At 38.0% G+C, this 112,184-nt stretch overlaps 3 protein-coding genes across 12 annotated transcripts in view; 1 reads left to right on the top strand and 2 right to left on the bottom strand.

Annotated features, from left to right (window-relative positions):
* Positions 1 to 259: 259 nt before the first annotated feature.
* LOC129720326 (la-related protein Larp4B) lies at positions 260 to 81,574 on the bottom strand. Of its 10 annotated transcripts, none has more exons than XM_055671788.1 (10): positions 81,045 to 81,574; positions 79,022 to 79,808; positions 54,237 to 54,816; positions 10,327 to 10,975; positions 8,753 to 9,002; positions 8,536 to 8,676; positions 8,145 to 8,474; positions 5,214 to 6,891; positions 3,541 to 4,797; positions 260 to 3,325 (listed from the first exon to the last, which is right to left on the bottom strand). In XM_055671788.1, exons 2-10 carry the CDS (start codon positions 79,487 to 79,489, stop codon positions 2,985 to 2,987), a joined length of 5,694 nt encoding a protein of 1,897 aa, XP_055527763.1. In that variant the 5' UTR covers positions 79,490 to 79,808; positions 81,045 to 81,574; the 3' UTR covers positions 260 to 2,984. The 10 variants fall into 10 exon arrangements, with proteins under 10 accessions (XP_055527763.1, XP_055527760.1, XP_055527759.1 ...); XM_055671785.1 differs by having other exon boundaries at positions 79,022 to 80,201; XM_055671784.1 differs by having other exon boundaries at positions 79,022 to 80,215.
* A 16,929-nt stretch (positions 81,575 to 98,503) lies between these two features.
* On the bottom strand, positions 98,504 to 100,479 carry LOC129724266 (eukaryotic translation initiation factor eIF1). The gene is made up of 3 exons (XM_055678995.1): positions 100,289 to 100,479; positions 99,228 to 99,385; positions 98,504 to 99,168 (listed from the first exon to the last, which is right to left on the bottom strand). The coding sequence occupies exons 1-3, from the start codon at positions 100,314 to 100,316 to the stop codon at positions 99,022 to 99,024; spliced, it is 333 nt and encodes a 110-aa protein (XP_055534970.1). The 5' UTR covers positions 100,317 to 100,479; the 3' UTR covers positions 98,504 to 99,021.
* A 10,105-nt stretch (positions 100,480 to 110,584) lies between these two features.
* The window catches only part of LOC129724677 (uncharacterized), a 1,636-nt gene continuing 36 nt past the window's right edge, over positions 110,585 to 112,184 (top strand). Inside the window, exons 1-2 of the mRNA XM_055679761.1 lie at positions 110,585 to 111,299; positions 111,366 to 112,184. The exon at positions 111,366 to 112,184 is cut by the window's right edge and continues 36 nt beyond it. Coding sequence (XP_055535736.1) covers positions 110,685 to 111,299; positions 111,366 to 112,166 — 1,416 coding nt within the window. The 5' untranslated portion in view covers positions 110,585 to 110,684 and the 3' untranslated portion in view covers positions 112,167 to 112,184. The remainder of the gene's footprint in view (positions 111,300 to 111,365) is intronic.

Raw genomic sequence — 112,184 nt, forward strand, 5'->3', positions numbered from 1 at the left:
TTTCTTAAATAAAACTAGCGCGAATTGAACCGGGATGCAATATTTAGCGTAATGTTATACAGCACGTTTTGTAAATGGCTGTTAGTAAAAAAATTGCCGTTTGATTATGGTTTGCTAAAAGTAGTCAATGCGTCACTGAGCTTGTATGAGTTTTCCTTTACGAAGTATACGAAAAATCGGTACAACTCTTAAATTTCAAGAAACACTATTTTGCAGGCTTTTTTTTTGAAATAATCAAAATTAATCTGGTAGTCTTCAAAATCATGGGGAAGACTAAACGAAAATATTCAACAACTAAACATAACATTTGAGAACGTTGAAACCTACTTTCGCATATGAGAACACTATAATCATTTTTCCATTCCTTGTTCATGAATAACCAACGTCGTTAAGCAATATTGTAGTAGGTTCAGCTTGAATTACTAATGGCTTACATGCTCCAGCACTGACCGCCTGCTGTTTGTTCTGTGTTACTGTTAGGGATTGTTTTGAACCCTTAAATGCTAAATGTTAAAACAATTGTTGATCATAATGCTAAGCTTCAGTTTACATTCAGTTTTATTTTCGAAGTGGACAAAAATTTCCGATGGTTCCGATGTGTGTATTTCATCTTGTTTTTGTTCATTTGTGTGCAGTCGAGTTTTTTTTTCTCCCTATAAATTGGATTGTAAAGGTGTTAGTCCTATCTCTGCTTAATTCAAATTTGAAAATACCTTTTGATCTGTTTTCTCTTTCTATATATATATATATATATATAGGCTCACAGCAAGAAAGCAGTTCCAATTCATTTGTTATTCTAATAAATTACCACGATTGTTTTATACTCTCATACAATTTATATCGCTACGCTCCGTGCGACCCAAAGTTTAAAATGTTTTAAATTAAATTGTATAATTGTTTTTCGCATAGCCACCCCTTTCACCAACTCGAACACACATTATACATGGTCACGTACATGCTATGTCATTGGGTTACAAATTAACTTTGTTGATTACACACGCGCTTACATTGATAAAAGCACATTTTGCCGGAGGGATCATAACACTTTCAATGATAAACCCTGCTAAGAAATAACGTCCAATATTCGCAACGGATTACACTGCCATGCAAGCTTAGGTTGCAAAGTATTGTATGATATTTTTTTACTGAATACTTAGTAGGAACTTCGGCACTGTTGATTGAACTTCGGTTACAATTGCCTAATCAAGATAGTTTGAAGAAAACACCTTTTAAGTAACTTGACAGAATTCAATTTGTAGTGTTTCATCTGTTTGGAGAAAGAAAATATCCAAATGTCATACGTAAGACTAACAAAAAGAGCCAAAAGATTTCGAATTTCCATCCTAACACCGTTTTGTCTTTTGGTAAGAAAAATAGATGACTGACAAAAGCTACATTCTGAAAATTCGCAACATAAAGAATAATATTGCACGATAGGTAACATTGGAAAAAAAGAAAGGTAAAGTTATATATGAAATCGATTTTCCAACAAAGCTGAAGTTCCTCTTAAAACGAACTACGACTGTAAAGTGGTCATTGCAGACGCAGCTTGAATGAGCAGAAATGTGACTATTGATAAATTTCATGCATTTTAAGTGTTATATCCCTAGACCGAAGCGCATGAAGATATACTAGATAAATAGGTAGGAATATTCGCTCGCCGAATGTGCAGTTTCTATAACACCACCAATGCCCGTACAACTATAGTATAGCGATACGGTGTTTTAAAAATATATGTAATTATATTTAACAACAAATAACAAACAGAAAAGTTTTGGGTAGCATTGAGATGATTTTAACAAACTGGCGTGTATTATCTCTTGTTTCATTTTTAACGCATTGCTCAGATGAAAATTTAAACATGTTTAAGATAGAGAATAAATAGAACATAACGATTAGAGGATTTAGCTCGTTTTTTTGAAGTAAATAAGGACTAGGTTTTCTTTAAGACATGTTAGTTGAGAGTAGTGACGACACGTTTAGATTTAGCTTTTGAGCGAAGATTAAAAAGCTGGACAGACGCAGAGTGTTTATATAAGTGTTCAGCTTTAGGCAGTAACGAGAACTAAGATAATGTATTCTAATGACACAAAAGAAGTAATAGTACTCGATCACTCGCCTCCTTTCGAATGGTGAAATGTTTTTGAGCAATTATAAAGGCGATCCAAATCGGTTTTACACAAAGCAAAATATTTAGTTAGCATTAAATGTTTACAATAGATTAGATAACAGTTATATTTAACATATAGTGGCGAATGCAAGTATATATATGTATTTATATATAATGGTTGTCAAACCTGTCTCGAATGCCCAAGGGGCCTTTTCGCGGATAGATTGAATTTAGAAAACTGAAAATAAAACCGATAACAGAGTCGATATAGATTCTTACATAAAAAGCTTAAACCAGTATGCAGCAAATAATATTCACATTATCAATAACATCTTGTTTGCGTTGAACTGTCTTTATGGGCAAGTATGGCGAGAGTTTCTCGTGTCTATTAGAACACCTGAAAATTGTCATGAGAATAAACAAGCCAATTCAATCCTTCCGTCTCATTCAAGTTCTCATTCAACCGATTAATTGGTGTTAAATGAGATCGCCTATCCTAGCCACGTGAGTAATAGTTGTAGTTGTAGTAGTAGTAATAATAATAGTCGTAACAAATCGCAAGGAAATCGTTTCCTTTCGTTCACTGTTCAAACTCGTGTTTAAACTGCACTTAATTGCATTTAGAAAAAGTTAGAAATTAGTCCTCAGTTTAACATCACCAAATTAAACGAAATACTTATAAGTATTTTCTCTCTGGTCTGCTCTGCCAACTATGGTGTAATAACAGAGAAACTATCGTAACTATAACAAAAATACTAAACCTGAAACACGGCCAATGACCACTCGTGTCAGCTAAACACGCACGCCTGGCGTTTTGCTATAAACCTCGCAAACAATGAAACAACGCGAGCTTTTAGATCCAAATTAACCGTCATCATTTGGGACTACGCGACCCCTGCTGTTGTGGTTGAACAAAATCCTTCAACTGATGGGAACGTGCTGTCCTGCCGGTTCCGGACACCGGAGTTTTTAAACTGTTGCTGTTATTATTATTATTATTGTTGGCCTCCCCTCGATGACCGGCACCTACAGAGGAGATCGCAGATCCACTAATGCCACTAACAGAAACAGCTGTTGGACCTGCACCAGCGACAGCTGGTGTGGTGGAACCAAGTGTACTCCCAGCTCCGGTACTATTTCCAGCAGAAACTGATGAACGGTAGTCTTTGGCGGCACGAGGATTTGCAGAATTGCTGCCACTGTTATAGCGAGTATCTAGAAAAACAAAAAGTATTTTTATAGCTGGAGTTTAACTAATACATATTAAAATAGCTTGTGCTTAGATGATTTGTGTATGAAGGGGCATGATCATGAATTTGCATTAGTTTTATTGGTTTGGTTGATGGTGGTAAGCAAGGATAATGCACAAAAGGGCATTGAATGATGTACTAATTGCGTACGGCCTGACAAACGTATACGGGGATACGTACCTTTTTGTTCCCTAAACCCATCACTGCTATGCTGTGACGAGGTTGACAGTCTTGAGCTTATGGGTGAATCCTTTTTCTTGCTGCTGTTATTCGTAGTGGTGTTGTTACTGATGGCATTATTGCCACTATTGCCACCGCTAAGTTGCAGATTATTGTTGTTTTCTTTCTCTACGAAAGTTTTCCCGTTTCCTTCTTGCTCTCGTTCCTTCATCTGCTCTTTCAGATGTTGAGCGACTTGGGCGTAGCTAAGGCGTACCTGAGTTTGTTGCTGTAGTTCGGGAATGGCAGCGGCAACACCACCAAGCGGTGGGTGATTCTGTAGCGAGAATGGCGGCGGTGCTACCGGTTGAGGACTGCTCGTAGTCAACGCTTGTGTTGTTGACGAAGTGGTAAGTGCTGCAGCAAATGGAGATGCAGCAGCGAAAGCTATGGAAGCTACTGTAGGCGTGGTTGGCGATCGCGGGTTCTTGTACCCGATTTGTTTAGAACTGGAAGTAATAGAGGCAATCGTTTTGGCAGACGGTACCGGTACAGTCCTTGTCGATGTAGTAGTCACAGCCACGGATGATGCATTAATAGAAGAAGTAGCAGACAATGTATGCTGCTGTTTAGTGCCACCAACGGCGGAAGAACAGGAACCAGAACCGACAATCACGTACTCAGTCGAAGTCATCGTAGCAGCGTTGGTAGTCGTGGGGCAGCCAACGGTGCCGGTAGCTTCTACACCAGTCTTTCTATGTGTTACCATCGAACCTAGTCCCGAGGCTGTTGCTGCCGACGTAGGGTTTGTAGTCGTCGATTCCAAGCCATTCGTTTGTAGCAAGGACTCATCAGTCTTTGTAGATTTATCAGCAGTGGTGCTTGCAGACGTACTAATTGTTGTACATTTTATCACAGGAAAAGGATTATTAGTTACTTTGCTAGAGTTATTGTTGCTGCTGCTGCTGTTGGCTGGTGTGTAGGCCAAAGTGGTTGACTCGTTGCTACCGCTGCTGTTGCTAGTGCCATGAAAGGAATCGTTTGCTGCTTTCGAGTTTAGCTGCTGTTGCTGCGATGCTGCGACGGTTGCTGGAAAAGGCTGTTGTTCACGTCCGGCGGCTGCGCTCACTTCTGAAGTGGCAGCTGCCGAAGCTGTAACGTTTTTTTGACTAAGCTCACTGTTATTGTTGTTGCTGTTGCTGCTGCCTTGGGTTGCCTGTGGTGGAGGGGATGTTGTGATTTTTATTTTCGATGAGGTGCTCGTTGCGATAGCAGTGCCTAAGGTAGAAAGTGTAGAGAGGTCGTAACAAATTAGGATCGGTTTTGCGAATAGTTTTGAATTTTCAGACTAGACGAATCGTGGAAATAACCAAGGCTAATTGAAAATCAACATGCCTAGTTTTTAATAGTATTTAATATCGATTTCATTTGAAACAATAAGGTCATTATTTCAATTTGTTCAATTTGCCAAATGTTTGTGTGAACCAAAATAAGCAGACATAAAGTTTAAGATTCGTCGGTAGTTTTAATTAGTGAATTAGTGCCTAGGTTGAATAATTTATGGGTAATTTTTTCAACAGTCTGCATTTTTAACAAATGGTAAAATAATATCTTTTTTTTTTGTGTGGTTGAGTATAGAATAAAAACTCTTAGAGTAGATGTCGCTCAATACGTAACATGACAACAAATCTTACCTTTAACGACATCGGCAAGTCGGCTCTCGCCCCAGACAGCGACAGGATGTGTGGGTGTCTCAGACACACTGCTCCCACCGTAGGTTGAGGAGTAGTCAGTCGAGGAACCTTGGTTGCCACCGGTGGGCGTCACAGTGGTAGTGTTCGATTGATTGCCGTGATGATGGTGTTGTTGCTGTTGTTGTTGATGATCACGGGAATGGTGGTGCTTGTTGCGACCACCGCCGCTGCCGGAATTGTTCGTGTTATCATCGTGACCGGGAAGAGGCGGAAATGCAGCTGGTTCGAGATCGAATTGCGTCGATTGAGTGGTGCTGGGGGCATTCTGCTGCTGCTGGGCACTGGAATTGCTGCTGCTGTTGTTAGAAGATTGCTGCAAGTGCGACTGCTGCTGCTGATGCTGTGGTTGGTGGTGATGGTGCGGGTGCTGCTGATGAAATCCAGAAGCTATTGCACTTCGATGATGATGAGGATGATAGCCCCCAACACCTCCACCGCTGTTACTGCTGTGGTGATGATGATGACTACCACCGCCGCCAGCTTCGCCACCCATCGACGCAATCACGTTTCCCGAGGCTGTACCGTGAATATTTTCTCCGTTGCCACCGAGACTTCCCCGTGGACCGCGTCCATGCGGAGGACCGCCAGAAGACGGTATCAACTGATTGAGACTAGTTGTGTTTATAACTTTAACATTGGAGTTTGCACCATTATTGATACTACTGCTAAGATTACTATTACTATTATAGCTCATATTACTAGTTCGAACACTTCCACCGCTGCTGCTGTACAAGCTGCTACCTCCTACAGCGCCGCCGTCCATCTCATCTTTTCTTCGTCGAGTGTGCCGTCGAGACTGGTTTGACACCCATGGACCAGCCGGTTGTTGCTGTTGGCTGTCAAGATTTTTGTTTCGCCCACTGTTGTACGGAAGGCTACTGTATCCACTACTATCGTCGTTTGATTGATAGTGATCAGTGCTACTGTTAGAACGCATGCTAACCGTATTTGATGCAGTTCCAGTTGTATCATCACATTGTTGTTGCTGTTGTGGTATTGGCTGCTGTTGTTGGTGATGATGATGATGCGACTGTGGATGGCTATAATGCTGCTGCTGTTGCTGAGGCTGGTAATGCTGATAATGTGGCACAATGGTTGTATCTTTATGGTAGGTTTTACCCCCATGTCCCAACAAAGAGGTGCTTTTGCCCCCACCACCACTCGGTGGCAGTTGGTAGTGTGCTGGTGTTTGCTGCTGTGGCTGCTGCTGGGCAACCTGCTGTTGAACATAATGTGGCTGTTGATTCGATACTCGATGGCTGGCAGGCGGTGCATTTTCGTTACCTCCCAGCCCTAGCGTTTGCTGACCACCGGAAATGTTCGCACCTCCGCCGCCACCACCACCGCTGTTGGCACCACCCGATCTGTGCTCATTACTGCCCGCCGGTATCGTCGGATTAGGCTGTCTTTTGGTACGGATGTTACCACGATGTACTCCTACACCGGCTGGCATGTTATATCGACCATTCTGCTGCTTAGCCCCTGCAGTTGCAAATGTTACCTGAGGTGCAAGCCCATTGCTCGTTACAAACGTGCTAAGATCGTAGTAGTTTTGCGCCGGAGGGGGTGCTGCTGGCCATGGTTGCATTATGCTCGGATAAAATTGCTGTTGGAATGGCTGAAATACATAAAAATTGTTATATTTGATTTTTGTAAGTATGGTAATTAAATAATCATAACGGTTTATCAACGATAATGCAAAATCATCACAAATATTGATTCATGATTTACCCTTATCTCTTTATCCTAAATGTGTTCCGACGAATCTCCTATTAACCGTACTGCCCATAAAAGCATAAGAGTCCCATATAACTTTTAGGCGAATTTAAGTTTATGCCATCAATGTATTAAATTTCGTATGCCTCGATGACATTTGAAGGTTTGTTCTAAGAAATTCTGGAAAAATACCAAACCTTGCCTGTCCCATGTTGAAAATAAAGGAATACGAGTCCCATCCTAAGTATATTATCAATTTTCTTTTAAAAACAACATTTCACATTTGTTATCAGTTAAAAGAAAAGTGTTCACATAAAAAATCACTGACTTAAATAATGTAAAACACAGTTCATGTTTGCATGGTTCAATTAAAAATCCACTTCAGACATGAAAACTGATTAAAACTTATGTTTATTTTCGAAGAAAATCGAAATTTAAAGTGAAGTTTTTTTGGAAACTGTTTCCAGAAATCCTTCTTAGCATCTGGGATGAGTGGAATAAAAGTTTTCAGGAGTGTATCTTTAGAACTTTACTTTGCTGTCCATTAACGGCTCTTCAGAAATTTCATTGTACACTCTATGTCGAACGAGCTTTCGTTTCTCAGCTGAAGTTGCTTTTTGGTAAATAACATGCATCGCAATCCGTTAAAACCAAATCGCTATATTGCAATTCCTATGATCTGTATGATCGATCACTGTTCACATGATAGACACGATAAGGAATAATAATAAATGCCTTGGCAATGCGTGGAGATTAATATGCTGTTATTTTTTATATATCGTTGAAAAATGAAGGCAAACGAGGCCCATCATTCATTTCCAAGCCTGGAATTCATGCTAAAGTTTATAGAACTCATGGGAATATATAATGTTCCACCTTATGAACATACAGTTGAATAAAACAAAATTTTAGTTAAACCATAAATAGGTATTTGCCCTAAATTCAAGATTAGAACTTCATTTGCCATTTTCTCAATTGTGAGAATTTCCATATGGGGCTGATATGCTTTTATGGGCAGTTTAGAAATTGTATGAAATGTAAAAAAAAACGTGCGACTCGGTTCTTTTATGGTATGTTTGACCTCTATCGATCTTAGGAGGTAGATTGTAACAAACTTCTAAAACTCGCGTACATAATCGTAGATGAAATACTCACAAACATGTGTACTGGTGTGTTATACGCCGGCACGGTACCTTGCGGTATCGCTCCTGGATTGTGTGGCAGCGTGATGTAACGCTGTTGACCGGGAAAAGCGGCTGCGGCAGCTGCTGCCTGAGTAGGATCGTAAACGGCTGCCGCCGCTGCAGCTGCGGCAGCGGCAGCAGCAGCGGCCGCAGAAGGACCAGCGGCCCCCGGAGGAACAGTTACAGCTGCTGTAGCAGCCGGCGGAGGAGTCGTTCGAAATCCGTTCTTTAGTGGAACTCCAGCAGCAATCGGAAGCCTGTTCATTGGTTTAGCTTTGATACGAGCCATGATTGGTTTTCCCTAGAATAAAATACTTGGTAAGTTTTTATCTAGACGGTCGCATACAAAGCCGGTAGCTTACCTGAAACTCCTTAACCTCTTCGCGTAGATACCGGAAAGCTTGTTGTGCATCTTCATCGGATTCGAACGTGATGTACCAGGAATTGTTATGAGCAAACTCACAAGAGATGAATCGGGGACAATTTTCGCTTTGGAATATATTCTAAACGAAAAATGAAAGGTTTCATTTGGCATTCATGAATTGGGTGATCAAAACCGAAGTTTCAAATTCAAATTACCTTGACTTCCTCGATTGGCGTATTGTCCGGTATTTCTCGTAAAATGACAATACACCGTTTATGATTTGGCCGCACCTTTAGGCCTTCTTCATCAACTTGCACGTTCGGTGACTCGCGCAGCACCTCTGTAATTAGCTTTATGTCTTTAGTGAGTTTCTTCACCAGGTTGAAATTTGCCACTGTCCAGATAGGCACATACTGATCATTGTCCATCTGGGATAGCAGATATGTGTCGTTGGCTAAATTTTCTCTGCAAATAAATATAAAATAGATAGTCGTTATTTACTTATTAGCTGTCGATTTCTCAGTACGTCATCTATTGCTTTTGATTCACAACCAGAATATGCAATTGTCTTCTCGTATTTCATCAAAAACCACCTGCCAATTTGTGGGAATATGCTCATGCTCTACATCGCGTGGCTTTAGTCATCTACACAAGGTAGTCACACTGCGCCGCAAGGCGATGATGAAGTCTTGTCGAGCGAGCGGTGCGATAATAAATACCCAGATATGCAGTGCACACAACAGCCCTCCTCTGGAAGAAACAAACCTAACTCTGTCATTACACTTGCTCGAAAAGCCTGGTGGCACATTCCTGAGTGGTGAAGTAACAGATTGCACAACAGCTATTACAAACACCGGAGAACCTAGGCGTAGTAGTTGAACTGCACGTATAAGAATGATAGATAGTAAAAACATGACAGTTGAAGTAATGTTCAGAATGTATCAAAACATTGTTTGAAGCTTTACTAAGAAGCTGTGCTACAATTTACGCAACAAGAGTGAAACAAATGTGAAGATTTTGGCATCATACATACATAAAACATACGTGACACTTCTACTACCCGACAAATAATTAACAGAGTTCCTTTCTTTTATTTCGGTCCTACACTCAGTTATATAGTTCTGATTTTGGTTTTCAGTCGAATATATGATATATTTCTAAACATTTCTGTTTCAAATTCAATAATGAAAAGAAATTATTTGCATGAACATAACGGTATAATTCACATATGAATCTCTTTTTTTTTCATAGGCACGACTTATTGAAATTGTATGTGATTCGAATGTCAATTTACATAAGTCAATCTAGGATCCTTTTTATAGAAGATACTTGTGGTGGAAAGTCATAATTGTTTTTTTATGGTTTTTATGGTTTATGGTTTTTTTATAGTCATTTCATATTAGTAATGGCTGTCTAAATATATATATATATATATATATATATATATATATATATATATATATATATATATATATATATATATATATATATATATATATATATATATATATATATATATATATATATATATATATATATATATATATATATATATATATATATATATATATATATATATATATATATATATATATATATATATATATATATACATATATATATATATATATATATATATATATATATATATATATATATATATATATATATATATATATATATATATATATATATATATATATATATATATATATATATATATATATAAATTTCAATTTAGGAAAGTCGGTACTGCTGTTGCATAGTGCTTAGCTAAGGTCATACATACCTCGAAAAATAGTAATCGAGCTGCGTCTGTAATTGCTGCTTTAGCTGCTCCAAAGGCATACCACTGTATTCGGTATTACCAGTATCACTGGTGCTTGTGGTAGCGTTGGCTGTGGTGGTAGCGCCTCCTGCGTTACCACTATGGATAGCGCCCATGGCAGATGTACCACTACCGCCAACCCCTGTCTGTGTGCTGCTGCTAACATTGTTGTTGTTATTCGTCGTTACACTGCACTGATTGCTACTGTTATTGTTTGTGGTAACCGCAGAAGAAAGTGAAGCACTATTGTCAGTTGTTTGGGTGGTGTTCACGTAGTAATCGCCTGCGACCGGTTCGTTGGATAGCATGATGTTGCTACTACTACTGCTGTTGCTGTTAGTGCTGTTTGTGTTATTATTATTGGCTGTAGTGATAGTTCCGCCGTTCATAACGGCATAATCGGTGGCAACAGCGACGGCCGCAGGAACAGCGGTTATACCTGGTACCACACCGGCTGGCCCCAGCGTGAGATGTGTGGCTTGCGGAGGATGAGGCCCAACCAACGTTAGTCCCGCCATTCCACCGGTTATAATGGCTTCGGCACCCGCCGGATAAACCGCAGCGGCTGTGGGCATTTTTCCAGCATCTCCGTTCATTAACATATATCCTCCTGGAAAACGAGAAGCAAAGACAAATATTAATTACCATTTCATCGAAAGAAATAAGCATTGAAACTAATCGTAAAGTGTGCGATTCTTATTGACATCTAGATGCAATCTCAAAGACAACCAAGAATAGTATTCTTTTTATTCTTTTTATCGCAGTATAATCCTAGCAATATAATATTAGAATAGGATAAAATATGGAAACTAAAAGGGCCATACAACTTGTACATTTACAGATATTCCGTTTCTAGTAAATGTACCCCAGCAACACTTTATGGTATTATTATTTTTTAACATGAACAGGATATTCTATTATATGTGCTTATGGGTAAAAAGTATATAAATTCTACTGTTTAAAACTACTAAAACGATTTTATTAAAATTTGAATTATATTTTGACTTGATTAACCACTATTTAAATTAATAACTTTTCACGAAACAGATTCTTAGGATTTTAGTACAGATGGGACAGTTTTTTTAGAATTAAAATTGAATGAAATTGTCGCATTTTCGCCTGCATTTTAAAAATAAATTAAACAAAATTGAGAACATTAGTGAATACAATAATAAATACGGTTTTCCCACTGCCAACAATTCGATGAATAATGCACAGTCAAATCATATTCAACAAGCGTTTAGATTGCTTTCCACTATAGATCTGCCTTTAATTAGGTAGCTTCCTTTCTTTTCTAATTTTCTCCATAATAGCTAGACTTAATAATCAATCAATCAAGTCCCAGTTGGAAAACTTGAAAAAGCAACAGTTAATTAAATCAATTCAGTGACAACTACATACACGACAGAGGATTCCGCGCATGGCTGCAATTTCAGAATAGATACCCGCATGAAAGAGCAAAAAGGAATATTCGTAGCACTGTATGACATAATCGCACACACTGTCTGCGAATCTTTGAGAGAAATGTACGAATCATGCTAATGTTCGAAGGATTAATTCGGTTTCAAACTCTCCGAATGAAAAACTTGTTCATCCGAAATGACAATTGAATGTTGTTGTTGCTCTCACAAAACTTGACTTTCCAGCCCAATCAAAGACACTAAGATGCGCCAGATACGAGACGATAAATATCATCAACCATTTGCAACATTGTAACAGTGCACAGTTTGAAATCATAACCGGATGATTCGCCGACACGGTGCTGTGAAAAGCTCTTAACAAGCGCATTCCACTTCAGTACGACTTGAACGTTGTGAGCAGATTGGATACTAAAAGCTAACCATAATATGTTAGCAGAAGCTCTCCGTGGCCATGTGAGAAGATGTTGCTGGACATTTCTCGGAATGCGCAGCCCGAAATCGATTTTCTTCTACTTAGTAGAGCTTGATGTTTGTAGTACTGATGTTTGGGTGTCTTTATGTCGCATATTGATAGGCTTTTTTGATCCCTGGCATTAGATTCAAGATGATGCCGTATCACGCGTTTTCAACGACTTGCGGAGGGCGGTCGGCAAAATGTATGAGTTTCCAGATAGACAATAGTCGCATACTAAGGCATTTATTTTAATTTAGAATGGAGAAACAATATCCTACGAAAGCCAAATAAAACTGCACCGAGCTTTGAAAAGCTTTCGATAACAGTTTAGTCGTACTGATGATAATCGAGTTCCTCGTTTAAGGGGTTATATACCTTTTTAGTTTTCAAAAAACCGGAAATTTTTTTATTACATTATCTTCAAATACAACATTTTGAGAACATTTCCACAAATTTTAATAAAGATCTGAGCAATAGAAAGAAAGTTAGAGCGATTTGCAACGCGCCTCGCCACGGCCGCATAAGCTAAACTTGAAACTTTTCACGCGATTATCTCGGAATAGTTTTTTCCGGAAAATGACTTTGCCGTGATCCTGATTGGAGGAAAACTACTGAAACGATTTCCTTCATCTTTTTTTTAAATTTTCGTTATAAAATCCTCGAACGATCGCTTTTTGAAACATACAGTTACATTTTGCTGCAAAAAATTTTTTATTCCAATTTTTTGCACTCAAAACGTGCATTTTTTGGGAAAAACGTTCCCGTTTGCACTGAAAACAAAATACTTATAAAAGCGTTCGTTCAAGGACCCGGCACACTTCTAAACTAATGAAATAATATAAGTTTTTTGATTTCGGTTGATCCGCTGAGTCTTTATCAGGATCACCGCAAGCCTCTGCAAAAAATAGCGTTTCGGGGAAACGGCCATTACTCCAGTAATGGTTGGTATATCTCAAAATCAAACGTATTTTCTTGTTGTTGATAAACTGTACTTTCAGAAAAATACCACTTTGATGCAATGAAAATGGTGCTATGCACTTAAAAATAAATTCAAACTTCCCTCATTTTTCTCGACCAAAAAGGTATATAACCCCTTAAAATATCTATTATAAGTCATTGGGTGACATGTTTTTTTTTTTAAATAATTGGCTACTGAAGTTATTGGCTACTACAACAATGCCATACGTGAATCAAGGCTGTACACTTGAAACTCGAACATCGGATTTTCTTTGCGTATGGAAATTTTTACACCGCTGCAATTTTGTTTATTTTTCAATACATCGTATGTGCCGGATTAAGTCAACGATTGTGATACTGCGCAGGCACATCTGAATTCGCTGTAAATTGCACATGACTGCGACATCTACCGCAATAGGTGTCCGAACGAACGATTGTTTATAACAATTGGGTTCAAATTTTAGACAAGGAAAATTTTTCGTTTTTATGAGCGCACATATTTGAGAATTTTTGGAACCATTTCTCTGTCAAATCATTGCTTAACTTTTACGGTAGTGGCAGAAAACTGGATCTTTAGTATCAAATTCGCTTGTCTGTTCGTTTTCCGACATAATTAGTAAATGAATTTATGGTCAATATTCTTGACAGTTAGAAAAATACCCTAATACAAATTTTACAGTGAAAAAAAAAAAATGGAAAGTTAAGTTGAAAAAAAAAAGGTAATGAAAAATCTGGATTTTGACATGACATTAAAAACCACTGCTTTGTTGACAACAATAGTTTTGAATCATTTGAGTGCACAGCAACATAGAACAACGATGAAGGTTTCCGATCGAAGATCATGGCTTATGTCCAGTGGCTTGGTTATTATTCAAAGTGTGTACCAGAACGAATTTTGATTCCATCCCTTCACAAACACCATGCCGATGGAAGGTATGTATTCTGGCCAGATGGAGCGTCATCACATGACGGCAATAAACACAAATGTTCCTGAACAACCATTCGACCCCATTTGTACCAAATATCAGCAATCCAACGAATCTGCCTCAGTGTCTTCCAATTAAAGATTTCTTTCGGATGTCAAGTTCCTCAATGTGCAAAAAAAACTAAAGAGCAACGAACTGCAAACAGTTGATTGGTACCGTACAACGCTTTTGTTTCGGCATCATTAAAAAGCTTTGTCAAAAAGCCGGTTACGGACCTTTCTCAAATGTTCATTTTTTTTTCGTTGATAACGGAAGAATCGGTTGATAAACGACTGGACAGTGCGTATCAGCAGTACACTCGTACTAGTTAGAATGAATTATACCCAGTGTGGTCCAAAGCATAATGCCCAGCAACTCCTATCTCTTCCTCCACGTGTTACCGACTGGGATATAAGCAACACAGACCGGTGGGAACTCGGTCGTATGCAGGGAAGGGGGAGTTGTTCTCCTTGGAGATAATAATAGACCTAGGCAAACGTTTGGAAACTTTGCACTTGGAATGTTAGGACTCTGCTCGAACCGGCACGCGCGGGCACCTTGGCCAGAGAGCTACGGAAGCCAAAAGTGGAGGTAGTAGCCATACAAGAGGTGCATTGCCCAAAAAACTGGAGAACGTGAATTCCGGGTAGTTGATCCGACCGCGGGCATCAACGTGTACGCGCCAACAAACGATATAACCGACGACGTAAAGGAGGAGTTGTATGGATCTAAAATATACTGTACTGAAATTAAAAAAGTCAGATCATTAACATCAACAGCAGAAGCGAAACATTCAACTAAGGAAATTCTTGAAATTCATTTGGACGTTAATAGATAGGAATGCATAAAATTAAATAAGGCGGTAAGAAAAACTGAAACGAATTGATTGAAATGAAGATATTAGAAAACTAAAACTTTTATCAAATTTTTATGAAAAAGTAAGCTATCAAATTGGTTGTAAAATCAATTGAGCAAAATCGTGCCGAATGATCTGGAAATTCGCAACAATTTTATCGACCATATTTGAATCAAACTTTGCACACGGCTTAGCAATATTAGTATTTTTCACAGACGCAGAAAGTTTTTAGAGCCATGGTTTTTTTTTTCATTTTTAAGCATTCTAAGCATCTTAGCTAGGAAACCGTTGTATGTACCGTAAACTGGGGTTACTGATCACCGGGGTGACTTTGATCACTGTACCTCTTTTTTGAAAATGTGGTTTAAAAGCGCTCGTGGTGCTTGGGACTTGTCGTTATCTTCACTGAATGCGTGGATATATGTTCGCATTGCTACTACTCATGCATTTTCTGCTATTTAAAGAGTGTTTTTCATGCTAAAATATTAATTGAAAATAAAGTGTATTTTTGGCGATTTTTGCTGCATACAAACAATCGGTTCAAGCAGATTCAAAACAACAAGTTGCAATACGTAAAGTTCTTTTATTTTGCTCCCAAATAGGTCTTAAGATGAACAAATATTATAACAATACATTTTATTGTTATGTTTGCAAGTTTTTCCTCAAAGGCAATGTTGAGTCCCAATATTCTCCACAGCGTATTACATATTTCTTCTTAACAAAACCCCAAGACGTGAAGTAACATGCAAATTTGGCCAATTTCATAAGTCATATTCCTCATGGACTAGTTTTTGATGATTTTAGACCACCTTCTCTCTCAGTGGATAACAATTCATATATATTCAAAAATTTTGTATGAATCTTGTGCATTCGCCATTATAAATTGTTCACGTAGAATGTGAATGGCCCCCAAATTGCTTTCCATATTTATAAACTCGTTTAAGCCGTTTAAGGCTGTTCAATTTAGTGAAAGTAGCAAAGCAATTTGGTGTAACAATTCATCAAAATAATGAAGTGATCAAAGTCACCCCGGAATGATTGGTGTAAAATTTTTAGAGCATATTTAAAAACAGCAAAAATGTTGCTAAACTTTTGAAGTAGTGACTGAATCTTTTTCAATGCATGCCAGTACTTACTTTAAAAATATCGAATAATATTGTTTTCAGTATATTCTGAAAATATTTGAGATACAATCAAAAAAGTGATCAAAGTCACCGCAGTTTACGGTACATGCAAAAGTTGGAATGTGCGTAACCAGATCATTTATGAGCGAAATTAGTGCATTTACTGATTAAGTTTGGAACCAGTACAACAAATGTGTGCTGGGCATAACGCATTTGATGCTCTAGCGTATTTTGAATGTATTCAGCCCCTCCAAATCACTATTTTTCAAAAGTTTCGACCGGTGTTGGTGTCGTCATAATGATTTGTATTGGTATTGGTAATGTTCTTTAGAAGGCTGCTATCGTTGCAGCAGTGCAACCAACAAAAAACACTGATGATTTTGATCATGTATGAATTGATGAAAATATTAACTTACTGTTTCCCTTTAATGAATCCGGTCATTTGAAAACATCATCGAATCAATAACAAAAAGACATTGGGTTTGTTCAAAACATTTCAATTTAACTACCACTCTGGTTTTATTCATATGCATTCGGTTCCGCGTTACTGGCACCAGCGTCAGTAAATCTTGTTGCAACAAGGCTCGCTATTGGCCGTTTCGTTTGCCGACAGTGATTAGGGATGCACTAGCCCTTGATACGCACCGACTCGCGAAAGTAACAGCGGTTTCTTGAGCGCCGCATAACAGATCGTTAGCCCGAAGCCGAAGTTTACCGAAACATCACGATTTTGTGTGTATGATACATAGTCTGATTCCGATCTTTGTCCATATATTCATTGTACAAATGATGCGTTATGCGTTTCACACATTTTTTGTGCGAAATCAGAGCAATCATTGTGCGTTTCGAAAGGACACATTGGATGATTAAAGCTTGAACTTTTGCGTGTACAGAAAAACTGTAGTACTAGAGAATTACTAATGCCTTGAAAAAAATATACACCGTTAAGAAAAAAGATTATGACTCAAAGAAATTGAAAATTAAAACTAAATTTCAATTTAAATCAAAAACCAGAATTAATCCACCTGGTAGTGCTGAAACCTTTGTTATACTTACTAGTCAGTAAACCATAAATCTATACCAATGTAAAAATTAAAATCGAACAATAATGATATTTACCATATTTCCCACCAGGGATGCCACATGTACAGATTAATCTGTGTTTTACAGATTTTTGGCCGAAGTAACGATACAGAATCTGTATATACAAATTAGGGTGGGGAATCGTTATATGGAAAAAACGAAACTTGATAGCAGAAAGCCAGAACCAAGTTTTTTTTGTTCTATTTGGGGCCCCAAACAACCCTTAATTTATCGGAAGTCGTTTGGTTTAGTCTCCGCTTGGCGCATTGCATTTCAAATTTATATGGAGATTAGTATGAAAAAACCAACGTTTTTGCATTTTCCATTCTAAAAAGCTCAAAATGGCTCTAACCACAGGTTTCATGACTTCAAATGGTAGGTTTTTTGATGCCGAACAACTTGACCGAAGACATCAAAGAGCTAGGGTGTCTCAAAAAAATACTGGAGCTGTTCAAAGTTGAGTATGTCGAAATTTATGTTGCAAATCTTTTTTTCTGCCAACACTGCCAGTGTACCGGCGTTAGTCAGATTTCCATCAGAAGTTACCTCTGAAACACGTTGTAGATTACACCTACGCCTAGAATATTGACCTGAATTCGTTTGTTTGATCCAGCTGAGTGCATAAACTCGTTACGACAAGTTATTTCTGATGGAAATCCTACGCCGGTACATAGGTAATGTTGGCAGAAAACAAGATTTTTTGCATTTAAATCGACATACTCAACTTTGGACAGCTATAGCTCTTCTTAGGGTCATCCTAGCTCTTCAGTGCCTACTGCAAAGTTGTTAGGCATCTAAAATACTATACTTTTACATAATGTAGTGCATTATTAGATCATTATTGAGCTCTCTAGAAAGGTAAATGCAAAGAAGCTCATTTCAAGATGGCTTGACAAAGTATTTTTTTAATTCTTTTAGCACCAATGTTTAGTGGTTAATTTGTGGTTTCGAAATCCAATTTGTGGTAATTTGTGGTTGAGTAATTTCTGAGAAATTTTCAGAAAACCGAGTCAAGCCATCTCTGAAAATGATTTCGCTTCAAATGAATCGGACAACGATGATATATACATCAATCGAAAGCTCTTAATTTGTGGTTCACGAAAATGTAGTTTTTGTAGGCATACTTCATATTAAAATAATTAAAAAACTATTATTTAAATTTTTGAACATTGTTCACCTCTTGTTGTCAACACCGACCGTACGCGGCGTTGGATGAGCATAGTACTAGCACCTGCCGATGTTAGTGCTAGTGGGTAATCTAGAACATATCGACAGTCGTTCATATACACTAAGGTCGTTTTTTACGCGGGGGATGCGTTCCAAATTTGTATGCGCCCGCGTAAAAAACGACTTTTTTGAGTTGCAAATACAACAAAGAAAACCGTCCTAAAACATTAAAACCTCGTTTGAATATGATAGTGGCCAATCTAGAGACCAAAATTCAATATTTTAAATTTTGAGTATTAACACCAAAAATTGTGATTTTTTTTTTAAATTGATATATGATCACTCGTGGCCTAAAACGGAAAGCGTGATTGAAATGAGGTCGATATCTTGTACCGTTTTTGAGTAATGGAGGAAAGCAACCTGCGTAAAAAAAAACGCGTAAAAAGCGGACTTACTGTATACGACATACAGTTGTCGCTGCCGTTGAAAGCTTTTTTGTTTTATTATTCAGGGGGTAGTTTTTTTTTATTCTCGCTTATTTTCCGTCGGTCTAGTTCCGCCACTGTTGTGGCCAATCACCGACGCCCAGGGAGGCGACTCCACACCCAGGACCCTAACTCACGACCCGTTTATTAACGGACCGGCGCCAACGGCTTTACTTCCTCATGCGATGGAAGGCGTGATCCCAGAGATTTTTCGCCTCAGGAAATCTCCCGGTGTTGGCTAGGATTGAATCTAGACCAGTTGGGTTGGTTGTGAGTGGATCACGCCACCTCACAACCATCGACACCTATGTCGGCGGTGGGATTCGAACCCAGGCGTCGAGCGTGGTTGGCGGAGACGTTACCAACCACACTAGGCCCCCGCTCATTCAGGGGGTAGTTGTAGTAGCATATTCCTGAGACGAGAAAATATCGAATTTTAATTCTAGTCAGGACTCACACCTTTGGGCATTTACCATGCGTTTCAACCGTTCCCTACAGTTCTAAGGCCCATTCCCGACCTTCAGGCATCATTCCGGTTTCTAAAATACCCAACAGTCGAATACAGTTGCGTAGTTGGTTACCAATATATTATTATATGTATCGAAACAAAAAATTGTTCTTTATTATTATCAGGCTGTAATTTATTTCAAGAGTTAAAACGTATGTGCTAATAGGTTTTAACATATAATAGATTTTTTATGAGAAAGACCAGATCACACCCCTAGGTGTATTAATTTAGGTTTTTTTTTTTCAAACAATCGGTAAACGGCGAAACTACATTTCCGGAAATGATTCGACCGAAGATCGAGAAAATTACGCTCGCATGTCTACGTAAAACTTCACTTATTATGAAAAAATTTACGTAAAACCACGGAGGCTTGTCAATTACAAAAATCAACATTTGCATTTCGCAGCAAATATGCACATATAGTATCCCTGCTGTTTACAAACTGTTTCAACTAGAAACACTCAGAGGAAGAGATTCGCGGTGAAAAAAATCGCCAATTCGGCAACTGGGTGCCAGATCTCTTCTCAATGCGCAATGTTGACTAACATTCGACTTGTATAATCGGTGGCGACGGTGAAAGTCCTTAAGAATAGTGAAGTGCTTCGCAAAAACTGTTAAGGTGATATATTTTATGTTTATGTTTAATTTTATACACCTTCACTTATTTTGTTACCTATACACAAGGTTTGTTGAACTCCGGGTAAAAATCACTCACAGCATTCTTAATTCATTCATTGGCAATAGAACAAAAAATCGTATAGAAATGAACACGTTCTTTTTTGTACCTGATTGCAATACCTCTCAATGTGGTGTTACCTTTCTTGTTCGTTTGGCTCCAATTTTGACGGTTCGTTTGGCTCACCGCATATCTCTCGCTCTGAGTATCTCTAGTTTCACCATACTCATCACTTCACGAAAACTTCCTGAGAAAAAATCATCTGTTTTACGTTAGGGACCATACTTAAATGACGTCATCATTTTGTGACAAGCTAGGACAAGGGGGGAGGGGGGGTTCTAGTAAAATCGACGCAGCATTTTTTTTGCAGGAAAAATGTATACTAAAAATACACTAAAACATTGCACAAAGTATTGCAGCGAGATCTGTCGAAATGTTTTTATCTGTGGCATTCTGATTTCTTCTAAAAGTTCTGCTACATAAACAATCATTTGGATTTCCAAACACACAATCTGTTTTGAATACAAAAATCGTTGCTTTTTTGTGGCTTTTAATAGTGAAAATTACAAGATACTCGTTTCATTTCCGGAATAGTTTCTGTGTTTTCTGTAGACATGGATCATACTAAGCTATTTAAACACCTTTACTCCTTGTACCAAAACACAAGCCCTTCGAAGCAAAAGATGCAGTCACGAGTCTATAAGTTGTAAATAAATTGAATTAGACACGGTTTTTTTTTCAAGTATTTTTTTTGTATGCATGTTACTACAGTCAGGTTTTTATTACGCGAGAGATATTACCTCATAAAAAATCCGCGTAAAAACAAGGCACTAATTCAAAAATCCGCGTAAAAAACCCGCGTAAAAAACCACGATAGTTCAAAAATCCGCGTTAAGTAACCAGCAAGAAGGGCTTTGAAAAAAAAAACCCAAGACGCTCTAGAACCAGTATTTAAAATTGTCCTTTTTAACGGTCATTCCGGATCTTTCGGAGGGCGTTGGGTATTTTTTGGACTAAGTACTAGATAAACACTAAAACGTTTCTGGTTCCAAACCCACGTTAATTCGAAAATTCGCGAAAAATTTTTTGAATTAGCGCGGTACTTTTAGTTTTCGCGCTGCGTCAGAATGTGAAAAACGCTCTTATATCTCAGAAGCTATGAACATTGTTGAATTCAAATAAATGGGCTTTTAAACCCTTAAACAATGAATTTCATAATGTTTAAACATGTGGTTTGAAAGTTATAGAAAGAAACGTAACCCGCAGACTGTTTAAAACTATAGCTACGATCGAAATATGTGGCCTCAACATCATTTAAATTTGATATTGTACTATTTCAATTTTTGCGGCCTTGCTCGGGAATGAAGTTGAAATTGCCTTTCTCCTAGAAAGGTATAGCAATCACTGCAAAAACTAAAGGTATAAAAGTGCTCAAAAGGGCCGAATGTCGTATACCACTTGACTCATTTCGACGAGCTGAGTATTTTCTGCATGTGTGTGTGTAAAGCTCTCCCAATATCACTCACATTTCTCAGAGATGGTTGACCCGATTTCCACAGAATTAGTATCAAATGAAAGGTCTAGCTGCCTCATAACACCCTATTGAATTTTGCTGTAATCGGACTGTAACTTCGTCTGTAAAGTATCAAAATGTGAAAATCACGAAACTTCATTATCTTAGAAACTACACAACCGATTTGACTGATTAACTGGGTTAACTGATGAATTATGATTGAACACGTGGTTTCAAAGTTTGGCTGCCCTATACGGTACCTTTTCATTTGATTTTAATCAAACTTAAGCAACCGTTATGTTTTAATTTGTAAAACAACGAAAGTCTATTATCTCAAGTATTACACGACTTATTTGAACACAACTAGTGTCATACAAACGATTCATCTCTCAAACTTACAAATAACAAACTTCATAGCAATTTGATATACTGTTCAAAAGTTTTGGAACGAAAAGAAATTCAAAGACTATTCAAAACTATACCTGCTTTGATCAATATATATATGGCCTCAACATGATTTAGATGTGGTATCGTACTATTTGAACGTTCCCGGTATCGCTCATGATTGAATTGTTCGAAATTAAGAGTCATTTCTTTTATTTCGCCATTTCTTAAGCACTAACATTACGTCAAATTTCATATTTTATTGTTGAACAGTACCACCGTCCCCCGTAGTTTAATTGGTCAAAACACCATGCCGGAGACAGGGACATTGCGGGTTCAAGTCCCGTCGGGATGCGGTATATTTTTCCAAATCTGTATCATATTTCCAGTTCGCTTATTTTTCGCTCTCTTTACTTCACATACTGTCTGCTTAATGAACCTGGATATAAGCATTCATGTAAATCTATTTTTACAAATAATAAGTTTGAATGAGAATGTCTGAGTCTGACCGCTAGGTGGATTAATTTAGGGTTTTTCCTTGATTTCTCCATGATCGGACCGGTTTCATTGTTTAGGTAATCTTTTGTAGTTTTAATGAAAGAATTAGATTTTTAAAAAATAATCTTTTTTAGATATTTTAATTTTAATTTTTTTTCATGAAAAATATATTTTTTAGAGTGTACATTTTTTGTCGGAAACGCGTCGTACACATATTACGTAACGCTAAAAATCCAGATTTCAGACCCTCTCCCCCCTATGTACCGATAAGTAACATTCAAGATAACCCCCCTCCCTTAAAATTACGTAACGCTAAACCCCCAACAATTTCCGATTTAAAATATTATAACTATTATTATAATAATAAAACTGAGACATTTTTTGTGGAACTGCTCTGTTACGTGTGACGCTTGACGGTTTCACATCAAGCGTCAGGACAGCGGGCGAATTTTTGGACGCGTTTGTGACGTCTCTCTGTTCAACATAGCTTTAGAAGGTGCAATACGAAGGGCAGGTGTCAGAGGAGCGGCCCCATCATAACGAAGTCTCACATGTTTCTGGGCTTCGCAAACGGCATTGATATAATTAGTGTTAACCGTAGAGCTGTTGAGTAGGCATTTAATGGGAGAATGGGACACACCATAAACAATCCCAAATTGATGCCACCATGACTGGCAGAGAGCGTGGTTGTTCTACGGGTGTTGGTACCGCGGTGGAGATAGATGGGGATACTTTCGAATTGGTCGAATAATTTGCTTATTTTGGTATTCTCGTGACTTGTGACAACGAGGTGAGCCGCGAGGTGAAGAGACGGATTGCGGCAGCGAATAGGGCTTATCACGGATTGCGTAGCCAGCTTAGGTCCCGTAGCCTACAAAATTTGCGCTCTACAGGACTCACATCCTTCGGTGGCGTTCTACGGACATGCGTCGTGGAAGGAGGCCGATCGACGAGCGCTTGGGGTCTTTGAGCGTGAAATCCAGCGGTTAATACTTGGAGGCAAACTAGAAAATGGAGGGTGGCGCAGACCCATGAATCACGAGCTGTACTGAGCTGGATGAGCGTTCGGCAAGATAATATTGAGCAGCTCACCGGATAGAGGCCGACGACTTCGAGGCAGACCTCGCACGCGCCGGATGTGTGCTGTCGACGAGGATGCCAGAACAGCGGGCGATCTTTTGCCATAAAAGTAAAGTAAAGTACGTAACGAAATTATCTTCATGAGAAGGAAATTGGTTTTTCTTTAAGAACATTTACTTTTTCGACAGCAGTAGAAAAATTCAAAAATTTTAGTTCTCACCCGTTAAAAATGCTATTTTCGTATATTGTTCTGCTAGCTATTTTCTTAAACTTTTAACGAAATTTTAAACTTATAAGCAGTTCGTTCTGCTAACTTTGTACTTCCAGCTTTAGTGACATCGTTCTTAAATCTTCGATGCACGTTTAACAACAGCTAGATAAAAACAGATTTACAGAACCACCAGATCCAGAAAGATACGAAAGTTACCCAAATATTCCGGAGGAGATCGGACGTACTAGGGTAACGGGGGTATTTTTGCCCATCTGCATGTTTTGGCCCACCCGGGAACATTTTACGCATCCTATCTGATAACTCCAATGAATATTCGAAAACTATGCATTTATCATTGAAATAACATATCTAAGAATTATACTACACTATAGTTTTTGGCAAAATACTGACTTTAAGTAGCATTATTTCGGAATCAGTTCACACATATTCAAAATCATGCCTGAGTTAACCCAAAGTCAAGAGGACGTCAACTACCGGAAGGTATTATAACAAATATTTATGCTTTAAAACAATTCTTTGTTGTAGTAACATCAATAAAACACCATAGACACAGTTCGAAAAGTTGGAAGAAGTTCAAATATTAGTTTGAGGCATGGCCGAAATATGTTTGTTTCTTTCAATAGTTAATAATCCATGGAACGATTTTTAGTATAGCCAAGGGTACGCTTGCTTTGTTTCAAAATTCGAGTGTCCATATTTAGCGCCAGGAGGCCTTTTATTTCATCTGCAATTTGACGCAAGGTTTTAAATTTGTTCTTGTTTGCAATTCCGTGTCAACTAAAAAAATATAACACGCAACGTGTCCAGAGGTCGTAAATAAAAACGAGAACGAAACGAATATAAGATAATTTTGCGATTTTGATCGCGATATTTTTTTCCAGACCCCGGAAGCATTACCCGATCTGTTATCCGTTCCGGAATAAAATCGCAATCCAATCTTCCGGTCTGACTTCGCACCAGGCATTTCGGAGTGTACCCGGTCCGATGTCGATCACTACCATCGCATCTATCGTAGCTGAACAACATTATATGAAACAAAAGTGCGCATGAATCTGAAAGACATACGAAAGCAATCGAGAAATGCGCAGATTTTCTCACATCCATTGGAGCACGGTGAAATACACATGCGCAAATTTAGCGTACAAATAGTTTCTGCCACTTTCGCTATTACATTTAGACAGCTGGTAAGCGTTTGTAGGTATGTACTGCCGTTTTTTTTGTTTCATTAAATTTGAGTGCGACCCAAAAATAAATATTAATACTAATGAAGCTATGTTTTTGTTTGAACTATAAATATTCAATAATCATTACATCAGAATATTTATCATTGCACATGAAATATAACACTGTTATCAATTGATAATCAAAAAGATATGCAACCAGCAAACGCCCTTGATAAGATAGTGCAGAACTAGTATTCACTCATGGCTATCGCTCGCCACTGAAGACGCACTGCTTGACGTGAGGTTGCATTCGTTTTATTGACCGTGGTTTAGGCGCAGGAGAGAAACCCAGAAACTGAATGAGGCACGATAAGAAAAGAAAACAAAAGTGCCAACCAACGCATCATTTTTCCAGTGTATTGCCTGAGTTCTATTGCCAAGGACGAACGTACCCAATGTTCACTCGCTTGATTAGGTAATGGAAAATTTCAGCTTGCTCACTCAACGATTATCACGTGATTGCCGCTGAAAGCTTTAACGCTCTGATTGTGAGAGTTATAAACAATAACGTCTCGCATATGATTTTTACCCGGCGTGGCGATACGGGATGCTTGACTGATAAGCTTCACCATATTAGCACCCTTATGGTGTGAATTCTAGATGAACTTATGGAAAGGGCGTTGCTTCACAAAACGAAAATTACACATTTTACTTCGTGGATTTAATGTTCGAGTGATTCCTTTGGAGAGATCCACGTCATCGAGTGCGTAGTGCATGCAATTCTCTGCGGTCGTCTCAATTATCCAAGGTTACACGCACTCGTATGGGTGTTTGTTTATCATCAACGTTAAGACTAGTGGGGCTGATGGCAATTCATGACTATCAAAAATAAACAAACCTCATTCGATCATAATCGAAAGACATCAAGTTGCGTGATTACGTAGCTTCTCACTCGAAAATTAAAAAAACGAGCACAACAAGGCTGTATAATACAGTCATCATTTTTCTATTTCTCTTTTTTTCTTCCAACTGACAAAAATGATTGGCATTTAAGTTTTTGATAACTGGCCGTGAGGTGGCATGCATTAATTCAACAAACACGCTTTCGCCTGCTTGACCAAACTCCGGACCGGACCACAACTGCATGCCAGCTGTTTGGTTTGTTGTGCTTGGGTTAGACGAGGTTAGTTACAGTACGAAGCAGTAACGCAATGCAGCCTCATACCCGACCAAGACCAAAACCGTGCTGACCGAACGTAGCCAATCGTGTTAGTCATATTTAGATGTAGTCGGTGTTGTTTACTGTCTGTCCGTTTTACTTTCTCGAGTGGTGCAATATGACTGTCCTTCAAACTTGTGTAGACTTACTTTAAGTAGTTCGTTGTTGCGTTGAAATGCGATGAATTAGATAATTTAGCTCTAATTCAGAAAATAATAATTATTACCTGAAATATACATATCAAATATGACTACAATGTACAACACATATACTTTTATCCGCTAAATGGAATGCTACAATCACACCACTTTCCTCAGAAACGAATTTATTTATTTAGTGCACTAAAGTATCTCATATAAAGAAAATGTAATCTCATCGTTCAATGTTGAAAAGTCATTATTAGTAGTTGGCCTTTTCTTAACGTTAGGCTACTGACATACTGAGGCGTCAAATGAAGCGAAGCAAGAAGCGTCGCAAAAACGTCCGAGCTACTTCTTCAAACGTCTATATGAAACGCTTAAACCGGTCATACTGGAGCGGCAAAGACGCGTCGATAGAGGCGGCGAAACAGAACGAGTAGTGTTTTGACGCGCGTATATGTACGCGGTAATACCATATTCAGACTAAATCTTTTATCGCCAGGTGCTTTATATTTGCTTTGTTTTGGTTTGGTAATTTAAAAAAGCAAATAAAATACATTTTCGTTTAGAAAATGTTAAAATGTTTAGAAGAGGGTTGTGCAGTAAATCCATGTTCAGACTAAACCTGATATCGCCAGGTACTTAATATTTGCTTTATTTTGGTCTTAAATCTTAAAAAAGAAAAAAAGTAGGATAGAAAATACTATCGGGAAAAATTTTCAGGTCGTCGGGAAAATAGCACTGATATTATTGATTGATATTGTTGAGTTTTAATTCGAATGGCCAGAAATCTAGCATGCTGAACTTCTTTGGTCGCGAAAATGCAAGCCGCTGAGTAACTAGCTGTGCTCACATGGGTTATTGAAATCCTAACAGATATTATAAACTAGTTGAACGTTGCTCGGGGTCAACGGGTTTAAAATTCAGAATAATTTCTTATATTTATTACTACGTCTGTAGCGCAACTCACTTCAGTAATATTATTTTATTTCATGAAAAAATCTCTATGTTTACTAAAACGTAATTTCCCGTGCTTGAAGAAGCAAAAAAATCTTCATTGGACGAATTCATATTTCCTTCAAGCAAAACCGCTACTGGAATCTAGGAATATGACAACACAACGCATTTGCGACGCTCGCTCCAGTATGTCATAGGAAGCTTCACCCAACGCTTCTGTTTATTCCGCTTCTCAAACGCTCAACGCTTCGCTTCATTTGACGCCTCAGTATGACAGTAGCCTTAGACTACATATTACACAAAGATACAGGCGTCAAAAACAAAAAAAACAAAATACTGAAGCAACGTAAATATGGCTAATAGAATCGCCTACGCCGCGCCGTGCTAGACATCAGATAACCCAGAACTGACTTGACGTAGTCCTATGACAGTCATGCAGTCGTGTTTCAGACACAAGCTTTGTAATTCTATCGATATTTAATTAAGTTACAAACAACTGCTCTTGATAAATTTTATTTATGGAGACAAAACCAATCGACTTCCGATGAATTCAGGATTGTATGAAATCAAGTTTAATGTTCCATATAACGACGCCCCAGTCTAATGTACATTTATTATCATACATCAATCGCATTTGCGCTAATACGTTTCCGTGGATCAGCATGATTTTTTTCTCAAAAGCTCTGTAGTAACGAATTTAACTCATTTCGTCTCATTTTGTTTGAGGCGTCTGGGAGACGGGGTACAAGTACACACTGTTTATACAGACCGGAAAGCTGCTTTGTTTATAGTAGACCACGGAATACTGCTGAGTAGGAACGAGAAACTTGAGATCTCTCGTGATAACAGATCGAGATCTCTGCGTGAAAATTAGTTCGGTAGACTAGGAATATTTAACCAATCTCCCTGGCGTCCCACAAGGAAGCAATCTAGGTCCCCTACTTTTTACACTTTTCATCAACGAAGTCTTCACTTTTATGCCATTTGGGTGTCGCTGATTTCACGCTGATGATGTGAAAATAGTTGCCATCATCAAACCATTATCCGATCGTCTGGAACTACAACATTTTATCAATGAGCTCGAGGTATGGTGCACGAAGAATCTGTTGACATTGAGTGTTTAAAAGTGCAACGTCATAACATTTCATTGCAAAGTGAATCCAATCATATTTGATTACATCGTACTCAAATATACCGTGTGTTTGGTGTGAACCTCGTGCTTATATCTCGTCCACACTTTAATGAAATAACCTCGAGATCAGCTGGGATTTATTTTCAAGATAGCTACTGAACCAGTAACTGTAAAATTCTGTTCAAATATTCATACAATCTCTCAGTTTGGAACATATCCCCAGAAAACCGGACTTCCAGGAATAAAAAAAAATCGAGCACCGCTCTACACAGCTTAAAAGAATCGGTGCAAAATTAGCAAAAATAAGGTACTTATTTAAGGATAGTAATAAATACACTGTTCATACAGTGCGAACTTTTGCCTCGCATGCAGGGTAAAAGTTCGCATTGAGAATTTTTTTCAAAAATTTTAATTCTCATGCTACGAACAAAATTCCAAAGACTCTGGTACCATGGAACGGGGTGAAATTGATCAATTTTTACAACAATTTCCCATTAACTAGCTTCATGTACATTTTTCCCGAAATAGTATAATTTTAAAACAAGTACTGGTATGTGCTCCAGTAAACCTTTTCGGCTATTGGTGAAATTTCTATCGTCTTCTTCATGAAATAAATTCGATCATTCTATAAGGTACTATGAGGTAAATTGGGGTGAAATTGATCACCATTGAAATCTATACATTCCCTTGGCAATGTGCTTGTTTTCGATATGCTAAAGATAAATGATGATTTCGGTGCTGAAAAATATCATTTACAGCTAGTTTGGAAACGAAAATAACGATATTTCAGGTTGAAATTTGTTTATTTTGGTTCACGAGTTGTTTGTTGCTAAATTTGCTCTTATTTGATCGTCGTTAGACCGATTTCAATTCGGTTTGTTGCAAAAGCTCAAAAACTAGCACTGAAATTAAAATCTTTGTGGTTTCCTGCGAATTCATCAGTATTTCTTTAATGGTATGGAATGATCATTGTTGAAAATTACATTTTTTGAGCTTTTATCAAACTTTACTCACTTCTCCAAATTTAACGTAATTAACCCTCAGCTAAGATTACTTTAAGTAAATTCAATACTTTTTTTCGTTATTTGGAAACTTGTTTGATCACAATTGATTGAGTTTTGACTGAGTTAGAAGAATTTTTCGAAAATATGAAAAATTGCACCGGGCATGCAAGGGTTAACTTTGACAGGTATGTGAATCATGCAAAAGTTGCGTTTAAGGACACGTTAACATTGCCTAGTGTTGTAAGAGCAATATCTTTTGATTAGTATTTTTTATCACGAATTTTTAAGTGATCAATTTCACCCCACTGATCGATCTCACCCCACGTTTTGAAGACAAAAGGTGGATGTACCACGTGGAAACAAAACCGAATTTTATGATAGTTTATTGAAATAGTTTTGTTGCGAAAACAATTAAGTGCGTACTTTTTCCCTTCACTACTCTATACAACTATAGGAAAATATAATTGGAAGGAAATTTTCATTTTAGGTCGATGACCAGTAATCCTTTACTTTGATTTGGTCAGAAAACTTTCGGAATCAATTCGCTGTTGTGCCCTCATAAGTCGGTGTAGACTTATTTCGTCAGGCAGAAATAATTTTTGGAAACTGTCTGACTTGAAGACCTGGGCCTGGTGTAAAGCTTCGAGCGCTTGACGCACCTAGCCAGTAACCCAACAAAATAATAAAAGAATGTATTTCTGAGCAGTGAAATTTCAAATAGACAGACGGACGAATATTCTCTCATTAATCATGAAATTCGCAGCGATCGCGATCGTGTAACGAAAAGATAATTTGGTTATTATAATTATAGTGAGAAATACCGGAACACACACATTTCCCCTTATAAAGAACACGATGAATTGTTGTTCACATGTTATTCTTTGACATGGGGAATGTCGCGGAAAACTTGAAGTGAGTGAGAATTATTTATATTTTTATTGAATAATAATGATGGTAGTTCGTTTTGGTGATTTACACAGCAAACATTCGATTACACCAGTCTTATTGTAAAATCAAAGCGTCGAGTTAACCGAGCCAACAACGGCGAATTCTGGCAAATGCTTCACGAAATCGTGGCTGCTCTTTATATATTGCACCAATTTGGCACCGGTCAATCGTCAGGCCGTTCCTCTGACATCTCGACATACAGACTCGTACACAAAGAGCAAAAACAAGAGAATAATTTAGTTCGGCTGACTAGACAAAGCAAAACAGTGAATCGAGCAAATAGCGCGTGCCCACTAAATGTTCAGGAGGATTTGACTGGTTGTTTAAATTTTTATCTGCAATATATGTTATCAATTATACATGTATTCGAACAAAGTATTATTTGGGTTCATTGAAAAAGCATGTTGAAAAATTAAAAAAAAAACCTCTTTTCAACAATGTTCATCATGTAATCTTCGGTGTTTTCAAATTGCTTAGAGTGGTCTACAATACCTCAAAATACACAGGGGGAAGCATTTCTATACTTTTCTACAGTGATCGGTTTAGTATAAAAATGCTCCCACGCGAATGAGATAGAGCCAAACTGATAGCACGTAAACATGCTTTGTCGTGCCCAATGGCTTTGGGCTATCGCATTTCTGTATCCATGATAATACGTCATAGTCCCTACGTTTTAAATGAAATAAAGTGCCAAAAATTAATCAAACTTAATATCTCATTTCTCACAGGAAATTGATGTTTTTGGGAAAGTGATAAAAACTAGTATACGGATCTACCTCTATAAATTCAAAGGTACATAAATTGTATGTTCGCACCCTCACTGACGCATGCAACTTCGTCAACTCTGTAAAACTGAACAAGAAGAGAACAGTTGAAAACTCTGTAGTATACGCTATGTTTAAAGAAGGTTTTTATACAAAGTGAATGTACCTAAAATGTTTCTCCGTAGGATCATAGTTTTAGCCCTCTAGGTTCAAAATATGAAACCCGAAAATATTTCATCGGTGAAAATTTGTTTTTTCCTCGATTTTTCATTTCATTTTTAACAAAATTACACATTCTGATTTAAAAAAAAAATCTAGAAACAAGGTATTAAAAATCTGAAAACAACATTTTTTACGTTAATCCAGCTTAAAATTAGACCAAAAACACTTCTTATGTTATGTATTTTCTTCATCTTATCCGGCTCAATATTGAAAACCAAGTCTTCCGATACACATAAACGTTATTTAGGGTGCTTAGCAGTTGTCATGGTGATGAAACAATCTAAAAAATAAATTTTCATCTTCATCTTCAGGCTTGTGACTCAGTTATAGCAATACTCAAAATGCATGGTCACAGAGAGAATCGCGAAAAGGTGTGCGTCTTGTGCTTCAAAAAGGCTCATAGGAAGAAACTTTTAAACAAATTAAACTGAAAATTATTTTAAAGTGCTTTGTGGTAGTTACTACATTATGGTGTACAGATGTTCTAAAGGTAACTTATAGGAAATTTAAAAATCTTGCATTTTGTTTATTTATAAATTCTCGTTAGAATTGTCCTTCAAGCATATCCTGGTTCACGATTATTCAACAAATTACGTCGTAAGAATCCGTAACGATTCCAACCAAAACGGAATCAGAAGCATGAGCATCAGCGGACAACGCAACTCACCATTTCCAATTCGGTTTTGCTGGCATCACTACTGATATCTACTTGATAAAAGGGATATTTTGCTATGAGGACATGCAGACTAATATTTTGTGTTACTGGACAGTAGACTGGGACACGGTTATATGGGAAAAAGCGATGATGTTATTTTTTCGCTCCCATGTATTTTTCGTGTTCCTTATGGGTCCTACAGTAACTGTGTAAATTTTCCGATCGATCGGTAAAACTATATTTTTGCGCCCGATTTTTAAAGTTTTCATACGCTTTTATATAGGAAAATCCTCTTTTTCAAAACTTGTTCTCTAGAGATGTCTAGTTGGCTCGTAAAAATATATCGATACATGATATTTATAGAAAATTTTCCTGCGAAAAACTCTTCTGAAGACCGTAAAACGCTACGGTGCTCGTAGAAAAAAATATTTCCCTCACACTGATTGAATATCTGACGAACGGCTCACCATTGAATTTTTCTAGCAATACTGCTGCAGCATACCGCTGTTGACAATTCAACCATGTGATAAGAAATGATATCTATATATGATATATTTTTTCCAGGAAAATATACTATAGCTATCAAGTATCGATATATTTTTAGGAGCCAACTGGACATTGCTAGAGAATAAGTTTTGAAAAAGTGGATTCCCTTGTAGAAGACTGATCCACTGCGACCATTGTTTGATCTATTGTGGTTTGAAAAAGTGGATTTTCTCATATGATATTGTATGGAAACTTTAAAAATCGAGCGCAAAAATATAATTCAACCGATCGATCTAAAAATTTACACAGCTGTTTTAGGAGCCATAAGGAACACGAAAAGTGCATGGGAGCTTACATTTATGTTTTGTCCCACCCTACTGGCCAGTCTACAACGTGTCGTTGATACATGCTTATGTGAAACTTTCTGTAATGGTTAGATTATCGCAGGGTTACATCCGACACCAAAATTTCGCCTCCCGAAATTCCATGTGCCGGAGTTTCGCAAACGATCAAATAAAGGCCTTGCGATTTTTTCAGAACAAACTACCGATACAGTATACATATTTTTGTTGGAACCGCAATTTTTTTACCCACAACTTTGCCTAAGGCACAATTTCAATCAAACAGGCCGTTTTCCTGATACAGAAATTTTTATCCATCAGTCACCATTTTGGTTAAGCCCTTTTGAAACAGCAGTCGCGAATCAACATGAATAGCATAAAATAAATTTATTATCAAAAAGGAGGAGCTGTGAAAAAATTCATTTTTTTTACCTATTTCCCATGGAATGCCTCTTAGGCCTGAAACATGATGATTCATTGTGAATAGTAGCGAGAGACAATATTTCGGAACTCCAAGGAGTGTTCCTCGATATCAGAATGCAGCCTTAAGTATGGTTTCGGGGGCAGTAAGCGAAGTCTTCTACTGGTTTTCAGCAAGTGAATCAAGCTTTCCAACGTTCGTCTCAATACAGCAATAGTTATTTTACTCATTTGAAGCTAAAATTACGAACCGGAACAATCGGCTAGGAGCTAGGCAACGAAAACGGACTAACGATTGGATTCTTGGAACATGGAACTGCCGATCTCTCAACTACTTAGGAAGTACCCGCGTGCTTTCCGAGGAATTGAAGATCCGCAAGTTCAACATCGTAGTGCTGCAGGAGGTATGCTGGAAGGGGACGATGGTGCGTACGTACAGGGATGGTCACACCATCTACCAGAGTTGTGGAAGCACACATGAGCTGGGAACAGCTTTTATAGTGATGGGAGAGATGCAGAAGCGGGTGATCGGGTGGTGGCCAATCAGCCCTAGAATGTGCAGGTTGAGGATCACAGGCCGTTTCTTCAACATTAGTATTAGGGAGCATGCATAAACGACGTAGCTTTTTTGGGTTTTTTTGAACCCCCCCTCTCCCATCGTAGCATTTCGTCACAAAGTTGCAGACCCTCTCTATATAATGACGTAGCTTCATAACAAACCCCCCCCCCCCATCATGGCAAATTTTTCTTGCGCATATAATTATCAAGAACATACATTGTATCAATAATGTACAAGAAAAGACAATAGTGTATTGAAAATTACCCTTAACAGACCAAAACAGTAATAAAAAAGAACAATTAGAAAAAAATCCATTTTATTTATAATTTCATATTTTCTACGAAGCTTGGCTTGACCCCCCACCCTCCCCATCGTCACGGCAGTTGCAAACCCCCTCCTCCCCTCTCGGATGCTACGTCTTTTATGAATGTTCCCTTATCAACGTGCATAGCCCAACCTCGGGAGTGTCGATGACGACAAGGAGGAATTCTACGCGCAGTTTAAGAGTGAATATGACCGCTGCCCAAAACATGATGTCAAGATCATCATCGGGGATTACAACGCTCGGGTTGGCCAGGAGGTGGAGTATAGACCGGTGATTGGACGATTCAGTGCACACCAGCTGACGAATGCAAATGGCCTCAAACTAATCGACTTTGCCACCTCCAAGAACATGGCCATACGTAGCACCTTCTTCCAGCATAGCCTCCACCATAGACTCACCTGGAGATCACCGAATAGAACAGAAACACAAATCGACCACGTTTTGATAGATGGTCGGCACTTCTCGGACATTATCGACGTCAGATCACCTCGAGGCGGGAGGACTTGCGAGCACTCGGAGTTTTTTAACGTCGGGTGGTAAGAACCATCTTTGGCGGTGTGCAGGAGTGTGGGGGCGTAGGATGAACCACGAGCTTGCGCGCCTCTACGGTGAACCCAGTATTCAGAAAATGGCTAAAGCTGGAAGGATATGCTGGGCAGGGCATGTAGCTAGAATGCTACCCTGCAAAATTGGTGTGCGCTTTAAATCCGGCAGAAACGAGAAGGCGAGGGGCACGAGGGAGCACGATCTGCAGAGTACCGGGTACCCGCGGAACTGGAGGCAGGCAGCCATGGACCGAGTAAATTGGCCATGTCTTAGGACGTACGGCCATCTAAGTAAGTAAGTAAGTAATTTGAAGCTAAAATATTGACTTTAGTGACCCTTTCATCATGAAACAGTGACTTTAGTGACTATTTAGTGTGAATAGTAGCTTTTCAGTGACTAGGCTCAGAATAATGACATTATTTATGTTTATGAATTAGATCAGCTATGTCTTTAGCGCAAAAAGTTTCATTTGAAAGGTATAGCTTTTAGGTAACTTTAACAAAAAGTTCTGGATGGAGAAATGTAAGATAAATTTTTACTTGAAAATAATCTCAAAGAATTTTTCCAATTTCAACATTTTTAAGAATAATCAAGTTCTCATGATGCAATATGATTCTAATAGCAATTTTTAATCAAAGCTTCTGCCGACTAACTTTCTATGTGGAATTGTTTTTGAAATATTTCATTATTAGGTTTTAAAACTTTCGTTTTTTTTTAAAATACGCTTTTTTGTGAGTTGTTTTTGGGTCTATAGCAACAAATATACAATCGATATAACACAACTCTTTTTTGACATCGAAGAGATTTGATTGCTCAGGAATTGCTTGGAAATGCTGTTTTTGTGTTTGTAAATTTGTCCTTGAGCTCACAGAATTTTTTTTTCGAATAATTTATGTAAAAGCATCTTATTTATTAAAACTACCTCCTATCCTTAGCTCCCAGCTGGTCTCGAGGTACGATGCTGGCCTAACAAGCCAGTCGTCGTATGTTCGAGTCCTGGCTCGGGAGAGACTGTTAGTGTCAGTAGGATCGTAGCGCTAGCCCCGCAATTGTCCTGTACATTTAACAGTCGGCTGCGAAGTCTGTGTATAGTAAGGTTCAGAAGGTCAGAGGGTCGAATTCCGATACGGAATGTAGCACCAAGGCTTTGCTTTTTTACCTCCGTATGAATCCATTTGATTGGCATTTGTATCAAAAGGTTTCTGACCGATTTCAGACGAAGATATTCAAAAAAAAATTAAAATGTATTGTTATATTTTTGAAAAATTAAAAAAAATCAACAAAATTATTATGGTTGTTTTTTTTTTGTTTGTTGGTATAATCACCGTTACTTCATATGTATCGTATTAATTGATATTTTTCGGTGAACAATTACTTTTTGTTTTGTAATTGTTCACCGAAAAATATCAATTAATACGATACACACAAAATTATTATGGAAAGCAGGTTTTTTCAAGAGTATTTAATGAGCATTGAATTATTTTGACCGTTATTGAACTGTTTGTTAACTAAAAGTGCTATTTACGTATATTGTTTTGCTAGATACAGGTCAGACTAGACTACCCGGAACATCGAAAAAAAATTCATTTCGGATAATCAAATTTTCCGGAAAATCGAATCACAGAAAAAAATATTCATATTTGTTATTAACTTACATAAAAAAAAATATTTCCTTTTTTTATTTTAATTGTGTGATGCAGTGGCGTAACACGAAATTATTTCTGAAGCGAAAATGGATAAAATCTTGAGAAGTAAAAAAAATAAATTGGACATTGATTACTTTCACTTAATTCGAACATGCCCAAACATACCGGAAGTGCCATTAATGGTAACAAATGGGCCAGAAGGCATGGTAAAGGTTAAATTTTAGAACAAAAATTAAAAACGAACAACAAAAAAATAAAATTCCGGATAATCGAGTCTAAAATTCCGGATAATCACCGACCTGTATTTTCTTAAGCTAGCAAAACAGAGCATTTTTTCAAAGAAATGACGGAGTATGGTATTTAATGAGCATCGGGTAGGCACTAAATTTTCATACTATTTATTTTGCTGACTTTGCGCTTTCAGCTTTAGTTACATTAATATACATGTTTCGTTATGTTATGATATGAAAAAGCATAAGTTATTGTTTTTTGAAGCTTTAAACGAACACAGTAATTTTGTGAACTTATATCTTTTGACCCAATTTCGAAAGTTTTCGTTGGCTGCATTGAAACTAGGTCGCTAGATGTACCGTGTGTAATAGTTGTACGCAACCGCTCAAACGCTGCCGGCCACGCTTCAATATATTTTCTTAATGCATATTTAATGGACCCTGCAGGAACAAAAACCGCTTAGCAGAAAAACCGCAATCAACTAGTCATCTGTCCTCTACTTACAAATCATGGTGTCGAGAGATTTGACCTTGATTTCGATGTGCCATGCAGTGCGGTACTGTCAATTTTCGCTGTGACGAAGTTCGGAGTAATTCGCAATTATTTTTTTTAAATCATACGTGCGTTACTTTGCGAATAAAAAATGAGCGTTACAGAATATGTTGATGAAATTTGAAGGCATATTTTCATAACATCAGCCGCATTGACGCGGATAAGTGTGATACAAAAAATAATCAAAGGTAACATTAATGAAAAATATAGAACAATCTGTGCTTTCTCAAATGAAATAGCTTGACGCAGCCAGTTATATTTTCTCCACCCCGTATTCTCTACTCACAACAGAATAAAAGTGAATTGACCAGTAATTAAAATCCCATACACATACCAACCTAGGGAAAATTGAAGACGGTACCCGTGTGTCGCATGTAATTGCTAGTCACATACCGTCAATTACGATGTACTACTATTGACAAGCTATGCCACGCAGTTACGGGTGTGTAAATGTGGTTTCGTTGTCTTTAGTTGGGTGAATAATAACTTCCATCACAGCCTCACTACCAAAGACAAGGCACAGTTTGATGACAAAATCTGCATCGCAAAGGACAATGAATCTGTGGGAACGATTTTTTTGACGAAGTGTTTCGACCTTTGAAATTCGAATGTTTACATTTTTACTTATTTTGCTATTTAAAAAAAAAGCGTTCGATTGCGTAACTATCACTCTAAGCAGAAGGTTCATTATTTTGCTGATGTTCATTGTACAGTGTTAGTTCAAGTTTAAAATTTACAGTTCGTTATATTTACCTACTTGAACAAGAAGTCCTTCCAGAACTCTTCAGCCAAATAAGAGATGTACCTTCGCAATCATAATTCTGTTGTACCGACCTGATAAGCTTATCGGAATGGTTGCCGCCTACAACAACAAGCCGCTCGCTGGGCAGTAGCGGAATGAGGCAAAAAAGCAAAGCCTTTGTGCAACATTCCGAATCGGAACTCGATCTTCTGTTTAAGACTTCGTGGCCAACTGTTTGATGTATAATGTACAGGACAGTTTCGGGGCTAGCGCTTTTATTTTTACTGACACTAACAGTCTCACCCGAGTCGAGATTCATTCCTCGAAACCAGCTAGGAGAGCGGAATTAGGTAACTGGTACCAATAATAATGACGTAATCTAATAAATAAAGACGAAACACCAGAAGATAATGGTTGTTATCAACAATAGACATGGAACAATTGCATGGGTCGATTTCGAACGTAGAGAACGGAAGAAACATCACGTTGTGGTGGAAGCTCCATTAAATTAGAATGTGATAAGGAAGTTGCCCCTTGCATCAGATTTGCCTGACGTATTCCAAATCTAGTTGTTATCGATGAGGTGGTCATTTTTAATTTATTTTCGATGGTCGATAGTGAAATTCGAGTTTCTGAACAAGGGCTTGATGGACTTACTATTACATACTAACCGATTCAGTTAATCGAACTCATTTTTTTGTATCCAATAAAAAGTTTTGTTGCGCTAAAAATTTGGAAATAAGTTTAAGGTCGAATTTCCTCCTACATTTTTTATACGTATAACTGATTTTCCTAACGCAGATATTCAAAGGATAGACGAAATGATTCCAAGTATATTAACATTGATTAGCATCGCATTCGAGCAGATCTGTTGACGAAAATGGTATAACCAGATTCCTGAAAATTCAAATGTGTTACAAAAATCCGCATCATGATTTTTATCCCCATTTTTTTTTTAGATATTATGTTGGACATCAATCTCCCAAAACTCACGTTATTGGTAACGAACGGATGTTTTCCAACAGAGGATAATTGTTGGCCCCAACTGCAAATTAATACGTCTATTTATGCTACAACCAATGTCACGACATAACCGACTAGAGGAACCACTGGTCTCGACTTAGGATGACTGATTCGTAAAATGAAGGATGAATTTCTGCAGTACCTGCATAAAAGAAAAATTGCGACACCTACTAGCATGATGGTTTAGATTTTTAACATTCATACAGTGTGCCCTAAAATAAATAATTAGGCAAACCCAATCAACACATCCGGTACGAACTAGCGCTAGGAGAAAAAGTGACTGTTGAAACAGTGAAACTACCCGCAATTATGTTCAGTAAAGTCCCATATTAAGCGTCCAGTTCAGCAACTGCCAATCGCCAAATGAATGAACAGTCTAACAAACGGAACTATGGGGGAAACACCCCTAGGGGCGGTCATACAAAAGAGTCGAGCGAAGTAAGAGCAATAAAATTTCACTCATTCCACAGTAATACTATTGAACTGCCTGCTGAATGCCTGATTGTTGCATGTGATTGGTTTGGAAGTCGTAGACTGTGGCTTTTTTTAGTCTTAGATGTGTATTTTAGAAACAAATATTTGAATGAATAAATAATTAGAAGCCACTAGCTATCAAACTCAGGTCGCACAAGATTGAAACCGGCACCGATTGACAATCTGTCGATTGCATTCAGGCGCCACCATGCATAACAGGAACGATATGTCAGAGTGATATTTAATATATCAAAAGGCAAGCAAGGAGAATTTGCCACTAATATATTTATTTGATTTTACATAACGTTAACGTTTTCTTACCAGAATCCATTTCTCAGCTATCGTTCAGTTTCAATCCCGACTCTGGAACAACACTTCCCGTACAAGAGAAACGATGACTTCGTACCAAGCCGTGGCTCTTATCCCCTGACCAGTCAGGAGGAGGGATCACAGCAGAGGAGACGAGCGCTTTCTGGGCTGGGTCCAGTAGCCAGACGAGTCTCGCTCCGCCAGGGGTTTTTACATGTGTGTGAAGTAGTGGATGACTTGCTGGTTGTTTCCAACTACTCCGATCGACATTCGACGAAAAGAAAAATTTCTACTCGTGCAATACGATGACAGTACTTTTTCTGTTGACTCTCTTCGTATTTGCACTTCATTCAACTTCTACGAGCAAGGCGTAATATCACTTGCTTTGTCACTAACCGCACTCACGCTCTCGAAGAACCAGTACAAAATCAAACAAGCGAGTAATAAAAGAAGTAATGAATCAAACAGAAAAAGAAATTACTGATTACTCTATTATCACTTGACTTTTTCTTTCGCACTTATTATTACTGAAGCACTTATCTTTGCTGAAATTTGCCGTTTCTTTTTCAGTAAGCAAAAAAAACTATCAACACTGACACTTGCGACGTTTCGGTTCGCCGTATGTGTGTATTGTGACTTTTACCTTCGATGCACTGTATTTGTGCCAACCTCTGCAACTGACGTTTATATACGCCTGTGTTGATGCAGCAGTTTGTTCACTATCTGAACATTAGTTCGACTCTTCTTGTATTTGTTTTTGTTATTATTTTGTGTCTTCTCTCCTTATCTCACTTTTTTCCTGTACATGCAAGTGGCACTTCTCTGTTTCGCCCACAATCACAACGAATGTGCTGTCACTTTTAATTTTCAACCTATGGTCGGCCTTTTTTTTTCTTTCATTCGCTTTTTTGATATTTCACTTTTTTCCACTCTGATATATTGCTCAATCGGCAAATATTTTTCGTCGACAAGATCGAATTTTCACACACTGCTCTGAAACACAAAAAATAAAATATTCAATGTCTTCCATCCTACAAATCTCATTTTAGAAGAGCTTAATCTTTACGATTCAAAATGTCTTCCACTGCTAGCTTGAAATCACGTTTACACTGCAAGTCACCTTAACAGAATTCGCTCTTTGTAACCGAATTATTCTGAATATTTTGTCAACTAAAAATTATAATTTTTAGTTCTAGTAACAAAAATACACTGCCAGAAAGTATTTCTTCGTCTTCAGGTCTAAGAAACCATGTGTTTCACATTAAGACAATCGTTCACTTTGCGGAGAAACACTCGCTTTTTTATAACTAGTAACCGCGACTCAGTCAGTCCTCGTGCACATATAAGTATAGAAGAGCTGCAGAAAACTGTCTGCATAAGCAAAGCATACTTGTTCATCGTTCCAAATTCAACCTATCATCGCAACACATCCACAATCGCAACGAACGTCTCCACAAACGTGCCCGTTGCTAATAGACCTAATAAAACTAGTCAGAATGTAGACTCAGTGTTGCCGAAATCAATTCATCATGGAATATTTTTTTCTGTTATGTTCATATAACACCAATAGATATTAACCATAACAATAAAAAATTGTACTTGAGAAACTAGTAGAATGTAAAACCTTCTTATTGTGAGGATATAGTCGTCGTTATACTGGACTCAATCTTCTAGCATTTAGCTTACTATAACAACCTTTTGCGATTAGTTTTTGGTCTATTGAACATTTCAAACTTTTGAAGTTTTTATAATTACATATAACTTTTTTGCTTGGACATTTTTGAATTGATATTACTAAGCTTTTCGCCGCATTTAGCACCATCGATTTTTATATGAAATAGTACATTTTTCACATTTATCATGTCGCAAATATAGGCAAAACAATTTTAAAATAAAACGGATCGGACAAAAATATGGGTTTTGAATCTATCTTTTGAAACTAGCAACACTGTAACTGACTTGAAGTTTTGTCTCACACCTACCGCACTGCGAGCAGATAACGTTTTTGCTTTCTAGCACCACTACCGCCAGAAGCTGTCAAAATCGTCAAAATGTCATAGATTATCTCCCTTTTTCTGCCATCACCGAAATATATTTTTCTCTTTTACACGAAGGCAACACAAATTATACGGGTTTTTGATACTCGGACACCACTTTCCAAAACTGCAGGGAGGCACGTTTTCCGTGGACTTTTTACCAACCCCACCAATATTTTTTGCGTATCCGGGATTGGTTTTTATGGAAATCATGATTTTAAATACATTATCGAATCAACTGTTTCCTTCACTACACTACATTTTTCTGAAAATATTCAACACTATTTAAACAAAAGAAAACTCACTGCTGCATGGGAAAGAAAAATGTCCTCTTTTAAAGAGTTGCACTTCGGTAGTGCCGAAACTAAAAACTGAAAAACACTTCACTGCCTGCTTCGAAATCAATTCGACAACGTCCGTAAAGAAACAACCGAAGGTGCCGGAACTCGCGACAGTTCTTTTTAGAACTCGGTACGCAGTAGTACGAGGGTAAAATTTCGATTTTAGCTGCTGCCTGCTGCTATTGGTCTGACTGCCACTTCGAAATCACCACACGAGACAAAAATCACCAAAATGGCCGCGCACAGAGTACTCTGCTGTAGTGATGGGAAACTTATCGATACTTATCGATAATATCGATAAATGCTGGTCATCGATATTATCGCTAATTTTTTGACGTTAACGATAATTATCGATATTTAAGGGTGAGCACAAGTCAGTGCGGTAGGCTACTGGAGGAGACCCAAAAGAAGGAGACCACACCTACCCTACCCCAGGAGTTGCTTTTGCCGCTAGGTCAGGGACGACTCGTCCATAGGTGCAACCTGTGCAATGCACATGTGGACTTCAGGCAAAAAATGAATCTAAAATCCAAATTCATGCTCTTATTTTCTTATTTTTTAGTTTTATTTTTGAATAATAACAAAGGGAATTACTTGCTTTTATTCGCGGATAAAATTGTAATTACTTCCCCAAACTCTGATTTTCAGAATTTATAGTTGAACAGGTAGGTTCAGCAGCCACGAGTCGCCCCTGCGCTAGGTATTTGTTGAGTGCTGCTATTCGACAAGATTTAGCATTGTTGGGGGTGGTGTAAAGGTTCGCCCCGGGTGTCACTGAGTTTCTGAGAAATAATGGTAACTAAAAAAGTATTTATAGTTTTTAGTTTCCTAAGAACAGATGAGTTCGACAACTTAAAACTGGAGTACTTTGAAAAAATATCCAAACTTTTTGCAACATCTCATAAAAAGCAATGATACGAAATTGTAATAAAATGCATTTTTTCTGGCTTGCCAATTCTTATAATGTGATGGACATGCATGTGTTTGTGTGTTTTCGCTTCCAAGTTTTGGCCATTTAAAAATTGACAGAATTTTGCCTGCATCAATTATTTCCCTTATTATACAACCTTCAAAATGAACTTCGGCTTGAAACTACTTGTAGAAAGCACTCCTGGCGTAAAACCCGAAGACTCTCCAAAACAAACTGTTTAACTCGTACGGTTGTTTGAATTTTCATTTGCAGTATCGTAAGATTTTTCATTCAAGGCCTTAACACAATGGATACGTTGCGGCTGCGTTTGCGGTAATTTGACAGTTAGCCCATACATTTACTGTCACATTGACGTCAACGCAACGCAAACGTATCCATTCTGTTTGGGCCACCACTGTCTCTGTTTTTAACAAATTTATATAGAAAAATTGCATTTGTCGAATAACATTTGCGGTAAAAAAATTGACAAAAATTGCCGATTTTTCATGGGTTTTCCTTTAATCGCATTGACGAAACTAGCAATAGCAAAAAAAAATTGTCAAACTCTAACTGGGATGGCGAAAAAAGTGAAGTGTGCGCGTTCGAAGAATGGTACCCCGCCGCGTCAAAAACGGACATCGTGCGGCACTTTGTGGACGCCGGGTATGCCGGTTCTGGCATCTACAACATCTTGACACTATTGGACAACGATCAGAGCATCGAAAGAAAGCCCGGTTCCGGGCGGCCAACGACCCTGAGCGACAAGAAGCTTCAAAGGATGCTGAAGAGGAAGACCGAGGGAAAGGTGGCTAAATTGCTGCGTGCACTTGGCCGAGAGGTTGGTGCTCGCTCTAAAACAGTGAAAAAGCATCTGGAGAACATGGATATACATGCAGGAAGCGGCAGTCCCGTTCACTGGTCTCGGAGCGGCAGGCAATGACGCAGCGACAGCGGTTGAATAAGAAGGTCAAGTCAATTTTCCCGGCAAATCGCGACGTGGCAGTGGTATTGGACGACTAGACCTATCTCACCCTGGATGTCAACGACTAGCAAGGTTCTTCGTATTTTACCTCCCCCACGAAGGAAGTGAGCACCGAGGTAAAGTTGATTTCACAGACCAAGTTCCCCAAGAAGGTGCGGATGTGGCTAACAATCAGCGAAAAAGGGATGTCAAAGTTGCTCTTTTTTCGCTCCGGGCTGGCCGTGAACGGAAAAATTTATAGTACGAAGTGCCTGACAGAAGTTGCGTCGTTCATCAAGAAATACCATAAGCGCGAAGACACAGTGTTCTGGCCAGATTTTACGTCGGCCAACTACTCGAAGCGATCGGTGGAGGAGATGGAGCGGCTGAATATCGATGTGGTACCGAAATCGGTGAATCCGCCCAATGTCCCCACCTGCTTCCCATCGAGAATTTCTGGGCAAACTTGAAGCGCAAGATCTATTCCAACAATTTTGTCACGAAAACGGAGGAGTAATTAATTAAAAAAAAACGAAGAAAGAGCTCAACAACATGGCTGCACGCATGGTTTCGTCCGCCATGGCGAATGTTCCGGTTAACTGCCGGAAGGCTGCACGCAAGGACGTAATATTTTTTTGTGAGGAAGCTAACATGATAACCTTCCATGGGAAATTTATCCAACTCAATTATCCGTCCTAAATAGGTTTTTTTTCATCACCATCTGAAAAAAAAATTTTTTAACGCAAACTTTAGCTGTCAATTTATCGATACTTATCGATATTATCGATAAAAGCCCCGGAATTATCGATTGTTATCGATGTCCGTTTTGGGCGACATTTCCCATCACTACTCTGCTGCTGCTGCTGTACAACAAGCGGAAAGATCACACCGTCGTCGTCGAAGTCCTTCAGCTCAGCAGTGAGTCTGTGTACGTGTTTCTGTTGTTTTCCTGTGTGTTGCGATTCAGTGAGCGAGATGTATAAAGTTTTATTTCCTCTCAGTCACCCAGCCGTGCGTTCGAATGCAGGACAAACGGGACAAACATACATACATTGCGCTCTCTTTCACACGTAACGAACGTCTCCCAGGAGAAAATACCGTGGAGGTGCTAGTTTGACAGAACAAGTACAGCATTGAATGTACACTGAAAAAATATGGTTGCATAGAGAATGCAGGTAGGGTTGAAAGTTGATATACGCGGTGGATACGTACCTCATAAAAAAACCGCGTTAATTCAAAAATCCGCGTAGAAACCGTGGTAATTCAAAAATCCGCGTAAAAAAACACAAAAAAATTACGTATCCTGTAAACTAGCAATACTCAGAGGGAGAGATATGAGGAGAGAATGTTGTGAGCTCAACGAACAGGTCAAAATCCGAGCCAAACGAACAAGAAAGGTAACACATTGAGAGGTATTGCAATCAGGTACTATTAAGGATATATTTATTTTCACACGCTTTATATGTTCTATTGCAAAACAATGAATTGGGTTGTTTAGCTACTCACGGATTTCTGATTTCTATATATCAGGTATAACCTAGGGGCAAGACACTATTAATATATTGGGAAATATTTACAATATTCGATATAACAAAGTATTTATCAGGCACATTATCAGGCACCCGTCTACTTGTATCACTACTCCTTGACAGCACATTATTGTCGGAGTCTGCCGGAGTGGTATGAATGTGACGGATAAACGATAAATATCGAAATGTATCCACTAATATCGAATAATATTACCGAAATCTCTTTTAAATCTCTTGAAACTAAAGTTGTCTAGCCCTAGTGTAGTTTTCTAAGCAGAACGTGTTTTTTTTTAATTTTATGTCATTGTGTTTCGATTTTTAAGTGAAAAATTAAAAAACTGCTCGAGCAAATTTCGAGCAGTTTTAATTCGTGATTTAAAAATTGAATGACAACAATAGAGATAAGTGACTTTTCACCTACGCATACTAGTGAACGTGTAAACCTGTATAGAGTTGCTTTTGTTTCCTCCAAAGTGTAAATCATCGCATCTCGTTGCTTCGACTCTTATCACTTTTTAACATTTTTGGTCGATTATTTTCAGCAGCTTGTTCCGATTTCTCATCACGAAAAAAAAATTCATTCAGAAATAAATTTAAAACATATATTGAGTGTTCAACTGAATATTTGTCCAGCTGCTAAAAACATAGCATTGCAAACAAAACAGCTATTTGTAAATATTTTCCTCAACTAATAGCACTAATACATTCGCACCTCAAAAGGTCTACAGAAAAATTTTGAAAATTACGTTTGGCTTAAGGAATGAAGCTTTTTCAGATGACATGAAAAACTGATATAGCTAAACAACCTAATTGAGAATGCTCAAAAATGACTTAAACACAGTGGTTTTTAACTGGTGGTTCACAAAGTTTTTATATGTTCAACGAAATAATGATCAAATACGGTGAAAGTATATAAAATTAAACATTAACAAAAAATTCAACACCTTCACGGTTTTCCTGATGCACTTTATCATTCCTCAGGACTTCCATCGTCACTACCGGTTATACGAGTCGAATGAGAACGTTAATTGGGTTGTTTAGCTATATCAGTTTTTATATCATCTGAAAAAGCTGCATTTTCTAAGCAAAACGTGATTTTCCAAAAAAAAAAAGTTAAAGGGGATGTGCTTGATTGCACAACCGCAGGCTTACCGTGGGACTACGGTGGGCTTAAAGATTCAATTCTGCCATAGCCATAGTATGTGCATTTTTGCACACACATGTTATATACACATACACACATACACGTAATACACACATACGCTATACACACACACACACACACACACACAAAAACATTCACACACACAAACACACACACAAAAACATTCACACACACAAACACACACGCACACACATACACACGCACACGCACACACATACACACGCACACGCACACACACAGGCACACACACAGGCACACACACATACACACACACGCACACATACACACAAACGATATTCACACACCCACACAAAAACACACCCACACGCTACTCAGAAACACACACTTGATATACGAAACACTATACCTACACTATCGGCAGCACCCGAACGGCTTCCAATAGTCCCTTCCAACGGCTTCCAATGGTACCCAGTGCCGTTCACGTCCAATTTCGTGCTGTATTCCAACAACGATATCTGAATTAGATTACCACTGGTGGGGTCCAACTCAGATCGAAGGGAAGCCGAACTGTTCGCCTTGACGGTCGACCAGGGAATGATCTTCTCTCAACACGGAATGTCCTTTTATAGCGTCACTCAGTGTGGGGAACTTGGGTGATTGGGGGAAGAACCAATCACGTGGAAGCATCTCTGCTTTCTTTCTTCGTCGCTTACGTTGGGTGATGAATGCGATGCCAATTGGCTGGCATTGCTAGCCAATGACTTAATGCGTGAAATCATTTCGTCTATGTTTTTGAAGTCTGCGTTAGGGAAATATACCAATCGTATGAAAAATGTATGTGGATATTCGACCTTCAAACTTATCCGCAATTTTCACGGAGTAATAAGAAAATGGTAACTAAAATTATCATGTTACACAAATCTTGTATATTTTAGCTTTCCAACGGTATATTAACTATTGAAATCGGAACAGTTGTTTGAACGCCATTAGCATCTAAAATCTTCCATTCCGCCAAACAAAAACGTTACATGTTCAATCCAGTTTTCACAGAATGTGCCTTAGTATAGTGAAGAAAGACGTAGTCCCACGTCAAAATTATCGTTGTCTCTCAATTTTTAAACCACGAAAACTGCTCGAAATCGCTACAATGACAGTTCGCCCATATACCAACTGGCATTGTAGCGATTTAGAGCTATTTTTATTCTTAATTTAAAAACAGCTATTTGTAAATATTTTCCTCAACTAATGGCACTAATACATTCGCACCTCAAAAGGTCTACAGAAAAATTTTGAAAATTACGTTTGGCTTAAGGAATGAAGCTTTTTCAGATGACATGAAAAACTGATATAGCTAAACAACCTAATTGAGAATGCTCAAAAATGACTTAAACACAGTGGTTTTTAACTGGTGGTTCACAAAGTTTTTATATGTTCAACGAAATAATGATCAAATACGGTGAAAGTATATAAAATTAAACATTAACAAAAAATTCAACAACTTCACGGTTTTTCTGATGCACTTTATCATTCCTCAGGACTTCCATCGTCACTACCGGTTATACGAGTCGAATGAGAACGTTAATTGGGTTGTTTAGCTATATCAGTTTTTATATCATCTGAAAAAGCTGCATTTTCTAAGCAAAACGTGATTTTCCAAAAAAAAAGTTAAAGGGGATGTGCTTGATTGCACAACCGCAGGCTTACCGTGGGACTACGGTGGGCTTAAAGATTCAATTCTGCCATAGCCATAGTATATGCATTTTTGCACACACATGTTATATACACATACACACATACACGTAATACACACATACGCTATACACACACACACAAACACACACACAAAAACATTCACACACACAAACACACACAAAAACATTCACACACACAAACACACACATACACACGCACACACACGCACACACATACACACGCACACGCACACACACAGGCACATACACGCACACATACACACAAACGATATTCACACACCCACACAAAAACACACCCACACGCTACTCAGAAACACACACTTGATATACGAAACACTATACCTACACTATCGGCAGCACCCGAACGGCTTCCAATAGTCCCTTCCAACGGCTTCCAATGGTACCCAGTGCCGTTCACATCCAATTTCGTGCTGTATTCCAACAACGATATCTGAATTAGATTACCACTGGTGGGGTCCAACTCAGATCGAAGGGAAGCCGAACTGTTCGCCTTGACGGTCGACCAGGGAATGATCTTTTCTCAACACGGAATGTCCTTTTATAGCGTCACTCAGTGTGGGGAACTTGGGTGATTGGGGGAAGAACCAATCACGTGGAAGCATCTCTGCTTTCTTTCTTCGTCGCTTACGTTGGGTGATGAATGCGATGCCAATTGGCTGGCATTGCTAGCCAATGACTGAATGCGTGAAATCATTTCGTCTATGTTTTTGAAGTCTGCGTTAGGGAAATATACCAATCGTATGACAAATGTATGTGGATATTCGACCTTCAAACTTATCCGCAATTTTCACGGAGTAATAAGAAAATGGTAACTAAAATTATCATGTTACACAAATCTTGTATATTTTAGCTTTCCAACGGTATATTAACTATTGAAATCGGAACAGTTGTTTGAACGCCATTAGCATCTAAAATCTTCCATTCCGCCAAACAAAAACGTTACATGTTCAATCCAGTTTTCACAGAATGTGCCTTAGTATAGTGAAGAAAGACGTAGTCCCACGTCAAAATTATCGTTGTCTCTCAATTTTTAAACCACGAAAACTGCTCGAAATCGCTACAATGACAGTTCGCCCATATACCAACTGGCATTGTAGCGATTTAGAGCTATTTTTATTCTTAATTTAAAAATCGAAGGACAATGATATACAATTTTAAAAAATCACGTTTTGCTCAGAAAATTAATCTTTTTTTAGCTGATATATAAAAATCAGAAATCCGTGAATAGCTAAACAATCCAATCAACTTTGAGATCTGGCACCTCTGGCAGATGAAACCTAGTTGCCGAATTGGCGGTTTTTTCATCGCTTATCTTTCTCTCTCTCTGGAGTATCTCTACTGTATACAGTTTAACACTAGGGGCTAGACAACTTTATATTTAGAGAAATATTTCGGTTATATTATTCGATATTGGTGGATATATTTAGATTTTTATCGTTTATCTGTCACATTCATACCACTCCGACAGACTTCGACAATAATGTGCTGTCTAGGAGTAGTGATACAGGTAGACGGGTACCTGATAATGCAGCGATAAATACTTGGTAATATCAAAAATTGGAAATATTTCGCAATATATTAATAGTGTCTTGCCCCTAGGTTTAACAAGTAAAAAACCCCTAGACTATAACCAAAGATGAAAAATAACAAGATACACAACTGTCAGATCTTCTCATATATCTTGCTAACGTTAACTAATGTGGCACCCCCGAACGACTCCCAGAAACATTAGTGATGAATGTGTGTGTAATGTGCATGAACTGTCAAATACGGACAACTGAAATGACTGAATGAATGGTGCAAACCGATAACACGCACACAGGCACAGTTGATGTTTCTTGGACGCGTTGAGGGCGCTTCGACCTTGTTGACAGTCACATGCAGGGAGCGATAAGTCTGTTTGTATTTTTTATTATTAAAAGTCATTCAATCAAATTGAAACGTTAGGAAGTTGTTTCATGTTTTTTTTTAAATAATTTATAGAGTAGGGAAAATTTTTTTACTGTCAGTACTTGTTTTCATATTCTTAAACTGATTTAGCAAACTTTAATGATAATCAATTAAATTTTCCAATCGAGGGGCACTATTCCAATTACCTCGAACCTATTTTAAGCAGTTTGCATCTGTTTTACGGGTGATTTTCTTCAGCACCCGTAACCATTTACTTCAATGTGTACTCAGTCGACACTCCTCCAGATTTTGCACCAAAACAAATTTGCACTCCCTGTCAGTGCTGATAAAAGTCATTTTTCCCAGCAAAATTCTTCGAAAATTACAGCCAATCATTTTCAATTTTCATTTCCAGTTATCGCAGCACTCTTTCAGATACACTAGATTTTTGTCCTTGTAACGTGCTGTTATACTAAGATTAAATAGATCGCGCGCATCGTTCACGGTTACGGAATAAAATTTGATGACAAATCCAACCAAATGATCTTCACTTCAAAGCGAAAAAGAAAAACAAACAGTCCACTCAACCAAAACGAACCTCACCGTAACACTTTTTCACTGACACTGACCGATGCCTTGACGATCTTCGTTAACTGATAAACTGATTTTGTTGTTTTGCTTCCATCGCATGAAATATAATGAGGTGTTTTGACAGTTCACTTCCATGCAAAAAGCGGGAAGGGAGAACTATGAAAGGATTGTAAAAAAATATTGTTTATGGATGCTTTTTTTCACTTTCACTCAAGAGTGTCAACAAATATCAACCCTGCAGTCCCTGTACGGCTGATCAGTGTCCCACAAAAAAAGCTCGCTCTCGCCTCTGTATCGCAATATTACATTTTTCCCACCATTTATGCCTAGCAGCACAGAATGCTTCTGATGCTCCGTGATGCTCCGAATTGATTCCAAATACTTTCTGGCCACAAATATGGGAAAAAATAACTGTGTTCTGGTTTTTTTGGTCTTTGTGCCAGCAACAAATAAAGTACATCCGAAACGCCATACCCGGCATATACAATGCGTGGCAGCACCACGCGGTAGTTCTTATTATTTGGGATATCCAAAATAATGATCGCACCTTCGGCGTCGGCAGCAAGTATTGACGTTTCGTTTACCGAAGTTCTTGAAAATTTTGCCGAAAATTTGTAGAGTATTTTACTAAATTTATCAGCTGTTGAGTTCTCGGCAATAAAATCTAAGCATAGACTAACAGACGTAACACTGGAACCTAGCTCCATCACCACAAAAATAACGTTCATTTCAAATTTTCAATCGAATAACAGTCATCGCGCGAGAACGTCGTCTGGGGCGCTGTCATGCAATCTCATACATATTTTATAGTTCCCCATTTGACACATGCAGTAACGCTGGCGCTGATGTCGAAATACATGACGCAGCGCGAACACGACAGCAGATGGTGCTGTCGAATCATCCAAACGATGATTTTATTGAAAATTTGTTCGACGTGTTATGTCTGTTAGTCTGTGATTTAAGTGTGTACACACTTAGATTTTATCACCGAGTACGGTAAAAAAATACAGAGATGTCAACAGCTGAGAATAGCGGTAATACATCAAAATACCTAGATTCTGTAGAATTAACAATTGACAACCTGTTGAATTTTAACGAGATTCTTGGTGATATTTTACCGAGACACTCATGAAATAAACTCGAAACTCGTTTCAATATGCTGAACATTGGGAAATAACAACTGTCCAATTATTACGAGAACTATGGTAAAATTTACTAAAATACGAGTTTTTTCGTGGAGGACCCTTGGGGTCTTCGAACGGGAGGTGCTGAGTACCATCTGCTATGGAGTGCAGATAAGATGGATCGTGGCGGATAAACCACGAGTTGCAATAGCAGCTGGGAAAGCCTCGAATCGTACAAACGGCGCAAATCGAGAGGCTATACGGTAGGCTGACAGGAATAAGGCGACGTGGTGCGCAGTGAGAAAGGTGGCTCGATCAAGTGGAAGAACACCTGCAAGGCGAGCTGTATCCATGGGCCGAATTGAATGGAAATGACTTTTTCGAAAAGCAAGGGCACTTCAGCCTGGAGCTGACTGGTAAGGTGAACTTAATCACATAAAGGAATTATGTATCATCGATTAGCAAAATGCGTTGTTTGAAGAGGTTTAAAGCAGTAAGGATTTTTGATTACTTACAACACAATCATAATTCATATTTGCCGCTGAGAGACAATTGCAGTTTAGTTCACAAAAAACATTCGATTTCACATTTGTTCCTTTCTAGGTGCTTCTTATGCTCTCTAATTCAACATTTTTAGACACTATAGAGTACGACATTTTTTCAGTTTCCAACGATACCAACAGAATTGAGCTAGCTATCATGCTTTTATGCTAGACATCGTTTCAGGCGAACATAACCGAAAACTGAAAAAAGTGAATAATTCTGCAGTAGCTAAATTTTGGCCATATGCGTAGAAGGATTTTTTTCATCAAATAGGGTCCTTTATCACCCCTTAAAGGATTTTAAGTGAGCTCCTTAACACTTTGTATTAGGGACGATCCATTAATGATGTCACGCAAAACTTGGAAAAAATTAACTCCCCCCCTCCCTCTTGTCACAAGCTGTCACAACTTCATTGACCCCCCCCCTTAATTACGTCACGTTTTTATACCCCCCTCCCCCTTCTTTGGTAATAATTGATTGAAAATCGAGGAATTTGTTAGGAATGCATTTTTTCTTAATAAGAACGAGTTTATTAAAAGAAAAACTGAAACTAAAAGGAAAAGAAGATTATAGAAGATAACTAGAAAAGGCGTTTAGTTCTTAGTACAAGGATGCTGCTGATGGAGTCGCATATCGACGACATAGAAAGCCGAGATAGTAACTGCAGCATCATTGCTGATTTTTGAAAGACCATCAATACTCAGTTCCTCTTCTTCAATCAATTCGCAATCCAAATCTTCTCCACATGTTACAATAACCAAGCATTTTAATTTACGTTTTGTCACAATTTTTGTATTGATTGGATTAAGAGACACTAAAAATTAATGGAATTGCGCTGTCATTCATAAACGAACATGCACGGTAAAACAGAATTAACGAACATTATGCTTTTTTAACGCGAAAAAAAAATTGTCATTTATTTTATCTAAAGAAAATCTTAAGCAACACAGGGATCGTAGAACTATAAATGAATAATTTAAATATCATAAATAGTTCTGAGTTGATCTCTGTGGTTAGGTATGTGACTTTTTATTTATTTATTTTTTGAGTTGAAATGTGATGTCACACTCAAGCTAACCCCCCCTTCCCTATATGTCACAAAATGTCACAATAATTGAAACCCCCTCCCCCCCCCCCTAAACGAGTGACATCATTAATGGATGGTCCCTTAGTCGTATTTAGAAGGTATTTTTAATGTGTTCTAAGCGATAGCAGACTAGTACGAAGTTTATTCTGAAAAAATTTGATCAGAAATAGTTTTGGTTTCATACCATAACATTCGAGCCAATTGTACAACCATCACGAAAATTCATCAGTTAGGGCGCAGTGTAAATTTTCAAAAAGAAAATGATAGTGTACAAGTCGCCGCATGGTGACCTTATTGCTACAATGAATGTTTCCCCCGGTGCACGAGGCTGGCGTCACTGGGAGCGCTCTCTGGTTAAGTATTGCTAGTACCAAAAACTTTACACAAGTATTAAACTCAGCTTGTACGTCTGTCTACGGTTAGGGTTTTGCATACCTCTTGTTATACCTTTCTAGATAGAGGCAAAAATACGGTTCGTTTTTCCTTTCTTGTTTACTAAAAGTTGCTGTTTAAGTAGTCAATATTGATTGGAATCTGGTGTCAATCCTTACTGATTTGCTATCTCGATTAAACATGGGTTAATGACCCATTCATTAGAGTCGGTTCGCAGTGAAGAGTAAGCGGTTGGGAGTCACTCTTTGAAAAGGGTCGTTTTACCCACCCATACTTTACAGTATTTTTTTTTTTGTGATATCCCGACAGACTAGAATTCATTCATTAATGGATTATGTTTACCTACCTGTTGCTGTACTGATGGGTTTGACAGTAGCTGCCGTGTAAACGGCATTTGTCGAGGTGCTATTCGCTAGCGTTGTTGGTTGCAGCATGGTTTGTACCTTAGTAACGCTGCTCAGTTCAACACCTGCTGGAGCACTAACGGAATGAGGGGAGCTTCCGATATAGGAAAGGCTAGGAACGGGAGTAGCCATTGATATTACTTCTCCGCTGCTGCCAGCTCCGGCTCCAATCGCTTCAATCACGCTTAGTAGTTCGTTATGCCCACTGGAAGTAGTATTCGATGCGGTAGGGTTACTTACGCTCCCACTACTGGTACCACCGAAGGTTGTTATCACATTAGGACTAGTGGTACTACTAATGGCACTATCGACGTATTGCACTACCTGTACAGGTTGTTGTTGTTGCTGCTGCTGGTGGTGATGGATAAAGTTCACTGTAGATGACTGTGGCTTTGGATATTCAACTATTTCTTCGATACAAGCTGGGCTGACACTGTTCGCTGAACTGGTTGCTGGAACTGTCGTGAAGGGAGCAACGGAGGTTAACTCGTACGCTATACAGCTCACTGGCGTTGGCGTTAGCTGCAATTGAAAACAAATTGCATTTAATCACGTAATCTGTAAGCTTTAGTTATAGTAAATTGAATTGAAATCTCAGAAAACTTGATCAAAAGCACTAACAAATCAATCGTTATATTTTTATAACGTTATCAAAATGGGAGGTTATGAGTTATTTAGATTATTTCAAGACAGTTCTCTATGGGTGTCACCCCTTTAGTTATGTAACTGATCTAGGTTCAATTTCGATCAACGATCAAAGAGAATCATGGAAATCTAGAATATAAATTCAATCATATGTTTTTAAATAACTTGAATCTTGCTTGATTTAAAACAACTTTTTCTTACACTGAACATTATTTGGCATCTCGCTACAAGAGCATAAAAGGTAGCACGGCAGATGACGGTATTCTATTATAGGTAATCAGGTGATTTGGAGATGCAGGCGTCAAAGAAAGTTTCATTGTCAACTTAAGCGATCGTAGAATTTCTAGTTGATTTTAAGTATTTTTCCATATAATATCTAGCATCCAACATCATAAAATGATTTTTGAAATTTGAAATTTTGTGAAAAATGCTTTTTTTCTGTTAAAAAATAACAATTTTTAATACTAATAATGTCATAAATTAGAGACATGTTCAAAATGTGGCAAATTGTATTCCTCATCTTCTTTATTGTTTTATTTCACCTTTTTCCTGCTGTTTATCGTTCTTCCGATTGAGTGTTACACGTTTCTGTATTTATTTTCAACAAAAAATTTACTCCGCTAGATCGAATTGCTATATCTGAACTAACACATACGCTTGTTTGTACGTGTGAATTATTCAAAGGTGTTTGAAATTCTTTCCATTTTTTTCCAGACTTGCCAATAAAGCTCATAATTGTTATAAAAATGTATAGTAGCTAGCCCTACGATCTCACTAAGACTAAAGCCTGTAGTACACTCTTTGTCTAATGGTCAAATATTTGACCTTCTGACATAATGGTCAAATTTATTTGACATCATGGTTGTTGTTTGCCCGTGTTTGCCCTATGTTAAAATTGGAGAGTGACAAATAATTATCTTTGACCAAATTTTTATCTGTCAAAAAGTGACAAATATTTGACGCTCGGTCAAAGAGTGTACTACAGGCTTAACAGTCTCTCCTGAGCCAAGACTCGAACCTACAACGTCTGGCTAATTAGGCTAGCATCGTACCTAGAGACCAGTTGGGAAGGAACTCTTGTTACGAAATATGGTATTTTCTTCGCCTTATCCACAAAGAAGCGATAAATAAATTTGTCCCATTTTTATCCTAACACTAGCAACACAATAGAGAATTATGATTTATTTGTTTTGGCCAGTAATAGCTTAAACATTGTTCTAATCTTTAATCAAGCAACATGTGCGCAAGCACTCAGGAACCAAATGTAAACAAAATAAAATCGAGTTTCTCAAAGTTAAAAACTGTGAAGTGTTTTTGTTTTAGAAATTGAAAGCATATCCATCCTTTTTGATAACTACCTCAACCCTATCCTGATGGCTCTGTTATAGGCTGACCAGACGTACCGTTTTGAACGGGACAGTACCGTTTTTTCAACTATTTTTAACATCGCGGTTAAATGCGCAAGGACAAATTGCGCAAGAACTTGCATACAAGTCAGTCAAACTTGTGTGCAAGTTATATATTTTTAGCCGAAAAAACGTGTAAAAAATTTTAAAATCCTAATTAAATCATGATGCATGCTGAAAACTTCAATTTTACTTTCGTTTAATGATGTTGCCTGAAGCAGCAGCAACAGGTAAATTGCACAGCAGAATTTATTTTGTATGACGAAAACACAAAAAAACTCGCATTTTCTCACAACGGCCGGCCTAGCGGAAAATTGTGATTATGAGCGAATGTTGGTCTACTGGTGGGTCACCATTCCTGAAAATATCATTTTTGGGAATTTCCTTATAGTGGAGTAGTAGTCGAATAAGTGACCTACATACGAGTACAAGGTAAATTATTGAAAAAATCGAATTTCCCAAGATCGGCCGGCCTAGCGAAAAATTGTGAGTATGAGCGAATGCTGGTCTACTGGTGGGTCACCATTCCTGAAAATATCATTTTTGGGAATTTCCTTACAGTGGAGTAGTGGTCGAATAAATGACCTACATACGTATATGAGGCAAATTATTGAAAAAATCGAATTTCCCAAGATCGGCCGGCCTAGCGGAAAATTGTGAGTATGAGGGAATGTTGGTCTACTGGTGGGTCACCATTCCTGAAAATATCATTTTTGGGAATTTCCTTATAGTGGAGTAGTAGTCGAATAAGTGACCGACACCCGTATACAAGGCAAATTATTGAAAAAATCGAATTTCCAAAGATCGGCCGGCCTAGCGGAAAATTGTGAGTATGAGGGAATGTTGGTCTACTGGTGGGTCACCATTCCTGAAAATATCATTTTTGGGAATTTCCTTATAGTGGAGTAGTAGTCGAATAAGTGACCGACACCCGTATACAAGGCAAATTATTGAAAAAATCGAATTTCCCAAGATCGGCCGGCCTAGCGGAAAATTGTGAGTATAAGCGAATGTTGGTCTACTGGTGGGTCACCATTCCTGAAAATATCATTTTTAGGCATTTCCTTATAGTGGAGTAGTGGTCGAATAAGTGACCTACATACGTATATGCGGCAAATTATTGAAAAAATCGAATTTCCCAGGATCGGCCGGCCTAGCGAAAAATTGTGAGTATGAGCGAATGTTGGTCTACTGGTGGGTCACCATTCCTGAAAATATCATTTTTGGGAATTTCCTTATAGTGGAGTAGTAGTCGAATAAGTGACCTACATACGTATATGAGGCAAATTATTGAAAAAATCGAATTTCCCAAGAACGGCCGGCCTAGCGGAAAATTGTGAGTACGAGCGAATGTTGGACTACTGGTGGGTCACCATTCCTGAAAATATCATTTTTGGGAATTTCCTTATAGTGGAGTATTGGTCAAATAAGTGACCTACATACGTATATAAGGCAAATTATTGAAAAAATCGAATTTCCCCAGAACGGCCGGAATAGCGGAAAATTGTGAGTATGAGAGAATGTTGGTCTACTGGTGGGTCACCATTCTTGAAAATATCATTTTTGGGAATTTCCTTATAGTGGAGTAGTAGTCGAATAAGTGACCTACATACGTATATGAGGCAAATTATTGAAAAAATCGAATTTCCCCAGAACGGCCGGAATAGCGGAAAATTGTGAGTATGAGAGAATGTTGGTCTACTGGTGGGTCACCATTCTTGAAAATATCATTTGTGGGAATTTCCTTATAGTGGAGTAGTAGTCGAATAAGTGACCTACATACGTATATGAGGCAAATTATTGAAAAAATCGAATTTCCCAAGAACGGCCGGCCTAGCGGAAAATTGTGAGTATGAGGGAATGTTGGTCTACTGGTGGGTCACCATTCTTGAAAATATCATTTTTGGGAATTTCCTTATAGTGGAGTAGTAGTCGAATAAGTGACCTACATACGTATATGAGGCAAATTATTGAAAAAATCGAATTCCCCCAGAACGGCCGGCCTAGCGAAAAATTGTGAGTACGAGCGAATGTTGGACTACTGGTGGGTCACCATTCCTGAAAATATCATTTTTGGGAATTTCCTTATAGTGGAGTAGTAGTCGAATAAGTGACCTACATACGTATATGAGGCAAATTATTGAAAAAATCGACTTTCCCCAGAACGGCCGGCCTAGCGAAAAATTGTGAGTATGAGCGAATGTTGGACTACTGGTGGGTCACCATTCCTGAAAATATCATTTTTGGGAATTTCCTTATAGTGGAGTAGTAGTCGAATAAGTGACCTACATACGTATATGAGGCAAACTATTGAAAAAATCGAATTTCCCAAGAACGGCCGGCCTAGCGGAAAATTGTGAGTATGAGGGAATGTTGGTCTACTGGTGGGTCACCATTCTTGAAAATATCATTTTTGGGAATTTCCTTATAGTGGAGTATTGGTCAAATAAGTGACCTACATACGTATATAAGGCAAATTATTGAAAAAATCGAATTTTCCAAGATCGGCCGGCCTAGCGAAAAATTGTGAGTATGAGCGAATGTTCGTCTACTGGTGGGTCACCATTCTTGAAAATATCATTTTTGGGAATTTCCTTATAGTGGAGTAGTAGTCGAATAAGTGACCTACATACGTATATGAGGCAAATTATTGAAAAAATCGAATTTCCCCAGAACGGCCGCAATAGCGGAAAATTGTGAGTATGAGAGAATGTTGGTCTACTGGTGGGTCACCATTCTTGAAAATATCATTTTTGGGAATTTCCTTATAGAGGAGTAGTGGTCGAATAAGTGACCTACATACGTATATGAGGCAAATTATTGAAAAAATCGAATTTCCCCAGAACGGCCGGAATAGCGGAAAATTGTGAGTATGAGAGAATGTTGGTCTACTGGTGGGTCACCATTCTTGAAAATATCATTTTTGGGAATTTCCTTATAGTGGAGTAGTAGTCGAATAAGTGACCTACATACGTATATGAGGCAAATTATTGAAAAAATCGAATTTCCCAAGAACGGCCGGCCTAGCAGAATATTGTGAGTAAGAGCGAATGTTGGTCTACTGGTGGGTCACCATTCCTGAAAATATCATTTTTGGGAATTTCCTTATAGTGGAGTAGTAGTCGAATAAGTGACCTACATACGTATATGAGGCAAATTATTGAAAAAATCGAATTTCCCCAGAACGGCCGGAATAGCGGAAAATTGTGAGTATGAGAGAATGTTGGTCTACTGGTGGGTCACCATTCTTGAAAATATCATTTTTGGGAATTTCCTTATAGAGGAGTAGTGGTCGAATAAGTGACCTACATACGTATATGAGGCAAATTATTGAAAAAATCGAATTTCCCCAGAACGGCCGGAATAGCGGAAAATTGTGAGTATGAGAGAATGTTGGTCTACTGGTGGGTCACCATTCTTGAAAATATCATTTTTGGGAATTTCCTTATAGTGGAGTAGTAGTCGAATAAGTGACCTACATACGTATATGAGGCAAATTATTGAAAAAATCGAATTTCCCAAGAACGGCCGGCCTAGCGGAAAATTGTGAGTATGAGCGGATGTTGGTCTACTGGTGGGTCACCATTCTTGAAAATATCATTTTTGGGAATTTCCTTATAGTGGAGTAGTGGTCGAATAAGTGACCTACATACGTATATGAGGCAAATTATTGAAAAAATCGAATTTCCCAAGATCGGCCGGCCTAGCGAAAAATTGTGAGTATGAGCGAATGTTGGTCTACTAGTGGGTCACCATTCTTGAAAATATCATTTTTGGGAATTTCCTTATAGTGGAGTAGTGGTCGAATAAGTGACCTACATACGTATATGAGGCAAATTATTGAAAAAATCGAATTTCCCAAGATCGGCCGGCCTAGCGGAAAATTGTGAGTATGAGCGAATGTTGGTCTACTAGTGGGTCACTATTCCTGAAAATATCATTTTTGGGAATTTCCTCATAGTGGAGTAGTAGTCGAATAAGTGACCTACATACGTATATGAGGCAAATTATTGAAAAAATCGAATTTCCCAAGATCGGCCGGCCTAGCGGAAAATTGTGAGTATGAGCGAATGTTGGTCTACTGGTGGGTCACCATTCCTGAAAATATTTTTTTGGGAATTTCCTTATAGTGGAGTAGTAGTCGAATAAGTGACCTACATACGTATATGAGGCAAATTATTGAAAAAATCGAATTTCCCAAGATCGGCCGGCCTAGCGGAAAATTGTGAGTATGAGCGAATGTTGGTCTTCTGGTGGGTCACTATTCCTGAAAATATCATTTTTGGGAATTTCCTCATAGTGGAGTAGTAGTCGAATAAGTGACCTACATACGTATATGAGGCAAATTATTGAAAAAATCGAATTTCCCAAGATCGGCCGGCCTAGCGGAAAATTGTGAGTATGAGCGAATGTTGGTCTACTGGTGGGTCACCATTCCTGAAAATATTTTTTTGGGAATTTCCTTATAGTGGAGTAGTAGTCGAATAAGTGACCTACATACGTATATGAGGCAAATTATTGAAAAAATCGAATTTCCCAAGATCGGCCGGCCTAGCGGAAAATTGTGAGTATGAGCGAATGTTGGTCTACTGGTGGGTCACCATTCTTGAAAATATCATTTTTGGGAATTTCCTTATAGTGGAGTAGTGGTCGAATAAGTGACCTACATACGTATATGAGGCAAATTATTGAAAAAACCGAATTTCCCAAGATCGGCCGGCCTAGCGGAAAATTGTGAGTATGAGCGAATGTTGGTCTACTGGTGGGTCACTATTCCTGAAAATATCATTTTTGGGAATTTCCTTATAGTGGAGTAGTAGTCGAATAAGTGACCTACATACGTATATGAGGCAAATTATTGAAAAAATCGAATTTCCCAAGATCGGCCGGCCTAGCGGAAAATTGTGAGTATGAGCGAATGTTGGTCTACTGGTGGGTCACCATTCCTGAAAATATTTTTTTGGGAATTTCCTTATAGTGGAGTAGTAGTCGAATAAGTGACCTACATACGTATATGAGGCAAATTATTGAAAAAATCGAATTTCCCAAGATCGGCCGGCCTAGCGGAAAATTGTGAGTATGAGCGAATGTTGGTCTACTGGTGGGTCACCATTCCTGAAAATATCATTTTTGGGAATTTCCTTATAGTGGAGTAGTAGTCGAATAAGTGACCTACATACGTATATGAGGCAAATTATTGAAAAAATCGAATTTCCCAAGATCGGCCGGCCTAGTGAAAAATTGTGAGTATGAGCGAATGTTGGTCTACTGGTGGGTCACCATTCCTGAAAATATCATTTTTGGGAATTTCCTTATAGTGGAGTAGTAGTCGAATAAGTGACCTACATACGTATATGAGGCAAATTATTGAAAGAATCGGATTTCCTCAGAACGGCCGGCCTAGCGAAAAATTGTGAGTATGAGCGAATGTTGGTCTACTGGTGGGTCACCATTCCTGAAAATATCATTTTTGGGAATTCCTTATAGTGGAGTAGTAGTCGAATAAGTGACCTACATACGTATATGAGGCAAATTATTGAAAAAATCGAATTTCCCAAGATCGGCCGGCCTAGCGGAAAATTGTGAGTATGAGGGAATGTTGGTCTACTGGTGGGTCACCATTCTTGAAAATATCATTTTTGGGAATTTCCTTATAGTGGAGTAGTGGTCGAATAAGTGACCTACATACGTATATGAGGCAAATTATTGAAAAAATCGAATTTCCCAAGAACGGCCGGCCTAGCGGAAAATTGTGAGTATGAGGGAATGTTGGTCTACTGGAGGGTCACCATTCTTGAAAATATCATTTTTGGGAATTTCCTTATAGTGGAGAAGTGGTCGAATAAGTGACCTACATACGTATATGAGGCAAATTATTGAAAAAATCGAATTTCCCAAGATCGGCCGGCCTAGCGGAAAATTGTGAGTATGAGCGAATGTTGGTCTACTGGTGGGTCACCATTCCTGAAAATATCATTTTTGGGAATTTCCTTATAGTGGAGTAGTAGTCGAATAAGTGACCTGGGAAATTCGATTTTTTTTTATAATTTGCCTACTCTACTTGTGACCTACACACTCAATGTTTGTGGTCGCTACTAGAAATTTCTTAAATAAATTCTCCAGATTGTTTTTTTTTAACAGTTTTCTGATGTATTAGAGATCGTTTTCAATTGAAAGAAATTTTAAATTTATTTTCACTACGTAACTTGAAAGCTGACTTGCATGCAAGTCCTTGCGCGATTTGTCCTTGCGCATTTAACCCGGGTATTTTTAACCGTCCCGTCTTGTTGCTATTTTGTACCGTTTTCGCCTACTCCTTGAAAAATTCTTAAATAAAGCTTTGCGTTGAAATTTTCTTTAAAGGAAAATAAGTTTCCAATCAGCCAGGATTTTTTTTATATTACTTAGTACATTCTGTGCCTTCCTGACAGTAGCGCACCACTGGAAAGGACATCCCCTATCGTGAACTAACGAAAAAGTCGCGATTGAAGATGAGACCATGATAATTATTAGTCAAAATCTCGATCATGCAAGTGACAAATTTTAGGAACCTATTACAAAAAGTCACACTCTTCTACGCAAAATTCATCAAAACGCTAAGTATCGTACAGGATCCGGTAGTTTCATCAGGGCCTGCCCCAAAAGATAATTAATAGAATGGTCGCAGTCAGACTTGGCATTTCTCTGCACCAGGTGTACCCGTCGACTCGCACGAGGAGCAGACTACTCGATTCGCGCGAAGAGAATTTTTTTCGCACGCCGTGAACACGCATTAGTTCGGAGGTGCGCGTGTGTTATTTCTCGAATACACGGCGGGTGCACCGTGTAGAAGAATGAAACCGAATGAGAAAATTAATAACCTACGCTTTGTCTACTTTATATTGGAAAAAAAAAGTTCAGTCACACGTGTTGAGTAGTTGATTTTCGTGCCATAATGACTAGAAAACAGAAGTATTACAGAGATTTTACGCCGCAAAAAATGCCCCCGGACCATTTTTTCATCTTTACGGACAGTCTCAGTTCTATTCAGGCTCTTTGTCGATGAAAACGATGAAGCACTCTCCGTACACGTACAGGATCATCAGAATGTTTTATCGCGAAAATCTTTTTAGATTACCTTAGTGTGGATCCCTTTTCATTGTTCCATTTCTGTTAATAAGAATGTGGACACATTGGCTTAGGTGGGCGCAACAAATGGTGATATTTATGATAGACCTACAACTGCCTACAATAAGCTTTTGCAATTTTCTCGTTAGAGTACGCCTTCAAACTGGCAGACCTCGTCCCTTCACTACGGGTTAGACGCACATCTACTGCGAATCAAGCTCACAGATAGTAATCAAGGGGCCATCCACATACCACGTGGACAGATTTTTAACGATTTTGACCCCCCCTCCCCCTCCCCCTCCGTGGACAACTGCCCATATAAATTCTGAAAAAATTGTATGGACCGTGGACATTAGCCAACCCCCCCCCCCCCCCAAGGCTGTCCACGTGGTATGTGGATGGCCCCCAATGCCTTGTGGGTTGAACCATCATGACAATATGTACGTTTTGGTGGTATACCCATGTTTCAGTTTGTGGTATCCTGGACCAAGGAAACAAGGCATGAACGATACTGATTCATGACTTCTGTAAATCGGAGTAAGATTGTGCCAGTGGGGTGAAATTGTGCCATACAAACCCATTGTTTGTTAGCCATCTCATGGCGATCACAAGACAAAACTTTTTTGAATAAGTTTAATATTCAACCAAGATAGACTAGTCTTCTGACCAGGAAGAGATGGCTGAAAAGTCACGGGTTAGAAGTCACAACCTCACAATCTGATCCCGCCTGACGGTACTTGAAAAGCAACGGAGTGCTCATTAAACAACAAATCGAACCGCGCGGTAATTAAAAAAGAAAATGCTATTTTTAGTTTTAGGTTTAGTTCTAATTCGTTTAGCATTTATAAGACATCCTAGAAATAGGATTTATCTGATTTCTGTAGGAATTAGTAGAAAGAAATTTTAAAAAATTGATTGAAATAAGTAGCAATTAGGAATATTCACTATTGTTCTAGTGGATGAGCATCTAACAACGTGGACCATACGTTCTAATTCCTTCGTTACTCTCACAATATTTTTATTCATACCACAATTTGTCACACTGACCTGAGAATTCAAGAAAAGGACATCTTGAACAAAATGAAAGATGTGAAGAACTGGCAAAGAAAAGCTGTGATCGTTTGCAAAAGGCTGTAAAAAGCTGAAAAACTAGAGTGGCTAATTAAAGTTCAGTACCCATTTTTCAGATATACATTTATACATTTAGTTGCATTTGCGACCAACATGTTATATCCAATGCGCTTTGGTCAGAAAATCTCTGGAGTCATTTTGCTACTGTCGGCTCGTCAGCAGTAAAAATGCTTAGAATATTCATTTGAATACTGGGAAAAATTACTTTCGCTTTAAAAATCAATCGCACTAGCCATGGCAATTATATGACGGACGCCGCGTGCCATCGTTCGTCTTTGCGGAGCAAAACTTCGGTTTTAGGTGTAAAACTTCGGCTTTCTCTTCTGCTGAAGTGTAAACGATTCGTTTTTCCCGTGCAGAATGCATAGGAGTGAGCAGTTGCTTGTCAGGTGCAGCGTAAATGAATTGCGCGCGCGGAGTCCTTTGATTTCCGCGTAGTGCAAGTGAAAAATACACCTTGCTTTTCGGTCGCCCGGAGGAGAAAACCAAGTCTGGTCGCAGTGGCTCTTATAGTCCCAATGCTCTTCCGGCATTCAAAAAAAAAAAAAAGGTTCATCAGAGCAACGAATAATTGTTTGCATGCTTTTGTTAGTGAAAGTTTCCGAAAATCAATCTTATCATGTGTCTCGTTTTCCGAACCCATTTGTCCCGTTTTTATCACGAGAAAATCTGGTTAGCCTACTCTGTTATGTAAAAGTCCACGTCGTCAAGCAAAACAATAATTATCTATTACTGTAAGCGTTGGGTGAAAAACAACTATTTCTGTAAATTTTAAGATGAACTCATCATCTATCTAAACATAGAAAAATGCAGCTCTGTCTGTCTGTCTTTTTGTCTGTCTGATCCATATAGGCTTGGAAACTACTGAACCGATCAGCGTGAAACTTTGTATATAGGGGTTTTAGGAGCCGAGAAAAGTGACTAAGATACTTCGAGCCCCCTCCCTTTCCTGGAAGGAAGGGGTCCCATACAAATGAAACAAATTTCTGCATATCTCTAATATCTCGAGAACTAACCAAGTAAATGAGGACAAAATTTGGCAGATGAATGTTTTAAGGGCTGAAAAATATGTCCGTAGTGTTTCGACACCCCTCTCTTATCTTTAAGGGAGGGGTCGCATACAAATGAAACACAAATTTCTGCACATATCGAGAAATGATCAAGTAGATGGAACCAAATTCGATATGTTATGGTTTTTGGGAGCAAAAAATATTTTCATGGTGGTTTGACACTTCTCCCACTTCTGGATGGGAGGGCTTCTATACAAATCAAACACAAATTTCAATTGTAGTTTAACACTCCTCCGTACTCTGGAAGGGGAGAGATATTTCAACCAGTTTTGCCGATAAACAGCCTAAAATGATCAGGATGATGCATAGAAGCCAGAAATTGACTCCAGACGACATTTCCTCCCAATATGATTATATCCTGAACTAGGAAGATGCACAAGACCCAAAAATCAGCCACAGAGACCATTTTGAATTCAAAGATGGCGATTTCTGGTTTCTGGAAAACAGCTGGAAATGACAAAACACCATCCAATATGGATATTTCCGAAATCAGAATGATGCCCAGGAATTTATTTCACATGCCATTTTGAAATCCAATATCACGACTCTCGGCTTCTGGAAAACACTCTAAAGTGACCAAATACCACCCAATATGAGTGATTTCGGAACCGGGATGATTAGAAAGCCTATAGAAAAGAGAGACGCCATGACACTCACTTCCATTAAGCTCACACCAAAACGGCTGGAAGGCCTTTAAAGTTTCGAAAGTTTTGACGCAAAGTATTGCAATCAAGTTGCGATGAAAAAAGGGACTTGCTAGTTTACGGAACAACTTGTATGCAAGTACAATTTAAAAATAGAATTGTTAATGTTTTTCGAATCCCAGCTCTCGAGGTACGATGCTGGCCTAACAAGTCATTCATCGTAGGTTCGAGTCTTGACTCGGGAGAGACTGTTAGTGTTAGTAAGATCGTAGCGCTAGCCCCGCAATTGTCCTGTACACTTAACGGTTGGCTGCGAAGTCTGTGTATAGTAAACAGAAGGCCAAGTTCCGAATCGGAATGTGACTCTAACACATATCAAATTTAAACATGTTTGATATACGCTTTACTGTCATACGGTTTCATTCCTGTTACGTGAGATGTGTTTGGGTCCCTAAACATATAATATTGAAAAAGTCACGCAAAATAACATCGCGAAGCTTATTTTGGCGGGGTAACCCGCCGTTTTGGTGTGACAGTTACCATAACGGTGAGTTCTACGTCTTCTCTCTATCCTATAGGCTGACTACCTTTTGGTTGCTGTACCATCACCTCGATTCTGGAAATATCCATATTGGGTGGTATTCGGTAATTTTTAACTGTTTTTTCTGGCATCAATCTGATTCCGGAAATACCCATATTGTGTGGTATTCAGTTATTTTGGCTGTTTACCAGAAACTGAAGGCAGTCATATTTGAATTTAAAATGGTGTCCAGAGTTAATGCTTGGGTTCTATGTATTATTTCGATTACGGAAATATCCATATTGAGTAGTTATCAGTCATTTTCGGTTGTTTCCTAAAAGCTGCCTTTTTTAACTCAAAATGGTGTCTGAGGTCGATTTTTAGCTCCTAACATCATCCCTAGTCAGCCTATAGGATAGAGAGAAGACGTAGAACTCACCGTTATGGTAACTGTCACACCAAAACGGCGGGTTACCCCGCCAAAATAAGCTTCGCGATGTTATTTTGCGTGACTTTTTCAATATTATATGTTTAGGGACCCAAACACATCTCACGTAACAGGAATGAAACCGTATGACAGTAAAGCGTATATCAAACATGTTTAAATTTGATATGTGTTAGAGTCACATTCCGATTCGGAACTTGACCTTCTGTTTACTATACACAGACTTCGCAGCCAACCGTTAAGTGTACAGGACAATTGCGGGGCTAGCGCTACGATCTTACTAACACTAACAGTCTCTCCCGAGTCAAGACTCGAACCTACGATGAATGACTTGTTAGGCCAGCATCGTACCTCGAGAGCTGGGATTCGAAAAACATTAACAATTCTATTTTTAAATTGTACTTGCATACAAGTTGTTCCGTAAACTAGCAAGTCCCTTTTTTCATCGCAACTTGATTGCAATACTTTGCGTCAAAACTTTCGAAACTTTAAAGGCCTTCCAGCCGTTTTGGTGTGAGCTTAATGGAAGTGAGTGTCATGGCGTCTCTCTTTTCTATAGGCTTTCTACCAAAAGGCGAGGATGTTGTCATTCCGGTAAAACCACTCATTTCAAACGATTTGACTCTTTTGACTTCGATCATATCCTAAGACCGATTTATCGTGCATTTGCAGACTATGGAATGTTTAAAAATTATTTATTTAAACATAAAAATTAGCGGAACGAAGTTTGTCGTTTTTCAGCAACCGTAAATCATTGCCTCGGATTCTATAATAGCCTCGGTTTTTCTAATTCATATTTTTTAGTTTTCTCGTTTTTTTTTACCAAATTTAAGTTTAATAACCGGTATCATGGTCCTTCATGTTGCCGAGGAGGATAGCCGGAATCGGTCAATGGGTTGCGGATATTTGACCGAAACATGTTCTGGTTACATGATAAAAGCAGTTCTTAGAACCATATCATGCCATTAATTTGTTAAGAAGTCACCATTTGTGATTGGAATTTGTGTGGAAACATACTCATTACTTACTAATATTTATCATAAATACATAAGCTACTAACAAATCCCCCCCTTGAAAAAAAAAACAGCCATTCTAGCATTTTTTTTTTCAGTTGGTGTTACACGATAAAAATGCCTTTAATTACTTCGATGGTCATATAAAGTGTCTAGGTCGCCATAAGCCACATACGAACCTACTTATTAAACCAATATCCATCAAGCGACACCAAAAAACGACTTGGAATCAAAAAACAAGTCTATTGGTGGCCATATCTAGAGTCTAAATCATCATAGGCCACTCAAGAGTTAAAAAACGCAAATGTTCACGCTTGTCCACGATAGGGGGGAGGGGTAATTATGATGTCCACGTGGACACGATATTTTTCCACAAATATGCAAAAAAAAATATAGTGGCCTGTAATAAATAATCTACAGCTGTTCTGGTTTCAGTGTCGCTTTCAGCTGTATTTGTGATAATTTTGCCTTCTAAGATATAATTCTTTTTAAATCAGTTTTTTTCGTTAGCAGAGGTTTTTGAAGCATTTTCTAAACTCAATATGGCTTAAGTTTTGACTTTGGTCTCATCCATCTAACAATCCACTTTTTCTGCTTTACCCTTTTCCTTCAGAGCGCTCCTATTCTTCAACCATTTGGCTGAATTGAAATCATTTTTTTTTTATCTTTTCCTCTCCATAGATTTTTTTTAAGGGGAGGATGTTTTGTGATTAAGTATTTATTTACTAATATTTATTTAGAATTTATATTGTGTGTTCTGTCACAAACGGTAACATATCAACACTATCACATATACTTTTTAAAATTTTATTTCATTAAAAGATAATTGCTTCCGCAGTTAAGTGAACAAAATTGTAGGAAAATTGTAAACCTATTTGTCAAGAAAAAAAAATTAATGAATTTAAAATTAAACCTTAACCTAATCTTACTTCTATCTTATCGACTATAAAGTGAGCTAATTGTTGTAATTGAGGATTGCAACGATTTTTGACGGAGCTTATTGATTATATTGTTTGACATATTTTCTAATGTTTCCACATTAGTAAGCCTGTATAGTTGATTCGTACTAAACCAGCGAGGACGCTTCAATATCATTTCCAGAAGTTTATTCTGAATCCTTTGAAGCATCTTCTTTCTGGTTGTACAACAACTTGTCCAGATTGCTGGTCTAAATATTTGTTTGTAAATTAACAGTTTATTCTTGAGACAAAGTCTAGATTTCTGTTGATAAAAGGGAACATTTTATATATTTATTGCACTTTGTTTGGATATTCTCAATGTGGTCCTTGAAGGTAAGATTTTTATCATAAATTAGCCCTAAGTATTTAACTTGATCAGACCAATTTAAGATTGCACCGTTCATCTTAACAACGTGATTTTTAGTGGGTTTAAGAAAAGAAACTCTTGCTTTATGAGGAAAAATAATAAATTTTGTTTTTGATGCATTAGGAGAAATTTTCCATTTCTGCAAATATGTAGAAAATATATCTAGACTTTTTTGCAGCCTACTGCATATGACACGAAGACTTTTTCCTTTTACGGAAATGCTTGTGTCATCGCAGAACAATGACTTGTGATCTGAAGTAAACATGTTGTACAGGACTGGACCCAAGACTAAACCTTGGGGCACACCTGCTCTGACAGGAAATCTATCAGATTTTGAATTCTGATAGACAACCTGCAAAGTTCGATCAGTAAGATAATTTTTAAAAGTTTTGATTAGGAAAATTGAAAGTTGACAATTTTGCAATAAAACCTTTATGCTAAACACTGTCGAATGCTTTTTCTATGTCTAAAAGAGCAGCTCCAGTGGAATAACCTTCAGATTTGTTAGCACGTATCATATTAGTAACTCTGAGCAACTGATGAGTAGTGGAATGCCCATGACGAAATTCAAACTGTTCATCTGCAAAAATTGAATTTTCGTCGATGTGTGACATCATTCTATTAAGAATAATTCTCTCAAACAGTTCACTTATTGAAGAAAGTAAACTAATTGGTCGATAACTTGAAACCTCAGCTGGATTCTTATCTGGCTTTTAAATTGGAGTATTTTTTGCATTTTTCCATAATTTGGGAAAATATGTACTTTTGAAGCAGCAATTGAAAATTTTTACTAAAAATTCTATTGTGCTCTCAGGAAGACGTTTGATTAATATGTTAAAGATTCCATCGTCACCGGGTGCTATCATATTTTTAAGATTATTAATAATTGATTTAATCTCATTCAAGTTAGTTTCAATTATTTCTGCAGTTAAAAAATTCTGCGAAGAAATAAAATAAAATTGACATGTGACTTAATTTTCAATTGGACTCACAAAATTCGGGGAAGTCTTTGAACCTTTTGTTTATTGGATACAAGAAACATTCACCATCTTTTTAAACTGGAATAGGCTTTGAAGCTTTCTTAAGAATCTTCGACAGCTTCCAAAAGGGTTTTGAATATGGTTTCAATTTTTCAGCTCTAGTCTAAAAGTTTTGATTTTTCCGAAGAGTAAATCTGTGTTTAATCTCTTTCTGTAAATCTTCATAAATAGTTTTAAAAACAGGGTCACGAGAACGTTGATATTGACGTCTGCGGACCTTTTTCAAATGAATTAGAAGTTAAATACTTTCGTCAATTATTGGTGAATCAAATTTCACTTGAGCTTTTGGAACAGAATAATACCATCAGCAATCCACATCCATCAACAATTGCACATTTTAATGTTTCCAAAGCGGAATCAATATTTACAATATTTCGTTTTGCAAATCAAGCTCATTATTGAAGTTACTCTCGATGTGAGTTTTATACCTTTCCCAATTAGCCTTGTTATAATTAAAACAGAGCTCATAGGGTTTAAAACTGATTCATGTGATATATAAAAAGTTATTGGAAGATGGTCAGAATCAAAATCAGCATGTGTGATCAATTCACTACATACATGACTTCGATCTGTTAGTACCAAATCGATTGTTGATGGATTTCTTACAAAAGAAGAACAACAACCATGGAATAAAGTTTTGCCATCGGAATTACTTTGAGAATTATTCCATGATCGATGTTTAGCGTCAAAATCACCTATTATAAGAAATTTTGAACGATTCCTGGTGAGTTTTTGTAAATCACCTTTAAAATAATTTTTGTGCTCGCGTGTGCATTGGAACGGTAAATATGCTGCGGCTATAAGTAAAATCCCAAGTTCAGTGTGAACTTCAATTCCCAAAGTTTCAATAACTTTCGTCTCAAGATAAGGAAGAGCACGATGTTTGATTCGGCGATGGATACCAATTGCAACTCCACCGCCGGAACCCTGAATTCTATCATATCTATGAACCACGTAATTGGGATCATATTTTAATTTAATGTTAGGTTTCAAAAATGTTCCAGTAATAATTGTGCACATTATTTACTGTTAAAAAATTAAAAAGCTCATTCTCATCGGTTTCAATGAGCGAGCATTCCAATTAAAAATTTTGATAGATTTATTTAAAATCATTGTTAAATTTTAAATTCGAAACAATTTCAAGTGTAAAATTTGTTCCAATTTAAATTGCTCCAAACATGGAATTTGCCTGCAACATGGCGTTTATAAGATCGAACATTGCCTGTTGCAGAAAAGAAAGTTTATCTGCCGTAATAAGTCCAAGGCAGTTGGCATTATAAAAAAGTGGAAGCACTTGCGTAGCGTGGGGGGGCGGTCCGCCCCGGGTGTCACCCTCATTGGGGTGACACCCAAGAGAAAAATGTTTATACAAAGCACCGTTCAGAAGCGCGAGAATAATTAACAATTATCATGCGTGTCACCTTTCACGAGGTGACACCCACGAACATTATATTTATTTTCACTGTAATTTTTTTTCGATCTCTTCAAAGTATAATCTCAACCAGTTTTTCAAAAATGAGTAGATTTACTACAGAGTGTAATCAACATAACTTACCTGGTAAACATAAAACATTACTTTGAACAACAACACGTTTTCATATTTAGTGGTATTTTTCCTAGGTCAACATGCCGCGCGGAGAGCACAAAACTAAGCGAAAAAGTGGATTTCAGCAACGAAAAGCAAAACAACTAAAAGATGATACTGTGAGAGCATTGTCAGGATCGATGTTAAGATTCGTGAACCTTGCAAATTCATCAGATGCGGCTACTCCTAATCGAACATCTGATGCCGCAGAAACACCACCAGCAGCTGAAGACGAGGTACGCGAAGAAGCAGCAGAAAATTATGAGAATATGAGTTACTCCGATACCGACAGTGACAATGACGTTGAGCATGAAGCCGAAAAAAGCGTGGATGAGGACCATAACTACGTTCGCAATGTTTCATTTTGGAACATTCCGCTATCGGACAGTAAAAGGCAAGAGCTGATTAAGATGGGAAGTGTACCTTTTCAGAATAAGGATGGACCTTTTGAATCTTCGTCTAGATCTGGGGAGTGCGTAAAGGGTGCACAACGCCAATTAACAAAGGATTGGTTCTACATCTTGACTCCGGATGGAGATCGAATTTTACGTTCTTGGATGGTGTATTCAGTCGTTAGCAAAAAACTTTTTTGTTTTTGCTGTATGCTGTTTAATGTTCACGTGTCGGAAACAACTTCAAAATTTGTCACGGGTTTCGAATACTGGTGGAAGTTGAATCCAAAAGTTCAAACTCACGAAAGATCCGAAGAGCACATTCGATACCTTGAGCAATGGAAAACGATGGCAACAAACATGAAACTCAAATCGAATATCGACCAACACATCATCAATCAGCAAGAGATTGAAATCAAAAAGTGGTATGATATCTTACATCGTTTGTTGGATATTACTTTGTTTCTGGCTAAACAGAATCTGGCTTTCCGTGGGCATAGAGAGAATGAATCGTCGTTGAATAAGGGAAATTTTCTCGAATTAGTAGAATTGCTATCTCGATATGACACAGTACTTATGGAGCACCTAATGAACTTGAAACAGCGTTCACGAACGCTCGTTTCATATATCTCCCCGGAAGTTCAAAACGAATTTATTGAGACATTAGCAATCCACGTGAAAGAGAAGATTCTGTCAGACATACAAGAATCGAAATACTATGGGATAATGTTTGATAGCACTCCTGATGCGTCGCACGATGATAAAATGTTCGAAATAATCAGGTATGCTATATTGAAATAAATCTAGCCTTATTCAATCTTTTGCTGAAGCAAATAACTGAACTTTTAGGTACGTCCAAATTAAACATGGAAAAGTGGAAGTAAAAGAGTCGTTTCTCGGCTTTTTCATCTTAAAAGGAAAAAAAGCTGTTGATCTGAGTACCGATATTCTCAATCAACTCGAAAATGATGGACTAAATTTTCTGAAATGTCGCTCACAGTGCTACGACAACGCTCCAACGATGTAAGGACCACATGGAGGAGTTCAGGTTTTGCTAAGAAAACAAAACGAAAAAGCAATATTCATAGGATGCGTGGACCATTCATTGAACCTTTGTGGACAGCATGCTTTTGCCGAAAATCCGCAGTGTGTGACGTTTTTTGGAACTATCGAAGCCATTTACACATTTTTCAGTGTTTCTACTCATCGGTGGGACATACTTCTGCAGCATACAGGTGTGTCAGTAAAAAGGTTATCGCAAACTCGATGGAGCGCGCATTATGGAGCAGTTAAACCAATCAGTGTAAACTTCGATGGATTGATTGCCGCAATCGAAACCTTGGCCAATCCAGAAGAAAATTGGAATAGCAGAGCAAGTGCGTGTACTCTTCTACCTGCGGTATGCGTTTTCGCATTTCTCTGCTACTTTTACTTTTGGTGCGATGTGCTACAGGAAGTGGATATAGTACAAAACTATTTGCAGTCAAAGGGATTGCCGCTCGACAAGGTTATAACAAAGTTGGTTGCTCTTGAAATGTTTCTAATGTTAGAACGAAGTAATCTTGTTGAGAGAGCTATTGAAAAGGCTGTTTCTAAGGCGAAGGAGTATGACATACCAGTAGATAGGAGGATACGATACATAAAAAAGAAATTTGGAGACAAACCTTCAGAGCCTGGACCAACATTAGAAGAAGAAATCAGAAGAGGAATGATATTCCATTGATGTGTTTTACCGTGAGTTGCAGAACGTTCCAAATCAGTGAAGGAGGTAGCCAAAATCTTCGGAGCGGTTATGATTAAAAATCTACTATCGGCATCTGAAGATTATGAGAAAGAGGTGGTAAAGAATCTCGCAAGTTTTTACGACGAAATTTGTGAGGCTGATCTTTTATTGGAAATACCCAGATTCCGCAGATATGGATGATGCCAACAACTGGACTGCGCTAGATGTGCTGCAGTTCATCGTTGAATGGGATTTTCAGGAAACGCTGCCAAACCTCACAATAAGTTTGAAACTATCTTCAACAGTTTGTGTTTCAGTAGCCTCGTGTGAAAGAAGTTTTTCGAAACTGAAGCTGATTAAGAGCTACTTGCGCTCCAAAATGGGGCAATTACGATTAAATGGATTGGCTTTGTTGTCAATTGAAAGAGAACAAGCTAACGTTACTGATTTTGACGATGTTATCAGAAGATTTGCTGCTGCTAAATCAAGGCGTATTAAAATCTGATTGAACCATGTTTTGGAATCAAACTGAATAAATGCTGTTGTTTATGTGGTGATAAGCTTTTTTTTATTGAAAAATATAATAAATCCCAATATTTGGGTAAAGATAATTTTACTACAAGCTGGAGGGGGGTGACACCCAAATTTTCCGCCCCGGGTGTCACCCAGTCACGCAACGCCACTGAGTGGAAGAGGTTGTTTATAAGAAACGACCGGAAGGTTAACGTAGAATTACGACAGCCTGTCTTAGGGCGATAATTTTTTGCAATAGCTTTGGAAATTCACTTGATTAGGGTTAATCATTTTAATGGTGTGAAGCGGTATATTTTTCCGTATTTGTTTCGTATATTATTTTTACTTTAAAAATAAACGGAATCCGTTGGAAACTAGCTGAGTTCAGAACTTTTGAAAGTGGGCAATATTCGTGACGCTCTCGATGCTTTCGGTTTTACAATTTGTACCCTTATATATGTTGCCATAAGGCATAATTCTACGTCGAAAACGCACTAATCGATGTGCTCAAATCGACTCTGTTGAGAGAAACATAAAAAAAATCGTATAATCAATTCATAAATGTTTGATAATAGTTGTATTTACCAGACAATTGAACTGTGCAGTAACAGTTAATAATTTCAGCCTTGTTAAATGTTTAAAATAAACAAAGCAGAAAGAATTTTAATTTTCCGAAGGTATCGTCGGAATCCTTGGTCAAGTATATGAATATGAAGATTGTTTGTATTCCATGATGCTGTAAGAAGACTGAGTTTAACCAGAGAAAGGCCGGAATCCTCAATCGGCAAAGATGCCCCTTCTGTAAATTGTTATGAACCATGAGTATGATCGAGATGCTGTAAGAAGTGACTGGTTTGTAATGATGAAAACTTAGTAAATTGACATTTACGGATTTGTTTCGCATATACCGCTTGTGATGCACAGTGTTAATGAATCATAATATACATCACACTGCTGCGCAATTGCAGCAGCATCAAACTGCAATCAAAGTTGTAATTTAGTAATAACCATTCATTATGCTCTTCCAAATATATTTAGCAGCCTTGAAAAAGACTGGTTGCTGCAGTTGCAAATTTCATTCAATTATCGCATAAATGCTTCATGGTCCAGATAGCGCGCGATATCTGCTCTGACAAAGATTTTTTACGCACGTTGTGGAATGGGATAACTGAAAAAATTATTTCCAGTTATATCATTCTACTACGTTCGTAAAAAAGAGGATGGGCTACGCTGCTAACAGTAGCGTGAAAGCGCATTATTTTATCGTCAACTGTGTACCTGCCAACAAATGTGTCATCATTGAGATGGCACCAGAGACAAGCGACAAAGGAGCCAGGAAATTTGTCACAACAGGTCAAACCTCGTTGTAAGGAGAAACATTTTCGGTTGCTTCCCGGTTGGCGGATTACAATAAACGTTCTACTATCACACTTGCCGCAAAGTTCAGACCGCCGCCGTACGTTTGCTGCTCCAAGTAAATTGTTACATTCCTCTTGTCACCCTATTGTTGCCTTATAAAGGCAACAATATAACATGCATCGTGTGTTGCACGGCTTGAAGGAAGAAGATGTTCCTGTTCTCGTATCGGATATAAGGGTCGCAATTATGCTGGGGTGTCAAGCAACAACCGTCTTCTTCAAGACGTTACATATTTGTTAATGAAGGTTTATGAATTTCCTAGAACGGACTCAGCGCCGTTAGCAGAACTTGCTGAACTTTTCTTTTTGGAATTGGATTTGTTTCGCATATACCGCTTGTGATGCAGTGTTAATGAATCGTAATATACATCACACTGCTGCGCAATTGCAGCAGCATCAAACTGCAATCAAAGTTGCAATTTAGTAATAACCATTCATTATGCTCTTCCAAATATATTTAGTAGCCTTGAAAAAAACTGGTTGCTGCAGTTGCAAATTTCATTCAAATATCGCATAAATGCTTCATGGTCCAGATAGCGCGCGATATCCGCTCTGACAAAGATTTTTTTCGCACGTATCAACTTAAGTATCAACGCGCCCAGCGTGATCAGCCCGAAATTGAAACCCGGCTTTTCTTTCTTCTTCACGATCAGCAACCAACGTTCGTGTGGAATCGGCACAATCATGGAATGAATTATACATGAAACACAAAGCGCGCATTCTTAGTTAACTAGGTATATTCTGTCGACAAGGCTTGACAATTTTCAATAGTACAATCGTTCGAACAATCAGATTACAACTTTCTGCATTTGGACGGGTGCTTGGTTGATTTTCCAATCGATTACTGCAAAAATGACGAAAATCGGTTGGAAACTGACTGAGCTTGAAACGGTTGAATGTGGACAATTTTTGTGACGCTCTCGATGTTTTTGGTTTTTGAAATTGGATCCCTGTAATGAAACTGGTCCCCTGTGTATGTTGCCGTAAGACGTAATTCTACGTCAAAATATTTTCGGTAGCAGTATTAGCTGGGGTAATCAATGTATTTTTTATTTTCTACCGGTTTTTATTTATCCCTTATATTAACGGTCATTTTCGAACTATTATTATTTATTTCGTAGAAATAATGTTCGAACTACCTGTTACCTGTGCATATGTTAAACGGGTATGCAAAGGAGTGGAAATAATGGGCGGTACAGTGGTACAGCTTGGAGAATTATGTTTTGATTGGGAAATTGAATTGGCACAGCGAAAATTTTTACTCTCTTTCACAGGACATTTGTCCTTTTTGTGAGAAGAGTCTCCAAAAATGAGGCATTTTTTTTTCATGTTACAGAATTTTGAACCATGGTGGTCATAACGTTGACAAATACGGCATTGGGTGATATGCTTTTCACCTCTGCCAAACTTTCGATATAATTCCCATTTCACTCGCACATCATAGATAGCATGTGATTTGTCAAAGAAAATCAAATTGTTAACCTCAGTGCGGTTAAAATGAATTAAACAATTAACAAGGGAAATTCCAGCTCTCTGACTGTTTTCGCCTCGGGATTTTTGTTTCATTAGATCTACATGGGTAGGGGCTAAGCCAAGTAATTCTAAAGTATGTTTGATCTCATCAACGGTTTGATCATTGGTGAGACCTTTCAATACGACCAGTTAAATACGATCAGGTAAATACTGAATTAGACGATTCCAATCCTAAAATGTTTGGGCCAGTAAGCGGCATTCGCCTCTCCAGCCAATTTGATAAACAATTTTGACGTCTGAGAGAAACATTGAATGTTCTCTTTTAAAAATGTTAAATTCAGAGGCAATAGTTACCACAATAGGTGGAACTTTCTCCTTTTTTGGAGAAACTTCACCTTGAATGGTTTTACTTTCGAACATTTCAATTTCGCCGGCTTCTTGCTCAGGCAGAATATCAAATAAATTTTCACTGCATGAGCTCGTGTCAGAAAGAGATGCCTCTCTTTTCCTTCCCGTAGCGATGCGCGGTTTCTTTTTTCGTCCTGCCATTTCATGTGATACGAAAAAAGTTTAAAAATAATTTCAATTGCAAATAGGTAGTCTTGAGATAGGCTGATGTAAGTTAACTTTCAGGTAATCTTTCAAAGACGCACTGACAAAACACAAACTTGAAAGCTATAGCCAGTCAAAGACTAGTCCACAAGCAACCGAAAATAGTCTGACCTGCCGGGCAGCTCAAGACGCACTCGAAGTTCACTGGGTAAAGGTGTGTATTACAAGCCAAAAAATAAAAAAGTATGGTTATCTGGCAGAATCTCACCCCGGCAGACGGTACCTTATTTGTACTATCAAAATCAAGTTATTCATTCATACGAAATTCCCAAAAAAAAACTAGTAAAAGTTCGTCAAGCTTTTAAAATCTTAAGTCTGTGTCGGAAAGCTCAGTTTGTTCGCATTAATGGGCAATAAACTGATCTTTGAATCAATTTGCGCAAGAATTAATTAGCAGATAGTGAGAATTTCGCTAATCCATGTTCTCAAACTTCCTAACGTTTTAAAAATTATAGTAACTATTTTCATTCAATCGTTCAAAAATAGCGCACATTGATGGGAAACTGGGGTTAACATTAGAGTTCTTCACATAACAAAAGCGAAAATATATTGACTCCGAGAAAAATCAGATCAGATCAGATTCGAAGTGGGATACTTTTGATCGCTCTGGTTTATCGGAATAACTTTACCATTAAATTTGAAAATACCAGCATCAAACTAATACCTTTTGTATAATGTAGCATCTTGGATTATAAGCAGTACACAAATACGTCCCGTTTGCATCCAGGCAGAGCGGCAGCGGATCCAAAATCGGAGGAGCTGCGATTGCCCGATGGTGGTGTAATTGATGGGGTATTGACGTATGTGTTGCTGCTGGCGGTGGTAAAGGTGGCGGAACTGCTGCTACAGCCTGGTAGGTTCCGGCAGTTGCTGTCGTGATCAGATTTAAGTTGCAATTGGCAGCGTGGTGGTGATGGTGGTGAACGATCCGCTGAGAAGTCGTAGCTCGTTGGTAATTCTGGTGGTGGTGGGGGAGTTGAACACCAGGAATTAGACTGGTGGCGCCTGCCAGGGTCGATATCTTCGGTGTCACGTTCGAAACGGTCAGATTGCTACTGCTACTTCCACTGCTGCTGCTGCTACTGCTGGCGGACGTCGTTGTAACTATCGGTCGATATTTTCGCAATGGCATGGCCACGACCGGATGACGATGGCAAGGTGCTCAAATCACGAACAAAGAAAAATATGCTATGCAACAAGTGTGCATTACCATCTTTCACTGGAACGCATTATTGCTTCTGGAGAGTTTCAGTTGCCATACATTGTAACAGATAATGCACTTTGCTCAACTTGTGTGTTTTTTTTTTTCTAACGATTAAAATCACACGAACGTTGTGTTCCATCCCGTATATTCTTTATTTACATCAATCGTAACATACGCCAATGCATATACAGTCACATTGTATCCAGCTGGCGCACATTGAATGTGGGTAGGGTCATTTGAAACGGAGCTTGGGGACAGTACAAATTACGATGTACACTCACTAAAACAGGCACTCGCTAGCGCGCAATCACCATAGTGTATCACGCTCAGTGGGTACCTCACACATATTCATCCACTTGCAACCTATTCCGTCTGAATATTCGGTCTAGCCTTTGTTGCAACAAACAACAAATAAACATCGCACAAATCCTGCTTCAATGGCATATTGCAATACTCCGAAGGTCTCTGTTATGGATTTTAGGACATTTTGCAACGTCAAGGTTATCACCATCTACCACTACACTTAACTTACAAGGATTTTATTTTGCTCTTTCCTTTAATCACTTATCACAAATTTTATCACACTGGTCTCCCTACATTTCGATTGCTTTTCGTTCTCTCCCCTAGCCTTCTACATAACCTTTTCACAATAATCTAAAACAACAGCGTCGCCAAAACCCGTCCTCTAGTCTGTTAATTTCACACAATATGTTATCGTATCAAAGCAAGTGTTCAAAGTGTGCTTATACGCGACGCGTATTGTCGATTACCCTTTTGCGAAGTTGAAATATGGACGCACAGTGAGCTGACTCTCGACGTCGATTCGTCACGATTTTTCACCTCACCGCGCACTGACAGCCCAAACCACCCCTTTCAAAAGGAAAAAAAAAAAATAGTGCTGCGACGTGTGTGTTATTGTGGTGTTGAAACACACTCACGGAGGAAAATCCCATTTTCTCGCACTACACCAGTTGCTCTTCTTGCATTGGGTTACTTTTGTGCATGCAAGCAAGACACATACATCCCACACAATTGGCAAATGTTGGCACAATAATTTAATGTATTCTAAGTAATCTTGTTCTACCAATTCGATACTTATATTATCATTACAATACTTATGATTGAGAGATTCAACACCTTATCAAATTACAGTGAAACTTCATGAGTTTAGTATCTTCGGTAATTAAAGCAACTTTGCACACTTGATATTTAAAAAAAAATCTGGAAATCTTTTTGAACAGGGTCAAAGTTTTTCGTAACTTCATTCAATTTTCAAAAATCAATGTCCTTTTTTACAAAGACGTAAGATTCTTTTGAAATTATGAAATTTTTCTAAAGGTAGTCCTCAAAACATTCCGAAAGTTAATTGTAAAAGGCTAGGACAAAAGCATTTGGCCAACGTTTATCCGACCGTGCATGACGCGCACACATCTGATCACTTCTTTGTGCTCTCCAACATATCATCTCGCGCTTTAACACTCACTCTCTTTGCGTGCGTGTTACTGGACCCAACTGCCACCCTAAGCACTGAACACCAACAGTGAAAATATGGATCTCATTTTCCTGAGGGAAAACTCTCGTTTTGTTGCCGCGTAGGAGCACGTACTGACTGGAACACAGGGCACTATACCATACGGAACAGAAATTCGTATTTCTTTCCGGTCATATTTTTTCCGTAATGTCAAATTTGATGAACTAATGAGCTCTGCCAAGGGGCAACGTCCTGTCCGCTCCGTGGGTGGCCACCGGACGTTAGAGCTATTGCCAGGTGTTGCTGCACTTTTTGGTGTGAAAATACGGAAAATTTTACGATTCACATTCACTTCACGGCATTATTCGTCACGTCAGTTTCTCGATCCTTGTCGGATTGAAGTCTGATAGTTTCCAGGCTGAAATGCGTATTATCCAGTCAATAATGGACACTTAATGACAACGTTTGACACTTTAGTGGCCGTCTCGGTTCTACGCTGCGATACTAGTAGAGTAGAGACAAGAGACGGTTCGATTCGCTGGTGACTGATTTCAGTATTTGCGAAAATGCTTGCTTTCGCTCACTCGGTTATGTAGTAAAAAACTCTATCTCTCACGCGGACCGCTACACCATTAGAGCATCCAGATGGTAGTATTTATGCACGGTCAGTAGTCAGTAGTCACGGCATAGCAGTGGGTAGCGTAGCGCAAGCACAGATTATTTGGGAGATTGAGGCGACAAGTGGTTGCAGGCATCGAGAGTTCCTTGTCATGTGTGAGGGTTGATGGTTCACGACCGCTGTTGAGGGTCGTTTGCCGGGGATGGTTTGAGGGGTAGACACTCATTGGTCGAATTGCATGCTGCGGATGTGTGGTTTGCGCACTGTTTAATATGTTGGTTGGCTGGTGTAGTGAGTTTAACTAGTGGATGTATTGAGCATCAACATACAAATGAATCTGAGATACTGGCACCGAACTGGCTAGATAAAAACGTGCACGCGAGACCAAGGTTCTCAATCGCAAACATGATGCAATAGTGCAACTGGATGAACGCATTTATGTTGTTGCCGTAAACACAGGACAGCTGATTTGCAGCGCATAAAAAGGGGCGAATATTTGTAAAGAATCGGCGAGTTGTCCTATTGCGACTCCCCTAATTTTTTTTTTCAATTCGTTCATTTAAAGTATCGAGTACATTTCCAAAATTAAATATATAAATTAAATATATAATAAATTTAAAAATTTAACGGTAACAACAACCGTAAACTGAGGTGACCTCGATCACTTTTTTAGTATTTCAAAAATATGCTGAAATAAAACATATTCTGATGAACTTTTTTTAGGTAATGGCCTGCCATACCTTGATCAAGATCCACTTACTTACTTACTATGAATTTCTTTATTCCACTGAGTGTGTGGAGATCAAAGCGGGAATAGAGAAACAAAATTACGATGCAAGAAAGAGATGCCAGATAGCCCCTGGTGGGCCCTGGGAATAAAGAAATTCGCTATAAGAGTTTTGTAAAAATTCTACCATTTTCAAATTTGTACATCAATTTTCAATCCTTCATCCTTCTTTTCATTGTTTTGATGAATTGGAGGTAAATTTTTACTGTATGGATCAAATTAAACAGATTAACACGTCTTAAATACTTGCCCTAAGAGAATCAATTTAGATTCCATCCAAATTGTCGGAACCAATTTAGACGATTGTCATACAAAGAAGAATGGGGTCTAAAATAGAAAAAAATTGTCCGCGGAGTTTGCGGATGATCCCTTAAGCCTAGTTTACAGTACCAAGCGAACTGTAAATTTCGACAAGGGAAAATCGTAAATTTTCACGAACGAAATTTGTCGTTAGTCGTTTACGAAAATTTACATGAAAAAAGCTTCTTGATATCTTATCGGGGGTTGAGATATTGCCATTTTTAATGTGATGGAAAACTAAGCAATTTTACATATATCTTTCAAATAACTTTTTCATTTTGGGAGATAAAAATAGCAATGTTCAGAAAACATATGTATTTTTGGGTGGCAGATAACTTAGTAGAAGGTTAAAAAATTCGTAAAAATCTAGGAGAAAAGTTAGAACGAAAATTGTGATTTTTAGAAAACTTTATGTTGCTCGTAATATGTATCAGATAGAAACATGATGTCTTCGGCAAAGTTCATTGGTTTGAGATCATCTAAAACTTTGTCGAAGATGACTTGCGTCTATCTCAATCTGGTTGAAAATTAAATTTTCTATCGCAGTGATTGGTCGATTAATCACCCATCATTTGCGATGTTGCACATTAGTGCTCTGTGAGTCAAATAACTGAATGCAATGCTGAACCAAACCATGTTAAATATTCAAAATTAACCCTATAAAAATACAAAAATATCTGAAAAAATGTGAAAATCGAACAAAATTGCAAAAATTGGTTTCCTAGCTTTAAAAAGTCATTTTTCTATATATCACGTTTGGGCAACCTGAAAACAATTTTTTAGAAACTCGAAATGTTCTACAAAAATACTATAAAAACATTATCTTTCAATTTAGGGTTGATCAACTTGACTTTTTCAACATCTTGACTTTTTCAACCAGCCTGCAGCATAGCGAAGTAAAAATCAGCCGAAACTGACAAAATTCAAGCTCTCGCCAGCTGCTTCTTTCTTCACTAGTGTGTGCATTAGAGTGACCATTTTTGGCGGAATTTGGTAATTCTCAATACCTCCCACCTCTAAGTAATCCCTTATATGCGTTAAAGGGTTTGAAGCTACCATATAGGTAACAATTATACCCTAAATCGAACTTCATTGCAGCAACTGCGCGAAGTGAACCATCATAATTGGATTGGTGGAGCAGAATCCGACTTTAATGACAACGTAAATTTCGTGGATTTGTTATATGGAACTTTTTCTATAGATTAATTTTATTCTTAGTAGAATTGTTATGTTTTTCTGTGAAACAATTCTTCAACAGTTTTGCAAAAGCATCAAAAGAATTTAGTTTATTCACAGTAAATCAACTCATTTACAACCTCAAAGATCCCAAACTGTACTCAAAAATCTACTATATAAAAATGAAATTCCGTAACGCTTGATCTTCTTGATATTATTTACTCCGTCTCTAAGTTATACAGTTACCATCATCATTTTGAACCGTTCTGAAACAAAAAATAAGCTTGAAACTAACTTGAATGAGATTAAATCAATTATTAAAAATTTCAAAAATATGAAAGCACCTGGTGACGATGGAATCTTTAATATATTAATCAAACATCTCCCTGAGAGCGCAATGGAATTTTTAGTGAAAATTTTCAATTGCTGCTTCAAAATGGCATATTTTCCCAAATTATGGAAAAAGGCAAAAATTACTACAATTTTTAAACCGACTCCAGCTGAAGTTTCAAGTTATCGACCAATCAGTTTGCTTTCTTCAATAAGTAAACTGTTTGAGAGAAATATTCTTAATAAAATGATGTCACACATCAACGAAAATTCAATTTTTGCAAATGAACAGTTTGGATTTCGTCATGGGCATTCCACAACTCATCAATTGCTCAGAGTTACTAATATGATAAGAGATAACAAATCTGAAGGTTATTCCACTGGAGCTGCTCTTTTAGACATAGAAAAAGCATTCGACAGTGTTTGGCATGAAGGTTTGATTGCGAAATTGCAAACTTTTAATTTTCCAATCTTCCTCATCAAAATTTTAAAAAATTATCTTACTGATCGAACTCTGCAGGTTGTCTATCAGAATTCAAAATCTGATAGATTTCCTGTCAGAGCAGGTGTACCTCAAGGTTCAGTCTTGGGTCCAGTCCTGTACAACATATTCACTTCAGATCTCCGTGATTTGCCTCCAGGATGCACAAAGTCATTGTTCTGCGATGATACAAGCATTTCCGTAAAAGGAAAAAGTCTTCGTGTCATATGCAGTGGATTGCAGAAAAGTTTAGATATTTTTTCTTCCTACTCGCAAGAGTGGAAAATCTCTCCCAATGCTTCTGAAACTCAAATGATAAGTTTTCCCCATAAGACTAGGGCTTCTTTCCTCAAGCCAAACAATAATCACGTTGTCAAGATGAATGGGGTTATATTAAGTTGGTCTGACAAGGTTAAGTACTTGGGACTAATTTACAATAAAAAACTTATTTTCAAAGAGCACATTGAAAGTATACAAGCCAAGTGCATCAAATATACAAGATGTTTATATCCTCACATTAACAGGAATTCGAAACTTTGTTTAAAGAACAAACTTTTGATTCACAAACAAATTTTTAGACCAGCAATGCTTTATGCTGTACCGATCTGGTCAAGTTGCTGTTCAACAAGGAAGAAAACGCTCCAAAGGATTCAGAATAAAATTCTGAAAATGATTTTGAAGCGTCCTCCTTGGTTTGGTACACTCGAATTACATAGACTTACTGGTGTTGAACCATTAGAAGCTATGTCAAAGAAAATTATTAACAATTTTCGACAAAAATCGTTGCAATCCTCAATTGCTACGATAAGCTCTCTTTATAGCCAATAAGTTAGCAATTAAGTTAGTTGTAAGTTTACTTCCCCTTTTCTGACAAGTAGGTTTAAATCCCTACGAATAATAAGTTCTAATTGCGAAAGCAAACAAATCCTAACAATTGAAATTACAAATTACTAACAGTGTTGAGAACTCACCATTTGTGATTGGACACACATACTCATTATTTACTAATATTTCTCATAAATACTAAAGCTACTAACAAATCCCCCACTTAAAAAGCAAAAAATAAAAAAATAAGCGGTGACATGTAAGTTTTTTTTACATGAAAATGTTCGTTGATGTTCAGTAAAGACATTTGAGAAAAAATAATAGGTATTTGATTACTAAAACTTGAGATATTATTCACAAAACTACGTAAAACATGCAAAAATATGACTTTCTATGCTGAATTTGTCTCTAAATCAAAATTCAAAGCGATGACATGTGATTCCTTTTTCATCAAAATGGTCGTTAATGTTCAGGAAAGACATCTGAGGAAAAATATTAGTATCTTATTACGGAAACTTGATATATTATTCAGAAAACTACGTAAAACATGCATAGTTATGACTTTTTATACTCAATTCATCTCTAAATCAAAATTCAAAGCGATGACATATAACTCTTTTTTTATTAAAATATTCGTTGATGTTCAGGAAAGACATTTGAGGAAAATGGGTATCTGATTACTAAAATTTGAGATATTATTCACCAAACTACGTAAAACATAAAAGATTATGAAATTTTATGCTGAATTCGCGTCTAAATAAAAATTCAAAGCGATGAGATATCATTCTTTTTTCATCAACATTTTCGTTGCTGTTCAGGAAAGACATTTGAGGAAAAAAAAAGCAGGTATCTGATTACTGAAACTCAAGTTATTATTCACAAAACTACGTGAAGCATGCAAACTCATTATTTTTAATATTGAACTTGCCTCTAAATAAAAATTTAAAGTTATGATCTGTGATTTTTCTACAATGAAATGTTCGTTAATGTTCAGGAAAAACATCTGAGGAAAAATATTAGTATCCTATTACGGAACTTTGATATATTATTCACAAAACTGCGTAAAACATGTAAAATTATTTCTTTTCATGCTCAATTTGTCTCTGAATCAAAATTCAAAGCGGTGACATGTAAGTTTTTTTACATGAAAATATTCGTTGATCTTCAGAAAACACATTTGAGGAAAAATAATAGGTATCTGATTACTAAAATTTAAGATATTATTCACAAAACTACGTAAAACATGCAAGATTATGACTTTTGATTCTGAATTCGCGTCTAAATCAAACTTCAAAGCGATGAGATATGATTGATTTTTCATCAAAATTTTCGTTGATGTTCAGGAAAGACATTTGAGGAAAAAAAAGGTATCTATTACTAAACCTCAAGTTATTATTCACAAAACTACGTGAAACATGCAATGTTAAGGAAAGTTATTTGAAGAAAAATGATAGGTATCTGATTATTTAAAATTTCATTATTTCCCACAAAACCACGTGAAAAATGCAAAACCATGATTTTTTTTGGGTTTAATTTGTCTACATCAGAATTCAAAGCGATATCATGTGATTTTTTAAAATAAAAATTTCGTTGTTCCTTGAACATTTGCAAATATTTTCTTGCAAAAAAACATGTTTTGATTCAGTGCGAGTCGAGCATAACCATTTTACATTTCTGATGTTTTCGTAGTTTTGTGAATAGTAACACATTACGGGATTCAACTTACTTCTTAATATTTTTTTATACATTTATTCAAACTAGATCTTGGGAGATTGATTGGAGGAAAGACCACAAGTCATTAGTTTGAACATCGATTAAGAGGCGACTTCAGCATTAAAACTCATGCTTTTTTAATTTCTACGTAGTTTTGTGAATTAAAGCACAATTGATAGTTATCAGAAAACCTTCACTTCTTCTCAGACGTGTTCCTTGGACACCAATAAGCATTTTCGTTTAAAAAAAATCTCATGCCATCTCTTTAGATTTCATTGTAGCGGAAAACTTAGCATGGCTGGTCATGCTCAAGTCTTCTTACATTAATTTTTTTCTTCCAAAAGTTACATAAAAAGAGGTTTTACTGTAAACGATTGTGGAATGGCCCGAACTTCACCCAATATAGGTATAATCGGAAATGGGATGACCCCACTCATTTTCCAAAATGGCGATTTCCGGTTTCAGGAAAATAGCCTAAAGTGGTATTTGACCAACAAATTCAATACTTCCGAAAGTAGAACTTCATACGTCATTTCGAAATTCTAAATGGCGACTTCCAGTTTCTGTTAAACAGCATAAAATCACAACGTGAAACCCGAAATGGGTATTTACGTTCTGTACGTTTTAAGAATATTGATGTATAAGATGCGAAATATTTCTGAAGTGAGTTGTGCTAATGCATCAATGAAATATAAAAAATGATTCTCAATTTTGAAACCTTTGAACCCGAGCATCGCCGGGGACGTTCAACTAGTTTACGATAAAGATAGAAATCAAATCAAACAACTCTGTCCAAACCGGCTCAAACCCAGCCTAGTTCGCAGAGATTGTGAAGAGCTCTTGGAGTTGGCACTTAATTTCTTGGTTGTAAAGCGGTCCCCTTCACACGCGAGATTCATGTCCAAAAACGTTTATTGCCTAAAAATGTATTCGCTCCAGTCATTAACAAAAAAAAAATAGTTAAATTGCATTCGAGACATTTAAATTTTTGTCAAACTCCACATTCAGGTGTATTTCGGATTTGAAAATGGAGCTCGGTCTGTCTGATCCATATTGACTTGGAAACTACCGAACCGATCGACATGAAAATTTGTATACATATATGTTGGTATTTTTGGTGCCGGAAAAGGTTCTTATTATATTTTTTGACTCCTCCCTCTTCTGGAAGACTGACAGGCATAACTGGAGAATTATTTGAGCAAATGAAGCCAAACTTGGTTCAGCGTCTGGACTTCTGCACGCGTGCCCGTGGTGGCCATGCAAAAGAAATCGAGTTTTAGTATGCTTTGAACTGCCTTGCAGAACGGTCGCTTTTTACCAACAGCTCGAGGCTTAGTCTCAGACTACCGAGAGATATTAGAAATTTTCCGCTTTCAAAAAGTTTTTTTTTAAAGAGTTCCTGTTGAATCGCAAAGTATTGAATTTGTTTTTAACGTTTAACGAGTGTTTAATGTGTGAATTTGTGTTGACAAAATTTGTGTAAAGTGAAGTGAAATTTGTCCTGAAATGCCAGGACGAACCAAAAAAGCTCGCTTTGATGCGGCTACGAGTAAACGTGAGGCCTCTCCTCCGAGTGATTCAGAAAGCAATAGGTATGAAATTCTTTCTACTATAGGGGATCAAGAATTTGAAGCTTCTCATTTTGAGCAAAATGCTGGTATGAAGAAAGCTAAAGTTTCACCTATTGTGGTGATAGTTGCAAATTTTAAAGCTTTTCGTTCACAACGTTCATCTTTTGTTTTTCTAATCTAAAAGTTAATTTTCAAATTGGCCACCGAGGCGAAATTCGTATTTTGGCCGAATCTTCTGAAGGCCATAAACATCTATTACAGTATTTTACTGAAAAGACGTACAAATTTTATACCTATGATGCCAAAAACGAGAGACCGTTTAAGGCTGTTTTGAAAGGTCTTTCAAATGACCAAACTATTGATGAAATTAAAGATTGTTTGACAGAATTACTTGGTTTTCTCCCCAACCAAGTAACTTTGATGAAACGTAAATCAAACGCAAAAATTAATAATACTGGAATACACCAGGAAAATTACTTGGCAGGTACATTTTAATCGTACCAAAGTGGGTAATTTGAATTTTTTAGAGAAAGGACGTGTTTTATTCAACGTGCGAATAAAGTGGGAAAACTTTAAGAGACATGGAGGCATCCATAATCTCACGCAATGCCTGAATGGTCAAGCCTATGAACATGGTACTCGTAACTGTCATATGACAACAAAATGCATGATTTGTGGTGACTCTTCTCACACAAAGGACATCTGCCCTGTGAAAGAGGCCACTGGAAATTTCAAATGTGTTAATTGTAGGGGTAAAAACAAATCAAATTCCTTTGATTGTCCTGTTAGGACAAAAATTATTTCCTCTTTTGATTCTGATCATCTTCATATAACTTTTTCCATATCCCGTGAAACTGTTTTAAATTCCACTAGGTCTGTATTTAATTATCACATGGCCAATTGGGATCGGTATCGTACCACGATCGAAGAAAGCTTGAATTGTGATATTATTTTACAAAATAGTGCTGACATTGACGGAGCATTAAATTTTTGCAGTTTAATTTTCAATGCCCGACTAGAGTGAAATATAATACACTGATTATTGACAATGAGCTTCAACTTCTTATACGTTTAAAGAACATACGGAGACGTCAATATCAAAGATCTCGTGATCCTGCTTCAAAAGTTATTTTTAAAGATTTACAAACGGAAATCAAACATAGATTCACACTCTTACGAAATGAAAATTTCATGAGAGAAGTTGAACAACTAAAACCATATTCGAAACCTTTCTGGAAGCTTTTGAAGGTTCTTAAAAAACCTTCAAAGCCCATTTCAGTCCTCAAAGATGGTAACCACATATTTCTTACGAATGAACAAAAAGCTCAAAAACTTGCTCAGCAATTCGAGAGTGTTCATAATTTCAATTTGAACGTAATGAGTCCTATTGAAAATAAAGTATTACAAAAATATGATCAGATCACACGTCAAGAATTTCTTTCTGAAGAGGTACTGAAAAAAAACTTGAATGAAATTCGAACTATTATCAAGAACTACAAAAACATGAAAGCAGAGATGGGATTTTTTATATCCTCCTCAAAAGACTTCCCGAAAGCTCTTTAAATTTCTTGGTGAGAATTTTTACCAGATACTTTGAATTAGCATATTTTCCCTCTAAATGAAAAAATGTTACTTAGAGTAACTAATATGATTCGTACTAATAAATCTGAAGGCTATTCCACTGGAGCTGGTTTTCTAGACATAGAAAAAGCATAGACAGTGTTTGGTATAAAGGTTTGATAGCTAAAATGTCCAATTTCTGTTTTCCTCTTTACATCACAAATATGATTCAAAGTTACTTAACTGACCGCACTCTTCAGGTAAATGGTAAATCTGATAGATTGCCTGTTAGAGCTGGTGTACTTTAAGGAAATATCTTGGGCCCAGTCTTATACAATATTTTTACTTCTGATCTTCCTGATTTACCACCAGGATATGAGAAATCTCTGTTTTGTGACGATACAAGCATTTCCGTAAAAGAAAAAAGCCTTCGTGTCATATGCATTAGGCTGCAAAAAAGCAAAGATGACTAGAACAAGATACTCTTGCAGAATTCATCGGACATGATTGTCGATGCGCGTGAGCAAAAGTCGAACTAATTTATACACTGTTAATATAATGTATACTTAACGTCAAAATCAACTGACGACAAGGCCAAGACATGACTGCTGGAAGGTGAAACAATTTTTTCATTACCCATGTGGACGACTGTACGGTGCTGCCATCCGATAAATGATAACAATGTGTACGAATGTTTAGTTTTCAAACATGAAACTTTCTGGAAAAATCAAGAATTATCGGCGCATCATTAAAATTAAGCGTACCATCAGAACTTCCTGATAACCGCTACACTGAAACAAATTGCCCACGCGTAAGTGTGTGATTATTGCTTCACTGGAGCCCCATAACGATTATGCATCATTTTAGAAATGATTATCATCCTTTTCTTGCACAGTTGAAACAGCGAAGAATTGTATTCTATTCAGACAAAAAATGTACACCGATACGCTAAAAGGAGCATGATTCTTATTTGTCATTGGAAATATTATGGATTGTATATCATATTGTTTTAATTGAATTAGTTAGAGTTTAGTTTTAGTTTTGTCATGATATGCTAGCATGATAGCTGTGCTTCAAAATGAAAGACATTTAAAAGAAAATTTCATAGCATAAATTATATTCACATGGTTTTGAGATCTCAATAAAATAGAATAGTAAAAATAAAATGTTTTTTTGCTCTTCGATTCATTTACTTGGTATGACATTTTACGAAATATTTTTTTTTTCACAGTAAATGGTGAAAATCCAATTTCTTGTAAACCCGGCAATCACAGTTTATTAGTAAATTTAACTGATGGACTCGTGCTCCTATTGTCGATTTTATACTTTACTTTTCCAAAATCTGAAATAAGCCAAGAAAAAAAATTAAAAGACATTTAACATTGAACATAAACACCACAAAACACTCAATCTATAGCGCCGAGCAAATTACTCTTAACAACAAATATAAGTTATCAATAATGTATCAAACTCACCTTTCACAGAATATAATTTCCGTTTTTGAAACTTAATCGATGTTTTATTTTTATCGCAACAATCCAATGTTTGCAAGCAATACAATTACGACTTCATCAAAACTGACAGGAAAATGGTGGTAAAAGTATACGGGACAGAAGGTAATTCGAAAGTGAAAAGGTGCGAAACTGAATCATATAACTGTTCGTGTTCTTATGATTTCCCGTATGGGGCTGCCATGGATGATTTTTTTTTTCACATATGCGCTTGACTTCATTCAGTAAAATTTCGACAAATATCACTCAAAATGTATGTGTGGCTTTATTCATTAATCATAATATGTTCTTACATAGTGTGCTAGACGAATCATATCATTCAACGTAAATAATCAGTGCATCGAGTATTTCATATGATTTTTGTAGTTTCGCGTTTCTTATGCTTCTGAATGAAGAATCATACGATAAAGGATTGACGAGTTCGTTCAGTGTATGAGCAAGCTCTACAGCCAAGTTTACCACTCTTGCCGAGGTTAATAAAGCAAAAATCGGGTGCCTCGGTGAACCTGACCATATGGTTCTATGGAACTGCAAATTGCTTTGCTTTCCAGGGTGCATCAGGATAATCTACGACAGGTTTTTTTTTTGTAAGATTTGGACCACTGCGACCATTGTATTGATCTTTTGTGGAACTGCAAATTGCTCTACTTTCCAGGATGCATCAGGATAATCTACGACAAGCTACATCCACGAAACTTTGAATTCGAAGGGCTGCAGGAACTTTATTGGATAGGACAGAAGCAAAAACATCATATCAAGAAGACTGGCATCTCTGGATCGATCCCATACAAATGACAAGCGTCAAATCAAACAGCGCACTCCATCCAATAAAGGTGGAAGTTTGCTATGAAAGTGCTGGTAATTACATCGCTGCGAAGACAGAGTGTGTGTATGTGATAGTCCAGCCGGAGCGTTCGGCTCGTATTCGCATCGCCAGCACACACTAGCATGCTTCAGTTCCACTTTCACTCAAAAGACTGCGCTGCCAAAACTGTCGCTCAATCTCAGGCAGAGTTCCCAGTCTTCTTGATATGGTGTTTTTGACAGAAGATATGGACACTTTCTACCAGACTTGTGGCACCACCAGCAAGCTGGAAACCGGCTTCATTTTATAGTACTGGGCAAGATGTGCCAACGCGTAATGCAATGGCAGCCGATCAACGAGAGGATGTGCAAGTTGAGGGTAAAAACACCGACAAACTGACATGAATGCTTGAACAAAAATGTACGATTATTCTGCTCAAAAATTCAAATCTAAATACGTTACAACACTAGCGCCACACATATTTGGGTTCGCGCAACAACTCTACCGTACTACAGATGACCAGAGATGCCAGATGTGAAGGTTTGTCTTTATTTGGAAGACATTTGGGCTCGTATGACGACGTGAAAGCCTAATAGTAGGCGGATTAGTTGAACACAGTTTAGTGTGTTTACTAAGATGTTTGGTAACTGTAAAAATTTCAGTAGAGATGTGTTCACATATTAATAATGTGTGATGACATGTTGCGTGATGCGTGATGTCATTTGAAAAAATGACCTGGCATCCCTGTAGATGACTGATCAGCATTCCGTCATATCAAACGTCACGTCGGTTGACAGCCAATTTTGACATAAGCGATCGCTGTATTTTAAAATGACGGTTTTGGATTTTTGATCAAATTTCAGAATCTAGTTCCATGTCAGTTTGTCGGTGGTAAAAAGCCGGTTCTTCAACTACAGCATCACCAACGTGCACTGCGCACATGCAAGGAAACCCGTCGACGGGAAGAAAGCGTTCTACGCGCAGCTGAAGCAGGTCCACGAAAGCTACCCGCGACGGGACGTGAGAGTCGTCATTGGGCCAGCCCTAAAAGGCCCAACGGCATGAGTGTCACAGTACGTCAGACTACTATCGAATACTAAAAAAGAATCTCAGTATTTAAAACGGAAGCAAAGTGCAGGTTCGAGAACATTCAGTAAAGGAGTTAAATTGAACCTCTCGCGGTGTGGACATCTAAAAATACTTATAATTAAAACTAAATTAGGTAGTTTAATAGCACTCAGGTTAAGATAGCACATCTTAACCTAAGTGCTATTAAACTACCTAATTACTTATGAACTAAATTGGAATTTTGGACTTAAACCTAAAGAGGCAGTCACAGAAAGCTAGGTTAGACCTGAGAGGGAGAAACGAATACGAAGCTGTGTGAGTGTCAAAATGAATCAGAATGAGCTATTATTGACTGTAATTTTTTTGCGATGAGTATTGTTATAACTGAAAGGTATCGCGTTGCTCGAAAAAATATTCATCGCAAACAGTTTTGGTATTCATTGTCTTTTTACAAAGAATTTTGGTTTGTTTTTACGTAAAATAATAAATTTCATAAGCTTTAAGTAATAATCATGCTAGCGTACTTCGATTATCAAACTTGCGCTTTTCATGATTTAAGGCTTTGGTTACAATTTCGAACACACTTCATCACGGTCAAACTCGAAACTTCTAAAAAACTTTTATACAATGGCAAATTGAAGGAAACACAGACTTGAAAAATAAGTCTGTAATATTTGCACATTCAGTATTCCTTCGTTTGAGTCATGCATACGTTACAGCAAGAAGATAGTTACACGCTATCAGAAAACGACGCATGTGCGTGTTCTCTGTTTTGAGTGTAGTATTCGTTTCTCCCTCCCAGGGTTAGACCATTGCATCGAATGTGCAGTCTGGAATAACCTTAACCTAAAAAGTAATTATTGTAAACTTATGTTTAAACTACACGAATCCGTGAGCAACAATCCGGTGAGAGCACCGAAAGTGTGAGTAGAGAAAAAATACATCTAATGTAACCAAACTAATTAATACATTTGCAGTTTGAAGCTATACTGAACCGTAATAGGATTTTTTTTGTGCTGCTAAGAACCCGGTTCGAAATTCTATCCTTGCTCCCCGTTAACAGGGAGCATGAATGCACACGTAGAATGGGTGGCAATGTACAAACCAGTAATCGGGCCAGATAGCCTGCACGCAGTGTCTAATGATAACGGCCATCGGTGCGTGAACAGTGTGCTGCCTCCCATAGTATAGTAGTCCGAAGGAATTAATTAATTGCGTCAACGCAACGCAAACGTATCCATTGTGTTTGGGCCTTTAGTCGTGGAGAAGTACGCAGAACATAGACGTAGCCAGAGGGGGGCAGGGGAGGGGGGTTTGCCCCCCCTTTTTGTTGACATTGGTGCAGAATTCTTTTTAATAACTCAAATAGCACAAAACGATATCTTTAGCACATAGAAAAATCTGTGTAAAGAGTATCAACCAGATGGAAAATAATTGATTGAAATGCTTGTTGCGTGGAATTGCACAGGTTTTTCAGTTGATCCACCAAGAACATTGCAGCGGCAAAAGTACCGGGCAAACCCGCCTGCATCAACTAGCTTGGAGTATTGGAACCGAGCTGTGATAATTTCTTACCTTGATACTCTTGTAACTTCATTGGAAACACGGTTCGGTGCACCTGCCTACGCGTTGCCATTGCTGCATCCCACTAACGTAATACGAATGTCGTTGGAAGAGTTCAAGCGCAAAACCGAAAATTTCGTAATTTTTTACGAAGTTGACAATTTTGTTGGAGAGGTGGAAGTTTGGTATCAACATTGCAGCAGCATGAGAGCAGATCGTAAGAACTTGGAAGAGCTGGATTTTATAGATCTGCTAGCTGAAGCCCGTTCTTTCTTCCCTGCGACTGAGAAAACAATTGAAATTGCACTCGTTCAGCACATTACGTCGGGTGAAAACCTGGCTGAGGTCAACAGCGAACAGCGGTTGAGTGCTCTCTGCTCGCTGAGTGTTCATCGGCAGATGGTTAACAACAATCGTGAAAAATAAAAAAATGGAATTTAGTGTTGATCACTGATATGTCTAAAGGTTGAAAGAAACTAACGAGTTTCTACTGGAAAATATCTATTTCTATTCGAGGTGGGACAAAGAATAATCAAATTTTCCACTTTGATGTCAAGGACAACTTTTCACTGGTTGCCTTGATGTAACATCTCCCTCCTTAAAACAGCCAATACCCTTGGAATCTGGAAGGCAGCTAAATGAGCCATCTAGGTCGATCAGGGGTTTCTTGCTTTTAGCTGTTCAGCAGTATCGAGGGGTTGTTGTTCCTCATGCATGAGTTGTGGTGGAGCTTCTAATGGTGGCGGAGGGAGTTCTTGAACTTCCTCATGTTCAGCTGGTGGATCTTTAGAAGCAAGGGCCTTCAGGATGTCTGCATCGTCTGATTCGTCTTCTTCGAACAGGAACAGTATCCTTCTTTGTAGCCAATGCGGTTGCGATTCTTGCAAAGATGGTTGTTGAAAAAGCAGTCCTGCACGGAATGCATTTGACCGCTTTGCCAACATTCCTGTCCCTGACGGCGTGAACTGTAGATTTCGAGCCGCTGCTTTGTTGCTTGTTTAAGTTGACAAGGCATCAACTAATCACTTAACGATTGGACATTCTTTAGCATGAAAAGTAGTCTTGCTTTAAATCCGCTGACGAAAATGAGCACTGGAAATGAATCCGGTGTTAGGTTCTGGAACAGAAAATCTTCACAGGCTCGATTGACGTTGCCGCTGTAGCTGATAATATCTTCAGATTCGCATTTCACTAACTGCAGACACATGGACTGCTTCCGGAATGTTGACGTTTGGAGCCCGAAGATTTTATTGAGAATCTTGACTGTGTCTTCAAACTTCACGTCCTTGGGAAGCTTTGGCAGGATGTAGTTGAGATAGCGACTGTGCGAATGGGTGCCCAGCTTCCGGAGAAGTAAACGTACCTTCGACGCATCATTCAGTTGGGCTGCATCGTTCTCGAAGAGGTCCTGGTAGCGGCTAAACCAGCGTCCGAACGTAACTTCGTCGATGTCAAACTCGGTGATGTTCGATGAGAGGGACCCCAAAATCTGCCTCGGGGTTGCATACTAAGGCTGCTGCTGCTGCTGGGCCGCCATCTGGTGTAAAAGTTGAGAATCATATCTTGAATTCCCGGTTGCGGCTGCTGATCAACTCTATCTTCTGCCATGGTCATCAATGCATCGAAGACAAAGACATGAAAGAAAGAGCTTCAAGAGAAGATAAAGCTAACATCCCGCCTTGAGATGGTGGTGATGAAATCGAGGGGGTCGACGAGGTCGTGTACCTGGACTCACTGGTAACTGCCGATATTATTGCAGGAAATCGCGCATACTTCGATCTCCGAAGAACGCCCCGATCGAATGGAACTTGCCGCACCAAGTTGACCATCTACAGGGCAGACCGGTAGTCTTTTACGGCCATGAGACATAGACCATACTTGTGGAAGACCAACGCTGCCCTTCCAAGCATAGTTGTCCCAGCGTGCATAAGGTTTGTGTAGAACATGGGACTACTATGATTGGAACGGCAGAACGCTGCCATGCGGTCTTCGAGCGGAAGGTGCCTCGTTCTATCTTCGGTAGACTCGAATGAAGAACGGAACGTGGAGAAGGTGAATGAACCACGAACTGCCGAAGCTGCTTGAGGAACGATCTATCGTCCACAGCGCTTCCTCATCTATCGTCCACAGATTGGTAGGTTGCGGTGGGTTTGGCATGTCGGACAATTACCATAAGATCTTGAAAATTCTTAAAACCTCTATATAAGTACTATACTTTTAAAAAAGGTACATAATAATTGATTTGAATTTTATGCGCAATTTGCAACTAAAAAAAAGCAAAAAAGCCAAAACTATTTTTTCGGATTGTGTGCCAATAACTACAACACTTTTGTTTGGTTATGTGTATTAAAATATTTATATTATTTTATGTGAAACGGTGCTATTTTCGCTACATGGATTAAAGTTGAAACTGATAAGACGACAGGTTATTAAAAAAAATATTTGAGTGATATACGGGAAGAGAGCCGAACCTAGATAGAAAAAAAATACATCGAGCAATTCTGGTTGAGAAAACATTCACAACAGTGTAGTGTTGGATCAAATTTTCGGAAATTGTGCAAGTTATTTATCTAAAAGTATTGATAAATAAAATAGGGTACGACATCACCATTCCATATTGTATGCAGAGGCATTTTCAATAAATTTAAAGCCGATAAGAAAGGTGGAATCGTACTCTATTTCAATAGTTACTTAGCTAAAATGTCACAATCACAAAAGCCATTATCAGCTGAGCATTTTGAAAAATTGTAAAAAGTGTGCCATATTGGAATTCAAACAGCCTAAACAACGATGCGTTACGCCTTCATTCTAGCGATATTGATTGAAGCTACGTATTGATAAAATGCACTTTCTGATAGAAATGAATTAACCATCATGGGAACATAAACATTAAATAAGGAGGCTCAGCACAACGAACAAGAGGAAATTGGTGTTAATCCTTTTTGTGATTCCACTCTATGAATGTGCAATCTGTACTGTGTAACGCCTACTCTAAATTACTATATGATCACACCAACAAAAACAAAGATCTTATCAAACTGCTTTTAAGCACAAAACTTTTATAGCTGATCGACATCTAATGGTCAATCCATTAGGTATCATTTGATCTTAATCCTTGTTCATTAGCAACACTGAATCGGGATGAATTTGTTACAGTTCAACTTGAATAATTGATATCATGGTTTATTATTTAATTTGTTTCTACTCTTCATCATATAATCATCTTGAGTTACTTTTTATATTCTAGCTGCATTTTAGAGCATCTATAGCATGTGACTATTTTCTCTGTAGTGAATTTGAAGCGAAACTCATTTTACTAACTCATCCGATCCACATCTTCAACCCACACTCGCGTCGCGGCAACGACTTCCGGTTAGCAAACGAAGAGTTGAGCCGTGGGGGATAGAATTTATTACAAAAACACATAAGATTTCTTGTTTGTTTTCAAAAGGGATTATTATTACTAGCGCTGCTGTAGTGGTAGTGTTCCGCTGAATTGAATATCTCCGTCTTCGAAACAATTACGGTCTTTGCTCTGCTCGCGTTACTCTTTACTGCTACGTTCAACTGCGGTTCGCGCTATCGTTTGGAAAAGTTACGAGAATACAATGCAACGTAATGCACCTACACAAACACGGTTACGCGCGTTGTCGCAGTTCAAGATCCCTGTTATGGTGCTCTTAGAAACCGTGCACCTTCAGCTGGTCCGGTTTCGCCAAGCCCGACTTGGTTAGCCACTGGCAAATATTTTCGCGCTGATCACCCTGGAGCTGGAGAACCTCTCCGTACTCGGGATGCTCAATCACAGTGCCATTGCACGCGAATTCCTGTGTAAAAATTAGTTCATAGTTATTTTGTCTTTTTTATTGGTAATTGCGTTTCTCACCTTCTTACATGCCCGTACAATCTTCTTTAGGTCATACTCCGCTGACAAACCCTGAACAGTGGTTAATGTTTTGCGACCATTTCTCTGCTGGATTCTTATGTGCACGAGTCCGTCTTGTACATCATCATCTGCACCCTTTATTGCATCCGCAAATGGGTCTGTAAAAAATTCGAAGACAAGACATAATTTGCTAATCAATTTGAATGGTCCAATAATAAGGTCTTTCATGTTAAAAGTTTTTTTTTACTGTTACTTAATCAATTAGTAGAAACTGCCGTATAAGTGTAGTAATAAGTGTTACAAACATATAAAAGAAAAAACAAAACTAAATAAAAAAAAAACAAAATTGTTCCATATTTTATTACTTCTTTCAGTGGTTTCCTAAATTTTACAGGAAAACCAAAACCGTTCATAATGTTGGAAAAGATTATTTTTATATCAACATTTTTTAGTTTTTAAGCTGAAAATTCTCAGCTTAAAAACTAAAAAATTTTGTTTTTTTTTTTATAAACTAACTAATAAAAATATAATTTCAAGTTCAAGGTTTTCACGTAATTACTAAATGTAAATTTTTAAATGGAATGTACAAGGATATATTTTTGCTGTGATCAGCAAGCAAATATGCGAAACCACAACTATGATGAAATCAAACAGAACGGTACTCTGAATGCACACTTTAATTGTCACCACTCTGGCCGTACCAATATTCTATAATTTAATCTCATAGAATAAGGTTCAAAAATGCGATTTATTCAGTAATCTTTCGGCGTAATATCTTGGACAAATGACTCAGCTTATTCCGGAAATTTTCACTGTTGTCGAATTGATTACAAGTAAACAAAAATCAGGGGCAATTTTTTGTTCAAGTTGAAGATATCAAATTTACGAAACGTTTTACTTAAGCTCGACCTAAAAACGAGAATAACCATGGGAATTGAAAGTGCTTATGCATACGGAAATTACCCACAAAGCGGCCATCTTGATTTTTTATGACTGCTAGCAGCAATACACCAGTCGAGGAATTTTTGGTTAACAAAGCATGGAACCGAAAAGATACTCACCGAATGTATTTAGATTCTGGATGGACATACGATAAACAAAATTTACACGGGAAGAAAACTATGCTCTGCTGTGCCTGCAGACGGTTTTGGACTTGCTTCCTGGTTAAGTAGCGTCGTAAATTCACTGAAGGTTTGAGTTTGTGCGAGAAGGCTGACAAGACCTGTTTTCAAAGATACAAATGCGAATCACACACACAACCAGGGTTGCCAATGTTCCAGTTTAAACTGGATTCCTCCAGTTTTTTTTCAAGTGATCCAGTCAAACAGTTTATTCCCAAAATCTTCCAGTTTTTTCAGATATTTGCCGGTTTTATCCAGTTTTTTATTCACTCAAGCTCCGATTGGTTTTCGGAAATATTTTTAAAACGGAAATTTTGTAGATTGATAAATTATTATGACAATTTTTAACACAGGGTCGCGAAAAAATTTTCAAAATCAAATTTCCTGATTTTCTCTGAAATTTAACATCAATTTCCCTGATATTTTTCAGCATTCGGCACAAAAAAGTACAACGTAGATCAACGCAAATCCGAAATCACGGTGAATAAAGTATAATCGGATATAAAACCCAACAGTAGATGTCCCGAATTGATCTTTTGCGGTGAAAAAATCAGTTTTTGCACTAAAAGCCGCTCAAGAAAATCGCGTCTTGGCTTGAAAATTTTTCCCTGAATATTTGTCAGTTCTCTGATTTTCCTGATCAAAAAATGAATTCCCTAACATTCTATGATTTTTCAGGTTTTTCCAGGTTTTCGACAACCTGTAACAGCATTTTCAGTATACCATCTTCTCGCACGAAACACGGTCAAATAAAAGACGGCATGACATGGTTGAGATAAAACCAAACAAATATATTTTACCAGACCATAAAAAAAATCTTCTATTTATTTTCTGTTGCGTAGCAGTGAAAAAAATGTTAGAGGACTTAAATACCAAAAGATAGCGAAGTCAAAAATAATTGAAATTTAAACTTCACTGATGTAACGGAAGGAAATGTTGCGTTAATACTTTTCTTAAATATAAAAGTAAATGGAAAAGCTCTATATCTTAATTTTGAGATAGATTGAAGTCCATAATTTTAACAAAATGTAACAAAACAAGACAGTTCTGATTAAAATGAGTAATTTTTTGCGAAGAGTTATCTCTTAAGATCCAAAACTGACACTGACTGGGTTCAATCCCCGTAACATAAAAGCTCCTTCACAATCTTTTTTTTCCTTTTCTCTAAATTTATTTGGGATCCAGTTTTTTCCAGTTTTTTCTTCATCCTTATTCCAGTTAAATCGAAAATTTTATTGGCAACTCTGCACACAACGCGTGGCTACTTGCTGTCTTGATCTTGAATCGTGTTGACTGGCCGATGCGATGCGTTATGCGACGATCTTAATTAAGCGATCGATATTTTTCGATAATATCGAACAGATAAAAGTATTATTTTCACGCTCTTCAAGAGAAATATTCAACAAATATGTAAAAATTACCTGCACACGAGTAGACGTTGAAACTTTCAAACAATTTTCGAAACATCCGGGCTCATTCGCGAATTTTTCACCAAACATGTGGAAAGGGCCCTCATGCCATACGTAAACAAGTCAAGATGTCAGGTTTTTCAGCACCAAAAGCCTAATCACAGACCGAGAGGCAAGACAGCTTTTATCTGAGTTACTCTTATGCTTGAGGGCAAAGGCCTAAACACAATGGATACGTTGCGGCTGCGTTTGCGGCAATTCGACAGTTAACCCATACATTTTCTGTCAAATTAACGTCAACGCAACGCAAACGTGTCGATTTTGTTTGGGCCTTAACTCTAATTTACTCAATATTACTCCAAAATTTTCAGATGATTCACATCTTTGATTACCTGGGGAAAAGAAAAATATATGAACGTTGAGACCGACCAACATTCATATTCATGGTCATATTCGCTGTGGAGAAAAAGTTTGTAGATGGATATTCAGAGACACGAGAGATACTCAGATTTGCTCTTTATTTTGCAGGTTTTCTCAGAAAAACTCGGAAAAACTCAAACTTACTTACTGTCTTACCCCTCGTCACAGGCAAACGTTCAAGCAAGAACAAAAATCCCGTGTTAATTTTCAAAATGAATTGCGTTATAAATTACTTGTACACTAGCGCCGTCTGGCGACCTTACCTTACATTTTTTTCGCTGGTGTACGAGGCTGGTGTCACTGGTAGTGCTATCTGGTTACGATCGCATAACAGTCATCGCGCGACAACACAGTCTGAAGCGCTGTCATGCAATCTCATACATATTTTGTGGTTCTCCATTTGACACATGCAGTAACGCTGGTGCTGATGTCGAAATACAAAGCGCAGCGTGAACACGGCAGCAGATGGTGCTAGCACATTTATAGGACATACACACACAAAAAATATTACCAAGTAAACACGTAAAAACAACATAAATTTACGTAAACCTGAATGTTTTCACTGGTTTAGGTAAATAATACGCATACAAATTGGTAAAAACAAGGCAACAGCTAATGCTAATACCCGATAGGGTGTTTTAGGGGTATGTACAGTCGCCGTTCGACAACTGCAAGTCTTTCAACTGCAACGCTTTTTAACTGCAATGGACCGATAACTGCAACAACTTTGCAGTTATCGGACCGCAATCCGTCAAATCTGAAGTCAAAGTCATATTTGACATTGAAGTGACAAATCTCGGGGGGGGGGGGGGGGGATTCTAAATGCATTCGAAAATGAACATTGTTGAATTTCTAGAAACATTTCAAAAGGACTTATTCATTTTTCTCATTTTTTTTTTCGATTTCGTTTACTTGTTGTTTCTTTATTCTAGATGGGAGATTATAGATCTCCACTATCAATCAATGAAGCAAAATCACCAGGTTATGTGGTTCACTTTCCGTAATTATTATAAGAGAAAAAAAATATTCCTTGTGCATTGTTTGGCTAGCTTTTACTACTCAGTGAGGCAGTGCATAGTAGATCACAAACAATATTTTGTGACCAAGCATTAAATAGACCATTTTAGGAACTGACAGGTGTCACGGATCCTGCTGACATTGATGTTGCTTTTACTTGTGTTATGTCAGCGGTTCCGAGCTTTCTGTCAAAATTTCATTCATGAATTGAGTTCAGAAACGTCTCGTAAAATGGTCTTCTGTAGTGATGAACTTTATCACAGACAGACGTCCAAGCAAGAACAAGCATTTTCATTTTTAAGACATGTCTTCACATCTGGCATCCCTGTCATGACACGTAAATCAGGGTTATATTTTCCAAAAGCCAGTAGCAGAAATGTCACTTTGCTTATTATCAGGGTTATATTCCCCAGAGTCTATGTTTAAGAGTCCCGCAAAGATGAAACCAAAGGAACCAAATCAGTGTCAAACAAGGGTACCAATCGAGCAATGTAAATAAACAAGGTGATAATGTTAGGAGTGGATGAAAAGTGTTGTAATTGAGCGTAATAAAGAATATGTGTTTTTCCGAAGTTTTACTTACACATTTTAATCCAACATTAAACCTGTACACTGGTTCACTTAAATTTAACAAAACATCACCGGTGTAATCTTTCAAAACTGTGTACCTTGTGAAGAATTTCAAAAAATGATATTCGCTTATGCATGGTGAAAAACAGAACTGTATAGTTCTTGGCAACAAACGGCACAAAAACTGTGTTGCCGAAACGATAGATTTTCTCTTCGCGCGACTCTATATACCATAGACTCTGATATTCCCCAAAAGCCAGCAACAGCAATGTCACTCTGTGCACTACTTGCCAGTTAGTGAAAATTTAAAACAAATATATTTTTTCAATTTGTAAATCAAAGATCACTCGTAGAGATCTAAAAAAAATTACGTTATGCCTACTGAAAAGTCGGTTATCGATTAATATAAGAAAAAGCAGGTATTTTTTCAAATTAAAACCCCTTATTGGGGCACCACAAGACAGATGTTTTAAGTATTTTGATTCAAATTTTTACACACGATTTTCAAATTTCTTTATATGAACATGAAAGTCTGTTCTCTGTGGTACAAATGCAGAAGTCCCATATTCATTTTTTAGTTTTGCGTTAAGGCTAATACAGTCGTCGTTCGCTAACTGCAACATGTTTACATTGCAGTTATCGAATGCCGTTCAATAACTGCAACACATTGAAAATTTAGAGGGGGGTCCGTCACTACCGTTTTTGTTTTCAATGATGTCGAAATGTATTTTTTTAATGGAATATTGGCAAAAAAATAGCAGAAAACTAAAATAGGCAAGCTTTTCGATTAACCAATTTGATAGTCATATCTCCGCACCATAATTTATCGCGTTTAATAAATACTTTACATAACCAATATGTAGGCGAAGATAAACTTCATCACTACAATAGACCATTAAACGAGACGTTTCTGAACTCAATTCATGAATGAAATTTTGACAGAAAGCTCGGAACCGCTGACATAACGCAAGTAAAAGCAACATCAATGTCAGCAGGATCCATGACACCTGTCAGTTCGTAAAATGATCTATTTAACGCTAGGTCACAAAATATTGTTTGTGATCTACTATGCACTGCCTCGCTGAGTAGTGAAAGCTAGCCAAACAATGCACAAGGAATATTTTTTTTCTCTTATTTTTTTTTCTTCATCTATAGTTTATTTGACACGGCACAAATACAATTCAATGTTTAACGGCGCCAATTATATCTGGTAGCTTACTTTCTAAAGTATCTTAATAACTAAAAGCAAATTTTTTATCCTCGCTGCCGACTACGAGCTGAAACTAAATCTAGCTTAAAACTAGAATATTTTGCATTAAAAGCACAGGTTTGCTGTTTGATGGTTTTCATTGCCATAGGTAAGCAGCATATTAAATTTGTTCCGCTGCTGGGCCAAGATATTACGGACTGGCTTATTGGGTTGTTTCCATCGGGCCTTGAGAGTATCGTGCGGGTCTGATTGCTGTTTCCGGATCCGGGGTCTTAACGTGTTCTTGTCGTTTGGTTGGATGTAGGCGGAAGGGGATAGGACTAAACTGGGGCGTGGATGGATTTCAGGAAAACGTATATAAGGGACATGTGACCTATGTCACGGCTCGCCAAGACATCACGAACAGGAACAGCCGGCTATTTTTTTCTCTTATAATAGTTACGGAAAGTGAACCACATAACATGGTGATTTTGCTTCATTGATGGAGATCTATAATCTCCCATCTAGAATGAAGAGACAACAAGTAAACGAAATTGGAAAAAAATCGAGAGAAATGAAAGTCCTTTTGAAATGTTTAGAGATTCAACAATTTTCATTCTCGAATGCATTTAGAATCCCCCGCGAGATCTGCCACTTCAATGTCAAATATGACTTAGACATCAGATTTGACGGATTACGGTCCGATAACTGTAAAGTTGTTGCAGTTCTCGGTCTTGCAGTTAAAAAGCGTTGCAGTTAAAAGTCTTGCAGTTATCGAACGGCGACTGTACAAATTTTGAGCTCTTTCTGTGTCCAATGGAATCGAAGTTTTTCTAAGGGGAGGGCGAAAAAAGATAATACCGAGACGAAAATGAGGAATATCTTTGATAAAAGTTTGTATACAAGATACGACGTTTGTTATATTGTTGAAAAATAGCACTTCATTATTATTGTGAATCATATTGCTTGCTTTTTGACGACACTTTCCCTGTCACTGGACTTGTTTGTTGCTAAATTTAGCATATACGCTGCCGAAGAACAAATTCGCTCTGACGGAAGTAAATCATCTTCTTCACTCGCGTTGACTAACCGTATGCGAATTTTTAGGGAAAATTACCAAAATGGAGGCTATCGCATTTACTCTTGAAGAAATTCCTATCCGCTACGCTCATAGAATAAACAAATTGAAGGTGGCAGCACCGCTACTCCGTCAGAGCTAATAATATTAACAAAACGGCTTTAACATTTTTCTCCCCCTTCAAATTTTCAAGATTTTTGAAGGGGGACATACAATGTCAATGAGGGTGATTTTGGTGATTTTGCTTCATTGATGGAGATCTATAATCTCCCATCTAGAATGAAGAGACAACAAGTAAACGGAATTGGAAAAAAATCGAGAGAAATGAAAGTCCTTTTGAAATGTTTAGAGATTCAACAATTTTCATTCTCGAATGCATTTAGAATCCCCCGCGAGATCTGCCACTTCAATGTCAAATATGACTTAGACATCAGATTTGACGGATTGCGGTCCGATAACTGCAAAGTTGTTGCAGTTATCGGTCTTGCAGTTAAAAAGCGTTGCAGTTAAAAGTCTTGCAGTTATCGAACGGCGACTGTACAAATTTTGAGCTCTTTTTGTGTCCAATGGAATCGAAGTTTTTCTAAGGGGAGGGCGAAAAAAGATAATACCGAGACGAAAATGAGGAATATCTTTGATAAAAGTTTGTATACAAGATACGACGTTTGTTATATTGTTGAAAAATAGCACTTCATTATTATTGTGAATCATATTGCTTGCTTTTTGACGACACTTTCCCTGTCACTGGACTTGTTTGTTGCTAAATTTAGCATATACGCTGCCGAAGAACAAATTCGCTCTGACGGAAGTAAATCATCTTCTTCACTCGCGTTGACTAACCGTATGCGAATTTTTAGGGAAAATTACCAAAATGGAGGCTATCGCATTTACTCTTGAAGAAATTCCTATCCGCTACGCTCATAGAATAAACAAATTGAAGGTGGCAGCACCGCTACTCCGTCAGAGCTAATAATATTAACAAAACGGCTTTAACATTTTTCTCCCCCTTCAAATTTTCAAGATTTTTGAAGGGGGACATACAATGTCAATGAGGGACGAATATGGTTTTGTCAGCAAGTTGGATGTTTTGACGTAGAACTACGTTTTTCTTTAGCCTACCACATAAGGATGCAAATAGGAAAACTATTACCGAAAAGGGGACGAAATATGTCCCTTTTTAAATGCTTATAAATCGGTTTGTTTTCAACCGATTTCCTTCATTTTTGCAGCAATTGTTTGGAAAATTATACACGCATCCACCCAAATGTAGAAAATTGTTGATTGATTATGCAAACTATTGTATTATTGATAATTGTCAAGCCTTGTTTAAACGAAAATTACGTGCTCTGATTGGTCGTTATATAATTGCTTCCCAAGCACGGTCGACAGAATCATATACCTTGCAATTGAAAACATGCTATTTGGCCTATATAAGAGCCTGTTTCAGCCGAAGCCGCTCATAATTGTTCTGGACAGCGACAAGTTGTCAACAGTAGTCGTTCTTCCTTAGCAGCAGCACAAGCCCTGTGGTTGGTCACCACGTCTCAGATCGTCATCACCAAATCCAATTTTGAACAGCAAAATGCCCTTTTTCAAGGCAAATAAACAAGTCATTGAAAGTTAATAATTTTTGACAACGTAAGCAAGCATTCTGTGTGGATTCTAGCAGTTATATCTGTCGCGGCCGTCTAATTTACAGAAGGTGAAATATCTTCCACAGTGCATGTTGTCCGTGTATCTTAACTTCCCCACTGTTGGGGCACAAAGGTTGCGATCAGCAACCGATTTTGAACAGCAAAATTCCTTTTTTCAAGGCAAATAAACAAGTAATTGAAAGGTGAAAATTTCCTAGCATCAACACAAGGAAACATTCTTCGCGGGATCCTAGCAAACAAATTCTGTTGTAGTTTATTTAGTTGATACCCCCACTGTTGGGACAGCACAAAGGCTGCGATCAACATAACCGATTTTGAATAACAAACTGCCCTGTTAGAACGCATTCACAAAGGCAGTTAATTCGAATACGCAGAGCTAATATGAAGTCGATTCAATCAATCAGCATTAACAGAATTTCGTCGTCTCCCAGCTGCCAAGTTGCAACATGATGCAACACGCAACAACGAGCAAACGAAATCGCTTGATGTTACAAACCGCAATAAAAAACGGGTTAAAACCGTTGCGTGTGTAAGAGCACCATCGGTGTTTATTCGCTGGAAACAAATATCGAATGCGAATTGTGGAATAATTCGTCTATAGAATATTAGAGAATTAGACAACTGAACAGAAGGGCGTGGCCTGTTACGTAGCACCCTTTGGCTATAAAAGAGCGTTTCTGGGAAAACTAGCTACATTCATTAGTCGGAAGGTGAGCTGGATGGACCGTCCACAACGTTGACAGCAGTAGAAGCAGATACAGCACTCAGGAGTAACAGCGGGTTGCGCCTGTGTGGCTGCCTTCAAATTAAATAAATCACTTGTGCTGTGGTTGGTCACCATGTCTCAGTAGCAGCGCGGTTCTTCTCAGCGTGCCTCGCCAGACTGCCATTATTCCCCCACTGTTGGGGCAGCATAAAGATCGTCATTACAAATCCAATTTTGAACAGCAAAATGCCCTTTTCAAGGCAAATAAACAAGTCATTGAAAGTTAATAATTTTTGACAAAGTAAGCAAGCATTCTGTGCGGATTCTAGCAGTTACATCTGTCGCGGCCGTCTTATTTACAGAAAGTGAAATAGCTTCCACAGTGCATGTTGTCCGTGTATCTTAACTCCCCCACTGTTGGGGCACAAAGGTTGCGATCAGCAACCGATTTTGAACAGCAAAATGCCTTTTTTCAAGACAAATAAACAAGTAATTGAAGGGTGAAAATTTCCTAGCATCAACACAAGCAAACATTTTTCGCGGGATCCTAGCAAACAAATTCTGTTGTAGTTTATTTAGTTGATACCCCCACTGTTGGGACAGCACAAAGGCTGCGATCAACATAACCGATTTTGAATAACAAACTGCCCTGTTAGAACGCATTCACAAAGGCAGGTAATTCGAATATGCAGAGCTAATATGAAGTCGATTTAATCAATCAGCATTAACAGAATTTCGTCGTCTCCCAGCTGCCAAGTTGCAACATGATGCAACACGCAACAACGAGCAAACGAAATCGCTTGATGTTACAAACCGCAATACGGGTTAAAATCGTTGCGTGTCGTGTGTGAGAGCACCATCGGTGTTTATTCGCTGGAAACAAATATCGAATGCGAATTGTGGAATAATTCGTCTATAGAATATTAGAGAATTAGACAATTGAACAGGAAGGTATGGCCTATTACGTAGCACCCTTCGGCTATAAAAGAGTGTTTCTGGGAAAACTAGCTACATTCATTAGTCGGAAGGTGAACTGGATGGACCGTCCACAACGTTGACAGCAGTAGCAGCAGATATCGGCACTCAGCAGTTGCAGTAACAGACCATAGCAGCGGGTCGCGCCTGTGGCTGCCTTCAAATTAAGCACTTGCCCTGTGGTTGGTCACCATATCTCAGGAGCAGCGCGGTTCTTCTCGCTTCTCAGCGTGTGTCGTCCGACTGCCGTAATTGCCCCACTACTGAGGCAGCATGAAGGTTGCCATCAGCATAATAATTTTTTGACAACTCAAGCGAGCAATCTGTGCTGGATACTAGCAATTTAAATCTGTAGCAGCCGTCTAATTTACAGAATGTGAAACAGCTTTTACAGCTCGTGTTTTCAGTGTCTTTATTACCCCACTGTTGAGGCAGCACAAAGCAAGCATTAGTAGACTTTGACTCATTAATGAAACACCTACAACAATGCATTTGTTAATAGTGTGCGTAGTTCTACGTCAGTTATGCGGTTGTGTCTTGGATACAACCCAATGAGAATAAAAGAGAGGTGAGGAGGAGAGTGAAATTTTCTAGTATTAGTAAATGCTTCAAATGTAAACAACTAGATGAACTCAATGGGAAACCCAAATAACTACGTCACTATTTGGCATCAACTATGGGCAGAGGAGGATGAGCAGAGGGGCGCGTGCAAGTGTTAGTAAGTTTCCTCCTCACCTCTCTTTTATACTCATTGGATACAACCTCCTACTTTTTTTGTACCCAGCTGTTACGTTCCGTCGTAGTGTGTATCAATCGATTGATAAAGCCGATAATCAGTTGATCTGACTCTGACGAGCAGCGTTGCCAGGTATCCAGATTTAGCTGGATTATCCAGATTTTTGAACATGTATCCAGGTAGACAGCTTTGATGTTCAAATATCCAGATTTTTCATGGATGATCCAGATTTTATCCAGATTTTATTTTCTCTGTTCCGCAAAAAGGTCATCACTTCGATTTTGGCGCGAAATTTTGCAATTTTGTCACCTCAAATTTTGCGTACCCCAAGACTTTTATCCGAAAAATTAACCTTTCACCCCACGGAATGACTGCCAGATTTTTCCCAGATTTTAATTTTGCCTTTTCTAGATTTTTTAAAAAATGACCTGGCAACGCTGCTGACGAGCATATGGCAAACTAAACTAATTTTCTATGGGGTTACTATTTTTTTGTTTATATACCCGTTGAATCAAACAACATTTTTGGCGTAAGCTTGTGCAGATTTTCTGTTATGAATTTTTGAGAATTTCGAATGCAAGATGAGTCGAACGAATGTTTCTTGCGTGAAATGGGTGGACTTTAGTGATCACATGGTTTCCACCTTTATGGAAGTGTACCTGAATGCGTTATATACTGATGTGACTTTGGTGTTGGCCGATGGTGGTCAGCTAATGGCCAGCCGAATGGTATTGTCGATGGCTTCCCAGTTTTTTGACGACATTTTCCGAGCTACATTTGCTTCTGTCGGGTTTTGCGCCAATGATTTACAGGAAAGTAAAATAATGATACCAGATGTGAAGTTCAATGTAATGAAGAATGTGCTTCATTTCATCTACACGGGGAAGGTGCATATGAACGCCCGTGATATGTCCGATTTTTTCGAGGTTTGTAAGTTGTTACAACTAAAAGGACTCGACTATCAGAATGGGAATATAAGTGGTGTTAAAATTAGTGGGTCCAACATAATCACTCCCGTCCAGTACGATTACGAAGAATTACAGGAAGCGTATGTAGAATCCACGGATGGAGTCATCGAAGAATCTGAGGTAACTGTTGTCGATCCTGGAATTGATGTTTCCGTAGACAGTGCTTTTCAACCACCCGAGGTCTCTAAAAGTACATCCATAGCAGAACATACGGATGTCTATTACGAGGTAGGAACGTTTCACTACAATAGGTGACGTAGGTAGGTCAAAATCTTATATATTACTGTTTTTAAGGTTGACGTTGATATTGGCGTACTGGACACAAACACTAACAGTCAGGATGCAAAGCCGGCAATGCAAGCGATTGTCATGCATGATGACGACATGAAGGAGATCAATCCACCGATAAATGCTTCCGACACGGAAGGAAGTGGTCACGAAAGTGGAGAACCTAGCGGACAGTCGAAAAAACGAACGAAAACTACTGAATATGGCAGCAGACTAAATGAAGCGATAAATACGATTATCAACGGTGGAGCCAGCTTCCGAACGGCCTCTATTCAGTTTGGCATTCCTAAAACGGTTCTTTGGCGAAAAGCCGTCAAAGCACCAAACTATAAAGCCGAACGCTGTGAGTTGCCATCGCCAAGAAAGGAAGCAATTGAAGCGTTAAAATCAGGTGAAAAGCTACTAAACATCAGTAAAAGATTGGACATACCGCTATCCACGCTGCATCGGGATAAATTGAAACTGTACAGTGAAGGTACCCTACCAGAGAACGTTTTGTTGAAACAACGAGACAAAGGCTCGGATTTTAAGGAACGTGTCCTAGAGGCAGCACAGCAGTGTGTGGCAGGCTACATGTCACAGTCGGAAGCATCCAAACTCTACAAGCTACCGAAAACAACTATTTGGCGAAAAATAAGAGCATTGAAAAGTGAGAATAACAAAGCTAAGGATGAAACACCCTCGGTGTCCGCAAATTCTGTTGAAGAAGGTCTAAAATCAGAAATGATTGAAATGTTAGAAGACAACGATGATGGCACCGTGGGGATGGAGGAACACCTGGAACCAGATTATGTCGTTTTAGTGTAAAAAAAAATGATTCCGAAT

This window comes from Wyeomyia smithii, chromosome 2 (genome assembly GCF_029784165.1).
Source record: "Wyeomyia smithii strain HCP4-BCI-WySm-NY-G18 chromosome 2, ASM2978416v1, whole genome shotgun sequence".
Lineage (NCBI taxonomy): Eukaryota > Metazoa > Arthropoda > Insecta > Diptera > Culicidae > Wyeomyia > Wyeomyia smithii.

Bases quoted from the DNA above. Each gene is read 5' to 3' on its own strand.
- LOC129720326 (XM_055671788.1), bottom strand. From the start codon at position 79,489: ATGCCATTGCGAAAATATCGACCGATAGTTACAACGACGTCCGCCAGC. The intron at 10,976-54,236 runs GTAGGTAAACAT...CTCGTTTTCCAG, and splicing joins ACCCATCAGTACAGCAACAG to GAGGATATATGTTAATGAAC. The intron at 8,677-8,752 runs GTAATTTGAATT...TTTTTCGTTTAG, and splicing joins CGCCAATCGAGGAAGTCAAG to AATATATTCCAAAGCGAAAA.
- LOC129724266 (XM_055678995.1), bottom strand. From the start codon at position 100,316: ATGTCCATCCAGAATCTAAATACATTCG. The intron at 99,386-100,288 runs GTGAGTATCTTT...AATTTTTTACAG, and splicing joins CCAGAATCTAAATACATTCG to ACCCATTTGCGGATGCAATA. The intron at 99,169-99,227 runs GTGAGAAACGCA...ATTTTTACACAG, and splicing joins TTGTACGGGCATGTAAGAAG to GAATTCGCGTGCAATGGCAC.